This window comes from Ictidomys tridecemlineatus, chromosome 1 (assembly GCF_052094955.1).
Source record: "Ictidomys tridecemlineatus isolate mIctTri1 chromosome 1, mIctTri1.hap1, whole genome shotgun sequence".
In the NCBI taxonomy this organism is placed as follows: domain Eukaryota; kingdom Metazoa; phylum Chordata; class Mammalia; order Rodentia; family Sciuridae; genus Ictidomys; species Ictidomys tridecemlineatus.
The window spans coordinates 77,373,089-77,517,267 of NC_135477.1; the positions used below are offsets into that span (position 1 = coordinate 77,373,089).

General features: G+C 44.1%; 2 protein-coding genes across 8 annotated transcripts; one reads left to right on the plus strand and one right to left on the minus strand.

Annotated features, from left to right (window-relative positions):
• Window positions 1-9,594: 9,594 nt before the first annotated feature.
• Rasgef1a (RasGEF domain family member 1A) lies at window positions 9,595-88,136 on the plus strand. 4 transcript variants are annotated; one of them, XM_078043033.1, is made up of 14 exons: window positions 9,597-9,725; window positions 18,896-18,999; window positions 76,619-76,822; window positions 79,320-79,442; window positions 80,950-81,087; window positions 81,918-82,139; window positions 82,554-82,628; window positions 82,912-83,004; window positions 83,620-83,722; window positions 83,801-83,880; window positions 84,524-84,715; window positions 85,553-85,676; window positions 86,084-86,156; window positions 86,363-88,136. In XM_078043033.1, the coding sequence occupies exons 2-14, from the start codon at window positions 18,997-18,999 to the stop codon at window positions 86,385-86,387; spliced, it is 1,455 nt and encodes a 484-aa protein (XP_077899159.1). In that variant the 5' UTR covers window positions 9,597-9,725; window positions 18,896-18,996; the 3' UTR covers window positions 86,388-88,136. The 4 variants fall into 4 exon arrangements, with proteins under 4 accessions (XP_077899169.1, XP_077899159.1, XP_021588218.2 ...); XM_078043043.1 differs by lacking the exon at window positions 18,896-18,999 and having other exon boundaries at window positions 9,595-9,725; XM_021732543.3 differs by lacking the exons at window positions 9,597-9,725; window positions 18,896-18,999 and adding an exon at window positions 56,799-56,950.
• A 14,741-nt stretch (window positions 88,137-102,877) lies between these two features.
• Csgalnact2 (chondroitin sulfate N-acetylgalactosaminyltransferase 2) lies at window positions 102,878-141,254 on the minus strand. 4 transcript variants are annotated; one of them, XM_005334399.5, is made up of 8 exons: window positions 141,108-141,254; window positions 131,713-132,632; window positions 129,389-129,605; window positions 127,807-127,908; window positions 124,385-124,563; window positions 122,242-122,336; window positions 110,513-110,594; window positions 102,878-105,137 (listed from the first exon to the last, which is right to left on the minus strand). In XM_005334399.5, exons 2-8 carry the CDS (start codon window positions 132,416-132,418, stop codon window positions 104,845-104,847), a joined length of 1,674 nt encoding a protein of 557 aa, XP_005334456.1. In that variant the 5' UTR covers window positions 132,419-132,632; window positions 141,108-141,254; the 3' UTR covers window positions 102,878-104,844. The 4 variants fall into 4 exon arrangements, 3 of the variants coding, with proteins under 3 accessions (XP_005334456.1, XP_021588217.1, XP_040129410.1); XR_002484937.3 differs by lacking the exons at window positions 102,878-105,137; window positions 110,513-110,594; window positions 122,242-122,336 and adding an exon at window positions 126,026-126,186 and having other exon boundaries at window positions 124,383-124,563; XM_021732542.3 differs by lacking the exons at window positions 102,878-105,137; window positions 110,513-110,594; window positions 124,385-124,563.
• Between the last annotated feature and the right edge of the window lie 2,925 nt (window positions 141,255-144,179).

Consider the following 144,179-nt stretch of genomic DNA (forward strand, 5'->3'; position numbering starts at 1 on the left):
TAATCACATTTGTAAAGTCCCTTTCTATCATGTAAGGACACACATTCATGGATTCCAGGGAATAGGACAATTATTCTATCTGCCACAGGTCAAAACAATGAGAGTTCCACATGGTGGGAGTGGATATTGGTATACCCATTTTAGAAGACGGTTGGACATTTCTCCAGAGAGTTGGGTTTGTGCATTTCCAATGACCCGGGAGTTGTACCTCCAGCCTACACCTTGGAGAACTCTTGAACCTGGGCACCAGAAGATGAGCACTCAATGGGGTCTAGTTGTAGTATTGTTATGCCAGATTCATGGGACCCCAATAGACCTCCAGGAGCCAAATCTGATGCAATCACGCAAGAGTCTTTTTTGCAAACTCGAGCCTCGACTCACAACCGTTCGCGACGCAGCGGTCCCAGGGAGTGAGTTCCTGTCCTTTGTTCAGTGAGATTTTATAGGTTTTGGGGGAATACTCTATGCGTCACTACATCACACAGCAAATCATTCCAGACAGAGGGAAAATCAAACAGCAACTCTTAACATTGATTAGCACATTCAATGGCGGGAACAAGATGGGTAGGGGTAATTGGTTAGTACAAGAGGGGGATTCCTTTGAACTGATTGGTTTAGGCCATGAGGGGTGTACGTGCTAAACTACATGGTTTCCCAACTTGTTATCAACCACCATAAACTACTTGGGGTTCATCTGGCATCCCAGGTATTTCCCTGTCTCATGCTGATTGGAGATTGCTAGGGGGGTTGCTATGGGTCCTCACCTAGTCTGAGTCAGGGACACCTGGCACCGCAGACCTCTCCTGTTATTTACAGACAAACAACTCAGCAGGGTGGGTATGTGCCTAGGAGTGCTCTGTAGATTTTTCCAAGGACAAGGGTCACACCCCCTTCCTTAGGACAGGCCTTGAGGTAGAAGCTGCTGCTATTCATTTATTTTTCAAAAAATGGAGTCACATCGGTTTCTCAGTATCTCTCTGATCTTCCCTCCCTTTATGATTGATCACACAAGCTGTTGTACAATGTGGAACTGTGCTGGCCTTTGTCCTTGGTTCCTGGGAGGAAGCCTCTAAATCCTTGGAGTTCCCCAAGTGATTGGACTGTCCTCCTTATTTGTGGTGGGTACCTTGAATCCCATCTGAGTTTGTGCTAAGAAGATGCCTCAGAATGGGGGCTCATCATGCCGGAAAGGCAAATCCATGTGATTTGGGGGCATCCATTGAGCTATCAGTCTGTCTTCCGGGAGGAGGAACTAGAACCACCCAGGGGATGGTTATGCCTACATGATGAAACTCTGGAAACAGGATTAGAACTCTGGACACAAAAGCTCAGATGATTTTCCCTGGTTAATAATACCATGTGTTTATTGTGAAATAAAAATGATAAAAAGCCATTGTTTGGGACTAGTTTACAAATATACATAGTAAAATGACTAAAAATCAAAATGGAGTCACTGTGGCTAAGCTGTTATTATCTGACCTTCTGGGAAATTGGGAGAGAAGGGGGACGGCCCGATTTCCTTAGCATGTGGGTTTTCATCTGACAATGAAGTCCCCTCTGCTTTAATCTTTACAAAAAATAATTTGAAGTAACCTGATGTTAATCACTTATTTTTCTATTATTCTGTCTTCTTGTCCCTTCCTTTCAAGAAAAGTAACTTTGAAACAATTAGTCTGCTTTTTTTTTTTCCTGCTCCCTCCTCCCCTCTGGAATTTCTCTATCTAGAAGAGCAATTTCTTCTACTCAGTCCATCAGAACACTTACTCTATTTTATGGAATGAAGTGTGGCCTAATTCTAAAACTGCACAATAAAACTGACAAAGATCACTCAACTAAGTTTGTAGCAATTCTGTTTTTTTTTTTTTTTTTGTACCAGGGATTGAACTCAGGGGCACTCAACCACTGAGCCACATCCCCAACCCTATTTTGTATTTTTAAATTTAGAGACAGGGTCTCACTGAGTTGCTTAGTGCCTCTCTTTTACCGAAGGCTTTGAACTTGCGATCCTCCTGCCTTAGCTGGGATTACAGGTGTGCGCCACGGTGCTTTTTTGATAGTATTGTTACACACAGATGTTTCAGGAAGGTGATGCATTCTGACTCCCCACTTTTGTTGTAGTTAAACTGTAATTTTGAGTACAGCGCTTTCCTGAGTTCTGTGAGTTGTGGTGAATTTCTATTTCAGGAGGTAGTAGGAACCTCTAAATTTGTTATCAGTTGGTCAGAAGTGCAAGTGGCCTGGGGATGGCTGTGTTGGCAGCTAGTGTTGGAGGTGAAGGCAGTCTTGTGGGGCTGTGCCTTTACTTTGTAAAGTTTGGGCTCACTCTGGGGATTTCCCCTGTGTTGCATAGACCCTTCTCATTTGGCCTCAGTATAGCTGCACCATGCCCTACCAGCCTTAGGACTTCCATGTGGCTCTTCGCCCTGCAGGTCCCTCTTCACCCCAGGGATGATCCTTAGCTCTTCTAAATTTCTGTTTGGCTGTCACCCCAGTGGTACAACTTCTTCACCCAGGTACTTTTCAGATCTTTCCTGCTTTTTGTTCCCAATCAGAATTTATCATCTTTTAATATATAATATATGTTACCTATCACTTTTCTGCTTATTGTAGTCATCCATCCACTTCTAGACTACTCAGGAAGGGATTCTTATCTGCTTTGGTCACGTCTCTATTCCAATACCTGGCACACAGTAGGTGCTCAAGAAATATTTATTCACTCTCATCATTACACAAAATACATGTATGAAGATGTGAATTTGGGGTCAACATACCTTATATATAATCATAGACATGATAAATTATTGTATAATGGTATATTAAGAATTGTAATGCAAAAATAAATAAATGAAAAAATTTTATTCAGAAAATGAATGAATATTCATAATAGCATTGTTCATAAGAGCCAAAATCTGTCAATTCCTCAAATGTTTATTGGTAGTAGATTGAATAACTATATTTTAGTACATTTTTTAAAAAATTAGCCTTTTAAAAAATTGATGAAAATTGTCTCTATGTATGGTATGCAACATGTGGGTTTGAAATATGTATATACTGTGGAATAATTTAAATGAGCTGATTAGCATATACATTACTTCATATACTTATTTTAGTTTTTTGGTGCTGGGGATTGAGCCCAGTGCTCTATCACTGAGCTGTCTCCCCAGACATTTTTATTTTGAGGCAGGGTCTCACTAAATTGGTGAGACTGGCCTTGAATTTGAGATCCTCCTGCCTCAGCTTCCTGAGTTGCATGGCTATCTTATTACTTTCTTTTTTTTGTGTGGTGACATATTACAGTATATTTACATAACAGAGTACCAAACAATGGTCTGCTTGAATAAAATACAGATTATCTCTTACCTGAAATGTTTGAGGCCAGAAGTGTTTCAGATTTCAGATTTTTAAAAAAATTTTGGGATATTTATATATACATAATGCAATATTTAGGGGAAGACTCAACTCCAAACATAAAGTTTACTTAGTTCCATATATACTTTCCATACGTAGCCCAAATTTTATATGATTCTCTTGGAGTAACTACATTTCAACTGTAACCCTCACATGAGGCCTGGCATGTAATTGTCCATTCATGGTGTCACACTGGTACTCTAAAAGTTTCAGATTTTGGTGCATTTAAATTTCAGATATTTGGATTAAAGTTGTTCAACCTGCCTAAAAAAGCAACAGGAGAAAATACAGATGATGATCCCATTCACAAAAGTTAAAAAACCGACATATTATCTAAGGGTGAAGATTAAACAAAAGCAAGGGTATAAACACCAGAATAATGATTATCTCTGGGAGGGAGGGTTGCTCCCAGGGAAGAGGGGGAACCACTGGGGAAGGGCCCAAGAAAGAGGCTTCTCCTGCGCAGCAGTGCCCTGTTTCTTAACCTGAGTAGTGAGTTTGTGGGTGTTCTTATTGTGATTCTTCTTCTTCTTTTTTTTTTTTGAGAGAGAGGGAGGGGGGAGAATTCTTTTTTTTTTAAGATGGACAAACAAAATGCCTTTATTTTTATGTGGTGCTGAGAATCGAACCCCGGTCCCACCCGTGCTAGGGGAGCACTCTACCGCTGAGCCACAATCCCAGCCCTCATTTTGATTATTCTTAAAGACAACACAAACATTTGTCACATCTCTTCTGTGTATAGGACATACTTCTCAATTTAAAAACAGGACACTGAGTAGTGTTCTCAGTTCCACTGATAAACGTATTGGAATTTAATGTGACCACAGGGCTGTGTGATTTCCTCTACAGTAGCAATTAGATACCTGAGGGGTATTTGGAATAGGAGGAATGAGATTCCTCTGTCACTAGAGCTTTGCTGTGGTGGGAGACACAAAGGTCAAGGGAACATGGAAATGCAAGGTATTGGCAAAGGAAAACTGAAAATCTTGTGTATGGAAACTAAGCTGAATGGGAAGGCAAGTAAAGTCAGGAGAGAGAAAGCTGAAATGCTGGGCAGACTTGGATGGGTGCAGGGGGAGCAGAGATATATTTTTTTTTTGGTACTGGGGACTGAACCCAGGGGCACTTAACCACTGAATCACATCCTCAACCCTTTTTTTTGTATTTTATTTAGAGACAGGTTCTCACCGAGTTGCTTAGGCCTCACTAAGTTGCTAAGGCTGGCTTTGAACTCTAGATCCTCCTGGCTCACAAGCCACTGAGATTAGAGGTGTGCACCGCTGTGTCTGGCGTGAGCAGAGATCATGATGACATGTGAAGTCATGAACCACAGATGCCGTGGAGTACATTATGAGTATTACACTTGCTGTGGGCCAGTGTAATAGTCATAATGGGAGGTCAACATTAAAGGTCTTGAAAGGGGAGCATATTTGGGGCAAGATAATGTCTGGTGTGACAGTAACATTGGGTAGACATTAATATTAGGTGATTGAGGTGTCATGGATATAGGAAATGGACATTTCAGAAAAAACCAGTTCTGATGTAAGAGAACCAGTGGACAGAAGCAGAAGGTATCTTGCAAATGAAGAGGGAGACAGACTCAGGAATGCACAAAGTGCAATTTATTGGGAACTTATGGGCAGATGCATGTGGCAGCAAGACAGGAGGATCCCCACACCTTGAGGCAAGAGGAAGGGGTTTATATGCTAAGCTAGACAAAGGTGGGATGTAGCCAACTGGAATGTACCTGGCCTTTCTTAAATACTACTCACATATTCAATGTCAGTTAAGAAATAGTTATCAGTGATCAGCACAACACGGTTGGCTGTTTGTCTTAAAGATTTTGTCCTACAGGCCTTGGAATGCATGCCAAGGTCACCTGGAGGGCAAAATGTCACTTAAAACTAAATGTTATATATAGCTATGCCCACCTGGATCCTTACCTATGAGTTCTTGTAGTCTATGGAGTCCCTCTAACCCATAGCCATCCCAAATGAAGCAACTCACAGTACTCCTGTGTGCTGCTATGCAGCTGCACCTCAGTACTGCTCCCTAGCCCCTCTGCCCTGGATCCCACCCATGGCCAGAAGACCCTTCTGAAGTCCCATCAGAGGAGGTCTGGGGAGAATACGGTAAGCCAGCACCTGGTTACAAGCCCCTATTGAAGTTGTCAATGTCAGAGTTTTACCATGGAACCGGTCTAGTGTGCCCTGCCTGGGTGAAAGAATTGATGTACACCAAGGTCATCCCTGGGTCCTTTTTTTTTTCTCTGTTCCAAGTATTCATGGCTCTGTAGGTAGTGAACATTCAGCTGCAAACACTTCTTATCACCATAACTATGACTGTCCTGGTCTAAGCCACCTTCATCCCTCATCTGACTATTGCCAACTGCTCTCTCCACTTCATCCAGAACACCCTATAGACTCTTATTCATGGCAGCAGAGACATATTAATATTTTTAATCATCACTATAACAAAATACCTGAGTCTTGGTAGTATAAAAAGAAAAAGAGGTTTATTTATCTTACAGTTTGGAGGCTGAAAGTCAAGAGGAAGTGGCTCCACTGGTTCAGCCTCTGGTGAGGGCCCCTGTGGCTGTGTTACATCATGGCAGAGGTCAACATGGTGGAAGCACATGGAAGAGGAAGAAATCCCAGGGAGTCGGGAGGCCAGAGAGTGGGGGGAATCCTTTGTGAGGGAAGGATCCCCAATTACAGAATCACCTTTTCCTAGGTTCAAGGTCTTAAAGGTTCCACCACCTACCAATATTGCCACTCTGAAAACCAAGCCTCCAACATTTGAACCCCGGGAGGACATACTCAGGCCATATCCCAACCATGGTAAGAAGGGGATACTCATTGGCACCGATGAATCAGTCTAATTCCCCTGAAAAAAATAGAGGTGGCAAAAAGGAGGGAAGAACTCCAAATTCATAGGCAGCATCTGAGCAAAAGAGATGACAAGATATTCAGAAATGCCTCTAATTATATTGGAGATTTAAAATTATTTTTGGGCTGGGGATATGGCTCAGTAGTAGAGTACTTGCTTGCCTAGCTTGTGTGCCCTGGGTTTGATCCCTAGAACCACATACACACAAGATTTTACACACAACAAATTGTATCTTTTTGGTATATAAGTTATTTTACGTCTTGACAAAGCATAGTCATGTGCCCATCCCTACAAATCAAGATATAGGTGTACTTTAATCCTTCTAAAGTTTTTCCCATTCTGCAGTGAATCCTCTCCCTGGCAACCATTGATCCATTTTCATCTCTATAGTTTTGCCTTTTCTACAATGTCATATAGATACATAGAAGTAGAATCATTCGGTATGGATTTTTCTGAGTTTTTTTTTTTCCATTCAACATAATACTCTGAGAACCATTCAGGTTGTGTTTAATATGGGCTCATTTCTTTTTACTTCTGAGTAGTATTTCATTGTATGGATATACCATAATTTATCCATTCACCCATTGAAGGACTTTTGGGTTAGTTTCTGACTGGGGCCATATTAGAGATTTTAAGATATCTCTTTCAGGAACTGATTGAATATGGGACTTGATTCAGTAATAATATGGAAGGTTTGGACTTGATTAACTAACCTGATCTAATTGATGCATACAAAATATTCACTCTTTTCAAAGGCACATCAGGTGTTTATTAAAATAGAACATATTCTGGGCCATAAGAAATGTAAAAACAGGTTTTGGAAAATTGAAATAATACAGAATCCCCTCTATAGGCTGTGTGACTAAACTGGAACTCAATGACAGGAGGATACCCAGAATATTCCCTAATATCTGCACAGTAAGCAATACCCTTCCAAATAACTTGTGGGGCAAAAGAGAAGTAAAAATGAAAATTTAAAAAAATATCTTGAGCTACATGAAAATGAAAAAGATTGTGAGAGATCATAAAGCAGTGCTTAAAAGGAAAATTTACAGCTCTAAATGTGTGTAGTAGGAAAAAAAAAAAGACTTGAAAACCAATGAACCTGGCTTCCAATTTAAGAAAGAGCTGGGCATGGTGGTGTCACCTAAAATCCCAACTGCTTGGAGACTGATGCAGGAAGATGCCATGTTTGAGGCCAGACTGGGCAAATTAGAAAGAATGTGACTCAAAATAAAATTAGAAGGGCAAGGGAAGTACAATCCCAAGTACCTCCACAAAACAAAACAAGCAACACAACAAACCAACCAACCAAGATATAAAGAAAGGGGGCTGAGTGGTAGGACACTTGCCTAGGATGCTCAGGGACCTGGGGTGAATTGACTTCTAGTGCTTAAAAAAATAAAACTAAAAAAGAAGAAAGGAAAGAAGGGAGAAATGGACAATATATAACCCCTCAAAATAGAAACAAAGACAGACTAATCAAAGAAGAATGTCTCCAATAGCAGAATGAAAGTAGAATACCATTACAGAGTCAACAAACATTCAAGGGATAATATGAGGATGTTGTAAACAGCCTGTCAGTAAGTCTGAAAGTTTAGACAAAATGAACAAAATCTTTGAAAAACTCAATTTACCAAAAGTGACACTAGAAGAAGTGGATAAACTGCATAATCCTGAATCTATTAAAACAAACCTATCATTAAAAACCTCACAGTGAAAATCTAGGTGCAGATGCTACTAATATTCTCACTGAACAGGTGTATTCTTATTGAAAATTCAGTAAGCACAAATTTGATTTTTATCTATGTATGTTATGCTTGCAATTTTTTAAAAGTTCACTTAAAATGAACCCAGAGATAATAAGGGGAATGGTGGATGAGTGTATACATAAAACAAAATTGGCCATATAGTAATATTTGTTGAAACTGGGCCACTACTACTACTACTGCTACTACTACTTGCAGTGCTGGGGATTGAACCCGGGAAGTACTAGGAAGTACTCTACCACTGAACTCTCATCAAAACACTCCACTAGCTCCACAGTTCTCTCTGATTCAAAGCCACAGTGGGTTGATGGCTGACAAGGTCACCTGATCTGCCACCTTAGAACATTCTGGAATCTCTTCTCTACCACACTTTCATTTCTACTGTGGCTTCTTCCAAGGCACACTTCACTTCAGAGACTTTGCACTTGTTTTTGTTGTCTCAAATATTCATTTTTCAATCCAGTATGACTTGACTCATTCATGAGGTCTTGGTTCAAACTTCACCTTTCAGCAGACTTCCAAGACTACCAAAAATCAAATCCCCAACCCCAAAACTGCACTCCCTATCCTACCTCCCTGCTGTGTTTTCCTCCAGGGATCTGCATTATCAGGTGAATAAATTATTTTCCAGTATTTTTAATTTACTATGTAATTCCCACCAGAATGCAAACTCTAACCAGACAGTGACACTTACACCTGTATCCCAGTGTCCAGACTGAGACCTGACATACAGTAGGCGTTCCAAAAACATGTACTGAATGAATAAGAAGGGTTCCCAGCCTCTTCAAGGAGGTATTGTTGGGTTTCTCTGCACCTCCCACACAGACCCCTCCACATTGTGGCTTCTTGGTCCTAGACCTGTTCCACACTTGCCTGAGTCTGGCCTAGGTGCAAGAGTCACTCTGGATGTCCCTCCAAAGGGACAGGCGGTTTCAGCAAGAGCCCAAAGACATGAATCTTGTCTTTAGTGGTTTTGTAAATATAGGGGCCATAGAATCTCTCAAGGTGACTTTAGACTCTTGATCTGCCACGTATCAGCTCGGAGGTCGTGCATTTCCCCAGCATTAGTTTACTTATCTGTCCAATGGGAACAAAAAACAGCACCAACCTATTTAGAATGATTATGATAACAGGGGGAATAACTCCAGAGACCAGGATTTGACCTCAGAAGCGTTTTCACTGTCAACTGCCACTGATAAAAATTTTGGCAGCTCCCCGGAGTTCCCAAAGGTCTTTTTTTTTTTTTTTTATTTTTAAAGGAAATGGCCACACACCTTTTGGGGGTTGCCTTACCCTTTTCAAGTGAAAACCTGGCCCGCCCTCTCTCACCGGTGTGCCTTCCCCGCGCCCTCCCTCGAGTTGCACCTTCGCCCCGCACCCTCCCTCTCCTAGCCCCGCGCCTGCCCGCTCCCTCCCGCACTCGTGCCCGCCTGCTCCGTGCCCGCTCGGTGCTCGCTCCGCGCTCTCTCGCGCTCCCCCGCGCCGGCTGCGGAGGGAGCTGCTCTGCCCGCAGCTGGCGCAGCGCGGGGGCGGCCGCGGGTGGGCGGGTGCCGCGGGCCCAGGCGCCGAGCATGAGCCGCCGCCGGCGCCGGCCGCGCGCTGCTCGGGGCCCGACTGCGGCGCGAGGGCGGCGCGGGAGCGACGCTGGCCCGGACCGAGGTAGGCAGCGGCCGCCGATTCTCCGTCCCTCCCTCCGGCGGGTCCCCTCCGGTGGCCGGCGCGGACAGGGCGGGGCGTGCGCGGGCCCCGGGTCCCGCCCGGCGCGGCCGTCGTGGGGCCGGGGCGCGAGCTCTCAGCGTGGGTCAGGGGACGCGCGCTGGGTAGGGCGACCGCTATCCTAGCGCGCGGAGTTACAGAGAACTCCGCCCCGGGCTGGACCGCGCCGGGACCCCCTGCACCCTCCGCCCCAGCAGGGCACCGGGAGGTCCGGGTCGGGCGTGGCGGGAGAACACGGCAGGCGGGCGTCTGCACCGCTGGCAGGTCCGCTGCCCTCGGCCTGGCGTGGGGGAGGGGGCTGGGGAATCCGAGGAGCTCGGGGCTGCGCAGTTGGAAGTTTCCATTTGCTCCTCTGCGTTCTGGGCCCCGTGGTGACATCTCACGCACTCGCTGTTTGGCGAGGAATTGGGGTGTGAGTACCGCATTGGAGAGGAGAGAACCCTGGCCTGAGGAGATGCTCCCTCTCCCCAGTGGATCAGGGTCGTTTGAAGGACCACGCTCTTTGCCCTGGGCCTTGCTTGGGATCTGGGACTGGGGCAAGGTGCGGCTGGTTAAGGTCTGTGCGAGAGTGTGTGTGGGTGCGCGCGCGCGCACACGCGGTGCGGGGGTAGTCCTGTTTGGGGAGAGAGGCGCTTGCAGGTTTCTGCACCCAGCATTTCTAACTGCCCCAGAGCGCTGGAGCTAGTGGTATTTATGGGGAGGTTGGGGGTCTGAGAGGTGGCGGGGCTCCCTCTACTCCTGTTAGGGGTGTGAACCTCCCCCTTTGGTTCACCCTCCCTGCTACTGTCATTCTTCCGCTATCAGGAAAAGTGAAGGACCCAGATGGCCACTTGCCCCAGGAGTCTAGGACCTTCAGGAAGGTGATGGTCTGCCCCTTCCCTTGGTCTGGATTCCTTCTTGCCCAGCAAAGCCTGTCCTGGGTCTGGGCCATTCTTTGCCCAGGCAGGGGTCCTACAGAGCACTGCAGTAGCCACTGTTCTGAGCAAAGCACTAGAAAGTGGGGAGACCAGTTTTGACTTAGGAACCATGGTGGGTTGCAGGCCCCTCCCAAACTGTTTCTCTGCCAGCAGAATGACACCATGTATCTGATGACCCCTGAAGGCATTTCCACAGTGACATCCAGTGACACTGCTTTGGAACCTCAGGACCCAGCTCCAGAAGAAGAAATTGAGTGGGAGGACATGGGGGACATCAATTGGGTAGCCTGGGGACACATGAATGGGTTCTCTGTCCCTCTAGTTTTTGTCCTTAGGACCATGGATTGTAGTGTTCCAACAGCCCTCTTGTTGGTGGTCAGTCTGAGACAGGGGTGCTGCAGGGCTGAAAAGAATTCAGCCGGCTCCACGGTGAAGCTTGGAAGCTGTGTACTCTTAAATATGGCCTCCCTGGTTTGGGAGCCCATGCAGGTGTGCCAGTGGGCCCCGTCCGAAAGCCAGGCAATGAGTTTGTTTTTCTCTAGGAGGCATCTTTGAGCTGCCAGCCTGATGGCTTCCTTCCACCTGGCAAATCGTGGAAATGGAACAGTTCACATAGAGCAGAGGATTTTTTTTTTTTTTTTGGTGTAACTTAGCAACTGCAGGCAGAGGAGGAGGAGGAGAAGGAGGAGGAGGAGGAGGCATGATGCTTGCCACTGCATTTCTGTTGGGTACTGATGGATGGGCCTTGTCTGCATGTGGGAGGGGCCAGGCTGTGTCACCTGGCTAGGTGAAGAACAGACCCACCTACCTACCCCTGGGTCCTCTGGGGGAGATCAAGTAAAAGGTGGGTTATGCAGGTGTGGTCTGGGAGCCCCTTAGCACGCCTGCCTCCCCACCTGTAGAATGATGGCCTCCAGAGCAGTATTGGAATAGGTTACTTTGGCTTTTTTAGCCCCAGAATCATGTATTTCACAAAAGCCAAATTTATCAAATAGGTCAAGTGTAGGTGCACTGCCGAGGTAGGGTAGGGGGCTTTGAGCCTCAGGAAGTTAGGTGGGTGTGCTGGTGTGGGATGGTTATGTCTGCATGGCCCTGCCTCTGGGGAAGGGCCCTGCTGCTTGGGGCAGAGTCCTGGGGAGGGGAAGGAGACCTGGGTCAGGACATCTCCCAAATCTCTTCTGGCTGCCCCCTGATGGGACTCCTTTATCACTCCCTCCTGCTTTTCCTCCCGAGGCCATCTGCTTCAGCCCTGGTCCGCTCTGGCTGTTTTTCTCTCAGCTACCAAATGCTGAGCAAAAATCTGCCTCCGGTAACTCCCACTCACTCCAGGCTGCCTCTCTGGTTCTTTGCCCTTGCCTGCTCACCTCCCTCCCATGGATGAGTGTTTACCTAGCAAGGATGTGATGTGTGGAAGGAGGGAGGCAGGGAGCAGATACAGACAGAATCTTCTGGTGCAGTGGCCATGAGAGAAGGGCCTCTGACATGCACTGGTCACCAGCAGGGCCTCCTGACCCTTGAGGGTCCTGGGAGGATACATGGCCCTCTTTTCAGGCATATGCCTTACTCCTTTCTGGGCACAGAGCCTGTGATTGTGGGTATGTGAGAAAATGAATGTAAGGGATGGTCCAGAGTGGGTTGACTGCTGCAAGCCCTGTAGAATGCTCATCGGCTGGGGACACCAGGAAGCTCCGATCTGAGAACCCCCAAAACAGGGTTTGAGAGGGTCAGCAGGCATGGTGAGATGAGAGCCATGTGATGGAAAGTCCTAAAACCCCTGGGTATCCTGACCTTTCAGATTTTGAGAGGGGTTTGGACCTCTGGGATTTGTGCCCTGGGACAGGCTGGCTAGAGTTGCCTTAGACACTATAAAGAGAGGACTGAGAGGGGCTTCATTGTGATACCTACCACATGAAGGTGGCTGGGGGTGTGAATGCTGCTGGTGGCCTCCCTTGCCTGAGGATGACGGAAGGGAGGGATGCTACTCTGATACAGTCATATATCCTTAGGGGTCTGGATGTTCTGTCTGCAAAGGCATCTGAGAACCACCTGGGTGCCTTCAGCAAACCGCTGTGGTCCTTCCCTGGCAGCCTTTCTCCACCTCATTCACTTGACACAGAAACTTCTCAGGTCCCCTTGGTCTGTACTGGGATGTGAGCACAACCCTGGGCTAGAGCCAGGCTTTGCCCAGTGTTGCCCGGGGGCTCTGGGGCTTCATGAGATGGCTGTGTGTTTTTTTAAATGAGTTTAGGGAACAGAGATCAGTGCTAGCTTGAGGAGGGGAGGCTTGAGGCTGGGCAGAATAGCTTGAAGCAGGTACTCCATGTGTGGGTAGGAGCTCTGTACAGCTGGGGTGTTGACTCCAACCCCGGGGCCTAGTGTTGGGCACTTAGGTTGTTCCATTCTGTTTGCCTAGCTCTTGGGCCGTCTGCTCACAAGTGGGATGATACCACCCAGTTGACAGGTGACTGGCCTCAGAGGTGAAGTTATTTTTGTAAGACTTCTTCCATCTTAAAAGCAACAAATCTTGTCTCCTTCAGCTTCCTCCCACCCTCCTCCTCTGCGCGTGCTGACTTTGAAGACATGTTCTCGGCTTGCTCACTCCACATCCTCACTTCCCACTCTCCCAGCCCACTCCAATCTGGTATTCATCCTCAGTTCAGGAAGACCATCTTCAGAGGCCATGGACTTCACTGTCCTTGCTCCAGGATAGGCCACCTGGCCCCTAGTTCTCCTCCTTGTTCTCTGGACTTCCCACAGCCCCCCTCATGGCTCTTCCTCCTGTTCTGGGACACAGGATCTGGGGCCATACCCTCTCCCTAAACACAGCCTCTGTTTTTCTCCGTGCCCAACTCCTTTCAGCCTAAGCCTGAATTTGGGGGCTTCTTTAGCCTGTGTGCTGTGCCTCCTGGATGCCTCCCAAGTGACCATGGGTATCGTCATGCCCTTGAGCATTGCCAGCCTCAGAATCTCTATCTGAGCAGGTAGACAGCCACAGCATCCCTTGTCCCTTCTGTCAGATCACCCTTGTATTGAGTCATTAGCCAGTCTGGCCCTTCCCTGGACCTCTCTTCGTTTTTCTTTTGGTACCAGGGATTGAACCCAGGGATCCTTAATCACTGAGCAACATCTCTAGCCCTTTTTAATATTTTCTTTTAGAGACAGAATCTCTCTAAGTTGCCTAGGACCTTGCTAAGTTGCTGTGGCTGCTTTGAACTTATGATCCTCCTGTTTCAGTCTCCCAAGCTGCTGGGATTAGAAGTGTGTTCCACCATGTCTGGCTTCCTAGACCTCTCTTCTGCCCCCTCCTCCACCTTGCCCTGCTCACTGTCACCTCCATTCTGGCCTGGACAATTGCCATGGCTTTCTTCTCCTGCGATCTCCTTCATGACACAGGACTCTGTCTTGACGTCTGCTGGGTCTCCTCCCCACAGTTGTTTTCCAGAGGCTTCCTGTGCAGGTGTGATGTGCAGGGAGATCATCTTCAGAGGCCTCTGTGGTGTTGCCCTGGGTTTACTTGTCTGTGATTCTCTGGGGACCTGTCTACTTCAGGTCTCAGACAGACCCCACGTTTGAGATGGTAGCTGTGTTTGGGATGTATGCAGAAGTCTCTGAGCTGCTTTGTGCAGTGGGGCAGACTTCCTGTCTTGAGCCACATTGATGTTAGACGCACCCCCCCACCCCCCCCACCCCGCTTCAAGGAGAGGAAAAGGGGCAGACCAAGAGCTGTTGGTCAGATGAGTTTTTGGGACAAATGTTGGTGACTGGACCAATCCAGGAAGGAGTAAGGAGTATTGGGGGGCAGGGCTGGGAGGCTAGCACCCTGCTTGTTATCACCACCACTTCAGTTTTTCCAAGTGTCACCCTCAGACTCTACCTTGAAGAGAGCTTCTCCCTAGATCCAGTTGCCATGACAACACTGTTAACAAAGAGTAGCTTCCATGGAGGAGGCTAGCTTACCCAGAAGCTGAGTGTGCTGGGAGAGAGTGTGTGCGCTCTGATGGGTATATCAGCACAGCCTGTCTCCTCACCCCCTCCAGAGCTACCCAAATCTTGAGGATCGTCCCCTACCCTTTCTGCCTGGGGGGCTTTCCAGGCCTCTGGTGCCCAGATCTATCCAATGTGAATGTCACTGAGCCTGGATTCCACTGGGGTGTGGCTTGGTTCCCAACCACAAATGAAGCTTTCTACCTAGAGTGTGGGAGACATGCCCAGCCCCGGCCCCAGATGCTTCCCAGGGCGAGAAGCTACAGTTTGCTGCTGTAGAAACCAAGGCTCAGAAGCCAGACTTCTCTTGTCTGGGTCTTCTCTGCAGACTGATTCTGTGCTCTAGACCGTCCTGGCTGTGAGCTATGAACAGGTTCCCTTGGCTTCCATTTCTCCTCGAGGTGCATGGTCTGGATTAAATGAGGTAATGTTGTACAGTCCTGAGCTCATGAGAAGGCTGGCCAGGCTGTTGGGATCCAACTCTGAGCTCTCAGAGCTGAGGCGGAGGGAGGGAAGGTAAGACTGAGCAGGTGGATCAGCTGGGAGATTAGAGTTGGAGTAGGTTGAAGACACAGAAGCTTCTTGGGGAGTTCTTGAGGATGTTTAGATGTTTTCATGAGTAAATTACTCAGGAGGCAGGAGGCTGTATCAGTTTATATCAGTTTGACTACTGTTAATAGGGATACCTTCCCCAGGGGGGACTGCACAGGGCGTAGAGTCCCTGGAAGACCAGTCTGGGTGGAGGTAAGCCTTAAGGCTGCCCTAGGAGAGCCCAGTCCTGCCTAACAATGCACTGCAAGCCCTGTGCCCTTCCCTACTCTGACCCACGTGTCCCTTGTAACTCATGCCAACCAAGAAAGGTCTGCTGTGAGGTGCTGGGCCAAATCACCTGTTTTACTATGTGTGAGGACACTGGAGGGTTTGGGAGGAGGGTTGACAGTGGTCCAAGCTGGGGGTTGGCCAGAGGTCCCAGTTGTTCATTGATTGGCCAAGGCAGTGGGAACCACCTCCAAGAGTAGGGGTGGCATGGGAAACCCCCACACGGGCAAGACCTGGAGGAAACATACCCACAACCCACGCATCACTGCCGACCTCACCCTAGTGATGGTGTCCTTAAGGGCACATATAGAACCACCAGCTCAACAGCAGGCACGTTGGTGAAAATCTGTATCCTCCAGACTATGTTTTCTGACTGTCATGCAGTTTAAAAGAATTTAGTGACAAAATAGGTAATTCCAAAATAAAGTCATATTTAGAAAATTTAAAAGATGTGTAAAAAATGGGTAAAGAATAAATAATAACAGGAATGATAAAAACCTTAACTTTAGAGCCAGGCATATGTCACATGCCTGTAATCCTAGCAACTCAGGAAACCGAGGCAGGAGGATTGCATTTGAGACCAGCCTTGGCAACTTTTAGTGAGACTTTGTCTCAAAATAAAATTAAAAAGGCCTAGGGATGTAGCTCATTGGTAAAGGAGCCATGGATTAAATCCCAAGTATTACCAGGGGGAAAAAAAAAGCTTAGGTTCAATTGATAAAAATACAGTGAAGGGGATTTGTGGGGTGTGACTATTATAGCACTTACAGACAGATTCCCTGCTGAATGTCTAGAAAGTGTGTTCTCTGAGGACAAGTCCACATGTCCCCTCCATGGGTCCTGGGGTGGAAAGGGGCTGGGAAGTGGGCACCTGGGAGGGGTTTAGAGGCAGTTGAGCCAGTGCCAGGCCCTGAGATGGAAACCCTGGGGCCGTGGGCATGGAGTCTCAGTTCAGTTCCAGGGCTAATCTACATGCAGAGGCTCCTGTGAAGGAGCTGCTACTTGGGCCATGGTGTGAGATAGTCCACACTAGAGACATCTTGAGCTTCACTGTGGAGGGGCCCTTGCTTCCTCCAGGAAAGAACTGGGAACCTGCATGTGGGAAGGGGCTGAGATCTGTGGGGTTACAGTGTGAGGTACCCTGGGAGCCGAGACAGGGTCCTTGAATCAAAATGCAGCTGGGAACTCTGAAAAGACCATTCTGATGGCTTATACCTCATTTTCTCAGCCTCCTCTGTTGGCTTCCGAACCCCTCACTGCTCCCTACTTCAACCCTTTCTCTCCTGGAGTTCCCTTCGCCTCGACCTCTTTGCTTTTTGGACACTGGGGATTGAACCCAGGAGCACGTCCCATGGAGTTACATCTCCAGTCCTTTTTATTTTTAAATTTTGAGACAGGGTCTCACTAAGTAAGCCTAGGTTAGCCTGGAACTTGTCATCCTCTGCCTTAGTCTCTGGAGTCACTGGGATTACAGGTGTGTAACACTGGACCCGTGCTCTGATCCTTTTTATCTGTGCCGTGGACTCCCAGAGCCCCTGCCCGTCTCTCTCAGCTCACACACTGGGGAGATCACAGCCAGTCTCAGCACTTCAGTAGCTGGGTCAAGGCCAAGAACCAAGCTCTCTACATATTATTGCCTAGATCCAGGCTGTTCCTAGGGGAGTTCAACCCTGAAAGAACTCTGTCCTCTTGCCCCCTGTCTGCATGTATCTTCTGCCTCCTCATAGCCACTTTTACCTTCCTCTACTGCCCTCTCCCTTAACCCATGCCTCTGCAGCAAAAGAGGATTTTTGCAGCCTCAGTGTTCAGTCCCCCTTGAGCTGTGTTCCTGTAGCAGCTGCTTCTCTCTCTACTCCTCCCACAGTGTCCCCCTCCTCACCTCAGACCCACTCCTCACTGATTCTAGTGTGGCCATGGCTCCTCCCTCCATCAGAAACTCTTCCTACCAAAGAATTTCATAAGCATTTTGATTCTCATATCTGTCAGGGGTGATCACATGGCCTTTCTCAAGTCTCTCTCTCCTGCGTTCCTACTGCCTACTCCTTCTAAGCGTCCTTGGTCCCTCTCACGTGTCCTTTTCTCCTTGCCTTCCATCTGGGACTTCAGGGCTTTTGGTCCTAGCTAAGAAGGTGGAAACCCACCTGGTCTCCGGGACCTGGAAAGTGCAGTGTCTCCCCCATCTTTTTTCTTGGGCCTATAGGTATCTGGCCCTGAGACCTCATGCCCTTTGCTGCAGACCTGCTTCTTTTGTAGGGCTCTTGGCCTCTGTTGTCACATACCAGTCAGCCTCCACCTGACCCCAGAGTGGAGTGGAGTAGGAGGCAGGGACAGAAGACTTTCTTTGTGGTAGGGCCCGGGTAGCCTTCTGTGGCCTGCCTTCTCCTCCTGCACAGTGGCAGTGATGTGTCCTGTTGGTTGAGGGCTTAGCCTGCCAGTGGGCACTCTCCCAAGAGGGGGCACAGTGCAGCCACATTGGGGTGAGCCAAGCTGCGCAGGATCTGCAGGGCTGCTGCTAATCAGACAGATGCCTTGGGTAAGTTCTTTGACCCCTCTGAGCCTGTTTGCTCTAAGAAATAGAGATGAGGGTAGCTAGGCTCCCTGATTTAAAGATTAACTGTGACGATGTTAATCTTACATGTGAAGCACTTGGCACCGTTTCTGGAACACAGTAAACTCAGGAACTGTGAGGGCATGGTGGGAAATTCTTGTAATCCCAGCTACTCAGGAGGTTGAGGCAGGGGGATTGCAAGTTCAAGGCCAGCCTGGGCAACTTAATGAGATTCTATCTCAAAATAAAAAATTAAAAGGGTCGTGGATGTAACTCAGTGGTAGTGCACTTGCCTAGCATACATGAGGGTTCAATCCCCAGTACTAAATAAATAAGCAAATAAATAAATGTGAGGAGGAGGTGGTGGTGGTGGTGAGAGGGAAGCATTTTGTTTGGATTTCTGAAAAATTCTAAAATGTCTTTCTTATCTCAGTCTGAGAAATGCTCTGCCGGAGAATGACCAGGCCGTGTGGATGCATTGTGTGTGTGTGTGTGCCGTGTATGTGGGTGTATGGGGTTGTGGCTCTGTTCTTTTCTGCCTTTCCTCTTTTATCTACCCTACACATTTGTCCCCATGTGCCTGTGGCTGTGTGCCCCCGACACCCTGAGTTTGTGGGAGCAGAGCAGCTGCAGGAGAGGAATCCCTAGATAATAATGCAGCAGGGAGTAGGCTAGTACCCTTGAATCTACCCAGCAGGTGGGATTAGAACAGAAGGGAGAAGGATTAGGAGTGAGTTTTGGAATTATCCACTTGGGTTCCTTTTTGGCCCGAATTTTGAAAATCAAATTTTGTAAGGTCTTGGGAAAGCTACTTTGTGCTTCTAAACCTCTGTTTCCATATCCAGGAAATGGGATCAATCCTTACTTAGAACTGTTGGAAGAATGAAATAACATCCAGGGAATAAACACCCAGTGCAGGGGCTGGTACGTTGTAAGTGCTCAATAAATGGTAAGTGGGCGGGGAAGCTGTCTATCAGTGGGTTGTTAGCAGCAGTAAGTGCAGGGAGGGGGATTGCTCTAAGAGAGTTGTCATGGGATCTAGGTTGGCATGGGTGGTCCCAGGGCACATGGCTGGTCTTAGGTATATGACTTTTGGCTGTTTTTCTGAAGGCCAAGGGCCTCCATCTGTTTGCAGTGGGGCAGTAGTTCTGGGCTGGACTGGAATCCTCAGTGATTATCCTTGAATCATTAATAGGAGAGGGAGAGCCAGAGGGTTGGTGAATAAGCCTTGGATCCTCCATGTGAGGATTCCAAAGAGAAAATGGCTCAGCATTCAGGAAGTAGGTGGAAGAGCTGGATTGGCCTCGGTTTCCTGTCTCTCAGTCCTTCTGCTACCAAGAAAATGTGACAGAGAGGCTGCCTTCTGTCTACTTCACCACTGGAAGCTGCTGCAAGATGCAGGCCTGGATGCCCTAAAGATACCTCAGAGAGGAGAAAGCAAGGGAAGCGACTTCTCCCAGGTCCTAGAGCAGAATAGTAGCAGTGCCAGGACTGAAGCTCAGGGCTCTCTGCCCCTCATCAGTGGACAAATCCTGTATTTATTTTAATAGCTTTCAGAAAGTAATAAGGGTGCCTGGGGGAGTTATATGTCCTCTCGTTCCCCGGCCAGCTCCAGCTACCCTGGTCAGAGGCTTTGTTGTCACCTGTTTTGGAAGTTCCTGGTCTGTGCACACATGCAGTGTAGTATTCCTTTGGTGCATGTGGAGGCCATATCACAGGTTGTGTACCTTTTGTGTCAGTGCATCTTGGAGTCCCCTATCTCAGTGCATGTAGAGTGGCCTCCCTGTTTTGAACAGGGCAAAATGGAGAAGCATTTGTTACTTTGGGAAATGTTGCCAGATTGTCCTCCAAGCAGTACTAATTTATGCTTGTTTTTGATGTATGTGGTGCCTGTTTCTCCATTTCTTATCCTTGCCAATCTCATCAATGAGAAATAGCTTATTGCAATTTTAATTAGCATTTTTCTTGTGATGAATGAGATTGTATAAGATCCATTATTTTCTGGTGTTCATATTATTAATATAGTGTTACTTTTGGGGTGTTGATCTCTCTCTTTTTTTAAATCAACAGATGGTACATGAATACTGGGATTTCTGACTTTTTTTAAAATTTATTTTTTAGTTGTAGTTGGACACAACACCTTTATTTCACTTGTTTATTTATTTATTTTTTTAATGTGGTGCTGAGGATCGAACCCAGAGTCTCGCATGTGCGAGGTGAGCGTTCTACCACTGAGCCACAACCCCAGCCCAGTTGGTCATTTTCTGGTCGATTCATAGATGCTCTTTGAATATTTGACAACTTGTTTTTAGGAGAAGTTGCAAGCATTTTCTCCAATTTATTGATTCATTTTGTTGTGTTAGGATTTTTGCCATGCAAAAATTCAGACCCATCATTTTAAAAATGATTTTGGGATTTTGTAACATTCACAATAGGTGTGAATTCTCTGATATTAGCTTCTGTGGGTTACACATAGTTGCCTATTCAACTGGGAATGTTGCTCAGCGGTAGAGTGCTCCTGAGTTCAATCCCTGGTACCCCCCACTGCAAAACAACAACAACAACAACAACAACAACAACAACAACAACAACAAAACAACCAAATAGTTGCCTATCAGAATTTCCTGGGGTTTAAATAAACAGAAAGGCCCTTTCTACCCTGAAACTATAAAGAAATTCTCATGTGTTTTTCTTATAGACTTATGGTTTCATTTTTCATATGTGAATATTTGATCCATCTGGTAGGAGTCCAATTTTACTTTTTTCCAGATGGCCACCCATTTGTCCAACACCACTTATTAAATACCTTTTCTTCACAGATTCAAAGTATCACCTTTACCATGCTCTGAGCTGCCATATGTGTTTGAGGCTATTTCTGGGCTTCCCCCCTTGCTTTGTGGTTCTGACTGGATATTAAATTGAACTTTTATTCTGAAAAAATTCAAATGTACTGAAAATTAAAGGGAGTTATGAAACCCCCACATATTCTTTACTGAGATTCAGCAGTTCAGACTTTACCCATCCTGGCTCATGTACTCATTTTTCTCTCCTTTCACTTTTCACTTCCCTCCCTTCTTTCCCCTTTTTAAAAAAATTTTAACATTTATTTTTTAGTTTTTGGGGGACACAACATCTTTGTTGGTATGTGGTGCTGAGGACTGAACCCGGGCCGCATGCATGCCAGGCGAGCGCGCTACCGCTTGAGCCACATCCCCAGCCCCCTCTCTTTCTTTTCTTCTTTCTTCCTTTCTGTTTTCTTCCCCTTTTTTCCCCTTCTCTTTTTTCTTCATTTTCTTTTTTTGGGGTCTTATTCTTTTTTTACTTTTATCTGAAATATTTTAATTACATCCCTGACCTTCATCACTTGTCCTCATTTGTTTTCGATGTGGATCCCTAAAACAAAGGAACAAATGAATGAGGATTTTTTTTCTATAAAATCAGTCATTATCATAAAATTATCAGAATTAACAGCAATTCCTTGCTATCATCTAACATGCCCTGTGCCTATTCATTTTTTCTTACTTGTCTGGAAAAGACCTTTTTACAGTTGCTTTGTAAAATCAGTAACGAAATAAAATCCTGCCCCATGTGGCATTTGGTGATTATTTTTCTTAAGTCTCTTATAGGTAAGGCAGTCCCTCTCTGGCCTCTCCCTCCTTTTTTTGAACATTGATTTGCTACAGAAACTTGGTGTCTGTAGAATGGCATTCTTTGATGACTTGTCTGTACTTTCTCCTGGTGTCATAGAACTAGTTCCTCCACCCTCAGTGTTTTTTCTAAACCAGAATTTTCGTTCTGCACTATTTGTGTTGTTTTGGTAAGGATGCTTCTGTGGTGCTGCTCTGTACTTCACACTGCATTTCAGCAGGACTCTACCGTCAGGTCTGCTTGCAGGGGTGTGGATATGGGGAAGATGTACCCTTATATCCCGGAATCTGTTTGTTCTTCTGACAGTTTCAACCATTGATGAGCATGAAGTTAAGTGTTGCTTGAAGGTCTGCAAGATGGGACCTTTGTATTTCTATAATTCCTTCTGAACGCATTTGAGGACTCCTTCTGTAAATGACATTCTTTCATTACCCAGGACTGATTGGTTATTTCACTAGAAAGAACAGGATAAGTGTTAAATTATTTCCTTTTCCAATACATGATTCCCCCTGATTTTCACATTATTTTTCCTCATCTCTCTAACACAGCATGCTCCTTCTGGTCAAGGTACCATGATCAGTTTTCCAAGCATACCCCTATCTTTTCTGTAGCCCCTTTTGTCTAGGAGGACACAGCATACCTTGTTAGCTATGCTGGTGATTTACTGTGGTTGTTGCTGTGGTTAACTAGCTTCTGGTTGTGACATGGATTTGGGAGGTGTCTGCCCGACTTGTGTTCCCCTCAGTCCCTCCTCTATTGAGAGGTCTGATTGTAGCATAAATGCCTACGTGTGGCAGAGACGGATGAGAGGGGAATGTGGTAGGAGGCCTGCCTGGGATGTGGTAGGCTTGTCCTGTGCTTCCTCTCTGTTGGTGGATGTAAGCTGTCTGTGTTCTAGGAAAGAAGGTGGGAAGGAGGCTGGAGGCTTGGCAGATGACTCTGTGGGCCTGTCAATGGACACCAAAAAGGTACCTTCACAAGGTTGAGAACAGAAGGTACGATAAGCAGAGCACCTCCCTGGTCTGCAGATGGCTGCTTCTCTCAGAGTTCCACACACACACACACACACACACACACACACACATACACAGTTCCAGAGACAGGAGATGGGAGGCACACTTTTGTGGGGCCCAGGCCAGGGCTGGGGTACTGACTGAAGCTGGGTACCCACTTCTGTACCCAGCCTGCCTGTGGCCTACTAGGAGGAGGGCACAGAGTGAGGGGTGAGCTGGCAGGCCCCCGATTCCAGACCCTTGCTCAGAACCTGCCCTGTCTAGGCTGGCCCTTGGGGATTTAAGCCCTGTCCCTGCCCTGTTGTGCCCTCAAAGTCTGATGCTAGACTTGGGAGGCAATCAGCAGATAGCTATCTCTGGTTTTGCTGGCCAGAAGAATCCACCAGGCTCAGAGTTAACACATGGGAGACCTCTTTCCTCTTGGTTGTTGGGCTTGGAAGACTGCCCTTGACTAGTACTTGCTCAAGAGGGAAGGAGGATATCTATGGGTCATGGCAGGTGGGCTTATCACAGACTGGTTTGCTCCTCCCATGCTGTGTGACCCTCACCCAGAGCCATCCACTCTCTAGCCCCACCTACCTATCACCTGGCTCAGGCCCATCCTGAAGCTAACCTGGCTTGATTCAGGTGAGGCATGCAGGCTTTGTGGGTGCAGTGCCTCTTGGCTTCTGCTTCCCAGACTCTCCTCCGGCTATGGCTTTTAGGTCAGTAGTTCTTCAGAGTAGGGTCCCAAAGCCAGCAGCATTAGCAGCACCTGGGGATTATTAGACTCTGGCCTCCTGAATAAACACTCTGAAGGGCTGGGGGCAGCAGTATTTTCACCAGCCCTCCCGGGGATTCCAATGCCCATGAAAGATGGAGAATCCTAGGGGTCAGGCCGAGGCAAGAATAAAATCCTTCCTCTTGGTTCTAAAACTTTCCCAGACCATAGCCTGCCATTTTAAGCTGAAGTCCATCAGGGTCCCATGATTTGGCCCTGGCCCGCTCAAGCCTTAGTGAGTCCTGACTTTGGCCAGGTGCAGCCTCCGTCCATGCCTTGTGGGCTATGCATACCCTGCAGCTGTGCACCCCTTCACCCCACCCTCACTGGTCGCCACACCCTGGACTGTACCCCTTCCTGACCACCCTGCCTTCCCTGCAGCTGGCCACTTGCCCACATCCCACCCACTTCCTGGGGGGGGGAACCCAATGTGGAACACTGCCCAGCCAGAGGACACTTGAGCCCAGACTGTCGTGACTCTAGAGCTTTTTCTGGGATCCAGAGGAAAAAGGAAAGGAAACAGGGCCAGGCTCTCCCTGTAGTCCCTCCTTCTCCCTCAGCACTCCAAGCCCTGCTAGTGGCCCAGGGACTCCAGAGGCACCAATGAGAGCTGTAGGTGCAGAGAGCTCAGAGAGGGCCGGCCGAGATCTTTCCTGTGGGGTATGAGAGGTGGGTCTTCTCCAGACCATGTGGGCAGTGGGCAGGAGGGTGTTCAGATAATGATGCCAATGCTTAGATAGTTTGCTCTGTGCATTCTGTTAACACAGCTATTCTCCTCACAACCCTGGGAGACAGGGTGGTTCTGGTGCCCATTTCACAGATATGGAAACTGGGGTCATGAAGCTTGCAAGGAAGGACTGACGGGATCCAGCTACCCTGTTTACTGCAGAGGGAGGAAGGGTGCTGTGGAGAGCTCAAGATAGGGGGCTTTTGGTGGCCTGAGGTTCTCAATATCCCATTAGGAGGTGCCCATTGGGGCAGTTATTGAGGGTGGCAGATGCTTGTTCTGGTTCCTCCTCCAAAATCTGGGTCCCTGATGTGCCAGTGGTATCCCCGGGGCTGGGGGCAGGGAGCACCCACCTGGTAAGATGCCATGAGAGTCCCAGGGAAGGGAGTGAGAGTGCTAGCAGGTCTCTAAAGGGCAGTCATCCACTTGGACAGGCCACTTGCCAGGGCTATTGGGCTCTGTCCTACTTTCTGAGTTACTGAGCCCTTCCCTGGCTCACTAGACAGGAGCTCTTTTGGCATGCCATGGGGAAAGACCTGGACTCTCTGGATCTGTGTCCTACCCCTCTAGTCCCCAGGCAATTCTGGCTTCCGAGTTACCCCCATAGAGCTAGGTCCATGAAGCCATACCCCGGTTTTTTAGGTTGTCATTGCTGGGCAGGGTGGGGTGCCTAGATGTGCCCTCCCTCTTCTTGTCCTTGTGACCTAGTGTATGCTGCACTCTGGGCCAGAAGGGTCAGCCCAGAGTTGAGACCTCCAGCCTGGCTAGGCTCAACACCAGCAGGTGGACAGTCTGTCTGGAGCTTCCCTTGCTCTCGTGAGGATGCACAGAAGCTCAGTGCATGCTGCTGAGCAAGAAGCATGCCCGGCTTTCTAGGGAACTCTCTTCTGTGATGCCAGGCCAGTGTGTCCTTGGTGAGGCCTAAATCCCTGGTGCCTTTGTCAGAGATGTGCCCAAGTGTCCTGCCCAGGGATGCTGGGCTATAGTTTTAGCCCCTGCCCCATGTCTCCCCTGGCACTCCTAGATCCTGACTCCTCAGTACTGTGCACCCACCCATCGAGCCTGCCTCCCTGCTCCTCTGACAGGTGCAGGGATCCTGTCTCTCTCTTTCATCCAACCTGCCCACATGATCACCCCTGGTGGGGCCTTTAGCAAGCACACAGGTGGCCAGGTACAGCCCTGCATTGGAGCCCAGCCTTGTCACCTCCTGCCTTGTGCAAGCAGCTGCCCTCTCTGGGTCTCAGATGCTGCCTCTGTAAAACCGTGCTCTAGGGAAAGGGGAACACTCTTTGGTGTTCTCTGCCACAGTACCTGGCAAAAGGTTTCCTAGACTCCTAAGCCTAGGCCCACACAAGCTCTCCCATCTCTGATCCTATGTCCCTAACCCACCCAAACAGATACAGACAAGTAGTACACAGTAGTATAGACCAGGGTGGCCAAGACGATCAGTGATGTGGGTCCCCTGCAGCCAGGTCCACTTGGGGTCCCCATGGGGCCTCGTCCTGTAGAGTGTTTCCCCAGGAAGGGAAGAGTCTCCATGGTAAACTCTTTGACAGAGGTGGTGGGGGAGGAGTAAGGCAGGAAGGGCCTTTCTAATTTTCATGCATGCTGCAGCTTTTAGTGTTGCTTGGCAACCAGAGGAGGAAGGAAGATGACAGAGAGAAGTCCAGACCACAGCGATGCCCTCCCCTCCACCCTGCTGGACTGGTTCTCCTTAGGAGGTGGAGTGTTGGTGGGTGGATGGAGCCAGGCATCGGCCCCAGTGGTCCCAGGCCCTCCCTTCAGAGGGTCTTCCCAGAGAAGCCAGTGTGTTTGGGCTCCAAGGAATGACTACATACCCACCACCTGATGGTCCTGAGCCAGAGGCTGGGCTTTCCCCGTCTCCAGCACCTGGCCCTGGGGTGCCCTTGATGTGGAGTCTGGTCTTCAGTGTCAGGTCTGGCCCTGACTTGGGACTTCTTAGCTTGGATAGCCCCCATCACATCTCTGACCTCAGTTTGTGCTTCTGTAAAATGGGACAGCAACATTCCTCACAGGTGCTCCCACAAGGAGTCACTGACTTAGCTGTGAGGTTTCGATTCTGGAACATTCCATCACTAAGGTGTGATGAGCAACTGTGGGGACCTTGTGGGCAGGGCTATAAGATGTAGGAGTTGCCTTGAAAAGATGGGGTCTCTTCCTGGGGTCCCTGAAAAGATGGTTCCTGGTGAAACGTTGGGAACTCTTCCTGGGGTCCCTGAAATCCTGGGCTTAACGAGGGAACAGAGGAGGCAGCCCTTAAGAGGGTAGGGGGATAGGCCTCACAAACTGAGGTCTTTGGACAAGGGGGCAGTCCTAAGATCTGACCAGGACAGGGGTCAGCTCTCCCACTGCAGCCTGCCCTGCCATCCGGGACATCCTTGGAAGAGACCAGGTCTGGGGCAGTGGGTGGAGCAGGAAGGCGTGATGGTGGACCGGCTGCCGTGAGGGCACTGCAGGGTGTTGGCTCCTGGCAGGGGCTGTGCAGGGCAGTGACTTTGGAGGGTTTCCTGGATCCCAGGGTACTTCCCTCTGGGCATTTCCATCTCAGCCCAGCCCAAAACCAGCTGGCCAGAGGGGCTGGGCTGGGTGGGGCTTGACTCTGTTGGGCAGTAACTGAGCTGTGACCCACGGGGCTTCCCAGGAAGGGCCTGAAAACACTCAGTGTTTCCCAGTTTCCCTTATGGAGACCTGGAAATGTCGTTCCTCTGCCCAAGAGGAAAGTCCCCAGCTTTCCCAGCTGTGCTCTGTGTTAGGAACCCTTGAGGTAGAGGGGTCTCCAGTCAGGCCTTGGGTGTCCCTGAGGCTCAGGGCTTATTCTCCCTCTGTGTGGGGCTGCTACAGAGGAGGTCCCATGCCATCAGACCTGACGAGGATAGATCCAAGCGTCATTGAAGTTATTGTTCATGGCTTGTGTGCCACAGAGGGGCTGCCTCCTTTACGGTTCCCTCTGTTTAGCCAAGGATTTCAGGGGCCCCAGGAAGAGTCCCCACCTGGAACTCACCCCTCGTGACTGACTCTGCCTCTTCATGCTGCAGCAGCAGCTTCCAGACTTGCTGGTCACCATAGATACTTGGGTCAGTAAATACGACCTTGCATAGTAGCACCACCAGAGTGAGACACCAGGTGGAGGCCACCTGTTGCACCTCTGAGCCTCCATCCACTCCAGCCTACAGCAAGGGCTCAAGAGGCCTAGGTGTCACAGAAGTGTGACCTGGGTATGGAGGGTCAGTTCTAGACCCTCCAGGCAGCACCCTCTGCTGCCAAGGAAATTGGACTGGCATGTGGTGTGGCTAGCAGTGCTGTTGGGAGCCCTGAGATGGAGAGGACAGGGTGGATTGGCAGAAAGAGCCACCACCTGAGAAGGTCTGGGCCAGCCACAGAGCTGGAAGGATAGGTGCCTGTTAGGGGAAGCCCCCAGGGCAGGGTGCTATTGGGGGGAACAACACTAGAGTCCCCACGATGTCCAGTCCTGGGAAGTTTGGCCTTGGCAAGCAAGCATGCTCTCATCGATTCAGACAGACAGAGTCTGGAGTCTGTCAGGATGGGCTGACAGATTGGAGGTCCATGGTATCTCCATGGCCCCTCATGGCCCCCTAGCTCTCTCGGAGTCCCCTGCCTCCTCTGCAGCCCGCCAACTCCTGAGTCCCCACCTTGGATGGTTTTGTCCCATTCACTTCATCCTTGCTCAGCTGGGATCTCAGGAAGTGCAGCCTGGGGTGGGGACGATTGGAGCAGCGTTGCTGGAGGGATGCCCTTCACAGCGCCTGGGCTGAGCTGAGCACTGGCCCTGCCCTGGATTTTGAGTCTTGCTCAGTTCTCAGCAGGGCCTCTTGGGGTGTGGAGGCCTGGATCCCAGACACAGCAGAGCAGTAGGCAGAGTGGGCTAGTGCCATGCATGGAGGCTCAGAGATGTGACAGCCCTTTCCCTCGGTTCCACCACAGCCACCTCCCAGTGCTCAGGAGCAGAGCTGGTTACCTGCCTTCCAGGGCTGTTTCCTGTTACTTCCATCACAGCTCACAGACCTTGTAGTTCTGTAGGTCAGAGGTCAGTCAGGGTCTCAGTGAGCTGAGATCCAGGTGGAGGCAGCTTCCCCTCTGGAGGCACCGGGGCAGAATCGTGGTCATCCCGGAGTCTGTTGTCTCATTTTGTGAGGTCCCCATTCCCTGGGGACTATCAGCTATCCCCTCAGCCCAGAGAGCCTTTCTCTGGTCCTCACAGATGTCTCCCTACCTCCCAGCACCAGCAGTGTGGTGGCAGATCCTCTCATTCTGCTGTCTCTCTGACCCTGATCTGTCATCGAATCCATTTCTCTGACTATAGCCAAGAAGATCCTCAATTTAAAGCACCATGTGATGAGAGTGGGCCACCTAGATAATCCAGGAAATTATATCTGCAAAGTCTGTTTTGCCATATAAGGAAACATTCACAGGTCCTGGAAATCAGGGTGTGGGCATCTTTGGGGGGCCTAGTTCCTTCCACAAGGTGAGAAAGATACCTGTCTTCCATCCAGGTGTTTGCAGTTTGGGGAGCTAGTCAGGCATGAACCCATGCATGGTGTGGTTTACAGGTCATTGCACCTGCCTTGAAGGACACATCAGGATGAAGTGGTGGGGAGTGTGGGTGTCAGGAAAACTTCTTGTTAAGGGTCTAATGTCATCAGAGCCCAGGGCAGATCTGGTTGATCTGCTGCCCAGCTTCACCATAGCCAGGGATAGGAGTTTGAGGAAGCCACCTCACAACCCCCCAAAACGGGCCTTTCCCAGGGCTGGGTATGCCCAGTCGCTGTCTCTGGGGCATGGACATGGAAGAAACATGAAGCTCTGGCCCATAACTGGGCTCGTTGTGAAGTTGAATGGTCCTGAAGGAAAGGGATGCTGGTATTTTGTGAGGAGAGTTTGGGAGAAGGGCCTTTGTCTGCAGGTTGTGGGTTATAATGGGGTTCAGATGATGGATATTCAGGTACAGGGCCAGAAAGCTAGTCAGAGCTGGCCTGTGTTGTGGGTGAGAGGCGACTGGGGCTACTCTTATGTGCAGTCAGTCCCAGCCCTGCACCCCAGCCCTTCCTGAGGGCAGTTTGATGGGTATGCGGCCAGGTGGAGCCTGCAAGTACCCTGCAAAGGTGCTCAACCATTCATGCAATTCAGGCAGTTCTTGCAGCCTGAACCCCAGAATATCTCCTCTAGCACTGCCAAAGTCATCAATCTTGGGGCAGGTGAGGGAAGAAGAGACTTAAAAAAGAAAAGCACTGTAGATACTTCATGTGTGCTTGCCCCAAGGAAGATCTCCCTCCCTTTCCTCCCTAGATGCTCTGGGGAGTCACAGGTTGAGCTCAGAGACCAGGAAGCAAATCCACATCTGAACCTACCTGGTGGCTAACCAAGGCTTGCCTACCTCCTCCCTGTGCACAGGCTGCCCCATGAGGCCCCAACTGCACCTGGGGGCTGGTCTGCTTAGTGTTGGTGGAGCTCCATGCTGCTCCTTCCCTCCTCAGGCAGACCTATACACTAGAAAGGGCTGCAGGATGTTGAGCCCCTACCTGTCTTGGCTGGCTTCGCCCCCCACCTTGCCCTGAGTGCCTGACATGGTCAAGGCCCTTCACTTCCCTGAGGTCTGGTTCCACCTTTCCAGTTCCGGCCTGCAGTTTGGGGTCTGCTATGTCTTGGGTGTCTTGATCTGTTTTCTACCTGCTGACATCTTTTGGCCTGGAGGTCTATCTGCTAACATGAGAGAGAGCATGAGGGGATAGGTGGGTGGCAGTGCCGTGCACACACATCAGAGGGGTGCCCATTTTGGTCTGCTGAGACTCTAAGATCTTGCTCAGGGGGTCTTGACTCAGGTAAGTCACTGCCCTTGGTCCTCCCAGCATGGGTGAAGACAGGTGCTTGCATCCAGTGCTCTGACAACACCCCACGGTCAGGGTCAGGTGGAGTCTGACGCCATCCCTGTGTATTCTCAAGGTGCTACCACCACCTGGCAGGGCTTTCCTGTCTGCCTATTCGTTCCTGCATTACCAGTAGTCAGTTGTGTGGCGGAGACTCCCTGTTCACCTGTCCCCTTCGGAATTGGACAGGAACGAGGAAGGAACTGGTGCTCATGAGGATCCTGAGGCTGGTCTGTGAATCCTTGCTCAGCAGCACCCTGTCCAAGGTCCTGGAAGAGTGGGCCACGGATGGGGAGGCAGAGGCACACGCTTCCTGTTAAACCAGAGTGCTGAGTCAACGACCTAGATTCCTGACAGTCCTGATGGGACTAATGCTCTCCAGCTGCCGCATCGAGCACATTTCACAGTCTGCTCAGGGCTTGCACAATTAGCAGGACTGTGCCGTCCCCTGACCACGTGTGGAGGTGAGGTAGCTCGGCTGTGGGCTCCGGGTTGACGTCTCAATTTTCACAGCTGCCTGCATCCCTCACACACACGCTCAGCTGCAAATGAGGAACAGGAAATCAATCTATGTGGCTTTTTTTTTTTTCATGCATGTGTGGGTGTGTACTGGAAGCTAAACTCTTGGTGCTACAGAGATTGTGCTTCCTGCGGAGCTTCTGGTAGAGCCCCAACTCACAGAATGGTGAGGAAGCCTCTCAAGATACTTGGGGACAGACCTGGGAGGTGAGGGTGGGTAGCACACAGACCCCTCGTTCCTGAGGTAATGGCCAGGGGCAGCAGGGATTTATTGTTGAACCCGCTGGGAAACATCTCAGGAGTGCACCACCTGCTACATGCCAGGACTAGGATGGGAAGGAGAAAGGAGTCCCAGAAATGGGGTTGCAAGCTTCAACCGAAAGAGCAAGCCTCTTTCCATGGTTCTTTCCTCTTGGATTTCTGGAACCTCCCAGCCTTTCCCTCTTGGCCTGGCATCCATCAGAGGGATGATCACCAACTGGGGAATCAGAGAATCATTAAAGCTCCTCCCTCCCTGTCGTCATCATCTCCCTAGCTGTCATGAACTCAATGTCCAGTTTGTTTGGCTCCCTGGCTTCCCATACCCACCATGGTACCAGAGACCCTTGCCTTGGCTGTGGATGTGCAGTGCTGGAAGAAGGGAGCCAGGTGTCTCAGGTGTCTGCCACCAATACTCAAGAGAGCTGAAAAATTTGCACTGATTCCCTGGATTAGACACAGAGTTGGGACCTTGCCCTGGCTTTGCCCTGCTGTAGGCACTATGCTGTGTCTCCCAGAGGGCTTTACCTGAGAAAAACACAGAATAATCTTGCTTTTAAAATAGACATTCATCTCCTATGTTCTGATACCTGCAGGAGCACTGTCAGTGGCTAAGGAACTCCCTGGCCCTGCTGTCTGCATCAGCTCCTTGAAGTAGGGGCAGGAGCATCCTTTGTTTTGTCCTCTTAAGAATGCAGGATACATCAGAGGCCAGCAGGTCTCAGTCCCCCTGGCCCACTGAACCTCACAGAAAGCTTTTTCTGAGGGATGCAGGGCTGGCGCTGGCCAGTTAGCAACCGATAGTATGAACCTAGGGCCACGGTGGGGTTAGGGAGCCCTGCTGGCTGGAGCAGTGGACAGACACTAACATTTCCATTCCACTTTTGCTGTGTTATTCGATGGCTTGGGCAGAACCTTACATTGCTGTGTGCCTGGGAACCATACCAGCAACAGTCCTCACGTCCCTGAGACCAGATGTCGAAGGCCTCAGAAACTCAGAGTAGAACGGGATGTTGCCTGGCATTTCTAGCGATGGTAGCAGGTACCCTCAGTACCTGGCACCACAGGAACCACCCACACCTGTACACAGATACGGAGATTTCCCCAGAAAGGAGGAAGGCTGCTTTGCCCCAGAGCAGGGACTCCCTCAGCCACCTTTGGATAGGGAGCTGTCTAGTAGCCACCAGATGACTCTGGGATACAGACTCCTCCTTCTTCAGCAGCCCAAAGGTCTTCCCCATCAGGATGGCCCCAACCCCAGACCTGGACAGGGAGTACTGCTGGACCCAGACAAGCCCATGCTCTGGGGCCACTTCATCCCAGAACATGTCCCCTGGTTCCACCTAACCAGGGGCTCCTTGCCCCAAGACTCTTGCCCTCATCCCCTTGGGGGCCCACTGAGTTTGTTGGGCACTTTCCTGGGCCTGACACTGTCATGGGACTTTTATTACATGTGACTTTTATTACATTCTAAAGAAGGTCCCCTCACAGCTGTTACAGAAATCTGTAACAGTCTGAAGAAGGATGTGCCCACACAGGGAAGTCTGAGAGGGGAGGAGCAGGACTCCTTCCCTGCTTTCTTCGTTCTCACAGGTCTGTGTCCCTCCCTGTGAGAAGAGGTGCTTATGGTCTCCTTCCCACAGTGACCACAGAGGTAGGACTTGAGCCAGACCACAGAGAGGAGTGCCTATGGTGGCGGGTGGGCATAGCTCCTGGCTCCCAGTGCCTCTTCTAAATTGAGGCTTCATGGGGTATGGCAGGCATTTCCAAGCTTTTTTGAGAAGCAAAGGCTTTCTTGGCATGAAAGAAATAAAAAAAAAATGTAAAATGGAGTGAACCTGCTGTGTGGATGGAGATGGGAAGGTGGTTGATGTCTGGCAGAAACAGGTGGTTCTGGAATGATCCCAAGACAGCTTCAACCCTGGGAATCGCTCCTGACCTACTGGCCCATTCTGAGCAGGCTGGAGCCTGTCAGGCAGGGAGCAGAGCTGCCCAAGGGGAATCTGGGCCTTGCTGGCCGAGTTAACAGCTTTGTCTTCCTTCTTAAGCAGTGGAAACCATTGAAGTGCTTTAAGAAATTGAGACAGGTAGAAGCTGTTTTAGCCTGTTCGTGTTGGTGTAACAGAACATCACAGGCCTGGTCATTCATAATGGGCAAAAATTTATTTTATCACTGTTCTGAAGGCTGAGAAGTTTAAGGTCAAGATGCCAGCATATGGGGAGGGTCTTCTTACTGTATCCTCACACAGTGAAAGGGAAACAAGGGGGTGGGGGAGAGAGAGAGAGAAAGAGAAAGACACACAAACATGCAAAATGGGGGCAATCTCACTCTTTCATCATGACACGACCCCCCACCCCCAGTGTGCTCATAGCTGGATCACCTCTTAAGATCTCATCTCTTAATATGTTACAATGACAGTTAAAGTTCAACATGAGTTTGGAAGGGGACAAACAATTAAACCTTATCATTCTGCAACTGGCCCCCCAAAACTCGTGTCTTCCCATACAGAATACATAAATCCCAGTAGACCCCCCAATTCTTAACCTGTCCAGCATTAATCCAACATATAAAGTCTCATCTAAAGCAGATTTGGGGGAGATTTCAGGCATGGTTCATCTCTAGGCATATTCCTCTAGCCGAGACCTGTGAGATCAAACGAGTTTCCTTCTTCCAAAATGCCATGATAGGACAAGCCAAGGGTAGACATTCCTATGCCAAAAGGAGAAGTAGGTGAGAAGAAAGGAATAACTAGTCCCAAGCAAGTCCAAAAACCCAATGGGGTGAGCAACATTAGACCTTAAGACTCTGGAACAATCTTCTTTGACTCCATGTCCCACCTTCTGGGCACCCTGGTTTTACTGGGGTCAGTTCATGCAACAGCTCTTGTGTTGGAGTCTCCTACCTGAGGCTCTCCAAGGCTGGGGCTACACACTGGTGGCCCTACAGTTCTGGGGCCCAAGGGATGGATCCATTTCTACAAATCTACTAGGCATTGCCTGGTGGACTTCATGTGACGACAGTCAGTGAAATTTAGGTGGAGGCAGCCACGTCTCCATGATTTACAAGGTGTGCCTGCAGAATTTGCACCATATGAATGCTACTTTCCAGAGGGTGTGCTGTGTATTCCCTCTGCTATCTGAAGTTTAGGCCATATCTCACTGCAGCCCTCCCCTGCATGGAAATCTGAGGCAGAAATGGCATGGTGATGCAGGTGGCATCAGCTCTGTGCTATAAACCAAGCTTGGGTGCAGGGCCAGCACCTCTCCCTCTGATGCCAGAGTTAGGAGAGACTTTCCCTGGGATCCACACTGAATGCTTGTTTAGAAGACTGTCTTAGGCTGGGTAATGGCCTGCCTGTGTCCTGTGGTGGGAGAGGGTCAACCCCTTAGGTGTTACAGACCTCCATGTGACCATCTATTTAGATGTCCTCCCCTCCTACTCAAAGGTGGAATTTTCTAGCTCTGGCTTCATTCACCCCCCACTCCTCTGCTTCCTGTAATCTAGAAGTGTAGGCTGCTTTCACATCTACCTGGGACCTACCCTTGTCTACAGCTTATCCTCTGCTCTCCTGTTTCTCTGAGGTTTGGCTGATGCACATTTGGTTCACTCTCCTGAACTAGAAGTCAGATGTCTTCCTCCACGAAATGCTCTTGCAAATCCAGAGGTTTTGATTCCTTTGCTCAAGCCATATCTGCAGTCAAACTCACATCTGATCAATGATCAAACCCTATATTTATGTAAAGTCTAGAATCTGCTACTTCTTGCCACCTGCCCTGCTACCTCCCTGGTGGAGACCACCCTCCCCAGAACAGATGCTGGAAAATTGTGATTTGGGAAATTATTAAGTAAAATAAGGTTACTTGAACTTAAGCACTGTGATGTCATGGCAGTCCATTTGAAAACTGAGACTAAATGACTAGTGGATGGGTAGCATATACATGGGACAAAGGGACATAGAGGGATGGCATGAACTTTCATCATACTTTGCAGAATGGAAAGGTTGGCAGGGTTCTAACCAGTATCCAACTTCACTTTTGCCCCTGCAGACTGGCCTCTATAAATAAGGCAGAGTGATTTAGATTACAGGGGGTTGTTCTCCATTCAGACTACATCACATGAAAGAGGCAGAGGCAACTGCAGACACAAGAGATGCCAAAGGTCTGAGAAGGAGCTTCATACTGGGGAGAATAGTGCCCCCCAAATAGTGTTTCAGGGGGCTGAAACCTCTGAATGGGACCTTATTTGCAAACAGGGTCTTTGAAGATCTAATCAAGCTAGTGAGGTCCTACTGGGTTAGGATGTGCCCTGAATCCAATGATTGATGGGCATCGAAGGAGAGGGAGATGTTGAGATACAGAGAAGGCCATGGGACAATGACAAAGGGAAAGATTGAAATCAGGCAGTAGCAAGAAAAGACAGTGAACATTAGAAGTTATGGAGAGGTAAGAGGATTCTTCCCTAGAACCTCAGAGGAAGCCTGGTCTTACTCACACTTGGGTTTTAGTCTTCCAGCTTCCCAAACTGAGAGAATACATTCTAGTTGTTTTAAGCCTCTAGTTTGTGGTACAGTAGTCCACCTTTATCTGTGGTTTAGCTTTCAGTGGTTTCTTTTCCCCACAGCCAACCATGATCCAAAAATATTAAATAGAAAATTTTAGAAATAAACGATTCATAAGTTTTAAATTGCATAGTCTTCTGAGTAGTGTGATGAAATCTCCCACAATCCCTCTGTCCTGCCAGGGATGGGAATCATCCCTTTCTCCAGCGTGTTTCCATGCTGTATACACCACCTGCCCTTAAGTTACCTAGCCATCTCAGTTATCAGATTGACCATCACAGTATTGCAGTGTTTGTTTTCATGTAACCTTTATTTTACTTAATAATGGCCCTAAATCATAAGTGGAATGAGGCTAGCAATTTGGATATGCTAAAAAGAAGCATATTATAGTATGTATATATATAGGAAAAATTATATAGAGTTTAATACTATCCTTTTCATGCATTCATGGAGGTATTGGAATGTATTCCTCATGGAAAAGGGGATTAGAAAGCTAAAACAAGCCCTTAGCCTGTCCCATAAGATCCCAGGCCCTGTCCTCACTTTTTTTTTTTTAAAGTGGTAATAGCGATTGAACCCAGGGCCCTCACATATGCTAGGCAAGTGCTCTACTATTTATCTATACCCCCAGCCCTTTTAATTTTATTTTGAGATAGGGTCTTGCTAAGTTGTTAAGGCTAGCCTAGAACTTATGATCTTTTCTTAGCCTCCTGAGTAGCTGGGATACAGTCGTGCACACTGCACCTGGTCTTTGCTCACCTCTTACCACCCTTGTTTCACCCAGTAGCATTAGTCTCCCACTGTTCCTTAACAGACCAGGTATGCCCCTGCTCCAGGGCCTTTGTACTTAATGTTTCTTTGGACCAACATGGATTGCTTCTTGCAGGTCTCTGCTGAAGAGTCGCATGATCAGAGGAGGCCTCCCTGATCACCTTGTTGATATGAAAACAACAATAACAACAATAAACCCTCCCTCCCCCATCCACTCCTGATCCTTCCTACGTTTTCTCCACAGTGCTTGCAATAAAACAGCTGATGTGTATTTACTTTTTCAATACTTGAGCCTTCCATTGAAAATGATAACATGAGGCCCAGGACTCGATTAATGATAACTGTATCACCACTGCCCACAACAATGTAAAGTACATACTAACTCAATAGATAATCATTGAATAAATGAATCAGAAAAAAAAATCCACAAGCTAACTGAGTAAAGGGTAAAGCCCAAGGAGAGACAATCGAAGAAGAAAATGTCTTATTAGCTCACTCTCATAAGTAAAGAAATGCAAATTAAGTCTGTATGGGCTCATTCTCACTTATTAGATTGTGGTGAATGTTGAGAGGAATTTGGTGCTGTCTTGGGAGTGGGATGTTGACCATTGTCTTTTGTTCTTTTTTAAACAATTGAAGTAGATAATTCACATACAAGAGTTTACAGTTTTTAAGTGAATAACTCGGTGGTTTTAGTAGACATTCACAAGCTATGAAAATATCACCACTATTTAATTCCAGAACATTTTCATTATCAAAAAGATATCCCATATTCATTAGCAGCCAGTGCCCCTTCTTATACTCACAAGCCCCTGATAACCTTTAATTTCTTTTACGATTTTTTGGATTCACCTAAATTCTGGACATTTCATATGAATGGAATGGAATCATAGGATATATGGCCGTTGTATCTAGTTTGTATCATTTAGCATAATGTTCTTGAGTTTATTCACATTGTAACATGTATTAATGCTTCATTCCTTCTTATTACCATGTAATATTCCATTGTATGAGTCTATTACATTTTGTTTATTCATTCATACACTGATGGACATTTGGGTTGTATCTATTTTGTGGCTAATATGAACAATACTGCTGGGAACATTTGTGTATAAATCTTTGTGTGGGCATGGTTTTCAAATATCTTGGATATGTATGTAGGAGTGGAACTGCTGAATCATATGATTACCCTACTTAACAGTTTGAGGAACTGACTATTTTCTGAAGTGGTTATACAACTTTACCATTGGCACCAGCAGTGTATGAGAGCTTCAATTCTTCAGCATCTTCAATAGCTATCTTTTTTGTTATAGCCGTCTCAGTGGACATGAGGTAATGTCTCACTGTGGTTTCGATTTGCATTTTACTAATAATTAATGATGATGAACATTTTTTCATGTGCTTTTGGCCATTTGTTTATCTTCTTTAGAGGTCTATGTTCAGATCCTTTGACCACTTCTAATTAGCTTGTATTTTTATCATGGCATTGTATGAGTTCTTTTCATATTCTGGTTACTAGATCTTTTTTTTTTAATATTTATTTTTTAGTTGTAGTTGAACACAATACCTTTATTTTATTTATTTATTTTTATGTGGTGCTGAGAATCGAACCCAGGGCCTCGCTCATGCTAGGCGAGTGCTCTACTGCTGAGCCACAACCTCAACTGCACACTAGATCTTTATGGCATACGTGATAAGCAAATATTTTCTCCTATGCTTAGGGAAGTTTTTTTTCAATTTCTCATCCACCCTTCCATTCATCCATCCATCCATGGAGCTGAACATTGAACCCAGGGCCTTCACATACTAGAAGAGCACCCTACCACTGAGCTACATCCCTGGCCTTCAGTTTCTTGAAAGTGTCCTTAGAAGCACAAACATTTTTTTATTGTGATAAAGTTCAGTCCCTCACTTTTTTTTGGTTGCTTGTGCTTTTGATGTCACAGCTGAGAAATGATTGCCTAATCCAAGGTCACAAGGACTTATGCCTTATGCTTTTTTCCTAAGAATTATGTTGTTTTACATTTAGGTCTTTTATCCATTTGGAGTTCATTTTGTCTGTGATGTGTGGTGCAAGTCTAAATGCATTCTTTTGTTTGTGGCTATCCAGATGTCCCAGCAGCATTTGTTGAAAAACACTCTTCTTTCCCCATTGGATTATCTTGAAACTCTTGTCAAAAATTGATTGAGCATAGATTTATGGGTTTACTTCTTGGCTTTCAGCAGTTTTGTTCTGTTGACTTATATGTCTGTCCTTCTGCCAGGACCATAGTCTTTTTTTTTTTTTTTTTTTTTTAGTTCTTCAAAACATTACATATCTCTTGACATATCATTACATACATTTGATTCAAGTGGGTTATGAACTCCCATTTTTTCCCTGTATACAGATTGCAGAATCACATCGGTTATACATCCACATTTTTACATACTGCCATACTATTGTCTGTTGTATTCTGTTGCCCTTCCTATCCTCTACTATCCCCCCTCCCCTCCCCTCCCTTCCCCTCTTCTCTCTCTACCCCATCTACTGTAATTCATTTGTCTCCCTTGTTTTTTTTCCTTTCCCCTAACTTCCTCTTATATGTAATTTTGTATAATGATGAGGGTCTCCTTCCATTTCCATGCAATTTCCCTTCTCTCTCCCTTTCCCTCCCACCTCTCGGGATTACAGTCTTGATTACAGTAGTTTCTCTTGAGTTTTGAAGTTGGGAAATGTATCTCTCACAAAAAGCATTTGTTGGATCATTTACATTTAGTACAAACACTGAGAAGGTAGAGTTTGCTGTTTGTTTTTCATGTCTCATGTTGTTTTTGTCCTTTCTTCCTCCTTTATTACCTTCTTTCATTTTCTAGTATACCATTTTACTTCACTTGTCATTTCTTTAACTATATATATTTTTTGGTTATTTCATTAGTTGTTTCCTGACAGGTTGTAATTAACATTTTCACTTAAAACAATGCTGTTTAGATTAATACAAATGTAATTTCAGTAGAATAGAAAAACTTTGCTTCTCTATAGTTCTTTTGCCCCTCTTCTTTGTGGTGTTGTTGTCATAAAATTCATATTCTTATGTCTGTGTGCTCATCAACACATTTTAAATTACTGTCTCATGTAGTTGTCTTTTGATTTAAATAGGAGAAAGAAATGGGAGTTCATAACCCACTTGAATCTAATGTATGAAATATGATATGTCAAGAGCTTTGTAATGTTTTGAACAACCAATAAAAAAAAGGGAAAAAAATAAATAGGAGAAAGAATTACAGGCATAAAATATACTACATTGTCTTTTTTTTTTTTTTTTGCAAAACAACACTGTTTTTCTGTTTTTCACACACACACACACGTTTAAGACCTTATACGGTACATTTGACTGGGAAAAATGAAATAGGCAGATAGGAAATTAGAAATAATAATAAGATAAATTATAGCAAGATAAGTGCCTTGCACAACTGGTGGTAACTATGGAACATGGTAAACTCAGTTCTCTGTATCTGGGGTTTATTTCATACATTAAATGAATGAATAAATAAATAGAAAGACAAACAGGCAGGCAATCTGTCCAGAGAGGGCAAAAGCAACTAGTCTGATATGGCTGTTCAGAATGAAATTCTTTTTACTTGGTATTTAAGGATTCTGCAGCAGAAAGTCCAGCCTTCTGCTTGCTCCCTACCAGGAAGCTATCTTAAGGTATGGTGTCAATAGGAACCAGATAGGTCACACATATACACATGATTTACACTGTCTTTTCTATTTGTCTATATAGTTAACCTTACTGGTGGTCTTTATTTTTTCATGTGGATTCAGGTTATTGATTGGTGCCCTTTAATTTCAGCCTAAAGGACTCTCTTTACTAGTTCTTGTAGGATGATGGGTCTCCCAGAGACAAGTTCTTGGCTTTATTTATCTGGCTAATTTCTCTTTCATTTTTAAAGGAGGGTTTTGTTATATAAAGAATCCTTGGTTGACAGTTCTTTTCTTTCAGTAATTTGAGTGTGCCATCCCACTGCTTTCTGCCCTCCATGTCTTCTGATGGGAAATCAACCTGTTCCGCTTCTTGGATATGGAGATTAACATAATTTTTTTTTCAAATTTAGTAACTTTGGGGCATATTTCTTAAGTATTCTTTCTTTTCTATTTTCCTGAGACTAACCTAAAGGATATTTTGGTATCCTTTATGGTGTGTGAGACTTTATTTATTTATTTATTTAAATATTTATTTATTTATTTATTTTTCTCTCTGTTTCTCAGTCTGGGTAATCTCAATTGACCTTTTTCCAAGTTCAATGATTCTTTTCTCTGTTCGAATCTGCAGTTGGTTTTCTTTCTTTCTTTTTCATTAGAGAGAGAGAGAGAATTTTTTAATATTTATTTTTTAGTTTTCAGTGGACACAACATCTTTATTTTTTATGTGGTGCTGAGGATCGAACCCAGTGCCCCGTGCATGCCAGGCGAGCACGTTACCGCTTGAGCCACATCCCCAGCCCTGCAGTTGGTTTTCTTTAGTTAATGTTTCATTTCGTTTGCTTAATTTTTAACACCAGAATTTCTACTTTGTGCTTTTAAAGATAGAATCTGTATCCCTTTGTTGGTATTCTTTATTTGATGAAGCATTGTTTATATACTTTCCTTGAGTGACTTTAGGCATGGCTTCCTTTTGTTCTTTGAACATATTTAAAATAGTTGATTAAAGTTTTTGTCTAGTAAATAAATCCTGGAAATCAGAGTCTCACCCCTCTTTAGGGTTTGCTTTTGTAGTAATAGTTGTCTGTTTCATGGTTTTTGAAAATTAATTCTGCAGAGTCTGCGTTTGGTGTTAAAATTCCTGCTCAGTTATCTTAGTGGTCATTTAATGACCACTAAGACAAAAAATTTTCCAATGTGTGGAGGCAATAAGTCTCCTGGTCTTTGGTGAGGGGCTCTGTGTGCTTGAGGCATGCCTTTAGCTGTCAGCTAGGCCGTTAATAACTCTGCCTTCCTGCTTGCACAGAGCCTCCTAATCAGCCAGAAATGAGAACTTAGGTCTTCCTAAGGACTTTCCTGAGCATTTGCACAGCCCTGAGCATGCACCTATTTTAGATTCCCAGGAATATACAGTAACTTTTCCAAGCTTCTGTAGACATCTTGATATGGAACTTTTAATCCTTTTGATTAGTTTATTGCTGGATTCAGCTGTGAACCATTGCTTTAAATGTGAAGTTAAATGCCTGCAATTGTTCTTGGCGATCAACCATGGGGAATAGGTTTTTTTGTACTTGGTGAGTTCTGAGTCAGGTCAAATACAGGCATCCTTGCAAATAGGGTTTCCATGGAAACCACAGGACAGGTGAAATAATGACAATTTCTGGGAATGAGGTATTGAAAGAGTTCCATCTCTGTTCTGTTCACTCCAGTGGCTGCTAGGCTACTGGTTTTCATGATGAATGTGGGGTCTTATTTTTCAAGGCACTGGGGAATAGCGTCAGGAATGGGACTAGAGCAAATTTAAAAGCCACAAAGTTCTAGTTCTTACTGAAATTCAGTTGCATTTTGTGAATAAATGTTCCCTGGATTTCCACAAACTTCCAAAGTTATAAAAAAGTTTTTTTTGCTAGTCTTATTGTTACTTTTATGGGGGAGTTTTGGAGATCCATACTCTGTAATTTTTACTGTCTTGCCATTATCTTTGTAAGCACTTCTGTGATGTCTCCTTAAATTTATAGTACACATAACCTTTGATTCAGCAATCTAACGTTAGAAGTTTATTCTTCATATATGGTCCTGTTTGAGTAAAAATCTTGGGTGGAGGATACTCATTGTTAGAATGTTTGTAGTCACCAAAACCTGGGAAATACCTCAGTGTCATTTGCAAGGGAATATATCATACATGACAGGTACTCCAGCCATCAGGCAGAATATACTTCAGCTGTGATAAAAACATGAGAACTTGTCCAGATAAAAGAGCAAGTTGAGGGCTGGGGTTGTGGTTCAGCAGTAGAGCACTCGTCTTGCACAGCCAAGGCCCGGGGTTCGATCCTCAGCATCACATAAAAATAAATAAATAAATATATAAATAAAGTAAAGGTATTACGTCCAACTACAACTACAAAAAAATAAGTATAAAAAAAACAAGTTGAAAACAGTGTGTGAAATGTTCAGTACACTGTACTTCAGAAGTTATTCCTTAATAAGACTCCTGTGGCACAAGAATTAAAATCAAGAATCAATAAATGGGATGGACTCAAACTAAAAAGCTTCTTCTCAGCAAAAGAAACAATCTGTGAGGTGAATAGAGAGCCTACATCTTGGGAGCAAATCTTTACCCCTCACACATCAGACAGAGCACTAATCTCTAGGGTATATAAAGAACTCAAAAAGCTAAACACCAAAAAACCAAATAACTCAGTCAATAAATGGGCCAAGGACCTGAATAGACACTTCTCAGAAGATGATAAACAGTCAATCAACAAATACATGAAAAAATGTTCATTATCACTAGCAATTAGAGAAATGCAAATCAAAACCACTCTAAGATTTCATCTCACTCCAGTCAGAATGACAGCCATTATAAACACAAACAACAATAAGTGTTGGTGAGGATGTGAGGGAAAAGGCACACTCATACACTGTTAGTGTGCAACCAATATGGAAAGCAGTATGGAGACTCCTTGGAAAATATGGAGTGGAACCACTATTTGACTTAGCTATCCCTCTCCAAGGACTTAAAAACAGCACACTACAGGGACACAGCCACATCAATGTTTATAGCAGCACAATTCACAATAGCTAAACTGTGGAACCAACCTAGATGCCCCTCAATAGATGAATAGAGAAAAAAATGTGGCATATATACACAATGGAATATTACTCAGCAAAAAGAATAAAATCATGGCATTTGCAGGTAAATGGATGGAGTTAGAGAAGATAATGCTAAGTGAAGTTAGCAAATCCCCCAAAACCAAATGCCAAATGTTTTCTTTGATATAAGGAGGCTGATTCATAGTGGGATAGGGAGAGGGAGCATGGGAGGATTAGACGAACTCTTGATAGAGCAGAAGGGTGTGAGGGGAAGGGGGGCCATGGGGTAATTAATGATGGTGAAATGCAATGATCATTACTATCCAAAGTATGTGTATGAAGACACGAAGTGGTGTGAATATACTATGTACACAACCAGAGATATGAAAAATTGTGTTCTATATATGTAATAAGAATTGTAATGCATTCTGCTGTCATATATAAATAAGAAATTTACATGAAAAAGGAGAGGAAGTAAAGGTAGTGCCCACCAGAACCTCAAAGTGGCTCTGGTGTGTTTTCAGAGTTGCAGGACTGCATGGAGACTTGGGAAAAGATATACACAAACATTGTTGATGGAAATGCAAATTGGTGCAACCAATCATGGAAAGCAGTATGGAGATTCCTTAGAATACTTGGAATGGAACCACCATTTGACCCAGTTATCCATAGTTAATACCCAAAGGACTTAAAATCAACATACTATAGCAATGCAGCCATATCAGTGTTTATAGCAGCTCAATTCACAATAGCTAAGCTTTGGGACCAGCCTAGGTACCCCTCAACAGATGAATGTGGTATATATACACAATGGAATATTAGGCATCCATAAAGAAGAATGAAATTATGGCACTTGCCAGCAGACGGATGGAACTGGAGGCTATCATGCTAAGTGGAAAAAGCCAATCCCAAAAAACCAAAGGTGGGATTCTTGCCATGTTTATGTCATTCATACCTCATCCTAGTATGTGGATGCTAACACACAATAAGGGTGGAGGAGGGAAGAATAGAAGTTCTTTGGAGTAAACAAAGGGGAATGGAGAGGAGGGAGGCAGGATGGGAATAGGAAAGATGGTAGAATGAATCAGACATAACTTTCCTATGTTCATATATGAATACATGACCAGTGGAACTTCACATCATGTACAACCACAAGAATGGGATCCTAATTAGAATAAGTTATACTCCATGAATGTATAATATATCAAAATACACTCTACTTTCATGTGTAACTAAAAAGAACAAATTAAAATAGTTTTAAAAAGAATGTATTAGCTGGGTGTGTTGGTGCATGCCTGTAATCCCAGCGACTTTGGGAGGCTGAGGCAGGAGGATTGTGAGTTCAAAGCCAACCTCAGCAACTTAGTGAGGCACTAAGCAATTTAAAAAGACCCTATCTCAAAGTAAAATATAAAAAAAGGCTGGGTATGTGGCTCAGAGGTTAAGTGCCCCTGGTACCAAAAAAAAAAAAAAAAGTATTGTTGGGGCTGGGGATGTGGCTTGCTGTATGGCATGTGCTTAGCATGTGCTAAGCACAGGTTCAACCCCAACACTCCCCACACTCTGCAGAAAAGTAGCGAAACTATCCAAAATATTTTAAATCATTGAATTAAGCTAAGAAGCTCAAGTATAGGAGAGCATCGGTGCTGTTTCATTTAAAACCTCCTAAGGTAGAACTTCAACCACCTGCATCAACCCTTCTTAGCTCACTGTCCTGCCAGGTAGGTCAGGGGTTCTACTGGGCCAAGGTTGCTGTCCATGGGTATGAGGAGAGTATTTTTCTGTGTCTTTGCCCAAGTGACTGCAGGAAAGGGAGGCATGTCTTGGAAGTCCTGGGCCATTGTGGTGCAGAGAAAGTCTGGTCTAGGTCCCTGTGGCTATGTGTGAGAAGGGGATCGGGGGAGCAGTTCAGGAGGGAAGAGCAAGGCACCCTGGCCTGCAGCACCTGGGGGAGTAAGACCAGCATAACCACGGGCTCAGCTCCAGGAACGAGGCCCAGGATGGCTGAGGGTTTCATCCAGAGGGGAGGGTGAAGTGGGACAGTGGACAGGATCCGTGCAGTTGGGGGAGGGAAGAGCCCAGGAGACCGAGGGAGTTGGGAAAAGAGTTTGGGAGCTGGCCAAGGACAAGGAAAAGCTAAGCCCAGTGAATCAGGGCCACAGTGGCCCTGAGATCCCCAGACCACCTCAGTAAGGTCAGGCTGGCCCTGAGATGCCCAAACACAGCCAAGCTGGCCCTGAGACAGTCCCCCACCACACACACACCAAGAACCAGTCCTGAGACATAATCCTGCAGCCATCCACAAGGCCAGGCTGGTCCTGAGACATCCCTCCCCACCCTGCCAGTAGCAAGCCCAGGCTGCTTCTGAACCCTCCCCCTTGTCCCGAGCCTCGGCAGCCCAGGATCTTAGACAGGAGCTCTCAGGCAGAGTCTCTTATCTGAGAATTGTGGGCAGCAACTGAGTGGCAGAAGGTGTGGGGGGTTGTCACCTGGCTCCTACACCCTCTTTGGATGTCCCCAGAAGTTTGTGGGACCCTAAAGTCTTCCCAGTTTTTAGAACAACTAGATCTGAGGCCTGGCTGTGCTGTGCTTGTGAGGGGCATGTCACAGAGGCCCAGCTGCTTTCAGGCTCCCACAGTTTCCCTGGGCCCTCTCCACGGAGCACAGCAAGCAGTGAGAGCTGGAGCAGAGGCCCCCGGGGGGTGTGGGCCCAGGGTCTCACCGCAGTGCTGCTTTCTCCATGACTGACACCAGGTGGCCCTGCCCCTGCCTGGCTGACTTGGATCTGCCCAGAGGGCTGGTGGCTCAGCTTCCACCTGGTCCCACCCCCACTCCCCAGGAGGGAAACTGAGGACAGACGGAGTGCAGGAGGTGAAGGCAGCACCCTCTCTTCCCTTTTTAGGATCCACATTGTGGGCTGCTGCACACCAGGAGAGGCGCACGATTCCCTGTGGAGTCCCTCCATACAGGTGGCCCTTTGGAGCCAGAGGCCAGGGATGCAGAGGTGAAGGGTCAGGCCCCAGAATCCCAAGTGCATCTCAGGACATTCTGCCCATGCAGGGGTCACATAGTCCTGAGGACTGAGGGCCAGGTAGTGGACAGGCAGCGGTGACACCAACAATAGAGCAAGTTCTTCCAGAGGCTTCAGTGTGTGTGCGAGAGGTGGGGTTGGCAGTTACCCTCTGGGAGGCTCCGCAGGGAGGGTAGAGATGGTGGGAGAGGGTGGTCCCTGCACTGCATCCACCCCCCACCCCCCAGGCCTGCCTGCTCCACCTCTTCCCTCAGCAGAATCAGAGGGAGTCACGACGGGGCCCTTAGGATTACCAGTCCCTATGGGAAGTGGATGCCACTGACCCGCCCATGGGCTGACGCCCGCGCCACACATTGGCAGTGCAGTGATGGGTCCTAATCACAGTCCCAGGGCTGGCTGTGGCCCCTTTGTCTCATGCCAGGAGGAACTATTTATGGATTCCAGTTTCTGTTTATTGTTCTTGCAAAAGCATTTTTTGAAATGTTGAGATACCGAAAGTCCACACAAGCCACGCTTACATTTCCAGAATTGTGCCACGGGCATTTGGACTCTGGCCAGAGAACAAATGGCCAGCAGCCCAGGGACCAGCCCCCCTGAACTCAGAGAGGGGTGGGGAGAGACAGGCAGTGATCTTTGGTGGCCTTGGTGCATCTTCTTGGGAATGGAAGTGACACAGACATGGGAAAACTGGTTCCTTTGATTCCAAGAGTAAGAGGGAGCATTTTTCCACTTTCCCTGATGATTATGAATTTTGAGAGGTAGAAAAAAGCAAGAATTCCTAGTGCTGCTTCCTCTTTCCCTATTCATACCCCATCCTAATGGCACAGCCCTCTTTTTTTTTTTTTTTAACATTTCTTCTTCTTTTTTTATACTAGGGATTGAACCCTGGGGGCACTTGACCACTGAGTCACATCCCCAGTCCTATTTTGCATTTTATTTAGAGACAGGGTCTCACTGAGTTGCTGAGTGCCTCACCATTTCTAAGGCTGGCTTTGAATTTGCGATCCTCCTGTCTCAGCCTCTCGAGTTGCTGGGATTACAGGCATGTGCCACTATGCCTGGCTGGCCCAGCCCTCAAGCCTCAATCTGCAAAATTGGCCTCCATTTTAAGGGATTCTCATGATCCCTGGTGGAACCTTTAGGACCAGGTGGGAGGTGTCCTGCTCAACATGGCTAAAACTGGTCGAGAATGTAGAGTGTCTCCATCCAGCTGTTTCTAGAAGTAACTGTTTCTAGGTCATCCCTGAAGATGCTGGCTTCCCAGCTGCTCTGGGACTCCTCGGGGACCTGCCAGGCTTCCTGCCACAGAGGACGGTGTGAAAGCCTTCCAGGTAGCATTGTCTTCCAACCTGACAGTTCTGCTGAGCTTCTGGAAAATTCCCAGGGCAGCCACCTCTTGCCAGAGGCCACAACACTCATTATTCTGTCCTTGAATGGACCAAGCACTTTTCAGCCTCAGGGCCTTTGCATTTATTGTGCCCCTGCCTAGCAATTTCTTCCTGGATGACTCCAATTTAGCATTCCCATCTTCACTCCAGGCTTTAGGTGATACTTCCTGTGACCTACAGGCTCTGTGTCATCTCTGTGCTCATCACCATCTGGATTTTGTTAATTTGTTTTTTATTCTCCGCTTCCTAGGGCCTAACCCCTGGGAATGTGACCTATACAGTATGGATTATATCTGTGAGATGACTATGTGACACATAGTGAATTATATCTGTGAGATCACTATGTGACACATAGTGAATGTTCATTAGTTAAAAAAAACCCAATGGTCTAGTTAGGAATGCAGAATACCAGCCCGTTGTTGAAGAACCTATGAGGAGGAGCTGGGTCCTCTTAGGATCCAGGTTATCGTGCCTCGTTCCTCTCCTCCCACACCTGAGGCAGACATCACTCATCGACTAGAGCACGTTTGACTCCATGGAGCCTGGTCAGGAGGTCCAAGCTCAGCTTCTCAGAGCCACTGGCTGTCATGGAAGGCGAGAGGAGAAGACCAGGGTGTGAAGTGCACATTGTGAGTGGGCTGGCAGCTGGAGGGGACTTGACCTTGAGGACTTCAGGAGTTAGAAAGGCATTCTGCAGGAGGTGGAAGGGTGGAAATATGCTGGGGGCAGAGGAAGAGGGAGAGGGACAATTTAGAGGGGTAAGTCTTGGAAGTAAGAGTCAAGTTGTCACATCCCTGAGATAATAAAATCCCCTATGGGGAGAGGAAGGCCTGTGTCAGGCTGCCTGGGAGGCCCACTTGCCTGCTCCCCAGTCGGATTCCCAGTGTGGGTCCAGGTGGAGCCTCTGGTCTGCCAGCTGGAGGGAGAAGCTAGGGGTAACTGGTAAGGAGGAGTGATGAATGAGCAATGCTGAGAACATACCAAAACAGGTTTCCTGTGGGTGAGATGGTAGAGGAGACTCACTTGCTTCTTTATAACTGCTCCTTCAAAACCCTGGGTGTGTGTGTGGGGGGCCATGCTGCCTGATGCAGCTGTTCCTGACACCCAACCACCTCTCTGACCCTCCATATCAATTCATCTTACCTCCCTTTTTTGGAGCCACCCAGATGTTTGGAACAAGTCTCCCTTCTCCAGGAGACTATAAGAGCTATGAAGGAGACCTCTGATGGATGCAGCTGATCCCGACCTGCCTCCTGCCCTGTGGGCAGCCTCCTCAAAGACAGCTGGGTGCCTGAGGACCTGGTTTTAGAAAAAGAGCATGCAATGTCTTATACTGGTGATAAAGCCATTCACAGTCATGGAGCAAGCTTGAGAAAGACTTGATAAGGAGAACTGGAGAGAAGAGGAGTAAAGGGCATGAGAGAAATTGGCCAGTGGGGGTTGACACACTGATTAGCATTTAGGTGGGCATCTGCTTGTTTCTTTTAGGTGTGTGTATGTGGATACATGCAGATACATGCACACACATAACCAATCTGCGCATACATGCACATGCACACACACAGGACTACATGTCTGCACATGGATGTGTGGTGCACTAGGTGATGCGTGCTTCAAGAGCAGCTCTGCTCCCTGGGGTACCTGTGGAGCCTCTCTGCCACCGTTCTCCTTTTCTTACCAGTGACCCCGGCCTTTCCTCCAAACATAAGAGGACACTCTTTGTCACCTTCACCATTACTTTGCAGATTTCACAGGTGAAAATCGGTGATGTGGGACTTGATATGTGTTTGTTGCCATGAGCAGCTTGCTCCTTGGCTGGTGGGGCTTTTCCTGTTACTTCGTTTGCCCCTCCCCCTCCCATCCTTCTCATCAGGGTATCAAGGTCGTCCTCACGTTTTTTTCTTGCTTTGTGCTGGCGTGTCCTTGAAGGCCATCCTCTGCTCAGATGGGGTGGGTGTTAAGAGGCTTGGGTGAGGAAGGTATTTGTGTATCATGACCCATTTCCTATCACGTTATCACCTGCTTGAGCCCTGCCCTCGCCTCACCCCATCTTTCCTGGGTGTCTGGAAGCCTGTTTTCTGACTCTTCAGGCAGGTGCTCTTGATCCTTTCTGGGTCCACTGCTCTAGAAATGAGGCTGTGTTCTCTACCCCATGCCATGTCCCAGCCTCCCCACCCTGGATGTGTCTCTCACTGTCCCTTGTGTATGTGCACAGGCCTCCCTGGGTACAGAGGCCTCTCCACACTCCTGGATCAGGCGTCCCACATCACAATCTAAGATCTGACACTACCTCCCCAAACAGTGACCTCCCCTAACCCCCAGTTCTCACTTACCCCTGGGGGCAGGAATGATTTCTGTGGAGAGGTCCTGGGCATTGCCTTTTAAGCAAGTTCCCAGGTAAGTGGGTCAGCTTGAGAGTCTCTGTCTGAGAAAACCCCCAGCCAGGACTTTCTGCCTTTTTTTTTTTTTTTTTTTTACCTCCTGCCTCTCTGACAGCCCCAAGATGCTCTGAGTACTGGCTGGTATGGACTGGCCACTAGTTCAGAGTAGCCCCAGGATGCAGATTTTCAGGGGATATCAGAATCATCTTGGCCTCTAGGAAGTAGAAGTAGATGAGAGGATCTTTGGAAGCCTCAGGTGGAAAAGGTATGACTCCATCGTGGCACCTTAATGTGTTTCCCTAAGGAGCACATTCAAAGGAAGGAATGTGCATTATTAGGAGTGATGGAAGCTGCCTTCTGCTGTGGCTGCCACTTGGCAGGAACCCCCTCCAGCCCTGACCCAGGAAGCTGGACCTGGTGAGACAAACATGCAGACATGCTGTAGATTCACAGCTAGACCAGGTGCAGATGGGCAGAGGAGCCTCCCTTGGCCCCTCCATGGACTCCTGGCACATCAGGAGAAAGCAGCTCTGTGATCAAATGCCTCTGAGAAGCATACCACCCAGTGTTCCCTGCAGAACATGACTGCCATACCACGGGCACAGGACTGAGATGCAATGGGCTCTCTGCTCTCTAGCCACACCCTGTGGGGACAAGGTGCTTTTCTCTGTTGCTCACAAAAGCCTTGTGAGGACTAGAAGCATTTCCAACCCTGCTTGCCCCTGAAGATGCTGAGAGTGCTGCCTTGAGCAGGTCCCAGCCTGTGAGATGGCTAGAAATCACATCCAAACTGCATTGGGGTTTGGGTTGGTGCCAAAACAGACAACAGTTCCGCTGTGGGGCACCCTGCACATGCTCATCATCATGGTGACCATTGTGGGTCCTGGGGTAGGTACACAGTCAAGAATGAGGCTGGGCTGTGAGCAAATGTGGGGCAGGGTGAGAGTGTCTGTGACAGAGATGGAGGACAGTGGTCTGGGCTGTCCTGCTGCTTAACCTCCCCTGGGCAAAAGGCTCTGCACCTATGAACAAGGCACATCACGTCTCCTTCCCTGCAAAGTGGAGAAAGGGTCATGCCAGTCTCAGTGGTTCCTTCTGGTCCCTCTGTCTCCCTCAGTTCACAGCTCATTATGAATCCCCATTAACACCACCCCCCCCACCCCACCCCCCCCACCTCCCCCCCCAAGCCTCATCCCTGAACAGCACAGCTTCAGTTATGCCTCAGGCCTGAGGCCTGCCTAGCCTGAGGTTAAACATCTTTTGCAAGGTTCAGCCTCAGAGCCCCTGTCTTGGCTTCTTCTACCTCCAGGCTCCGGGACCTTCCTGAGGTGGTGCTGAGTCACAGCGATGGGGTGGCCCAGACTGGGTGTCCAGCTGCCTCTGGCCTAGAAGAAGGGCCACTCCTTGCCAGTTTGTGCCACTCATGTCTTTGATAAAAGGTTGAATTCCCTGTGGAGCTACGTTTCTGGGCTCAGCCAAGGTGGGCTCCGTGCTCACTGGGACATGGTACCATGCCATAGCCTTCTGCAAGGCCCTTTCAGCCTTTGCTGTCAGATATCTGCTTGCCTCTCTTGGTTCTGCAACCCATCCAGTACCTGTGCCCAGCAGAAAGGCAGCAGGGAGGCCTGGACCTGTGGGATAGCTGTCGTGGCTGTAGATACTAAAGGATGTGCCGCGTTCCCTTCTCCTAGCCTCCTGACAGGAGAGCAATGAAGCCCTGAGCGCAAAGAACAGCTGCTGTCCTGAGCAGTCAGTGCATTAGTTATGGTTAGTTACACACGTGGTTATATACACGTGGTTAGTTGTGTAAATATACACCCAGGGTGATCTCACAGCTCACCCCTAATTTGTTATCACCTCAGGATGATAACAAGGGCAAGCTGAGGCCATAGGAAGAGGCCCATGGAACACTTGTCCCACTGGGGAGTTCATTCAGGCAGAACAGTCCCCTCTGTGATACGGGGAGGGTCATCAGAAGGATCAACTGACCCCGTTTATCTCCCCCACAAATAACCTTTTGTTCCAGTATGGCCTAAAACCATTAGTTTCTTGTTTGCTTAGAATATTATCTTCCAAAGGGGAGTTTTAATGGGACCGTGTTAGGGAAATTCCAGAGCCTTATGGGTCCTCTCTTGTCATCAAGTCTACCCAGTGGGCAATGTTAGCAGTCGGACACACCTGCCCTGAACTTCAGGAGGGCTTGGGTGTGAGTGCAGCAAGGTCGTAAGTGACAACTTCTGGGGGCACTGACATCCCGCAGTGTGGCCTTTAGTGAGGACTTGGAGGATGTGGCTTTGGGCAGGGAGGACCTCTCTGCAGACTGGCTCTGTGCAAGAGGCTTGGTTCCCGACAGACCTGGAGCTGCAGAAGGCCCACGTGGAGCATGGAGCTAGGATGTCTCTAGAGCTCCCCTAGTGTTTGATTCATTCCACTTCAAGTTTCACCAGGCTGCTCTGAGTTGGCATCATGGGCCCGGCTTTATTCTTGGGAACTGATAATTCAAACAGGTATGAGGCCACCTGGCAGGTGGGGTGTCCTGGGTGAGAAAGCAGGCCAGAGTTAGGAGCCAGAGCCCCACTGTTACCTGGCCCCTCATCCTAAGCCTCAGTCCCCATGTGCTTATATCCTCCTTAGGGTCTTTGTGAGCCAGCAGGTGGGTATGATCCTGTCAGTCCCCACTGTGGAGCACTAGGAATCCCGCTTCCTCTGTTCTGCAAGGTCTGCTGCCTGCCTGGGGCCACCTTTTATCCTCCAAAATCCACTGGGCACTTCCTGCCCCACCTGGCATCTATATCTTTTAAAGGAGGGAGCAGGTGTTTTCCCCAGAGACTGCCTTGTTCTTCGGGGATGAGAGGAAGGCCCGGGTACCCAGTGCCCCTAATATACTCCTTCTTCTGAGTTGGCTTCTAGTCGGAGGTGTGGCCCACACTAGACCTGGAAGGACCCTGGGGCTCAGACAGCTTCTGCCCATCCCACTAGGAGGCTTTTTCTCATTTTTTCTCCTTCAGTTTTCTCCCTTCCCTTCCCTTCTCTTTTGTCTCTCCCTCCCTCCCTCCCTCCCTTTCCTTCCTTCTTTTCTTGTGCTGGGCATGGAACCCAAGGCGTCACAAGTGTTCTACCACCAAGCTACACCCTCAAGCCTCTCCTTCAATTTTCTTAATGTAATTGTTTTGTACATATGTACAGAGAAGTGCGTAAGTCAGAATGTTCAGCTTTGTGATTTCTTTCTTTTTTTTTTTTTTGTGGGATAATAGGCACCCAGATTCAGCCCCCTGACCCCTTGGCCCCTCTCAGCCCCTTCCCTCTAGCCTGTACCTCCCAGCCTCCCCATGGAGTAGGTGCCTTTGCTATGCTAGATATGGATGGGGTCCTACTTCAGCATCTGTGCCTATTTTTTGAATTCCACATCATGGTGGTGAGACTTGCCCTGTGTATGACTGTCACTGTCCATCCTTCTCTTGGAATGTTCCATTGGCCAGTTCCAGCTTGGCAGGAATCTGGTCTTCTGTGGAGGTCGCCTGGGTCCACTGTGAGCAGAGCTGATGTGTCTCTTCTAGTGAGTCTGTGAGCATTTCTGCCAGGCCTACAGGGCCAGGGTGGAACTCCTGGGTCTGCACATGCTCAGCTCTCAGAGGCCTGGTCAGCCGTGTTTCCATGTGGCTGTCCCAGTGGTGGAGCACCAGCAGCTGAGAGTTTCAGTTGTGCCACCTCCTCATCAGCACTTGGCATTTTCTGCCTTTTGAATTTTGCATTGCAGTGGGTGTCCAGGGATTCCACAGTGTGGTTTTAATTTCCCTCCCCCTGATGACTAATGAAGTTGAGTGCTTTTCCTTAGGTTTATTGCCCTTTTGTGAAGTATCCCTTCATGACTTTTGCCCACTTAAAAAAATTGGGTCTTCTGACTTTTTTGACATTCTCAGTTCTTTATTATTATGTATACGAGTCCTGTGCTGGATATATACACCTATATCTATATTCACATTCCATATCTATAACCTTATCCCTATCCATATTCCTATTTTATTCTATTTATATCCATATTCATATTTATATCTATATTCATATCCCTATCTACATCTGTACCCATATTACATATCTATATCCATATCCACATCATATCTGTATCCCAATATATATCCCTATTACATTTGTATATGCATGTACATATCTATATCTATGTCCTTATCCATACTCTTATCCATACCTATATCAATATTCTTGGCTATATGCATATCTGTAGTCATATATATATCCATATCAATATCCACATCTATATCCATATCCATATACCACATCTATATCCTTATTCCACACCTTTATTAATATCCATATTTGCATATACACAGACATGCACATACATGTATTACACAGGTAGGCACTGCTTATATGTGTGGAAATGTTAGTCACTGTGTTGTAGCAGTAAACAAAGATCCTGTCTTCATGGAGTTCACATTTCTTTAGGAGCAGGCTAACAAGGGAGTGTCAGATTGAATAACCGAAAGAAAAAATGTTCAGTGGAGAGGAAGAATTGCTAGGGTAGGAGACATTGTAAATATGTCACTGGAAAGGTGACAGAGACCAAGGTCTCTGAGTAGCAGAGATCTAAGGGAGAGTATCCACAGACACCAGGGGAAGTATGTTCCATGCCAGGACTGAGTAGTGAGAGCTGAGGTCTCAGGTGGGAGTGCATCAGTACAGCTGCTGAACTCTGGCTTTGATTATGATCAGGGCAGGAGACACTGGAACTTGTGGACAGAGGAAGGATGGGACCTGACTCAGATTGTAATGGGGATCCTTTGCTTGCAGTATTGGGGCAGCAAGTGCTGACACTTATTAGGAGCCTGATGCTATGGTCCAGCCTCTGATCCTGCACTCATGTTGGATGTATTGGGCCACTGTTATCCCAGAATGAGGATTTCTAGCCCTTCTTCAAAGGTGCCTCTTATGGTTAAAGATGGAAACTCTGTTCCAGGTCTCATGTCCAGCCCTTGCCTGGAGGAAGGAGGGGGTGTCTCCTATGTATCTTATCTTTCCAGAAGTCCTGGCAGAAGTCCACTGGCCACACCACACTTTGCTCATTCTCTACTTTCTGCAGCTGATGAGTACAGTAGAGGTCCCACATTGGTCTTCACATGCCCTCCCAGAAGGATAGTCCCACCCACAGCTTCAAGTAGAAGGATAGCTGGCAGGGGTCAGCTCCCCTGTCATCAGACCTTGGGCACAAGGAAGCCTGAGGATCATATGTACCCATGAATGCTCAGGTTATACTTGTGAGCCAAGGAGACAACCAGGGCAGAGGTGCTCTCTTACTCCAGGAGAAGCATCTTACCTTTTTGAGGTCCTTGGGAAATACTGGTGATATCTGTTGATGGGAAGTGACTGGAACAGTATAGGAAGACAGCAGGGGCTAACCACCCATCACCCTCCTCCAGACTGCCATGTTCAGAGAGGTAGAGGGGAAGGCTTGCATGTAGCAGCAGGGCTGTTGACTGTCCACATAGACTTCCTGAGGCAATGCTATGACCATCATAGGGGCCAGAGATCCTGCAGGGTCATGAGACAGGAATGAGGAAAGCAGTGGGGGGGATGCCTAAAATTTACCCCAGAGGTAAGACTAAGACTCTAGGTTTTACCTCTCTTGGAACTCCAGAGTGGTCTGAAGAGATGGGATGGCCATATATGCCCATGGCCTGAAGGCCCAGATGTTAACCACTAGTTAACAGCAGAGGCCACTGTGAGCTTTGTGTCTGTTGGAAGGCTTGAAACAATATGCCATGACAGAATGGGGAAGAGGACAGTGTGAAAGTTGCTGGTGGTGGAATTGGTGGAGGTGGTGGCTGCACCATTTCTGCCTGGAGTTTTCCCCTAACTGCCCACTTGTAGGGTGCTGTATCATGAGGTAAGTATAGTGCATTTTCTGGAGCCATGAGAAATGGGGTCCAGCCCCAGGACTAGCACTGACAGAAATAGAGGAGGTCAGCAAATGGACCCAGCACAGTCCTGAATTCCTCAAGACAGAAATAACTTTCCATCAAGACAGCCTAGTGCCTAATTGTGCTTCCGGTAAGGGAGCAGACAAAGGAGAAGGAGGACCTGGGAGGAGAGGTATCTGTCCTGAAGGCTGCCAGGCACAGAGCCTGCAGGGGTGGGGGAAGAATGTGAGTTCTCCTGAGGTGATCTGGGCCTCTCTCTGGGCATCCCCAGTTCTTCTCTGTACCATTCAAGTTGAGAGCCTCCTTCTCCTCCAGAGTGGTCCCTCCGGCTGCCAGTTCTGCCTTCCCCAGAACCTGGCTTGAGCTCCCTCTCTGGTTTAGTCTCTGCTTCTTTCATCCAGACTCCCGGCAGGTTGCTCCTGGGCTCAGTCTGGTCTCTGCCATCCAGAGTCTCAGAGCTAGGGCTGGGGCCTCAGAACCCGGTGGAGGGGAACCAACCACCTGACAGGATTTCTTCTGAGGGCTGGGACTCCTGGGCGCCGGATGACACCTCACTTTGCCACGTACCTCGGCGATCCTTGGGGTCCCTCAGATTAGCCCTCCCGCAAAAGCAGCTGCTCGTTCCCGGGGGGGGGGGGGTTCACTCAAGGAAATGGAAGGACAGCGAGTTGTGTGAAATGCTTCAGGCCAGAGCTGGGGAAGCGAGTGCCCGGTCGCGGGGGCATTCAAACCCATCGCTGCCCGACACCTGCTGCAGCTTGGTTGGGGTGTCTATGACGAGGTGAGGTTGGGAGGGGTAAGAGAAACGAGGAGGAGGAGGAGGAGACGGGGCGCAGGAGGCCCTCGTGAGCCGGATGTCACCACCACCACCGCCTCCCCCTGCGCTGAGTTCCAAACGGCACGACGCTCCCAACTTAACCCCTGGACCAGACGCCCTGCCCACACGGTGCCCTTCTCTGCGCGACCCCCAGCCCCGTCCCTGGCTGGCAGCGTCTGCGGCACCGCTGTTCAGGGTCGGGTCGGTGCCGTCGCCGATCCCCGGGTCTGCGGGCTCCGCCCCTGGGCCAGCCCGCCCCTCCCGCCTGGAGGTGGCTTTGAGGGCGTGGGGAGGTCCACCGGCTGGGGGGCGGGAGGCGGGCTCCTCGCGGCCGGGAGCGGAGTCTCCAGCAGTCCGACGCCTGCCGGGTCGGGGACAGTACCTGGAGCAGCAGCCAGGATGTTTCTGGAGCCCCAGGTAGGGCTGCGGCTGGTGGCCCGCGGAGGGCGGCGGGGCAGGAGGCGTGGTCCTGGGCGCGCTCGCCGGGCAGCGCCTTTCCACCCGCAGGACCGCGCGGTGGGGTTCCTGCGCCACGCAGCTCGGGGGCAAGCGTCTGTCCTGGACAGGGCTGGAGAACCACTCTCCAGGTGTCCCCACTGGGGCACTCGCCGCTCGGCGGCCGCGCCCAGGCTCCGCTGCCTTCCTGGCTTTGCCTGCGGAGGCCCATGGCTGCCCACGGGAGGGGAACAGGGGATGGCGAGGGGCTGCTCAGCGCAGGCACCATCAGGTTCGCGAGGAGCTGGGACGACTCTGCATCCTTTCCCGGAATCGAGGGGCCCCAGAACCACCTGTTTGGCCCAAGGAGGAGGTGTCTGGAGAGGGGGTGGTCTGTGATGAAGAGGGCACGTGGGAGGTGTGTCTGCGTGTCTGTGTGATGTGTGGGCGAGAGGGAGGGCATGTTTTATAAATGGGACGTGTGAGTGAGAGTGAGAGCAAGGAAGAGGCGGTGGTGAGGGCAGGGTGGTGCTTGCCGAAGTCCACCTTCCCCTCCCTGTCCAGGCAAATGTATTTAAAGAATGGAGCCCAGCAGTGGGTTTTCAAGGACCAGAATGAGGAGCCCTGCAGGGAGGAAGCTGAGAAAGGTCCTGGCCTTACTCCTGAGCCTGGGGCATTGTTGAATTTCTCCAGCTTTGAACTATGCTGGGCAGCTCTGCTGTCCCCAGCTTTCTAAGCATGGAACAGACCTGCTCAGGCTGCTAGCAGAGGCCCAGTGCAGAGAGAAGACAGGCCCAGTTGCAGTGGCCAGCAGGACTCATTTTTCCTTTCATTCACTCATTGACCTACATGCATTTATTGAGCACCTGCTGTGTGCAGGTCTTGCAGTTCAGCAGGGACCAAGCACACCAAAGTCCTTGTCCTCATGTGGCTCACCCAGGGAAAAAAGAACAATCAGTAAGTAAAATTCAGGAAATGTTATGTGATTAAGTGCTAAAGGCAAAAAGTGAAATGGCAGAGAGGAATAGAATATACCCAAAGTACATCAGTCAGAATAGTTTGGATTATCCTGTAGTAATAAAGCAACCCCCCAAGTCCAGTAGCTTATAATGACACAGTGTAGTTTTCATTCATGTAATGCCTGTTGAGAGTTGACTGAGTCCTGTCCCACGTGGGCCTCACCTCACTTAGGGACCAGATGACAGAGTCTCATGGCAGGAACCAGAGAGAGCCCTCAGTGTCATTTAAATGACTCAGTCCAGAGTGACAGGTCACTTGACTCAAAGCTTGAGAGCTAGAGGGCTCACACAGTCCCATCTGGGACTAGTCATGACAGCTCTGTTCACCTTGGCCAGCAGGTGCTTGGTACCTAGAGTGCTGATCACCCTTGTGGGATGGTGTTTGTACCTTAGGTAGGATGGCCCTGGAGGCCTCAGAGGTGTGATGTGTCCATAAGAACTGAACAGGGAGGAACAGCAGCCTGCTGTGTGCAAGGGCTGGGGATAGCAGTTGGCGATTACGGTGGAAATCAGGGACTCAGACTCTGGAGGTAGCAGAGGAGGGAAGAAGATTCTGACACATTTAAAGGAAAGCCAGAGGCCTTGCAGTTGGCTGGATATGGCCCTGGAGATGGAAGGAGTTGGGCTGGCCCCAGGGAGAATGTTATTGCCATTGGCAGAGGTGGCAAGGGTGTAGCAGGTACTACAGAGGCAGGCAGTGTACAGGGGACATGTTGATATGAGGTTTTGCCTGGCAGGGGTGGGCAGTCAGGGAAGGTCTGGGCTGGATCTGCTACTTTGGAGCCAGGTGTCTTCCATGCTGCAGGCTCCTTGCCACCTCCAGGCCATAGGCAGTGCTCCAGCTGTCTCAGATAGTGCTTTCCTGGGCCCCACCTGGTGGGCCTGACTGCTCAGGCCCCTTTCTGAGTGAGCTCCCCAGGAGAGGCAGGGTGAGGATTCTATCCCTGGAGAGTTGTGGCCCCCAGGACCGAGAAGGAGAGGGGAGCCATAGCATCTAATGACAGTGGCCCCCTGAATGTGCTTTCTAGGTTCTAGCTCTGGCCTGGGCATAGAGAGCAGTGGAACAGTACGATCCACAGCATGACACACCCCGAGCCCACAGTGGCAGCGTCCATGGGCAGGGAGGGGTAGTCAGGAAGTCTGCCTGGGGGAAGAATCATATCCTCACGGGAAGGGAGAGCTGGCCTGCCTGTGGAAGCTGCCTGCACTGCCCACACTTTTGGTCCACTTGGGTGTGGCCTTCCAGGGGAGCTGATGGAGAGTGACCACGGGAAAGTTGAGTCTGTCAGAAGACCAAATTGTTATGTCTCCCTGTTCTTCCTTCCCTTAATCCACTGGAAACTCCCCTGGTTATATTTGGAAGCCCATCTCAAAATCACCTCTTCCAGGAAGCCCTCCCTGACTTTCCCCTTCAGAGTTCATTCCCTATCCCTGTGCCTCCATGTCACCCAGCAGAGACCCTTAATGCCAAGAAGATCCTGCTGTGATGTGATGTGAAGACTTGTCTGTCTGGCTGATGTGAAGGAACACGGGCTCTTCTGTTCAGCCTTATGTGGCATAGGCTGGGAGGCTTCAGTGGATGCTTGTTGACGGCATAAGTGAGGGAAGGAAGGAACTAATAGGAGAGTTGTAAATGGCTTGTACAGAGTGGCTCGTCCTGCCTCCATGTTTTACATATGGGAAACTGAGGCTCAGAGGGGTTGTGATTTGCCTGAGGTCAGCCAGGAAGTCAGGGGTCAGACCTAATTCCCCTTCCAGGCTGCTTCTGCCAGGCCACGTTATGGGCTGCCTGGGTCCTTATGGGTTCCAGGATAAGGCAAGGAGGGCTCAGAGGCAGACAGGTTTCAGCACCCTTGGGGGCTCCCAGTTGAACCTGGAGTCAGTTGGGGTCTGAGGACGCCATTGGGTCTCGGGAAGGGGCAGGCAGCCAGGAACTCTGCAGGCCCTGAAGTCCTGGCCTGCTGGCCTACCCACTGTCCAGTGGAACAACCCCGCCCCCGCTGTCCCGTGCCTTCCTGGCTGGGCCCAGCCTCTGGCATTTCCCAAATGTCAGTGTGGCTGCCCTGTGAACCACCCCCTGTCCTGGGGCTGGTGAGTGTGAGTCAGAGAACTTCCGTGGCCAGAGCAAAATCTGTGGGAGCTAGGTCACTGGTATGAGGTGTCTGTGAACCCTTTCAGCTTTGCTCTTTCAGTGACAGGTATTAGATGAGAAAGGTTCCTGAGACTCAAGTCATAGCAGCAATCCCTGAAGCAGGAGAATCCTTGCTCCTCCTCCCTCCTTACCTTCTCCATCACAACACACAACAGACATCCTGAGAAGAGGGATGAGCCCATTCCAGGAGAAGGCTGGAAACCAGTGCCTGGCCCAGGTGAGGTGTGGTGCAGGTTCACCTTCATGGGGCCAAGGCTTCAGCGTAGCTGACCTGGTTGGAAGAGCAGACCCTCTGGGCACAGCATGTCCTGGAGTGATATCAGTGGGCCAGTGTCCCAGGATGACCGCAGTGGGAGGTCCAAAGAGACACACAGACATAAGATGTACTTACACAAAGATACACACACACTCAGAAACACATAGTCATACACATAGACATTCATATACACAGAGGTACATACTTAGACACACACAGACACAAGATGCATACACAGACAAGTAGATACATGCAGACACATAGGCACAAATACAGACACAGATACAGACACAGATACACAAACTCAGATACGTAATCAGACACAGAGACACACATGCATACCCAGACACATTCAGACACACTCACACGTGCACACAGTTATACTCACACACAAACACACACTCTCTCTCTCTCTCTCTCTCTCTCACACACACACACACACACACACACACACACACACACACACCTACATCTCTTCTATCCATTGTTGCTGGAGTGAACTTCCTAGTACCTGTTCCACATGCCCCTGTTTCGGGCACCTGAGAGGAGAGAGAGAGGTCATTCCTTGATTTAAAAAATATATATGTTAGCTGACTGATTATTGAACTCTTGTTAGTTTGAATAGATTTTTGGTTTGAGTTCCCAAAAAACAAAGGAAATTAATCATATTATAAGGAACATTCCACCTCTTCATATATAAGGTGTCTTTTATGTATTTTCTTATTGTGTTTTCCAAAAGATGCAAATTAACACTAAGTAACAGCAGTTGTCCTTGGTTTGATCTTCAGTGTAGTGAGGAAGATTTGAAAGTTTTTCTGTGTCTGAAATAGGCCCTATAGTGCCCATAGATATTCTTCATCATGCACAGTATGCCCTACTCCCATATTAATTGCCAAGCATATACATCAAGAATGGATATTCAGTTTCACCAAGGGCTTTTCTGAATTTAGCAAAATCATCAAATATCTTTCCTCCTTGGGCCTTTTAATGTGTTGACTTGTTTAGCTTTTCTGAGCTAAATCATCCTCTTGTTCATGGAAAAAAAATCTCACTGGGGCAGTCTCTATTGTGCTTAAAAATGCTTCCGAGTTCATTTTACTGATATGTTGCTGTTTCTTAGGTTATTTTTCATATATATTCATTGGTAAGAATGTATATGTATTTCCTATTAGGAGACATATTTGTCACATTTATAAATCATGTTATGTTAACTTCATAAAATGAATAGGAAAAATTTTCAATGTGAATGGTGTAGTTGAAATAGTTTGAATATCATATAAAGTTATTTTACTCTCAAAGGCCTGAAATAATTCATTTTTAGGAACTATCTCAGCCACAGCATGCTTTTCTATTTCCCTGAGGTTTAGTCGGCTGTCAACTTAATTTGTATTGCGGTTATTTTTATTTTTATTTTTTTGGCGCGCGGGGTGGGGGGTTGTTCTAAACATGTTTAGTCTATTTTGATTATTTATGTTTTCTCCCTCCACCTCTTTTCTTTTTTTCTTTCTCCAGGGATTGAATCCAGGGGCACATAACCACTGAGCCACATCCCCAGCCCTTTTTTGTATTTATTTAGAGACAGGGTCTCACTGAGTTGCTTAGAGTCTCACTAAGTTTCTGAGACTGACTTTGAACTCAGATCCTCTTGCCCCAGTCTCCCTGGCCACAAAGCCTGCCTGGGCTATGTTGTTTATATTTTCTAGGAATATTCCAGTTCAAAGAGCTTTCAGATAATTTAGATTAACTAATTGATTTTTTAAAGCTTGTTTCCCATATCCTCAATTTCCTATTTTCATGCCCAATGTGTTTTTGCATTTCCTCCCTCTTTCCCTCCCTTCCTTTTGTTGATTAGAACTGCCAGGGATTTATCTTTTTGTGTTTTCAAAGAATCAGGCTCTTGAATTTAATAAGCAGTACTACTTTCTTTCTTTGATTAAATCCACTTGTTTACCTTTTAGAAATTCTTTACTCTAGTTTGCTGCAAGTCTGTTTTGTTTAGAAGCTCTCTTTTGATTTTTGAATCAAGTGCTTAGTCTTATAATGCATTGAAGTCTATGAATTTTTCTTTTGAGTACAGCTTTGGCTGAATAATTCTTACTACTTGGTGTGGAGTTTCCTTTAAGGTTTATTTTTTCTTTCATTTGTAATTGGAGTTTGCATTGATTCTTTAACCCAAATATTACTTAGAAAAGTTTTTCAATCAAGTAGGTGCATGTTTTGGCTCATTGTTTTGCTTATTAATATGCAGCTGTGTCATGTTATGTTCTTATCATTCTGTCACCTGACATTTTGATTTGGGGACTTCCTCTCTCTCTTTCTTTTTTTGGTATAGGAAATTGAGGGCCTCATTCATACTATGAAGAGCATTCTACCCCTGAATTACATCCCCAGTTTCTTTTAAAAATCATTATTTTATTTTGTAAAAGGGTCTTGCTAAGTTGCTGAGACGAAGTTGCTTGATCCTCCTGCCTAAGCTTCCTGAGTAGCTAGGATTATAGGAGTGTACCACCAGGCTGGGCAGGTTTAGGGACTGCATTTGGCTTCACTGGTGGTATGACATCTGACAATGTAGATAAAAACTCTGAACAGTAGAACGAATGTGCTTTTCTGTTCCTCTGGCTCTGTATTTCATGGGTGGCTCCTCACATTTCTGAATGCTCATCCCAAGAACATGTACTACAAGATCTTCATTAGTTGGGCATCCATTCCTTGTTGGGAATTCTAGCAAGTTCTGGTTGTTGTTCTGCCAGTCTTTCTTGCCTACGAGGAGGTGCATATGGCATTTCCTGGGTACAGCTTTGTGTTCTCTGGAGTTTGCCTCTAATAGAGATATTTCTCCTATTCTCTACTCTCAGTCACTCAACATAGCATTTCTGACACCCGATTCTCCAGCAGACACCAGCTATCCCACAGATTAAGAACTTAGTACCCAAGACTGCTCCTTATTCTGATGCTAATAAAAAAAAACCCAAGTTGTGACTTATGCTTCTAACTGACAGGATAAATCAGGGTTCCCATGACCTTTTCTTCTCTGCTTTGATTAGTTTGCTAGAGCAGCTCACAAAATTCAAGGAAACACGTTATTATAAAGGATACAGATGGATATCAGATGGAAGAGATGTACAGGACAAGGCATGAGGGAAGGGGTGTGGAGCGTCCACGACTTTGCTGGGCATGCCACTCTGTTCAGCTGTCTAGAAGCTCTCGCAGTCCAGTCATTTTGGGGTTTTATGGAGCTGTCATTACATGATTAATTGCATTATTAGCCACTGATGATCAACTCAACCTGTAGCCCCTCTTCCTTCCTCCAAGGTTGGGGTTGGGGTGGAGTGGGACTGAAAGTTCTAACCTTCTAATCATGTGATTGGTTTCCCTGACAACCAGCCTCATCCTGAGGCTACCCTGGAACCCTCATCCACTAATCACCTTAGCATACAGAAAGATACATCACTTTGGAGATTCTAAGGGTTGGGGAACTGTGTATCAGAAACGATCCATATATATAGATACTTAGATCTATGTCTTCTTATAAATCCTAGTATCACAGTCTCTCTGTGTCTGGTCAATACTGGCAGGAAGTCCCAGCCTGCAGGTAGAAAACCTGGGCTAGCTTCCTGGATTCTGCACTATTCTCAGCCCACATGCCTATACCTTGTCTGGCAGGTAGATAGCAGTGCCCTCCTGGGAAAGAGTGGGATGCTCCAGCACTGGAAAGACAAAAATCCAGCTGCTCAGCCTCAGGCCTCTCAGGCTCTGGCCAGATCCCCATTTTGCAGTGTGGAGGAACAGAGGTGATGATACCGCTGGACCTCCCAGAGCTGTTACCCACAGAGCATGTGGTAGGAAGTATCAGGAAGTGTCCTGTCCTGTTCCAGAGTCTGTAGCTAGTGGACAAGGCCATGGCTTTCCTAGCCCAGTAGGAGCTGGATGCCCCTCTGTGCCATACCCTGCCCTTTGACAAACACAAAGCTCCCTGCTTCTATAGCATTCAGAATCTCAGGAGGACTACTGTGGGTGTCTGCCAGGAGGATGTCAATTCAAGCAAAGGAAATTGATTTTTATTTGTTGTTAAGCACAAAGGAAAAATCTTTTCTTGGTATAATTAGATGTCATTTAAAAATAAAAGAACTGTCCATTCTTTTTTCTATATGCCAGCACCCATATAGGAGCCGCTCACCCCTGGAAAGGCCTATTTCACCCATCCATCCCTCAGACAAGCCTCTCTGGGGCCCTTAGCTCTGACCCAGGCAGCTTATTGTCCCTCTGTCTTGTAGCCATGTTGATCCTTGTCTGGCTGTCAGCCTGACCCAAGACATGGGGTGTCTTTCTGTTGGAGCAGGTGGGAACCCTGGCCAGTGTGCTGGGCTTTGATTAGCAGCAGGACATCCTGTCCCAGAAGTCTTCAGTGGATGCCCTGTCTAGGAAGGGGCAACTCCAGTGGGGGTGAGGGTGTATACCTACCTTCCTTTCTCTGTGGCACCCTGAGAGGACTCCTAGTCATGACAAAACTGGATTCCAAGATGATCTCGGTTTGCTTGTGTCCAAGCCTGTACCCAGCTTGGCCTCTTGGAATCCTAGAGCTGTCCCCAATTGTAGGAGGCTCTCAGTAATCCGAGTTGAGTCCCAAGGAGTCAGTCAAGAGGGAGTGAGGCCAGAGGTGGGAGCCTGAGGAGGCCCCAGCCCTGCCCTGGTCCTGGAGCAGCCAAGTGGGAGGCAAGGAGGCAAGCCTGCTAGAAAGGGCAGGGATTTTCTGAAATCCCACCTGCTCCATCTCTGGGCTTCTTGAATCTCAATTATGGGGCAGTTATTGGTGGACAATGACATTCTGTCTCCTGAGCAGCTACCAGAAGAAGCTGACTGGACAAAAAGGGAAAAAAGGAGGAGGAAAAAAGAATGAGGAAAAAAACCCAGACTTGGCAGAATTTGTATTTAGGAGTGTGAAGAGGAGATGGCAAGATTCCTTCAGTCAATTCAAATCGTATTTGGTAATAGAAAAGAATTCAGAAAAAAAGAATGAATCATGTGTCTGTAACAAAGCTTTAATTATCAGTATTGCTCCTAAGCTTGGGCCTTTGTGGAGAAGGCGCCTGGTGAGGTACTGCGGCTGGCACTCTGGTTCCCATGGCAGCCGCCTCCTTGCTGGAGCATGGCCTGCAGCCCTGCGTCAGGCCTCAGGACTGCCTGGGCCAGCCCCAAAGGTGCACAAAGGTAAATACTGCCCTTCTTTGCAGCATTGGTGAATATGACTTCTTGAAGCTTGAATTATGTGAAAAGCAGTGTCTTTCCCCTCACCCTCTGTCCATCTGATGGCCACTGGGCTAGGAGGATGGGACTTGGGTGCTGCAGGAGCTCCCTAGGCCCTATCCCAGGGATGGGGCCAGGCTTGCTCTCCCAAGGACTTGCCTTCTGCAGAGGCCACAGGGGTTCAGAGGGACAAGGGGGTAAGAATTTAAGAGACCTGATGGGGCTAGGGTTGTAGCTCAGTGGTAGAGTGCCCACCTCACAGGTGTGATGCACTGGGTTCAATCCTTAGCACCACATAAAAATAAAATAAAGATATTGTGTCCATCTACAACTAAAATAAAAAATAAATAGACCTGTTGGCAAAAGAGTTTTATCACCCCATACCTTTCAGCCCACCCTAGACCAGAACCAGCTCTGAATCCCACAAGCCTGAGATAGGGCAGTGCACACAGGTCGAGGAATCAAGCTGCATAGAAGTAGGAGGTTTCTTGGTCGACAGCGGGGGACCTGGGTAGGCTGTCCTGGGAATGGTGGGTATGAGAGGGGACCCAGAGGTGGGACCAGAGAGAGGGAAACACCCCCTCTTATTATCTGTGTTTAGGACAGCAGCTAGGCAACCCATAGATCAGGTGTCCATCAGAATGTTCTGCAGTTCTGCTGCTATCAAAAACCACCAGGTGCTGAGCATGGTGGTGCATGCCTGTAATCCCAGTAACTTGGGAGGCTGAGGCAGGAGGATCACAAGTTCAAGGCCAGCCTCAGCAACTTAATGAGACCCTGTCTCAAAGTAAAAAAATAAAAAGGGATGGGGATGTGGCTTAGTGGGTAAGTGCCCTTGGGTTCAATCCTGGTACCAAAAAAAAAAAAAAAAAAAAGAAACCCACCAGGTACTAAGGCTATCCTAGGCTTCATTGGTTTTGGTTTGTGCTCACTGTCAACTGGTGAGCAGGTGCTGGAGATGATGTCTTAAAGAAGAGAGTGCTGGGGCCCACAAATGGGTGGGATAGGCTAGCCTCCCAACTATCTCAGGGCCAACCTGTGCCTGCAGCTGGATTCTGCATATCCATCAGATGGGGCCCAAGAAGACAGAACCAGGACTCTGTGGAAAGGAGATACATTTCAGTTCAAAGTTAGGGAGATTTGGGAGCTTGGGTTTGGGAAGAGTAGACAGGCCTGGGGGCCGTTTCCTGCGGTTCCTGAGGCAGGAGAGTCTGGGTTCAGATTGGACCATTAGGGGTGTGTCCTTCTAGCCCTGGGGTGAAGAAACGTGATGGATGGCCTTAGGCTTGGGGTCCAGAAACCACCCCTTGAGAGTGATGGGTCATAACAGGTTTGGACTTCTAGGGTCCTGGCTCCACGTCCCTCTTGCACCCACTGTAGTGTCTATGAATGGGGCGGAATTAAGCTGAAGACTCGCACAAGGTGGTGCTCACGATGAGTACCGTGCAGGTGATGCCCAGAGAGGCTGGGTCACTGACAAGTCACCTTGTGTTCTTCATTTAGGACTCGAGTGCAGGCTCCTGGCTCCAGATGAGGATGGAGACTGCAGCCTCTGGGGAGGTGGGGCAGGGAGGAGGGGGGGTGTGTGGATTAAGGCACGCTGAAATAGTGAAATTGTGATGACGGGGTGTTAGAGAAGACAGAGCCAGAGGAGGACAGAAGAGGGGGATGTGGGTTCCCCCAGGGGGAAGGGTGCTTTCTTTTCCAGCCTGCACCTCTGCTAGCTGGAATGTCAAATTGCCCTTTATGAAGGTGGGAGCTCAATGACTGTGGGCAAGTGTCCTGTCCATGGCCAGCTGCCTCCTTTCCCTGAATTTTCTGGTCTGTGAACCCAGTTAGGGAACAGGAGAGGATGGGGAAGGATAAGGGAGGTGATGGGCAAAGGGTTTCTGCCATCCGACCTGTCACCAGGAAACTCAGGCTAGGGAGAGAGCAAGTATGATGCCTCCTGCTGCCAGGAAGGGAGGACGTCCTTAGAGCTGGCCTCCTGACACTCTGTCCCCAGGGCCAGTGAACCTGACCTTTCACCCCTCCCTCTGGGATGCGTGAAGTGACTAGAACGGTCTCCCATCCAAGGAGTGGGTCAAAATCATCTGATTCTCTGGGTGCAGTGGCAAATGCCTATAATCCCAGCTTCTGGGGAGGCTGAGGCAGGAGGATCACAAGTTTAAACCAGCCTCCACATCTCAAAATATAAAAAAGATTGGGGATGTGGCTCAGTGGTTAAGCACCCCTGGGTCCGATTCTGCCCCTCTAATCATCTGAGGCGAATCCTCTGACTCACTAAAGATTACCTAGAGATTCGCATTTGCATAGGAATTGTGTGCCCTCCGCACCTACTCCCTCATTCATTTAAGCAAGAATTTCATTTACAAATTTAGCCTGAATTGCAACTACCTGGCTTAGAAGCCCCTCGTGTGAAGTGAGTCCCTGACACCCCCAGCTCCAGCCAATTCCCCTCCCTGAGATTGTTCACTGCCAAGGGGATCAGGAACCACCTGTCCCAAGGAGATTCTCCAGGGACTGGGAACTCACCCTCCATGTCTGGATCCACCCTAGAACAATGCAGGGCTGGGCGTAGTTAGGCAGGTGATGAGCAGGACCTGCCGCTTTGCGGTGGCATGTTCTGGTGGTGGAGGCCACCTGTGACCTGGTTCTAGTCAGGGTTAGGGGAAGTCCTGCACTGCTGGAGGCCATGACCTGGACACCTCCACAGATCCACATTTAGGATGTCATGGGCATAGATAACTGATAAAAACTTGTTTTGGAGTGAGTGAGCCAGCCAGGATGTGCTCTGGGAAGACTTCCTAGACAGCTACTGGGTGAAGGCTCATGCAGTCTTTCCTCTAATAGCTCTTCTTTATCCAGATTTCTCCTTCAAGTCTTGGCTCAAAGCTACAGCAAGGTAAGCCTCCTTGATGGGCCAGGTTAAGGTTACTGCCTTCCTTCATCCAGTCTTCTGACCACCTGCTTCTTCCTCTGACCTGAGCCTCCTCTAACCTTTATCTATGTGGTCATCCTGTGCCAGACTTACCTGTTCCAGTGGTGATTTGTAGGGACAGAGAGCAATGGATTCTCCTTCATTTGGATTTCTAGTGGCCAGGCTGGTCCTTGTTAACATTTCTGAATGAATGAATGAGGAATAAGGACTGTGTGAAGCCACCTCTGTGCAAACAATTTCAGGGAACTAGACAACACTAGAAGGGCAATTGGGTCCTTTTGGTAGTGTCCCTGTGATGGAGCTGGCTCATGTGTCTCTTGGCCAGGTCCAAGTGGCCAACATGGACCTAAAAGAAGCCTCCGAGCATGCCGTCTTGGTTTTGTGACCCACCAGGGTGGGGACACAGGGTTGACACCCAGCTCCCTCCAGGAGCCCTTTCTCCCCCCACCTCCTCCCTAGCCGGCAGAGGGGAGACTGGCAGGATGTGTAATTTTCAGTTGCTAATTGTGATGCCCTGCAGATTGCTGAGCTAAAAATAGTCTTGGTTTTTTGTTGAGTAGGTTAAAAAATAGAAGCCCCCATGCTGCCTCAGAAAGAATCCCCCACTGCCAAGCCTGGCAGAGGCAGGGGCTGCCTCAGGCCCCTCCTCCACCTCCTTGCAGAACCCTCATGCAAAATGGGCCCTAAGGGCCATTTTTGTTCCATTTTCCCAGGAAGCTGGGTTACTTTCCTTGGGGCTGGGAGCCTAGAAGTCCCTGGAATCATGCAGAATGTGGTGGGAATGTGCCTTTGCCTCTGTATCCTGGCAAAGGTCTCAGCTGTCATCTCAAGCTCAGATGGGTCCTGTCCCTGCCAGAAACATTTAGGGGCAATGTTAGGGAGTGCTCATGCAGTGCTCATGCAGTTGGAGTAACTGCCCAAACCCACAGGCTCTTGGGACCAAGAGCCTGGGTGACAGGGTCTCTGTCCAAGAAAACACAGGGCTTTGGGCAGGCAAGCCTAGGCAGACCTGCACATGCTGCCTGCCTGAGCAGCCTGATGCAGATCTCATGAACTGATATTCCTGTCAGAGAAATGGGAATCTCTGGGTTATAGGAGAATTGCATTTATGTGAGATGAGTTTTGTAAAGCCCAGTACATAGCTTGACTAACTCCTGATGATGGAACTTTAAAGTACAGTGTTAGTTAAAAGCTACTTGACATATATCAGAAAATTTCCAAAACTACAGATTTTAGAATCTGGAAGGGGCTTACAGAATTCTGAATGTGTGCTGGGAGCAGGCCCCAGACAGCTCCCTCTTGAGAGTTGAACAGAGGAGGCCTGACCCTGTTCCTGTCCAGTTGTATAGAGACACCGTTCCTTAGGCTGCTGTTCCCATTCCCCACTGGATGAGGTTTAATGTGTTTGGGGCTGACCCATTACCTCCTAGATCTACCTTCCAGTATTTCTCCCTCAGTCCTTCTGGAACTGAGCAGGATGCCTCATGTAGACATCCCAGGGCTGGGTGTGTTAGGAGGTGAATGCTTCCTTTCCTTTTCCAGGATGTTCCAGGAAAGTGGATTTGGTGTTAAAAGTAAGTAGGTAGCTGGGCCTTCAAAGCCTGAAGGCCTGAGAGAACCAATGAGTGGGACAGGCTGTGGTTTTCCCCATCTGACTTCTAAGGGATGAGGCCCCTGTCCAGCGTGGCCACCTTTCTTGCCCTCCCCTTCACACCAACATCTAAGTCCCAGAGACTTAGGCATCAAGATGGAGGCTAACAGCAGAGAGATGGGGGCATGTCTCTTGAGAGTATGAGGGAATCTCCTGGGAGGGGTGTAGGTGCACAGGACTCCCAGGACAGGTGTGAGGAGAGAGAACCCTGTACATGGACAGTGCTGTGATTGGATACTCCTTTAGAGCCAACATCATTTATATTTCTTACCCATCATTTATATTTCTTATCTGAGTAAATTGTTTGCTACGACTTCAGCTATGGGAGTATCTTTTCTGAGACCACTGGGTGGTACAGGGCCTCCCCCACATCCTGGATCTTGTTGGGCTTTTATCCTCTGCGCATCCTTTGTACAGGAGGCAGGAAGAGCACGTAAGACTAGGAAAGGATGTAGCCATGAACCAGAACTGGACAAGTGCAAGATGCCAAACCCCATTGGCTCTGCTGCAGGAAGCCCAGCAGCTCTGCTTAGACCCTCTGGGTCTGTCTCTGCTGCAGCTGCAGCTCTTGGGACCAAGAGCCTGGGTGACAGGGTCTCTGAGCCTGTCTCTGGGACAACTGGAGTTTGTGAGAGGAAGTAAGGACTGTATCCCAACTCACAAAAGGTGTCTACTCTCTTGGGCACGTGTCTGGCTCTTGGCCAGAAGCAGATATTCCTCTACTCTGCTGCCTGTGGCCTGGAACACATGAGAAAGCTTTGGAGCAGTGTGAGGCAGTAAAATCTCTGAAGTCCCTTGAAGAGGCTATAAAAGGGAACTCTGTACATACTTCTTTGCAAAATCTTCCCCAAATCCTCTTGTCTCTCTCTCCCAGAGTGACTTATGGCACTGGGCCACCCATGATCTCTCTTCTTATTGTCTCAACATTTTCAGGTTCTGAAAGTCTCTCAAAACCCGGCTCCCTGACACTGTACTTGTGCATTATGTTCCTTAAAATGTGCAAGGGCACACATGTGTGCATATATAAATTACAGTGGAGCTGTGAATACTCAGAAACTAAAGTTTGTGGTTGTATCCCATAAAAGGGGGTCTCTTCCCTGCATTGTTCTAAGGCAGAATCCCAGAATGCACCTTCCAGATGGAGCAGAGCCCTGAGAGCAGTATTCACTTTCTGTACCGAAGCACATTCTGCATGTGAGCATTTGTACTGGGCCCCTCATGCACCCTGTGCTTGCACTCCTCACAGCAACTGTGAGTTCAGGTGCCACCATCAGCCCGTGCTCATGCAGTTGGAGTAATTGCCCAAACCCACAGCTGGAGTGTGGGGGTCCTGATCCCTCACCCTCTGGGCTCCTGGAGCCATCAGCAGGTGCATGTTCTGCACATTGGAGGGGCACAGAAGCAAGATGATGTCTGCTTCTCCAGAGCCACCTTCCCTAGAGATCAGAGCTGACATATGAACGAAGCTTATGTATGAACACTTCATTGGGAAATATGGGATCCTACTCCCAGGGGAGCAGGAAGCAGGGAAGCAGAGCCAATAAATAGCCTGGATATGTTCCAACGTCAGTCAGTCTCAGTGATGCTTTTGTCCTTCTGGAGTGAAGAGGGGGCATTTTCTTATTGGTTCTCATGCTCCATAGATAAGTTTGTCCCCCTAGGTATGAACAGTTTCCAGGTGTTACCTAGGCCATCCCTGACTTCTGGGTTGTGGACACACAGGTCAAAATGAGTCCATCTGTCTCATGCCTCAATGAGAATATGTAGTTGGGGCTGGAGGCTGATGGCCTTACAGCTACCTCTAGGTCAGAAGGCATAAGTTAGAATCAGTGGTAGCTGACATTGGGCCTTTTGGGTGTCATTGAGGGTAGACACAGATGTGCATGGCCTGTGGTGAGCCGTTCCTGCGGACTGTGGTCGCCATTACATGATGGCGCTGGCTCCGTTGTGGTCTGTGAAGGACAACTCCATATCAAAGAGAGTTGGCATGTTCCCAGCTCCTTATCAGAGAAAGTTGGCGTGTCATTTTCTAGCACCCTGTGAGAAGGGTACACGTGGCAGCTTTGCATTGGGGTTCGAGGTGCTTTATTAAGGCTGGGAGGGGCATCCAATTATTATTCCGGGTAGTAGAAGAATCATTAGAAGAATATCAGGGGCCTGAATAAACTGCTGAAAGAAGATTCCTGAGTCGCGTCTTCCTTGCGGGCAAGGGGGTCGTGACAATGGCCTATAACCACATCTGGTCCACTTCGAGGACACAGCCACATTGGTTGCCATCTTCTCACTCCACCCTTACACAGCCCTGCAGGGAGGTGGGATAAGAAATCCAATGACAGGTGAGGAAACTGAAGCTCAGAGCATCCCAGAAGCTTCCCCTTGGATTCAGAGGCAGAGAACATGTGTCTTCACTCCACATTTCTGACTGTTTTCCACAGTGCTGGGTCTAGGACATGCAACCACAGGAAAGGACTCAAGCATGTATGGATCATCTGGTCACCAGGAGGGTGCAGACAAGGGCATTAAAGGAGCAAGAGGCAGAGGCTGGGGGCTGCAACTGTATGGGGACTCCCCAAGGCAGTGTTACCTGTTCTGGGCCAATATGGGGGCAGCAGGCTTGAGCCCCATAGAACAGTGGCTGCAAGACCTCACAAGCCATGTCATGCTCTGGGGAATAACAGCAGAGATCCTGGATGGGGCACCTCAGGTCAAGCCTGAAGGATTGGGGCCACCAAAGTGGTGGTATGGGATGGGGGTGGACAGGGAGGGGGAGGATCTGGGGAGAGGACCACACAACTACAAGAAGCTCCTAGGCCCGGTTGCTTTGCCCACCTCCCCTCTGGCCAACCAGATGTTGTTACCCAGGCCAGCAGGGAGCAAAGGGTCTCTGGGGCTCCGCCTCTTCAGGCAGCTCTTCCTGTCCACACTCATCCCTGCAGGGCTGCCTCTGGCTGTGCAGGGGAGTGGGTATGGCCTACCCACCCGACTGCTGGCCCCTTTCAGGGACCAGCCATCAGCTCTCATACAGAGAGGCCCCCTTCTTCCATGTGCCCCAGCGAGCCAGGTAAACTCAGCTATGGAAACTGGTTGTCTATGCAGCTGGTGGGAGGGCCTCTCCCTCTCATCCTGTCCTGTGCAACTGCCCCTTATGCCCACCTGGTGGGAGGGGGGAAGCTTTCAAGGTCTGTCCCTTGGGATAGAGTGAGTCACTTGTAAGTGTGAGCACATTTTTTCTGAGTTGATTAGGTTTATAATTAGAAGGTGCTTGTCTTTCTGCCTGAACAGAGGAGGAGGTGCTAGGAGTTGAGAGGAACCATCTAGGGGTACTGTTTTGCCTCCCACTCCTTCTGCTGGTCTAGGCTGCTGCTTGGTCTAGGCCAACTCCATCTAACTTGAGCAGAGGTGAAGGTGGGTCCTAAAGAAGGTGGCCCACACCAGCCAGCTCCATCCTCACCATCCCTTTGCTTGGTCCTCAGGTCTCACTGAGCTCTCTGCAGTGTCTGTAACCTGGCAATGGGTCTGGCTGTAGCCAGGTGCAGCAGAGGCAGGAGAAGGCCTGCTTGGGCTTCCTCCTCCCATCTGCACCTGGAAATTCTTGGAAAATGCCAGCACCTAAGTTGCCCGCTAGACCAGTTAAGACAGACCCACTGGGGTTGGAGCTGGGTAGAATGGCTTTGAAAAGCCTCTGAGATGTGCAACCACAGATGAGGGCACCTGGTTTAGCTGGCAGAAGGCACTGGAGGCTGGAACTCTCAGTGGGATAGGTTTGTGGCCTTTTATCCTTCCTGCATGCGAGTCACTTGTGTGCCTCAATTAGTTGCAGATTTGACCAGCAGGCCTTGCCTGGAATGATTTGTACATTTTAACCATGACCAGGAGCCTACTGCTGTTTGGTTTTAGAGTGTCAGCACAGGGTTGGCTTCCTGTGTCCTGGCACCCTTGTGGCCTGTGAGGGGTGCTGAGCCATCTCACAGATGGGAATCAGATCCCAGGGAAGTGATAACCAGCTAGTGCAGTGTGCAACTTATCCTGACGGCTCATTTGATCCTCCCAGCAAACCTCTGCAGTAGTTAGTGCTCCCTCTACCCATTAAGCTTCCCAGAATTGAGGATCCTGGCAAAACTCACCTCTTTGCAGCTAGTTGCCCTGAATCCTGGTCCTCTGTGTCTCACTGTGAGATGTGGAGTGTGACTTCGCCCTTGGTGCCTTGTCCTCATCTTTGGATGCTCTCAGTGTGGGTTGGTGTTATTGTGAGAAATAAATGAGATGAGTCAACACCAGCACTTAGTGTCACTTATGGTACATATTATGTACTGACAGCGTTAGCTAATGCTGTGTGTTTCCTCCCACGGGGCCTCTATGGGCTCTGCCAATCCCCCACTGAACCTGGCCTGCCTTGGGTATTCGTGCTGGTCCCTCATCCAGGACCCTGTCCTTGAAGGGGACCTGTTCCTACTAGGCTCATCTAATCCCTCCCTGGCAGCAGAATCACCATGAGCTGAGTCTCCAGGTTGACTCTCCTGGTCTCCCAGGCAAACCTCCCCAGCACTGGGGCAGGTCTCCCTTTGGCAAGGGCTGTTTGTTAGCAGCATGTTAGGGCATTCCCTTCTCCTATCATAGCACCTCCTACCTCTTCCATGGGAAAACAATATCTCATGACCTCAGGAATTGGGGTGAGGACTTACAGGTCAGTAGTCTAGGCTTAATCCAGGGAGGGACCTGGGGAGGACTTGGAAATTCTAGGATTTCCTTAGTGGAGTCTGTTTCCACTGGGCCCCTGATGTAGCATCTGAGAAATGAAGGGTTCACTCATATCAGTGATCCTCAGACTTGAGCACACAAGTCCCGAGAGGGCTTATTAAAAAACAAATGTCAAGCTCATCTTTGAGTTTCTGATATGACAGGGGACAGGGCTGGGCCTTGAGAATGTTCATCTCACATGCATGAGGTGCTGCTGCTGCTGCAACAAGCTAACTCTGAGACAGGCTCTCCTCCCCATCCTGGAGTGGAGGCTGCCCTGAGCCTGGGGTCAGTGCCGTATGCTGTGTCACAGGGAGGTGGTCCTCTGCTTGTAAAGCCCCTGGAGAGCAGCCCCGTGGTCCTCTGGCAGCAGTAATCATGGCTAGTATTTGCTTGACATAGTGGGAAAACTGAGGCCAGGATGGCTCTGAGGCTTGCCCTAGTCTACAAGGCTGGGCCCTCATGGACTGTGCAGGGGGAGCAGGAAGCCAGAGGAGGGTATGGAGCCCTCCCACTGCTTTCCCAATCACACCCCTCTTAGTTCCAGGAACCACTCCTATGAGGAGTGCCCCGCCGAGAGAGGGCCATGTGGCTTTGTGCTGGTGCTGTCTGTGCCCCCTGCCATGGCAGGAAGGTCCAGTTCTGCCACCTGACCTCAGCCGCCTAGGCCCCAGGCCCACCTGTCTCCCAGGGGTGGGAAGGGTGAGACTGTGTGTGCAGCCACAGGAGGGAGAGCACACTTCCAGGCCTGGGTCTCAGAGGCCGGGGCTCGCAAAAGCTTCATGATCCTTTTACACTTGGCCGGTTGCCTGATGCAGAGACTGAGGCCTGGAGGACTTTAGAGTCTCCCCTGCTTCATGAGAACTTTCAAAAGAGGCCTAGCTGCAGTGTTAGGTGGGAATCCTGTAGCCCTCAGCAGGACAGCCACAGGGGACAGCCCTAGGGAGGCCAACAGGATGCCTGATGCTCAGGTGTCCACATGTCAATGGCATGTCAGATTCCACATGTCCAAAGCCAGTCCCACATCTTTCCTTAGACCCTGCCTTCATGCTCTGTCTCGTGCTGGTCAGTGTTCCAGGGCTGAGACAGTCCTTCACAGTGTCCAGGGTCGGCCTTGCCCCTGTTCTTCTGCTCCTACCTGACCTGAGGAGCTCTCTCTTGTTTATGGCAAATCTGGCCCAAGTGGCCTCCAGATGCCTCCCATGAAGGCTCCCTTAACTATGTTCAGAGTGGCTTCTTCTCATGCTGGCCCTGGGGTACGTGTGGTCATCCTAGACTCAGACCACCGTCTCTGTTCATCCCCTTCATACACACTGGGCTTTGGACTGTCTCATTCCTAGGAGGTTCCTTTCTGTATGGCCAGCACCATTTTACACACATCCCCTTCCCTCAGGCCGCCTTGACCACAGGCTCCCTGTGTTTCCTCCTGGCATTTTCTCCACAATTTCTCTTCTTCTCCTCTTATAACCTTAGGAGGCAGGCTTTGTGTCCAGATCCCAAGATGAGGCCCCATGTGCATATAGCAGGTGCTAAAGAGACATTTATCAGGTGTGCGGTGGCTAAGCGACCACTTGGGTGGCACGTCTGGGGCTCTCACCACATACCCTGAATACATGCAGGCTGCCTCATGGCCCTATTCTTCTCTCCTAGGAAACTATGCCCCAGACATCTGTGGTCTTCTCCAGCATCCTCGGACCCAGCTGTAGTGGACAGGTGCAACCCGGCATGGGGGAGCGAGGAGGCGGGGCTGGCAGTGGCTCTGGGGACCTCATCTTCCAAGATGGACGCCTCATTTCTGGATCCCTGGAGGCCTTGATGGAGCACCTGGTCCCCACGGTGGACTATTACCCTGATGTGAGTGCCTGGGGTCTTGGGGAAAGTTTCAGGGAAATGTATCTGGTTCCAGGAGAGGCTGCTTCTGGGAGGAGCGGGAGGCCCAGACAGTCCCACTTCCTGTACCTTCTTCACCCTGTGACCTGCACACATCAGCTCATGCCTGGAAGAGGCTGCAGTGGCTTCTCTGCTGCTGCTGGGATGGCCCTGGAGGCGTAGGAAGCAGAAACACACAAAGGACCCAGCCCCTAGGGGAGGAAGAACTCAGGTCCTGGTGAGGGTGATCCAGCTCATTTCCTGGAAGCCATCTCTGAGCTGACAAACTTATTTTGTGCATAAACCTCATGATCCAGAACAAAGGGTGACAGTCCCATCCTGAGGTATGCAGACCCTAACATATGGAGCAGCAGGCCCTCAAGGGCAAGGCTGTGCTTCATCAACCCAAATCTTTCCTTTTAACCTAAATATGGTGTCGTACATTCTGAGAATTGAGAAAATATTCCCTTGTCCTGTGTGGCTTCCTTCCGCCTCTGATGAGTGACGTCTCTTAGCAACGGTGGGTCTGTAGGCCTGCCTGCTTCCTTTTGTGAGCTGAGCATCCGTCTTCTGGGAGGGCCTGTCCTGGACCCTTCATCCTCCGAGGGCAGTCATCGCCTTGGCTTTGGCTGTTCAGATGCGGTTTGCAGGAGGTGCAGGCAGAATTGTTGGTCTCCAGCTTCTTCCTGTTGGCTGTGCTGGAGTCAGCTCAGCTTCCCCTCCTGTCAGGCCACTTCCCTCCTTCTGGGGCTCTGGGAAGATACACCTTTGCATTGTCCACTCCTCTGTTTTTCTGTCCACCCCATAAGCCCTGTCAGGGACAGTGCTGATAGTACAGACACTGATGCTGAGTGCCTGGGGGCAGATCCAGGAGGAGAAGCCTCAGGTCCTGAAGAAGCCCAAGGTAGGACTGTGACCCTTCAGTGATAGTCAGCCTGTGGGTCAGCGGTCCTGTGCCATAGCAGGAAGAACTCCTCATCTCATAGGCTTTTCCCAGAGGAGCCAGCCAGGTGTTATCCAATGGAGTTCTTGGAACATGGTGCTCTACGATCCTGACTGCTTCCCAGGAGAGAACAGAGAGATGACAAGGGCAGAAAGTAGGCCAGGAGAGTCTAGCTGGGTCTTGGCTCCTCTGCAGAGTGCCTGGGTTCCCCCTTTCCTCACTGCCAGACAGGCATGTGGGCCAGACATGTACACCCTAGTAAGTCTTCACTTTTCCTGGAGATGGTAATGGCTCCTCCCCTATCTGCCTTAGCCAAGAGGTGATAGTGTGCTTTTCCTTATGTATCTGAGTTGTCTGCTGATGAGGAGAACCTGAGAGTCCTACCTGCAGCTGGGACCCATTAGCACCCATGCTGCACAGCCTAACACAGAGCGCAGGAAGTGTGTGTGGAGGCAGAGAATACTCTGATATTCCAGGGAGGGCTCCTAGTAGTCTTATTCCCCACCTGGAGGGCTGCTTGGGGGCAGTGAGGACCCCTGGCCCTGTGTCCTGCTCCAGGAGGTCTGCACTCCCAGGAAGCTTGGCCGTGTTATCTTTGGGCTGGAGCAAGGAAGTTTGTCCTTTGGGCTGGGAGTTGGGGTGGATGGACCTGCCCTCCCACTTCTCAGCCTCTGGCAGCCATTTCAGGACAGAGTAAGGTTGAGTGGGGTAGATTCCCTCCCAGGAGCCCCAAGCAGCCTCATGGAGATGGTATTGACCCACAAGTCCACCCTACCTATAAGCAGAGTCCCGTATGAAGATTCCACAGGAACTGACCCTGCAGATGGAAGGCCTGAGAACCCTGGGCCACAGATTCCCCTCGCCACCCTTTAGTCCAGTCCTTGAGGATCCTGGTGATAAGGGCACATGGATATGGGATGGAGGGGCCCTGGAATGGCAGTTGGGGTGAAGGGCCACACCTGGTCACAAGACCCATAGCTTTCCAGGTCCTGTCCTCCAAGGCCCTGTCCCTGCTGACCAGGCCATGTCCTCCTTGATCTCTCAGCTCCACTTAGTCCCCCAGGTCACATTCTCACTGGCTAGGCCCGATCCTTTCCCTCTGACTGCTCTGCCCACCCTCCCCATCAAGCCACTCTGCTGCCAACACAGCCCTGCCTCACTGAGCAAGCCATCTCTCCCAGGTGTTACCCACTGACCTTGGGCAAAGCCTGCAAGGATTTGGAGAAGCAAGAGGCCTGGACCGGTCTCAGGACCGGGCTGGGCAGCATGCCCAGACAGCCCCACCATCATCCAAGGCTGGCTCCCATTACAGAGTGGGACAAAGGGTGCTGGAGAATTCCAGCCAAGCTGTTCCTCCAGGGTGGGTGGGATTGGAGTAGCAGTATGAGAGAAGCCAGGTGTGTAAGGTGAAGGAAACCATGCAGGCCCCACATGTGATGCTGGCCTGGGAAGGGCCAGGCCAGGAAGAGAGCGGCATGAGCCTACCTGGATGCTGCCATTCCTGGCCTGACCAGCACTTTGCCTGTCTCCTTTCTTCAGAGGACATACATCTTCACATTCCTCCTGAGCTCCCGGGTCTTTATGCCCCCTCATGACCTGCTGGCCCGAGTGGGGCAGATCTGCCTGGAGCAAAGGCAGCAGCTGGAGGCTGGGCCTGAGAAGGTATGAGTGCGAAGGGATGCTGGTGCTGTCTGTGTCTCTTGGGGTGTGGCTTCTCTTGGTCTGAGGGGTGTTGCCAGAGCAGAGAACTCCTTCTAGGATGCTCCAAGTCCCTACTATTGATGACACTTGCGCCCCTTCCAGAGAAGGGCCCCATAGACAGTCGTCCAGACCAATGCCAGGCTCCCTGATATGGAAGGTTGGTTATAGCCAGCAGGACCTGGACCGTTGCCACCTCATGAGGGGTGGGGGTCAGGTGGCAGTGTCCTCAGCCTGTCACGGCTCGAGTATTTTATAGGGGCCGCAGTCTCTTCTGGATGGAGCCAGGTTTCAGACAGTCAGGAAGCCATAGCTTGACCCTGAGGCCCTCGGAGGCAGGCATTTGGACAAGACTTTCAGAAGCTCAGGGTCCAAAGTGGAAAAATGGGTGGTGGACATGATATCCAGGAGCTGGCAGGGCTGTCAGAGCAGCAGAGGAGTGTGGCCCGACCTGCCCTTCACCTCCCTGCTTCATGTGGTCAGACCTTCTGTCACTGGAGGTTTGCAGAAGAGGCCCGTGAATGCCATGTGCCCTCCACATAGTCTTCTCAGAGTAGCTGGAACCAGGTGGTCCAGTCCAGAGCACTGGCCAGTTATGTCACTCAAAAGGGGCAGGTTCCAAGCATATGCAGGGCTGGGGGCTGAGTTGTGTGAGAGCCTGGGTCCCCAGAGCATTAGGGGTCATGATAGCCTGGGTCCCCAGAGCAGTCATGGTTCATGCTGTGGCCATAACAGTTGGATTGGAACAGTGTGGTGGGGAGCTGATCAGGTATGGGAGGAGCCATGGTGGGTGCAGGAGTGGTTCTGGCCTCTGTGGGCTTTCTGGTGGGTCAGTGAGAATTTGGCAACAGAGCATCCTGCATTGCTTCCTCTCTACTTCATGGGGGCAGAGGCCATGTAGGCATCTCTGGACAAGATGGGCAGCTGCACCCACACCCTCCTTCCCTCAGCCCTGTGCCAGGGTGCAGGGCACCTGTCCCCAGGCTGCATGTGCAAGTTGACACAGGTGACAAGGGATACCTCTGCCTTTCTTGACCAGGAGTCGTTAACTTACTTGCTCCTCAGGTCTACACCCTGCCCTACAGCACTTGCAAAACTATCTTTAACAGAGAGGGCAGATAAGCTTCTAATTTAACATTATGATTTTATTTGATTTTCCTGTATGCTTTTTATGGGTAACATTTAATTATTGCAAGTAAATCTATGTTATAATAGTGATGGGTTATGGTTTTGGAAATTAATTTGTTTAAATGACAAAAAAAAGTTTATTTAAGGGAAGTAGGAAACAAAAAGGAGTCTCAGGTCATTCTGGTGTTGCAAAATCACAGGTGGCATGTGTGGCAGAGAGACATGCCCAGCACAGGCCCTGGGCTTAGGGGTATGGGTCCTGAGGGAGAAGGAAGCTGTGACACTTGCCATCTTGCAGTCCAATCTGGCCCATGGGGCCTCACACTGATCCCTGCTGCCCTAGGCCAAGCTAAAGTCCTTCTCCGCCAAGATTGTGCAGCTCCTGAAGGAGTGGACAGAGGCCTTCCCCTATGACTTCCAGGATGAGAAGGCCATGGCGGAGCTGAAGGCCATTGCTCACCGTGTCACCCAGTGCGATGAGGTGAGGTCCTCCCTCAGCCCCTGGTCAGGCTGCTTGGGTCTGTCTTCTGGAAGGTGGGGTATACAGACACAGACTAGTATTGATTCCCTCCCCTGTTACTCCCTGAAGAGAGTGGCAAGGTGGCTCCACAAGGTGGATCTGCCACATCCCCAGATGCAGCTTAGCTGGCCAGAATTGGGTCAGCTTTGCCTACAAACACTACATGCAAGACTATTGCTATGAACCCTCTTCTGGCCCTTGACACCCTTATTGGGACCTATTGAGAGGATATGAGTCTGTATGCTCTTTCTAGCTCCTAGCTCACCATTGGCCTTCGCTGGAGATAGGAAACCCAAGGAGCTGAGAGGGTCTCTCTGTGCTGAAGAATTTCTTTGTGTTCCACAGCTCCTATTCCCTGGGGGACTCAGGAAGCCCTGGGAAAGCTTTGGGAGAGATTGGGGACCCAGGCTGTCCCTACCCAGGGTAAAAGCCCTTCTTGATGCCTTGACCCATGCCATGGCCCCTTCTGACGCTGAGAGGCAGTGACAAGCAGCTCAGCTGGCCACCTCTGGGAAAGCCACACTTTTCAGACCCAGAAGACCAGTTCTGACCCTGCCCTCAGCCCTTCTGCTAGAAGGATAGTTCATGGAGCCCACCTTCCCCAGTAGGCCTCAGAGGAGCCCACACTACACCCCTCTCTCATCAAGGGTTCAGAGGCTCAGAGCAGCTTTGGACAGGGCATGTGGGCTCAAAGTCAGCCATGTCTCTGGCAATGAGATGGGTTTCTCATGATGGCAGTGGACTTACCACAAGCCCACTTCAGCACCCTCACCACTCTCTGACACTCACAGGAGAATGGCACAGTAAAGAAGGCCATCACCCAGATGATACAGAGCCTGCTGCTATCCCTGGCCACCCGGAGCCAGCTCCAGGAGCTGCGGGAGAAGCTCCGGCCACCAGCTGTTGAAAAAGGGCCTGTCCTCAAGGCCAAGCCACCGGCCGCTCAGAAAGACATCCTGGGCGTGTGCTGTGACCCCCTGGTGCTGGCCCAGCAGCTGACCCACATCGAGCTGGTCAGTGCAGCCAAATGCTCTGCATGGAGTAGGGTGGGACTAGGGCCACATTCACTGCTGCTTGGACAGGGCTGCTGGACCCAAGTGTCCCTCTCAATGTAGTGCTGCCAAGATCCTTGCCAGCCAGGCTGGGTTGTCACAGGGAAGCTGGCTTGCCAGCCTTGGCCTGTGTGCCTCAGGCTGGCTGTGTCCAGCTGGTATCGGGTCTGAAGGAGCATGGCAGCCCTGTGTGAATGGGAGGGTTTGGTACTGCATTGTCCTAGTCCCAGGATGGAAGATTGGCCTGGGAGGAGAAGGGCCTGTGCCCTAGGCAGGCCTTCACTGTCTCCAAGGCCTGAGTCACTCTCCCCTGCAGTTCTTTTTCCTCTTTTAGGGGAGGCTGGTCACCCCCCCTTTGCTGTCTCTCCCCCATAGGAGAGGGTCAGCAGCATTCACCCTGAGGACCTGATGCAGATCATCAGCCACATGGACTCCTTGGACAACCACAGGGTGAGTGGGCTGAGGTCCAGGCTGCACTCAGCATGACTTCTGGAGTGACAGATCATGAAACCTGATGGCTTTCCTGGTACCCATTGAGGGGGTTCAGCAATGGCCACACAGAGTGATGCATGCTGGGAGGGACAGGGGCTCTGCTTGGGGTTGGGGAGCTAGCATGGCCTCCCAGCTTAGCTGAGCACTGGGCAGCCAAGGAGCAGACAGGTGTGAGCAGTGGGAACTGACTTGCCCAATCAGAGTCCTCTGGGATCCCTGTGACTTGCTTTGTAACCCCCAGTGCCGAGGGGACATGAACAAGACCTACAGCCTGGAGGCCTATGACAACTGGTTCAACTGCCTGAGCATGCTGGTGGCTACTGAGGTGTGCCGGGTAAGCACGTGCCACAGCAGATGTAGGTGGGGTGGCCATGCCCTTTCCAGACCTGGCGAGGTTGTGAATTTTGCCCTGCCTGCCTCAACTTATATGGAACACACTCTCTCTCTCTCTCTCTCTCTCTCTCTCTCTCTCTCTCTCTCTCTCTCTCTGTCACACTTTAAAAATTAAGAAAAATATGAAAAAATTCATATTTTCATACAATAAAACATCATAATTTGGCTAATATCATTCCCCTGTATTTCCCCTTTAGATGATGGAACTTTCAAAATAAGCACATGAAGTGTCCATTGCCAGGGCCTTGGTAGTGCTCCCTCCCTGAAGCCTCCATATCCAATGATTCCTTAAATGACAATAGGGATCCCCTATGTGGGAGTGTGCCCCTTGTGCCCAGCACCATTCTGCCAGCCTTGGCAGGCAAACAGCCCATCCCTTTTATGGCTGAGGAGATCCATCAGGTGTTGGACATGTGTCTGAGTCTCACAGATAGAGCCTTGAATCTCCCAGACCTGGGAATTGAGTCCCAAGGAACTTCTTGACCCTCTGCCCAGTGGCCCCAGCTCCTGTGGCCTGTTGGTGGCTCCACGCTGAGGTCATCCTGTCGCCTTCCAGGTGGTTAAGAAGAAGCATCGGACCCGCATGCTGGAGTTTTTCATTGATGTGGCCCGAGAGTGCTTCAACATTGGAAACTTCAACTCCATGATGGCCATCATTTGTGAGTGCTGGCACAGGTTGGGGGCTGCCCACACCCTCTGCCTTCTCATGCTCTGACCCCTGCCCACTGTCCCTGCAGCTGGCATGAACCTTAGTCCAGTGGCTCGGCTGAAGAAAACATGGTCCAAAGTCAAGACAGCCAAGTTTGACGTCTTGGAGGTAGGTACCCAAGTTCATAGCACAGCCCAGTGTCCCACCTTTGTCCTGTGTGGCAGCAGGGGTGGGATCTTTCCTTTGATTCAGACATGTATGGAGCTGGCCTGGTGGTGGGTTCTCAAGCTGTCCTTGGCCATTGCTGCATCCAGTAGAACTAGCATTGCCTAGAGCAAGTTAAAGAATGGAGAGTTTAACAAAAGGGATGATATCCACTGAGCAGTCTTACTGGCCTTTTCCTGGGTCAGCTTTCCCTAGTTCTGGATTATCTGGGTTGCCCAGAGGCTGGCAGACCATTTAGCTCATCTGCAGTCCTTCCCAGATATATTTCTATCACCACCTCCCGACCTCTGGCAAAACATTTGTCCCATGGAGCTGGTCAGGCTTAGAGGTGTCAGTATATATAGAAGAGCAAAGCAAGGTTTTGAAGGAAGGGGGATGAGACCTGGGCAACAGGGCAGGGCTGTGACACTTCTTTATAGTTTTCCACAGGTCCCAGTGTTCAGCAGGCACCTTTTGGTTTTATCCACTCTGTGCTCACTCCTGGGCTCCTCTAGGGACAGTGACTTCTCCTCTTGCTGTCTTGTGCTCTGCAGAGGGCATGCTGAGTGGGTCTGAGGGGCTCACCTGGTCCTTGCTATGCCCACAGCACCACATGGATCCATCCAGCAACTTCTGTAACTACCGCACTGCCCTGCAGGGGGCCACACAGCGGTCCCAGATGGCCAATAGCAGCCGTGAGAAGATTGTCATCCCAGTATTCAACCTTTTCGTTAAGGACATCTATTTCCTGCACAAAATCCACACCAACCATTTACCCAATGGGCACATTAACTTTAAGGTGAGCCCAGTCCCTTGTGGTTCTAGCACAGTTGGGTAGGCAGAGACCATGTGTCCCCACAGGTGTGGTAGTGGCTTTGTGGCAGTATTTGCAGGTTTCCCAAGCTCTGCCTGAGGTTTGGAAGGGCTTTAAGGACTGAAACATCAGCATTACTGCTTGGCCATGAGATGTAAGGCTCGAGGAGTAGACTGTGCTCTTCTTGAGGGAAGATCTGATCACAGAGCTTGTTGACACAGGGAACCTATATTTACCCAGGATCCTGGTTTCACCATAGATCCCATCCAGGAGATAGAGCAGAGGCCACTTTTGGGGAATTGGGGGTCAGGAGGGTTTTATGCAAGAAGGAATCTGAATACAGATGAGATAGCAGCAGAAAAGGGCTCTGACCAAGGACAGGAGGACAGGACAAAAGTACCTGGGGAAGTATAGGTGGCACTGGGCTCACACAGGTAAAGAAGGGGTGGGCACTGTGGATGCCTATATAGGCCCTAGAAGTGAGATCATGGCATGTCCTGGCTGACACTTCTGGGTTGGGTGTGGCCAGGATGCTGCCTCAGGCTGGAATCATAAATGGAGCCCTATCAGGGGAGACACAGTCCCTGCTATAGTCTGATGGCCCAGGCAGAAGGCACGATAGAGTGGCCTCAGGGAACATATGCTGGTTCTGATGTAGCACAAGACACCATGGCCCTGGGGTCAGCCATGCAGGGCCACTGTCTCCATCTCAATGGCACTAATGACTGGAGCAGCAAGACCAGAAACCATACCCCCTGCCCCTGACTGGGTTTTAAGCTCACAATGACAGATGAATACTTTATTGGTTTTCTGTACCTTCAGAAATTTTGGGAGATCTCCAGACAGATCCATGAGTTTATGACATGGACACAAGTAGAGTGTCCCTTTGAGAAGGACAAGAAGATTCAGAGTTACCTGCTTACAGCGCCCATCTACAGCGAGGAAGGTAAGAGTCCCTTCCTGGCAGTATGCCCCACTTGCCAGCTGGACAGTTGCCCTGACTCCCCATCTAGGCCTCTTGTCCTCTTGGGATTGCCCTGGGAGGTGGGTGTGATTGTTACCCAGAATCACATAGGGGCTACTCAGCTTGCACCATGAGTGTGCGTGAGGGTGGGTTATGGACAGATGACAGATAAGGAGGACGGGATGCTATTCAAGAGAACCCAAACAAGGAAGTACTCTAGTCCCTTGACAAGAAGTCTAGGAATTCCTTGCAGTAGAAACCTGCATATTACCCAGCCAGAGGTTTTTGTCCCTTTGTCCTGGGACTAGCTTTGCCCCTGGAAGGGATAACTGGGTGTGGCAGGCAGACACCCAAGGAGATACTGGTTCTAAGAGCTTTCCCATCCTCAGCTCTCTTCATCGCCTCCTTTGAAAGTGAAGGTCCTGAGAACCATATGGAAAAGGACAGCTGGAAGGCCCTCAGGTAGGATACCCCAGGGACCCAGGAGCCCACAAGGAAGGGAGAGGACTGGGAGCAAACATGACAATCTGCCTTTCTGAAAGGGGTCCTGGGGCAGTGGGAGACTGAGGACTGGGTCCCGATTTGGGCCCTCCCCTCAGGAATCAAGGACCTACACTTTCTGCCTGCTCAGGAGCCTGACTGTTGTCCTGTCCCTTGCCCACCTTTAGGACCACTCTCCTTAATAGAGCCTGAGGGTCTGGATGCAGCCTGCACGTAACCGGATGAAGCACACGCACAAACCAAGTTTGAATCTTGATTGATATGGGTTAAGATGAGGAGGCCTCACTGGTTGGGGTCCATTTTGTATATAACTTTTATGAAAAAGAAAATGGTAATTATTTCATGCATCAACCTTTGGCACTTACAAAGTTTTTTTGTTTATTTTAAATAACAGGGCAGGGCCCTGCTTTGGGGAGGGGTGGGGAAAGAGTATCATGGGAGATGGCATCCATGATAACATCTTATTCTAATGAAATGTAGATTTTTATTTTATACTTTTGATTATTAACATCTTATGAAAAAAATATTTTAAAAAACCCAACCAAAACCAACGTGAGCCCTGCCTGCTCGGACGCCTTTCCAGCCAGTGTCTCTGATGTCGGGGTTAGTGCCTTAGAGGGTACTGGGGGTCCGGTCTTCCTGCTCTGTTGTTTGAGCCTTCAGTGAGCTCTGCCCTGAGCTGTGAGGCGCTCACCCTCAACAGCCTAGGCCATGAGGTTCCAGGGGGAAGGGCTGGGGCACCTGGGAGGTCTCGTATATACTTCTGGAAGTGAACCTTTGAGTGCGGGCTCTCCAAAGTTTACATTTTCATTTTCCTTTATCAGGGATTTATGGGGTCGGGAGGGGCAGGGGGACACCTGGTGGCATATTTTCTGGAAGAATATGTCTGGCAAATTCTTCAATTGTGTTTTAGACAAGAGAAAAATCTAAAGTAATAAGGGGGAGGGAGCCATAGCATTGCAGTTTTCATGGCTATAACTGAAAGACACACTGAGCTGTAATGAAGAGAACACCAAGTAGACCCGAGATGGTGACATTTAAAGCTATTCTCGAAACCCACGCACAAAAGGAAGAGAAAGAAGCAAAGTCAGTGTGCTAAGGGACTTGCCCTCCTCTTCTCTCTGGTGGGAGGCAACCTCACTGGAATCTAAAATCAGAAAATTAGCCAGGCTGAAACTGCTGGAGCCCTTTCAGATGGAACTGCCCAACACTGAGAGGTATTTTTCTAAACCCAAACCAGAAGAGAACACTCCATTTTTCATGTCTGACTTCCTGGCGTGAACCTTGGGCCTTACTGACCGTGGGACTGGACAGCTCTCTCCTTTAGAAAGCCAGAGGCGGTCCATCCACACTGACTGTCTCCCTTGCAGGAGCTTCTCATCCTTGTCCCTCTCCACTTGCCTGGCTTTGGCAGGAGCCACGAGTCAGGAAGCCAAGGCAGGGACCCGTTAAGGTCCCAATTCCAGAGCTCAGAGGAAGAGCCTGGAGACGAATGGGCCAGGCCTCGTGAAGGAGGCAAAGTGGCTGCTGCCCTCAGCCGGAGTGGAGCTGAATAGTTACACTGTATTGTCACAGTGTGTTTGCACTTTTCAGACATTCTAGCTAGTCCAGATTGTATACTGATAGTACATATTGCTTTGTTTATGTCTTTGAGATAAAGAAAGGCTGAAACTTGAGAATATATATTTGGAATACAATGTTAGAACATTTTCTGTATGTGTTAAAGAGCCTTCATGTCAATGTGCGCTTCACGGGTCACCAGTTCTACTTGAAACAGTGTCTATGTTTGCTATTTTATTTTCCCAATTTGATACATACCTTCAATTTGATGTTTTGGTATTTGGAGCTGATCTCTGAGTATAAAGCTGTACCATAGCACAGGATGTCAGTTTTGGTGTGACTGGACGTACTTGCATCAATAAAAGAACATGTTGCTCCCCACTCTTGTGTGTGCCAGGTGGTATGCCATACGTGGTGCCAGTAGCCCAGACTAGGGAGGAAGAGAAGGGAGGACATACCAGGCATCCAAGGGGGCACCTGGCAGGGAGCATTCATTTGCAGTTGGGCAACATATTCTCACAAAGGGCTTTTCCAATGTGCAGTGCAAGACTGGAACAGGCTGCACAGAGTTCCAGTCCTGCTTTCCTCAAAGCTGGTTGCAAAGGATGCCACTAGCTGCTTTAGTCCATGGTCAGGTAAGTTGAGGACACTCATTGAAAAACTGCAGAGGCTCTTTCATTGCAGGAGCCTTCGCAGTCGGAACCTGGATGAACGTGGACATTGTAGGTCTTCAGGCCCAGGGAGGGCTGGGCAGCACTTGTTAACATCTTCCCGTGGAGGCATATGCTGGATACAGGTCTGGATGGGGCTTGTCCTTGCATTCAAGAATATTCAAGCAGGGTTTACTGAAGGGCACATGAAACTTGGGAAACTAAAGGAACTGAGGCACCAAAATGGGGAGTCACCCTTCTTTTCCAGCCTGCCCATTCCCTGCTGTAGACGAGGCCCAAGCCGGATGAGGTCCTTACTACAGTCTAACCCTGTGCATTCACAGTAAACTCCACTAATTTCTAATTTGTTCATTATCCAACATTTCCACAAGACCAGCACAACCCAACAGAAAACTTTCTGCAGTGACAGAATGTTCTATAACTACACTGTCCAATATAATGGCCACTAACTACATTTTGTGGGTATTGAGTACTGAAATGTGGCCAGTGTGCTCAAGGAACTAAATGTCTAAGTTTAAATAGCTGGTAGCCACTGCATCAGACCAAGGCTGAGTGTGAGGCCTGTCTGCTGCTCTCCCCCCATCATCTGATACACAGCACTAACAGGTGCTCAGGTGTTTGTAGAGAACATGAGCTTGTAGTTTTTACAGAACATGTGAAGATACCTGAACTTTGGGCAAATGACAATATGTTTATGGCATTCCTAGTTTCCTGGTAAAGTTCTTTTTGAGTTTCACCTGCCCAACCAAAGAAGGGGCAGGACATCTGTGCATTGGATGTGAGCTCGTGTGACCTGCAACGACACCAACCTTTGCCCATTTTGTTTCCTGGGAAACAAAATGCATTCTCAGGCCCCATTCCAGATATGCTGAATTGGAAAGCCAGGGGAAGCCTAGTATAGCCTGGCTGCAAACCATGTTGGAAAAGCTCTGTGTAGTTAAGGGGCTGTGGGTGGGCTCCTGCATGTCCACCTCTTTACAGCCCACCTCTCCCAGGTGCCCTCTACTCACACATGGAACTTTTGTATGTCTGCGAACACATCATACTCCTGTACCCTGCTCCCATTCTTGCAAAGCTAGGAGACTGCAGTTCAGTCTGCATGAGCTCCTGAAATGTTCCCTGGGAATGGTGACTAGGCTCCTTGGGGTTGTCCCTCATTTCTTTGTCACACTGTATGTGGGCTGCCAGTGTCCATCTCATGTCCTGGTTCTTCTGTGCAGTGTCATTTCCTCTGTAGCTATGCCCAGTGAACAGTAAGTACATGGTTTCTCACAACACCTGTAATATCCAAATGTTACCTCTCATCTCACAAAGTTGCACAAACAGATCTATATTAGAGCTCCAGGTGTGGCAGGAAGAGGAGCTAAGGATCTACTAAGATCCTGTTGAGACCTTTGTGACAGATTACTTGTGACATACATATCTCCCGCACCTACACCTGTTTGCCATGTTCCTTAGGGAGGCCAAAAAAGGCAACAGTCAGAGTGAGAAGTGAAGTTAAAACTACTGGATCTAAGTTTTGGTCTTCAGCTGCCAGATGCTTGAACAAGTTATCTGGCTCTTTAAACCGCCATTGTCCCAGGATTAAAATGGGAATCACCCTAGTAGGTTCAAGGCTCTGGGTTCAATTTCTAGCAAGGATGTGGGGAAATTTTTGTCTCATGGTTTGGAAGAGTAGATGGCACGGAGCATGGGTGGCACCTCATGATGCTGAGCTGCTCTCCTGCAGGGAGCAGCAGTTCTTGGGAAACAAGAGGCAAGCATTATGAGCAGCACCCTTCTCACAGGAACACTTGAAGTCCTATCAATGCCAAAATACACTATCATCACCAAAGAGCCACTTAGTTATTAAATCCAACCAGTATACAAACTTACATGAGGAAAAAAGATATTTGAAAATTTGGGATTGAAAACTACTTCCTAAACAAAATCTATAAGCCACATACAGACCAGTTTAGATCATGTTAACACAATTTCTATCTTTATTCCTTCAAAAGAAGTCCTAGTACTGTGAGGAGGGTAAGGGACTGCCAAAACACTACAAGTATCTACCCCAACATAATCAGGACACTCATGATGGATCTTCAGCAGCAGTGTTGAGTAAACAATGTTGGAAAGGATATAAGAAAGCAAATTATGCACCTGTCCATTTCTGACACCATGAAAGACTAAGTAACTGCCTGATGAAAACAACCCATAAAGTTGTACAAAATGTACAAATCTAAATGAAGGCAGGACCCAGAGAAGTCCAGAAAGAGCTGAATCCAGCTTTTGTCCCATGAGCATCCATTTTTTTTTTTAAGTCCACAGGGAGATGCAGAAGGTGATCCGCACTCTGCTCAAGAAGAGGGATCAAAGAGGAAACCCTGCCTGCTAAAGCTGGCATCCCAGAAAACTACCCCTCAGTGTAACAGTGAACTTGAAATAAAATGCCCTAACCAAAGCCCAACCAAGGGTGTTAAGAAAAAGTGTCTGTTCTCAACATATCGGAATCTATGGGACACAATGAAAGCAGTTCTAAGAGGAAAATTCTTTGCCTGGAGTTCATTCCTTGAAAAAAGGAAAAACCAACAAATAAATGATCTCACACTTCATCTCAAAATCCTAGAAAAAGAAGAGCAAAACAACAGCAAAAGAAGTAGAAGGCAAGAAATAATTAAAATCAGAGCTGAAATTAATGAAATCGAAACAAAAGAAACAATTGAAAAAATTGACAAAACTAAAAGTTGGTTCTTTGAAAAAATAAATAAGATCGACAGACCTTTAGCCATGCTAACAAAGAGAAGAAGAGAGAGAACTCAAATTACTAGCATACGGGATAAAAAAGGCAATATCACAACAGACACTTCAGAAATACAGAAGATAATTAGAAATTATTTTGAATCCTTATTCTCCAATAAAATAGAAGATAGTGAAGGCATCGATAAATTTCTTAAGTCATATGATCTACCCAGATTGAGTCAGGAGGATATAGACAACCTAAACAGACCAATATCAATTGAGGAAATAGAAGAAGCCATCAAAAGACTACCAACTAAGAAAAGCCCAGGACTGGATGGGTATACAGCAGAGTTTTACAAAACCTTTAAAGAAGAACTAATACCAATACTTTTCAAGCTATTCCAGGAAATAGAAAAAGAGGGAGAACTTCCAAATTCATTCTATGAGGCCAACATCACCCTGATTCCTAAACCAGACAAAGATACTTCAAAGAAAGAAAACTACAGACCAATATCTCTAATGAATCTAGATGCAAAATCCTCAATAAAATTCTGGTGAATCGGATACAAAAACATATCAAAAAAATTGTGCACCATGATCAAGTAGGATTCATCCCTGGGATGCAAGGATGGTTCAATGTATATTGAAATCAATAAATGTTATTTGGGGCTGGGGATGTGACTCAAGCGGTAGTGCGCTCGCCTGGCATGCGTGCAGCCAGGTTCGATTCTCAGCACCACATACAAACAAAGATGTTGTGTCCGCCGAGAACTAAAAAATAAATATTAAAAAAATTCTCTCTCTCTCTCTCTCTTTAAAAAAAATAAAAAAATAAATGTTATTTACCACATCAATAGACTTAAAGATAAGAACCATATGATCATCTCGATAGATGCAGAAAAAGCATTTGACAAAGTATAGCATCCCTTTATGTTCAAAACTCTAGAAAAACTAGGGATAACAGGAACATACCTCGATATTGTAAAAGCTATCTATGCTAAGCCTCAGGTTAGCATCATTCTGAACGGAGAAAAACTGAAGGCATTCCCTCTAAAATCTGGAACAAGACAGGGATGCCTCTCTCACCACTTCTGTTCAACATAGTTCTCGAAACACTGGCCAGAGCAATTAGACAGATGAAAGAAATTAAAGGCATAAAAATAGGAAAAGAAGAACTTAAATTATCACTATTTGCAGATGACATGATTCTATACCCAGCAGACCCCAAAGGGTCTACAAAGAAACTATTAGAGCTAATAAATGAATTCAGCAAAGTGGCAGGATATAAAATCAACATGCATAAATCTAAGGCATTCCTGTATATCAGCGACAAATCCTCTGAAATGGAAATGAGGACAATCACTCCATTCACAATATCCTCAAAAAAAAAAAAAAAAAACTTGGGAATCAACCTAACAAAAGAGGTGAAAGACTTACACAATGAAAACTACAGAACCCTAAAGAGAGAAATAGAAGAAGATCTTAGAAGATGGAAAAATATACCCTGTTCATGGATAGGCAGAACTAACATCATCAAAATATTAATATTAGCAATATTACCAAAAGTTCTCTATAGGTTTAATGCAATGCCAATCAAAATCCCAATGGCATTTCTTGTAGAAAAAGATAAAGCAATCATGAAATTCATATGGAAAAATAAAAGACCCAGAATAGCAAAAACAACTCTAAGCAAGAAGTGTGAATCAGGCGGTATAGTGATACCAGACTTCAAACTATACAACAGAGCAATAGTAACAAAAACAGCATGGTACTGGTACCAAAACAGGCGGGTTGACCAATGGTACAGAATAGAGGACACAGAAACCAATCCACAATATTACAACTATCTTATATTTGATAAAGGGGCTAAAAGCATGCAATGGAGGAAGGATAGCATCTTCAACAAATGGTGCTGGGAAAACTGGAAATCCATATGCAACAAAATGAAACTGAATCCCTTTCTCTCGCCATGCACAAAAGTTAACTCAAAATGGATCAAGGAGCTTGATATCAAATCAGAAACATGGTGTCTGATAGAAGAAAAAGTTGGCTACAATCTACATACTGTGGGGTCGGGCTCCAAATTCCTCAATAGGACACCCATAGCACAAGAGTTAATAACTAGAATGAACAAATGGGACTTACTCAAACTAAAAAGTTTTTTTTCTCAGCAAAAGAAACAATAAGAGAGGTAAATAGGGAGCCTACATCCTGGGAACAAATCTTTACTTTTACTTTTACTCACACTTCAGATAGAGCCCTAATATCCAGAGTATACAAAGAACTCAAAAAAGTAAACAATAAGAAAACAAATAACCCAATCAACAAATGGGCCAAGGACCTGAACAGATACTTCTCAGAGGAGGACATACAATCAATCAACAAGTACATGAAAAAATGCTCATCATCTCTAGCAGTCAGAGAAATGCAAATCAAAACCACCCTAAGATATCATCTCACTCCAGTAAGATTGGCAGCCATTATGAAGTCAAACAACAACAAGTGTTGGCGAGGATGTGGGGAAAAGGGTAAACTTGTACATTGCTGGTGGGACTGCAAATTGGTGCGGCCAATTTGGAAAGAGGTATGGAGATTTCTTGGAAAGCTGGGAATGGAACCACAATTTGACCCAGCTATTCCCCTTCTCGGTCTATTCCCTAAAGACCTAAAAAGAGCATACTACAGGGACACTGCTGCATCGATGTTCATAGCAGCACAATGCACAATAGCAAGACCGTGGAACCAACCTAGATGCCCTTCAATAGACGAAAGGATTAAAAAAAATGTGGCATTTATACACAATGGAGTATTACTCTGCTTTAAAAAAATGACAAAATCATAGAATTTGCAGGGAAATGGATGGCATTAGAGCAGATTATGCTAAGTGAAGCTAGCCAATTCCTAAAAAACAAATGCTAAATGTCTTCTTTGATATAAGGAGAGTAACTAAGAACAGAGTAGGGAGGAAGAGCATGAGAAGAAGATTAACATTAAACAGGGATGAGAGGTGGGAGGGAAAGGGAGAGAGAAGGGAAATTGCATGGAAATGGAAGGAGACCCTCAGGGTTATACAAAATTACATACAAGAGGAAGTGAGGGGAAAGGGAAAAAAAACAAGAGGGAGAAATGAATTACAGTAGATGGGGTAGAGAGAGAAGAGGGGAGGGGAGGGGAGGGGGGATAGTAGAGGATAGGAAAGGCAGCAGAATACAACAGACACTAGTATGGCAGTATGTAAATCAGTGGATGTGTAACAGATGTGATTCTGCAATCTGTATATGGGGTAAAAATGGAGTTCATAACCCTCTTGAATCAAAATGTGAAATATGATATATCAAGAACTATGTAATGTTTTGAACAACCAACAATAAAAATAAATAAATAAATAAACACTGACATTGCAATGAGAATGGCAATGCAGTGGCTAATAGTTTTTATTTAAATATTCTCCTTTGTTTTAGCTTTGGTTCTAAGACAAAAGTTGTAAACCTTCATGGTGCTTACATTTAAAATTTAAATGAATAAAACACTATTATACTGCAAAAAAAAAAAAAAGAAAAAGAAAAAGTGTCTGTTCTGAACCTCAACATTAAATGAAGTCAGGGAAACTCAACATTTGTAATCACAAGCCAGTGAGCTCTACAAAGTTTTGCAGGGTCAGAAAAAAATAAACTCACATATAGATATATCAGAATGATATAGAAGAAAGATAAAGAGGAGATGGATAGCCAGTCAGAGAAAAGAAGGCTGATTACTTTCAAAAAAGGGCCAACATAGCTAATAATTCACAGCGGAAATATCTAAAGACAGGAGGCTATGGAATAACATCCATGTGGCTGAAAAGAAAAATAATTGCCAACCTAGAATTCTTTGCCCTTCAAAAACATATTGTTTAAATGAGAGAAAATAAAGATATTTACAAACTACAATGGAGTTGACTATCAGCAGACCTTCATCAAAACAAAAAACCAAAAAACTAACCAATCAACCAAACAAACAAATACAAAAAAAAAAACCCCAAAACAATGACATCAACAATAAAAACACAAACTAAAGAACAACTCTTGGCTCCTAAAATTTCCAGATTTATCATAGTTCTTAATTTTAAAGTCAATATAATAAATTATCTAAAAGAAAACATGAAATTTTCTTCTATATTTTGGAATAGGCAAAGGTTTCTCAACATCAAAGTCATTGGCTATAAAAGAAAGAAAACTGATAATTTGGACTTTTTTGTAATTAAGAACTCTTATTAACAGATACCATTAAGAGAGTGAAAAACAGGCCCACACCTGGGAAAAGATATTTGTAATGTATAAATCTGACAAAGGACTCAAATCCATAATATTGAAGTAACTCCCATGAATCAGTTTTTTAAAAATATAAGCCAATTTTTTAAAAAGGCAAAAGACTTTTTTTTATCACAAAAGGAGGAAGCTAAATGACCAAAAAGTCATTGATATAAGGTATTTACATTTCCCTGATGATATACTAAATTAAAACCAAAATGATATAACTATACATACCTACTGAGTCTAAATTAAAACTACTGTAAATATAGTGCTGGGGAGAATGTGAAGCTACTGGATGTTTCATACATGGTTGATAAAGGTCAGTTATTTGAAAGGACTGAGAATCATTTGCCAACACTTCACAAAGCCAACCAAGAAAAAATATGAGCTAGACATGATGGTACATATCTTTAGTCCAAGCTACATTGCAGGCTGAGGCCAGAGACTGAGGTAGGAGAATTGCTGAGTTTGGGGCCAGCCTGGGCAAAATAGCGAGAATCCATCTAAATAAAAATACATAGAAAAATAAAAAGCAGTACAAATAAACAATACCAAGAATGTAAAAGAGAACATCACTATGAATCCTGTAAATATTACACATAAATAGAGGTTACTGTAAACAACTTTGTGCATTTAATCTACACTTTCAAATTTATCAGTATAAATTTCTAGAAAATTATAATTTACCTTAAGTAATCAAAACTGACTCTAGGAAAAACAGAAAATCTGAATAGTTATATAATCATTACATAAATCGAACCAGTGATCGCAAAGCTTCCCCTGGGCATGAACTTTTCCCATGAGAAGTTCATGCCCAGGTGGCTTTCAGGCAGCTATACCTCATATTCAAATAATTCCTGTTTTTAAAAAAAACCTTTCTAGAAGCAGTAAGAGGGAACACTTGTAACTTATTTTAGAAGCTAGAACCTTAATAGAAAAGTCCAACAAGGATGAGAGAGGAAAGGTACATGACATTTCTTCAAGAACATGGATGAAAATGTCTGAAAAATATTATAAACACACCCACATGAATACCGAGATGCAAATGAATATATGTGTGTATATATATGGATGAAACCAAATCCAGCAACATAAAAAAAGTCTAAAACATCATGACCAATTGGAGCTTGCCCCATGAATGCAAGGGCATGTCAGAAAACCTATGAATTTAATTCATCAACTTAACGTAGGAGGAAAAGAAGTTGTATGATCATCTGATATGATAAAATCTCATCAAGTAATACTAAAAGAGACTTAGCCCGATAAAAGGTATTTACAAAACAAACAAACAAACAAAAACCCTCCAGTAAATACCTTATTTACAGATGAAACACTGAAAGTGTCACCCTTGAAATCAGTAATACAGGGAGGGAACCCACTATTACCACTTCCATTATCACTGAACAAATCCTAATAAGCACCGGAAAATGAATAAATCAAAGGTCTAAAAACTGGAAATAAAAACCAAACCAAGCTAAAAACTCCCACTCTTAAAAATAGGACATGGTTGTATAATAGGAACAATACAAAAGAAACTAGAAATATATTAATAGAATTAAGAAATTTTGGGAAGGTTTCTGAATACAAAACTAAAATCAGTGGTTTCTAAACACCAGGTTTAGATTTCTAAACAGACAAAAAGAAAAACAAAACAACAGGCACAATGGTATAAAAAATACAAAGTACCTAGGGGGAAAATAATACATGTAAGTCTACTGTGTGAAAAATTATAAACTTAATTGGAAGACAATGAAGATATATACAGACAATAAAGAGATATGACATGTTCAGGGTCTGGAAGATTCACATCATAATGATCAGTTCTTCTCAATGTGATCTTATAGACTCAATGCGATTACAAATTCATAAACTTTTTTTGAAGCTTATTCCAACATTTATATGAATGAACAAAGTCTATAAAGTAGCCATGACTTCTTTTAAGGACAAGACAAGTGGACAGCTCTCCCAAATGTCACATTGTATAAAAAGTTACAGTGGTTGTGGTTGTACTGATGGACAGAAAAACTGATGGCACAAAAGATAGCCCAGAATTAGACATGTGTATGCATGTCTGATGGATGACAGAGTGGTCTTGCAAATCAATGGATAAAAAGTATTTCACTTTTTTCCATCATTACCTTATTATAATTATGGGAAAAAAGTGAAATACAATCCTTATCTCAGATCACACTCAAAGTCTATTTGGTTATAGATCAAGAAAAGCAAACCTACAAATGAGATATTTAGAAGATAATAGATAACAATCTCTCTATGAAATCCTTCCTTATTATGAGGTCATAAATCAATAATACAGAGTAGAAACCAACAGTTCACCAAAGTTATACAGATGGAAAATAAGCATGTGAAAATATGCTCCACATCATGTTATTAGGGAAATGCAAATTCAAATGCTATATTACTACACACCTAATGGAGAGTCAAATTACAGAACAGATACCACAAAATGCTGCTGAGCTGTAAGACCTTTTATTTTTCAGAGATGGTGGGAATGCAAAATGTTGTAGCCATTTTGGAAGACTGGTGATTTCTCACAAAACTGATCATATGCTTAACTATATGATCTAGCAATTGTGCTCCTTGGTGTCTGCCTAAAGGAGTTGAAAATTTAGGTACAAATAAAAACCTGCACATGGATGATTACAGACTAGCATCATCATAATGGCCAAAACTGAGAAGCAACCATGATGCCATCACAGTTGAGTGAATAAACAATGGAATATTTTCAGTGCTAGAGATAAATGAGCATCAAGCCATGAAAAGATATGTAGGAAACTTAAATGGATATTACTATGTGAGTAAAGTCAGTTTATATAAAGGCTACATATTATATGCTTTCAACTATATGACATTCTGCTAACAGCAAAACTCTGAAGACAATAAAAAGATCAGTGGTTGCCAGGAGTTAGGGGGAAGGGATGAATAGGCAGAGCAGTGAGAATTTTTAGGGCAGTAAAATTATTTTGTATACTATAAAGGTGGATACATGTCATTAACATTGATATGTCTAAATGCACAGAATATATAATACCAAGAGTGAACCCTCATGTAAATCATGGTCTTTGGGTCATAATAAGGTATCGTGCAGGATCATCAGCTGTAACAAATGTTGTAACTTTGATAGGGGGAGTTAATAGGGAAATCTGTGCATATGCATGAGCAAGGGATACAGTAGTCCACCTTATTTGTGGAAGATACATTATAAGACTCCCAGTGGATGCCTGAAACTCAGAAAGTACTAAACCCTATATATACTGTATTTTCCTATACATCTATACCTATGATAAAATTTATCAATTAGGCACATTAAGAGGTTAATAACAAAAATTAATAATAAAATAGAACAATTATTATAACAAAAATTGTATGACCATAGCACTTGTTTTAGTCAAGATTTTTCATCACTATGACCAAAATACTTGGTAAGAGCAACTCAAAGGAGGAAAAGTTTATTTTGGCTCATAGTACCAGTTGTTGAGTCCATGGTGGATGAACTCCATTGCTCTGGGCCCAATGAGGGAGAACATCATGGCAGATGGGCATGGTTGAGGAGAACTGCTCCATTCATGGCAACAAGGAAGTAAAGGCAGGGTGTTAAAGGGAAGACGAACTCTTTCTCTAGCCATGTCCCATCTGCCTGCACTTAGTACCCATTCAAACTAGGATGGCCCAATTAGGCTACAGCTCTTACAATTCAATTATTTCACCTCCAAATATTCCTTCATTAACACAGAAGCTTTTGGGGGATACTTCATATCATACTATGTTCTGTCCCTGGTCCCCAAAAGCTCATGTGTACCTCACAACACAAAATACAATTAGTTTATCTCTAAGAATTCCATAGTCTTAACAGTTCCAGTATTGCCCAAAAGTCCTAGTCCATAGTCTTCCCTCTGAGACCTAAAGCAAACTCTTGGCTGTGAGTCTCTGTAAAAGTCAAATTACATGTATCTAAAATACAGTGGCACAGAATAAATATTCCCATTCCAAATGGAAGGAATAGGGGCATAGAAAGAAGAGATGTGGGGCTGGGGTTGTGGCTCAGTAGCAGAGCGCTTGCCTAGCATGCATGAAGCACTGGGTTTGATCCTCAGCACCACATAAAAATAAACAAATAGAATAAAGGCATCTGTCTACCTACAACTACAAAAAAAAAAAAAAAAAAGAAAAAAAAAAAAGAAAAAAGAAAAGAAAAGAAAAAAGAAATGGGGCCAAAGCAAGACCAAAACCAAATTGGACAAACAGGTCCTGTAACTCCACTGTAACTCCTTGTACAGCATTTAGGACACATGGCTGTGAGATGTTCTTTCCAAAGAGCTTGGGCAGCTCTGCCCTTTGACTTTCCTGGTTGCAGCACACATGGGCTTTATTTTAGGTTGGCTCTCTCCACAGCCAGCAACTTTTCTTTTCAGACAGCCCACATTACTGGCATCTCTAAATTCTTGGGGTCTCCATTTCCGCTATGGCTTCAACTTCACAGCATCATGCATTGTCTTCTCAGGGCCAGCCTGCAGGGATTCCAATCCTGCTAAACTTTACCTGGCCTCTCAGACCTTCCTTTAAAATCTCAGTGGGAGCTTTCCTGACCCTGAATTTGTGCAGAAACAGCACCATGTGGATTATGCCAAGGTCTGCTGCCATTCATGTAGTAGCTGAGCTCTCAGGGATCACAGCTGTAGTAGCCTGTGAGAATTTGGCCAGCTGAGTATGGTGAAACAACTTCCTAGGCCCTCATGTGCAAACAAGGCATCCCCATGATCTCTTCTTCAAGGAATTTTCCTTTCTACATACTTGAGCCTGCAATAAGGTGTGGTCTTGCAAAATCCTGAGATGCCCTCAAGCTATCTTTCCTATTGTCTCTGTGAAAGTACTTAGTATCTCTTTAGGGTCTATAATTTTTTCAACAAGCACATCTCTCTTGGCTCCAGTTTTACCAGCACTTCTCTGGTCAAATTGTAAGCTTTTAAAATCTTTTAGTTCTGTTTTTTGCTCCCAATTTTCACAGTAAATCTGAGTAAAAGTTGCCAGCAATATCCATGCCACTGATCAAACACTGCTGGCTTGAAATTTCTTCTGCTAGATTAATTAGTCCATCACCTTTAAATATAGTCTCAAAGTCAGGACATGGGCAAATTGTAGACAAGTTCTTTGACAGAATGTGACACGAGTGGCCTCTAGTTCAATTCCCTATAGAATCTTCATTTCTCTCTGAAATCTCATGAGCACAGTTGCATTCCTATTGGCATTCTGGCTATTCCAAGTTTTCCAAGAATCTCCCATTAAGCTCTCCTTACATTATTCTAAAGCTTCTCTGGTTGCATCTCTAAACTTTTCCAAATTCCTCCTGCAAGCTCTAAAGGCTTCTGAACCAAATGGTGAAGTCAGTTATAGCTACAACCCTACTTCTCCATACAAATTTCTGTTAGGTTTTTCATTGCTGTGACCAAAATGCCTGACAACAACTTAGAGGAGGAAAAGTTTGTTTTGGCTCACAAAATATCAGAGGTTCAGTCCATGGTGGATCAACTTCATTGATTTGTGCCCAAAGTGTGGCAGAATATCATGGTGGAAGAGTGATGCTTCATTTATGGCCTCCAGGAAGCAGAGAAGCTGGGCTTTAGGCAAGATATATCCTTCTTGGGCCCTTTCCCAGTGACCCACCTCTTCCAGATATGCCCTACCTGCGTATTTACTATCCAGTCCATTCAAACTAAGATGGCTTGATTAGGTTACAGCTCTTATAATTCAGTAATTTTACCTTTGAACATTCCTGCATTAACATAGAAGCTTTTGGGGGTACAGCTCATATCCAAACTACCCCAGTCCCTCTCTCAGAATATCTTGTTGTGCTATATTTACCTTTCTTAAGATGTAAAATGATACAATGCCTATGTGATAAAATGACATAGATACTGGGACATGGGGTTAGGCTACTACTGACCTTCTAAGTTCAACACAAACACTGTGATACCATGCCAGTGGATCTGATAACTAGATGGGTACTACATAGTATCAATATGCAGGACAAAGGGATGATTCATATTCCAGGCAGGATGGAGTAGGATGGCATGTGATTTCATCACACTGCTCAGAATATTCATCATACTGTTCAGAATAGTTCATAATTTAAAACTTCTAAATTGCTTATTTCTAGAATTTTCCATTTAATATTTTTGGATCAGCTGACCACAGGTAACCCAAACTGCAAAGAGTAAAACTGTAGATAAGGTGGGACTACTGAATGGTAACGCTCTGTACTTTCTGTTCAATTTTGCTATGAACTTAAAACTTCTCTAAAAAACAAAGTTCGTTAAAGTAGAAATCATAAAGGAAAAAAGACTAGTCAAATTGAAGTTAATTTTTACTCATCAAAAAGTACAATCAAGGGCTGGGGTTGTGGCTCAGTGGTACAGTGCTTAACTCACATGTGTATGTGTGAGGCAATGAGTTCGATTCTTAGCACTGCATATAAATAAATGAATAAAATAAAGATCCATCAACAACTAAAAAAAAAAGTACTATCAAGAATGGAAAAAGAGAAGCCACATCCTGGGAGAAGATAATCATCTTGATTAGGTTAAATATTTAATCAAGAAAAATTGGTATCTAGAATATGAAGAATTTCTATGAGCTGGTAAAAATGGGCAAAAACACTGGAAATACAAATTATAACTACAACTCATGCCTAAAGCTCACTAGGTCGGCAAGAATTACTATTGATAATGAGTATTACCAAGCATGAAAAGTAAATTTTCCCAGTACTGGAAGGTGATCCACTTTGGAAAGTAAGTTAAACATGTACCCACCCAATGACTCAGCATTTTTACTTCTAGAGAAATACTACTAGCTTGTGAGAAGCATGTAGACACCACTGCTTCTAAGAACAAAGCAAACAAGCCACAAAAAACTATATACAACCCAAAAAACTACCAACAATAGAATAACAACAAATAATTAGAAAAAAATCCAAGTATCTATCAGTAAAATAGAACAATTAATAAATATTGTAGTGTATTCATACAATAAAATATTATTCTGTAATAAAAATGAACCAGTTTTGAGGTTAATATGGTGAATCTCAAAACATAATACTAAAAGAATATAGTATGAAATAATATATAAAAAACTTTAAAAAGGAAAATTAAACAGAATTCTAAATAGAGATATGTACACTGTTGGAAGAACTATGACAAAAAAAAAATCAAGTGGAAATTATCAGAAAAATCAGATGGTGACTATTGTGGAAAGGGTAAGGATATGTGCTCTAGAAGGGCCACAGGGGCCTGTCATTGGTAATATCCTGTATCTTTACCCAGGTGGCATATATTGCTGTTTGCTTCATTGTTCTTTATACACAATTGCATATTATATACTTTTCTGTATTTGTGACATCTTACACTAGAAATAATTTTCATTTAACTTTTGGTAATAAAATATTTTATTGGTACCATTTTAATGTCAAAACAGTAATGTTTCTACTGCTTACTTTCTATCCTTTCTATTTTTAAATTAGAAGAGAGTTTTAAAAAATAGGAGTAAAAGTAAAATAACTTGATTTCCTCAAAAAACAAGCTGCAACTTACCATTACAAATAAGTTCTCTCATTTTAAATGCCATAATTTACTGGTCTTCATAATAAATAACTGCATACAAAAGGGACAATAGCCTGAATTAATTTTTCAGAGGACATTTTACACATCTTTAAAAATACCTAACATTACCCCAACTTAAAATCTGTAAAAATAATTAGTTAAGTTACTGTAAAATTTAATTCATGTAGCACCTAGAAATTTGGAATTTGTAATATTTCAGATAATATGACTTACAGAGCAAAATGAATAATAATTTTTCTTCTATGAATTTTCAGGGGTTTGTATACAAATAGTAGGTCCCTTTTAAAAGTCAAAGGATAAAAAAGTTTATGCATTGCCTTTAACCTTCTAATTTCTGGATCTAGCAATTGACCTAATGGCAAAAGATCCATGTGTGATAAATAATGTAGTATAGTCCTATGTGAATATAATTTCTTATTCATCTTGTCTCATTAATATAATATATACTTCAATTAAAATATTCTATCTATAAGTATATATTTCTCTAAAATAGTTTGTAATTCAGATTTTTATTCAAACTACCTTCCCCTTCTTCCCTTTTCTCAAATCAGATTGGTCTTATTGTATATACCTCATTCAATTGCTTTTTTCTCCCCTCAGAAATTCTCTTTCAATTCAAAATATTGTAATTATGCAAATACAGATATAGCAAATATACACATTATAAAATAAAGGATAACAATACATATGGATCCATGCTAAATGAGATAATACAAAGCAAAAACACATGCTATGCTTATCTATCCTGAGCCTCCTCAGGAAGGCACTGATATCTCTCACTCACATAAACTTGATGATCAAACATAGCTAGTATCCTGCATTCCAACATATTAAATGCTCTTTAAAAATGCTTCCACATTTGTTCAAAACAGTCGATAGCAACTTTGACCAACATATTGATAGTGTAACAACATATTTTTAATAAAGTAATAGATTCTAAACTATTTTCTACTATTATCCACTTATTTAAAAACAGACATTTGGGGGCTAAGCCATATTAAGTTAAGGGGTTTTGGTTTTTGTCATCTCTTGACTGGTTGGGAATTTCAGATATGTCAATTAATTATTATCTGCTTCAGTAAAAAAGGATTTTTAAGCTATTAACCAAAGTTAATAGTCTTCCTTTAAAAATGAAGCAGATTGCTGGGTGTGGTGGTATTTGTCTGTAATCCCAGCTACTCAGGAGGCTGAGCAGGAGGATTTCAAGTTGGAGCCAGCCTTGGCAAGTTAGTGAGAACTTGTCTCAAAAAATAAAAAGGGTTGGGGATATAGCTCAGTGGTAGAGGGCCCCTGAGTTCAATCCCCAGTACCATGAAAAAAACAGAAAAACAAAACAAAAATCAGATCGACTGACTTAGTGGTCAGCAGGTGAAGTGAAGAAATAGTACCTGTCCCTGCACCACATCTGTACCACTCAGTCTCCTCTGTAGCAATGTGCCTAGCATATTCTATCCCTTCACCAGATGCAATCACAGCATGCAATCCCACAGAATCAGATCATGGCCACCAGGCAGAAAACTGACTCAAATCTACTTTTGGGACAGACACCAGATTTCATTTTGTCTACTATTCCATAGTGCAGTATTCTCAAATAGGCTTTGCATTGAAACACTTGTTTTTCTTCTTCTATCAAGTTGAACTGCCAACATAATGTCGGAAAGGATATGAAAAATAAATGAGTCTTTTCTGGAAGAGGCACAATATCTGGAACTGGAATTAAGGCTAAATAAATAGTGCTGGTTTATGGTTATACTGTTATACATTAACAATTTTGTTAACCAACAGCTTCACTGTTTGTCCTGTATGCCTGTTTATGAAGATGCATCTCTATTTCTTCTCTGAAGACCATCATTCCCAGGTGGGAATGAGAAGCCTCATTCATGGCTTTAGACTGTATGCACATGCGGTACTGCTCAGGGGTTAGCTCATCTGCACAGTGTTTTTCATGCCAGAGGTGGAAAAGACCAGGAACTGGAGTCCGAATCACAATAAGGTCACCATGTAAGTATTTTCGATAAAGATGAACATCTTCTCCACCCCAACCTTTTACTTCCATGTCAAATCCACCTGTGGGATCAAAATTGACACCATAAGTAATTGCCTGACAGCCAGAGCACAAGCAGACACCATAAAGATTTTAAATGTTCTATTTCAAGTGAGATGATACAGAGACCTGAACTCCTGCTTTGAAAGTCCAGTTACATGTTGACATTTAGTTAAACTTTAGAGCTCAAGTTCAGTTGCTGAGACTATCAGAATGAGATTAGATATTTGAGAATACTTTGTAAACTTTAAAGTTCTATATGGTCAATAAAAGAGAAGGAAATACAATTCACCTAAACTATCCTTCAAGACTTGAGTTTTTCTGGATTACAGAAAACTTTCCTCAGGGGAGAACAGAAGAAAAGGTCAAACTGGATATAAATCCGAGAATGGATACATAGATGATTTATAGCCACAGGAATGAATAAAATTATTGAAGAAATTCATAAGAAAAATAGGGCCAACGTCTAAACACTAAGAAATACCAATTTCTAAGCCGGAAGCAGTGGTGCACACCTATAATCCCAGCAGTTTGTTAAAGAAAATGTGGTATGTATACACAATGGAATACAACTCACCATAAGAGAAATGGAAATTATGGCATTTGCCGGAGCATGGATGGAACCCTACCATGCTAAGTGAAATAAGCCAATCTCCCTAAACCAATAGCTGAATGTTCTCTCTGATATTCGGGTGCTGACTCACAAAACAGATGAAGGAGGGAAGAGGTGGAAGTTCACTGGATTGGACAGGGTGGGATGGGGAGAAGCAAAAGGAGGATGGGAATGGGAAATATAGTAGAATGTATTGGACATAACTTTCCCACGTTCATATATAAATATATGACCAGTGTAACTCTACATCATTTATAACCACAAGAATGGGAAGTTATACTCCATGTATGTATGATATATCAAAATACATTCTACTGCCATGTATAACTAAAAAGAACAAATAAAAAAAACACACCTTGTAATAAATAGAAAAAAATAAGAAAGTGCCTCAAGGAAGAAGCTGGCAGGTGTGCTACTCAATTAAGAACTGAAAAAGAATCAATATACTTGGCAGCATAAGTGCTATTTATAACCTTGCCTAGAATAATTCTGATGGAACTACGAAGTAGAGGCTAACTATAGTGGACTGACAATGACATGGGAAATAGAATTGAGATTATTTTTAAACTGATTTCAAGCTGAACAACTTTTAAAAGAAGCATGTATAACACAAACTACTTGGAGTTTTTAAAGAGTAAGAAAACAATATCTTGGGCTGGGGATGTGGCTCAAGCGGTATCGCGCTCGCCTGGCATGCGTGTGGCCCGGGTTCGATCCTCAGCACCACATACAAACAAAGATGTTGTGTCCGCCGAGGACTAAAAAATAAATATTAAAAAAAAAATTAAAAAAAAAAGAAAACAATATCTTAAAAGCTGAGAAAAATTCTATAAGGGCTAAGTTTCTAAATTGTGTCTCCTTCCAAATAATTATATCCTACTTAATTTAACATTTGCAGGATAGACAATAGTCATGAAAACTCTAAAGGATTGCTTTAAACAGTTATAGCTTTACAAAATGCTATGTCTGATTATATCTCAGCTTTTCTTCCTTACAGCTATGAATAAGCTCTTCAAATACAATGATGCAGATACATAAATATAAACAGGGAACTCCTGGTTTTTGGTTTGGCATTTCAGGAGACTAGAAATCATCACTTGGTCCTAACAAAGAGCTGAACAAACTGAAAAATCAACAATTCCTTTTAGATCACTCATAGAAATGAGGTCATTGGGTGAAATTCTGCCCCCCCCCCAATTTTTTAGAGAGACTGATAGGTAGATAAAATGGATCACAGGTTACTAGAGAAGAAATCTCTGCAGGAGACAGAACAGAGGAGAAAAACCAATAATTGCCAAATTGCTAGAGGCTCAGTGTAAACATATCTGAGAGTTAAAAATTCCGGGGGGCCCCAGTGATACTGGGATCCCCACACTTGAGAGTTTTACCTTTAGAAGCTCTACCATGTTCTCATACTGAAGATCAGAGAAAGATCCTCTCATGTTTCTGACAAGGGGAGGGAGGCAAAGGTAACCATTTTGAAATATGCCAGAGCATTCTGTTCTTATTAAAAAGGCAAGACCTCAGGAGAAACTATTTAATCCCAGTCTAAATGACTTGGGTGAAGGAAATAATCAATTTTAGTCCCTCTAGCCATCCTGTCTTTGAAGAGAAAAGGGATTGAAAAGGATATGTGAAGTTCACAATCCAGAGGCACAAGCTCACTAAAACACTGAGACCTAATCATAGTGCTATAGAATAACATTCCACCCTCCACACTTCATCACCACATCACAAAGGCCTACTTATTGCAGTTGTTTTTATCCAGTACATAAAGCCCAGCTTTCAACAACAATAACAACAACAGCAAAACACAAGCATCCTAAAAGGAAAAAAATAATTTGAAGAGAATGTAATAATCAGACCCAGATTCAGATACAGCAGGGATATTGGAATTATCAGGTTGGGGATTTAAAACAACTATGATTAATATGTTAAGGGATCAAATGGAAAATGTAGATAACATGTGTGGTGGGTAATACAAGCAAAATGGAAATTCTAAGAAGGTATTCAAAAGGAATGCTTCAGATCACAAACATTGTAACAGAAATGAAGGATGCCTTTGATGGGCTCATTGGTAAACTAGATTTGGTTGAAGAAAGGATCTCTGTCCTTGAGGATACAAAAGAAACTTCTAAAACTGAAAAGCAAAGAGAAAAAATGTTAAAAAAAAAAGAACAGAATATCCAAAAACTGTGGGACAACTACAAAAGGTATAACATATACATAATGGGAATACTAATAATAGAAGAAATGAAGAAAAGAGAAGATCCAAATAAAAGAGGCAAAATTCCAAATGGGAAACTCCCTTTTCACCAGTCCACACTTAGTATGGAAGCTCTACTCCAGACAACGCAGACAGAAAATATTGGGGGCTTTACTGCCCCTATCCAGCAACTTTCTCATAAAGCAGAGGTGTTAAGGGAACACCTCTGCTTTATGAGAAGTGTGCTACTGTTTCCATTCTCAGCTCCAGAACAGCTGCTCAGAAATTTTTCCTAAGGGAAAAGACAGTCCCCAAGAATAAACTGCTCAAAAGAATGTGACTTAATTTGAAACATGGCATAGAAAAATTCAAGTCTAAAGGGATTCTTGAAAATAATGGAGATTTTGGTTTTAAGCACTTAAGAGGCTGGTAACTTCATGAGGGCAAAACCTGAACTGTGTAGGCCAGTTTTAGAGAGAATGAGGGCAGAGACAGGAAGAACATCCCTTCTGGGATCCAAACACTTGTCTCAAAAACTACCCCTGAAAAAAAGCCTAATTTAATTGGTTCAGATTGCGGAACAATCAGTGCATTCGAATATTGTCACAAACAAGATAGCAATTAGTGAGCAATCAGTGATTCCTAACAGTTGAGAATAATACCAACAAGGGCATGGAAAGAGTTAAACAGAGGCCTGCTAAATCTAGTGCCACCTCAGAAGATTGTGCACACGTCCTGAGGAGGGACATCAGAAGCTTCATATTGATGGGGAGTTAGGGTAGAGGTAGGAAAATTCACTAAATAGTCCTGTCAAGTCAATAAATAAATAAGAAAAAGGAAAAACAAGCCATGGAAATAGGGGAATCAGTATCTAGAGTTGCCACAATATATTGCCAAAATGTCCAGTTTAAGAAAAAAATTACAAAAGCATAAAAAAATGTAGGGCCCTATGATAGGGCCCAGATGTAGGCTTTAACAGACAAAAATTCCAAAGTTGCCATTATAAATATATTCAAAGTATTAAAAGAATTCATGCCTAAAGAAGTATAAGAATGTAAGATAACAATATCTCATTAAATACAGCATATTATTTGAAGAGAAATTACATCTATAGAAAAATAACCAAATAGAATAACCAAATAGAAGTTCTGGAGTTAAAATAACTGAAATGGGGCTGGGGATGTGGCTCAAGCGGTAGCGCGCTCGCCTGGCATGCGTGCGGCCCGGGTTCGATCCTCAGAACCACATACAAACAAAGATGTTGTGTCTGCCGAAAACTAAAAAATAAATATTAAAAATTCTCTCTCTCTCTGCCGCTCTATTTCTCACTCTCTTTAAAAAAAAAATAAAAATAAAATAAAATAACTGAAATGAGAAAACCATTAGAATAATACAACAGTATATCTGAACTAAAAACAGAATCAGAGAATTTTAAGATAGATTAGTATTTCTGTTTTTGAAAGTGAATGCTTAAAGTTATATTAAACAAGAAATCAGGGAAAAGAGCATTAGTTTCATTTAAGAGTCTTTTTATCATTATTTCCTATAAAGAGACAACATGGAGGGATTTCTAAAACAAATGGTTAATTTTAAAAATAAATGTAATATGTCTTATGTACATTCTAATTCCATATGACTTCTACTATGATGTGGCAAGGGAATCACTAAATGAATCAGGAGACATGGAATTCAGGTCAGCATGCTTTGCTGAACAATTCTCTGACACTTTTTATTTTTATCTTTTGGTATCAGGGATTGACCAAGGGGCACTTAACCACTGAACCACATCCCCAGCCCTTTTTTGTATTTTATTAGAGACAGGGTCTCACTAAGTTGCTTAGTGCCTTGCTTTTGCTAAGGCTGGCTTTGAACTCATGATTCTCCTGCCTCAGCCTCTTGAGCCACTGGGATAACAGGCATGCACCAACACACCTGGCTAGATCAGATTCTTCACCACATCTTTGAGCTTATGGGATGAACAACTAAGCCGCTGACTCCCACTTCAATCAGGCTAGAAAGAAAATCTCTCTTTTCCTAAACAATGGAATTTTGCATAAAAGTTCAATAGACAAAAAAGAACTTCATCTTTAAGTGAAAACATATGAAAATCCTTAAACTAGATAACCTAAGACTACTTGCAGCTGTAACAACCCAGGAATACTACAGTAGGTTATAGAGAGACCTTTTGTAAGAGTACTGCAATCAACTACAATTTAGGCAACAAGCCAAATAGGTGTTTTAAAAAACTAGTGGTGTTTTGATTTCAAAGGAATTAGTAAACATTACACTTTTATCTTTATCTCTGCTTGTCAAAGACATTAATTATAAACTCACTTTCTTTTACATTTCTAAATATAACCTGAGACACACATGATTTAAAAGAAAAACACTTATTCCCAGCGGCTTGGGAAGCTGAGACAGTGGTTGAGTGCCCCTGAGTTCAATCCCCAGTAACCTGGCTCCCCCCCCCCCCGAAAAAAAAGAAAGAAAAACACTCAAGTATGATATATTTTTGAAAAACACCATAAGGTCTATAGTAAATATGTAAAGTCCCATCCTTAAATGTAAGATAAACTTACCAATGGTCAGAAAATCTGATCGATATTGACAAGTCATTCCAAAGCCAAAATCTCTCCAAAAACCAGAATCCTTTTTGTGAACCTTAAGTTAAAAAAAGAAAAAAGTCAATTTAATTCCTCGAGAACTAGAAGTTTTAATTAATAACGAATCAAGTTCTTTTCCAAAGTATACTTTTTTCCTATTATTTATATGAATGACAAAGGATTTTTGTTATTAACTTCGTACAAAAACCAAAAATATAGTAATCTGTGTGAGCCAAGGATTTTTACCACTTGCAAGTGATGAAAGTGTTTGAGCTCTATACAAGGTGCAAGCTGGTAACTAATAATCAAATAGTGCAGTCCTGACCTCAAGGGGCATACATTCTAGGAGGAAAAGAATTGCACAAACTTATACTGCAATGCACCATGATTAACCATACAAATACCTTATTTGGGTGCCTCCCCAGTACACATTTCTCAGGCCCTCTCTTTTTTTTTTTTTTTAAAGAGAGAGTGAGAGAGGAGAGAGAGAAAGAATTTTTAATATTTATTTTTTAGTTGGCGGACACAACATCTTTGTTGGTATGTGGTGCTGAGGATCGAACCCGGGCCGCACGCATGCCAGGCGAGCCCACTACCGCTTGAGCCACATCCCCAGCCCTCAGGCCCCCTCTTGATAATACAGTTTTGTTCTGGTAATTACCTGGCCCCATGCATCCCATGAACTTTGGGAAACTCCTGTCACCTGGTAGTTTCTGAGTAAGCCCTGAGTACTTTACACCAATGAGAAAATCTCATTCTACTTACTTTAGGGAAGAGTTCACCATTAGGTATTAGACAAAATTCAGGCCAACAAGCTAAAAAGGAGGGTTGTTGGGGACTTCAGAAAACAAAGCCTCTTTATTCTTCCTAGAGAACTACTAGAAAATTCACTTGTTCTTTTTGGATGGTATAAGGCAAGGGTCAGCAAACTATGGCCTTGGGCTGACTCTGGACTGCTGTCTGCTTTTGTAAGTTATTTAATTTACAGTGTTGCAGTTGAGTAGAAATATTTCCTATCTGGTTCTTTACAGAAAAGTTTGCCAATCCCTCATGCAGGATGCAGATACAAAGCTTGGAAATGCTGAGTCTTTTCCACCATGAGGGAAACCAAATTCAAAATGAAGTTGTCAAATGCCAAATGACTTCATTGATATAAGGGGAGTAACTAAGGACAGGGTAGGGACGAAGAGCTAGAGAAGAAGATTAACATTAAACAGGGATGAGAGGTGGGAGGGAAAGGGAGAGAGAAGGGAAATTGCATGAAAATGGAAGTTGATCCTCAGGGTTATACAAAATTACATATAAGAGGAAAGGAGGGGTAAGAGAAGAATAATACAAGTGGAAGAAATGATTTACAGTAGAGGGGGTAGAGAGAGAAGAGGGGAGGAGAGGGGAGGGGAGGGGAGGGGGGATAGTAGAGAATAGGATAGACAGCAGAACACATCAGACACTAGAATGGCAATATGTAAATCAATGGAAGTGTAACTGATGTGATACAGCAATCTGTACACGGGGTAAAAATGGGAGTTCATAACCCACTTGAATCAAACTGTGAAATATGATATATTAAGAACTGTGTAATGTTTTGAACTACCAACAATAAAAAAAAAATGAAGTTGTCACTGCTGAATTCCAAGTACAGAAAGTAATGTAAAATCAGGGCTTTGTGGAAAAATTAGCAAATAAATACATATATATTCTGGTGGCAATACTTGCCAGGACAAGAAGTAACAATGACAGAAGAAAAGCCTTTCTTACATAATTGTCATAAAAGGCTTCTCTGAGGAGGTAAACTTTGAGCAGGAACCTGACTGACATGAGGAGGGAACTAGGCAAATTATGTGGAAGAAATCATTGCAGACTAGGAGAGCAGCATGTAAGATGACTCTGGCAGGAGCATGCTTATAGCATTTAACAAATAACAAGGGAATGACTGTGGCAAGAGCAGAAAATGAGGCTCTGGAGTCAAGAAGGGGCTGTTAGTATTTCTTAAAGATAAGTAGTATATGCTATTTTTGTATGGTTATGGGAATAATTTAGAAGAGGCAAATGTTAGGACAGGAGAGGGGAAGAATGGCTAGAGGAGGTCCTTATAAATACAACAGAGATCACCACAAAAGGATAAGCTGGTCTTATGAAGGGACATGGGACATTCCATTGGGAATGTGATAAGTTGAGGCAGTAAGGCTGACAGAACTCTTGAGATGATAATGAGGAAGAGAACTTCTGGCTGCTTCTCGTTTTCCACGTGAAATAGTAAGCAAGATAATTAGAGGGTGAAGGGTACTGGGATGGTTATGAATCCAGTGTGGCCTCAAGGACAGAGAATGATGAAAGTGTAAGGCACAGGACTCTAGAGCAGTCGAGGAGCCTGAGACTCTAAAGTCTATAGATTAGGGCTATACATCCACTGCTTTGGGTCTGGGTGATAGAGTTGGAGTTCTATGGGAACACTGGAAGGAGCAAGGAACAAAGGAGGTGAGTACACAGCAAAGAGGTTGTGGCTATGACTGACCATGGAGCTTGACTTGGGTAGGAAGCAAGAACCTGGATGTGAGAAGAACAAGAGAAAAGAGAGAGGTGCCTCACACAAACTGTAGCATACTAAGACAGTTTCCTTCAGGAAATGAAGCTGGAGCTGGGATCTTTTAGATGAATGAACAAGTGAAAGATGATATGTTAGGGTAGAGTTCCGGAAAAAGAACCGTTTGTGCAAAAGCCAACAAATGGGAGAGCACTGTAGGTTAGGGATGGAGAAGACTAAAGGCTAGAGTCAGAAGGAGAGGTGACTACAGTACAGAGACAGCTCAGCAAACTTATTCCATAGAAGGCCATGGAGTATATATTTCAGGGCCAAGTAACATATAATCTGTCACAATTATTGTACTGTGCCTGTACTATGAAAGTAGTTGCTGATCATAAATAATCAAATGAGTGTACTGTGTTCCAGTAAACTTTACTATGGACACTTAAATTCATATTTCATATAATTTCCATGTGTTATGAAATATTATTTAATGTTTTTTAGTTATTAACATTGTAAACATAACTCATAATTTATAGGCTATATAAAACAAGGTAGAAGGGCTGACTTGGACCACAAGCCATAACTGCTTGTGGTACACAAGGGTGTTCCATGTATGTCCCTGCACATTCTTCTAGGCCAAACCCTGGCCTAGAAGAATGTGTAGGGACATACCTGATACATCTTGTGTACCTGTGGTTCAGGTTTATCCTAACGGCAATGAGTGTTCTTTGTAGAGCTGGAGAAGAAGTAATGTGATGTTTTTGGAAGATCACTTTAGCTGGAATACAGAGAACAAACTAGAAGAGGTAAGAAGGAAGGCCAGTTAAGAGGCAATGACTATAACTACGAATGGGAAATAAGTGGTATAGATTATTCTGGTGTGTGTGTGTGTGTGTGTGTGTGCGAGAGAGAGAGAGAGAGAGAGAGAGAGAGAGAGAGAGAGAGAGAGAGAGAGAGAGAGAGAGAGAATTAATGTGAAAGATTTAGGATCTGCAGTGGGTGTCTTTCTTGGAGATGGAGTCCAGAGAAAGGGCCATCCCAGAAAGGAACAATGAAGAACTGGATTCTGGTCATAATGAATATGAATCATCTGCAGCATAGCCATAGGAACATCATACCTGGATCAGCTTTGTGCACATTGTCTCCTGGTTGTTGTCCAACCATAGGAGACTCATCAGCTGTTCCTTCTGCTGCAACCACTTGCCCTAATCACTACTTAGCTGGTTCCTGCCATTGGATAGTTCCTCCTACAGTGACCTCTCAGAAAGACCTTTCTGACAGAACACACCACAGAAATCACTTCAGTCTTTACAACTTAGCCTGTTTTAATGATCTGCATGGCATGTATTGTATAATTACCTCCACTTTCTTCTATTACTAGAATAAGGATTCTTATGAGCTATCACCATGTTTGTAGGGTTCTGGGGTTCCAAAGGGTAACACTGCCTGACATAGAATGAGCCCTCAATATTTGATGACTCAATACAATAGAGGCAGTCTGTGTAATACATGAATGGACAGTGTGGAGCATGCTGCCTGGGCCCCCTCCAGCCAGCTATGCACTTGAGCTTGCATTCAACCATAGCACAGCTGTGCCCTCATCTGTTAAGAGGGGGTAATAATAGCACCTACTGCAGAGGTTGTCAGGAGGATTAAATGAATTAACATGTAGGCAAAACAGAATAGTACTGTGCATATAGTAAAGGGCACATTAAAATATTAGTTATTATCATTAAAATGTCAGAAATTATATATGCCATAAACTATATATACCATATCCTATTTTTAATTTTGTATACCCTCTACATTTGCACTGCATTTGTACATTTGTACATTTCATACACACTTTCCTTTTGATACATAATATTCACCACAGTAAGTACTACAATTCAATTTCTCATTTTATTATTAAGAGTTTTGTTCCAGATTTTAGAAGGAATGCCTTCAAGTTTTCTCCATTTAGAATGATGCTAGCCTGAGGCTTAGCATAGATAGCTTTTACAATGTTGAGGTGAGTTCCTGTTATCCCTAGTTTTTCTAGTGTTTTGAACATAAAGGGTTGCTGTATTTTATCAAATGCTTTTTTTGCGTCTATCGAGATGATCATATGGTTCTTATCTTTAAGTCTATTGATGTGGTGAATTACATTTATTGATTTCCATATATTGAACCAGCCTTGCATCCCAGGGATGAATCCTACTTGATCATAGTGCACAATCTGTTTGATATGTTTTTGTATCAGATTTGCCAGAATTTTATTGAGGATATTTGCATCTATGTTATTTAGAGATATTGGTCTGTAGTTTTCTTTCTTTGAAGTGTCTTTGTCTGGTTTAGGAATCAGGGTGATGTTGGCCTTGTAAAATGAATCTGGAAGTACTCCCTCTTTTTCTATTTCCTGAAACAGCTTGAAAAGTATTAGTATTAGTTCTTCTTTAAAGGTTTTGTAAAACTCTGCTGTATACCCATCCGGTCCTGGGCTTTTCTTGGATGGTAGTATTTTGATGGCTTCTTCTATTTCCTCAATTGATATTGGTCTGTTTAGATTGTCTATATCCTCCTGACTCAATCTGGGTAGATCATATGACTTAAGAAATTTATCAATGCCTTCACTATCTTATATTTTATTGGAGTATAAGGTTTCAAAATAATTTCTAATTATCTTCTGCATTTATGTAGTGTCTGTTGTGATATTACCTTTTGACCCAGCTATTCCCCTTCTTGGACTATACCCAAAAGACACAGCCACATCAATGTTCATAGCAGCACAATTCACAATAGCTAGACTGTGGAACCAACCTAGATTCCCCTTCAATAGATGAATGGATAAAAATATGTGGCATTTATACACAATGGAATATTACTCAGCACTAAAAAATAACAAGATCATGGCATTTGGAGGGAAATGGATGGCATTAGAGCAGATTATGCTAAGTGAAGTTAGTCAATCCCTAAAAAATAAATGCCAAATGTCTTCTCTGATGTAAGGGGGGTGACTCAAAATAGAGTAGGGAGGAAGAGCATGAGAAGAAGATTACCACTAAACAGAGAAGAGAGGTGGGAGGGAATGGGAGGGAGAAGGGGAATCGCACGGAAGATGGAAGGAGACCCTCATCATTATACAAAATATATATATGATGGTGTGAGGGGGAAGAAAAAAAAAGAGAGAAATGTGTCACAGTAGATTGGGTAGAGAGAGGTGATGGGAGGGGAGGGGTGGGGAGGGGGGATAGGAAGGACAGCAGAATACAACAGACACTAGTATTGCTGTATGTATATATGTAGCTGTATAATTAATGTGATCCTGCAATCTGTACATGTGGAAAAATGAGAATTCATACCCCATTTGAATCAAATGTATGATATGTCAAAATCATTGTATTGTCATGAGCAACTAATAAAAAAAGAGTTTTGCTTGCCTTTAATATTGCCAGTTTATATATATTTTGCTATTCTACAGCTCTGATTATTTGCTCAGGAGTGACTCCTAGAAGTGAAAATTGCAGGATCAGAGGGATAAACCTGTTGAAACCTCCTTGACCCATGGAGCTGGCCTATATTCTTACTAGCCTCATTGCATGGCTATGATTTTTAAAAGCAGCAGGAAGGGCTGGGCTTGTAGCTCAGTGATAGAGCATTTGCCTAGCATACGTAAGGCACTGGGTTTGATTCTCAGCACCACATATAAATAAATAAAATAATGGTCCATCAACAACTGAAAAAAAAGCAGCAGAAAAACGTATTATATTGTCATTTTAATCTATTTCTAGTAAGGATGACTAAATGTTTATTGTGAATTATTATCAAATGTTTTTTAACTCATTTTTTCTATTACGTGTTTACTATTGACTTACTTCTAATATAATTTTAAACATTAAATAGAGAAGTTTTTGTCTTAAGTGAGGCCACTGAAACTTAGAAAAATTAGGCAATTTGCAATGGTTACAAATGGTGAAATGAGAAGCTGAAGTGCTTAAACTTATTTTGCTATGCAACATCTAAAATGAATCAGTATTCAAATCATTCTTCTCCACATCCCTCCAAGTCAGACAAGAATATTAGCATGCTCTTACATTCCTTTTCAGGCTTGTGTGTCAACTCTATCTAGCACTTATTTTTGTCTTTTAGTTAGTTTTTCAATTAAGTTTACTAAAGTTTTTTATTTTGTAATGACTTAGATTTACAGAAAGTTGCATTAACAGTAAACAGTTTTCCTCACAGAGTTTTAGTTTTTCCTAATATTATTATTTTTTAAATATTTATTTTTTAGATGTAGTTGGACACAATATTTTTATTTTAGTGGTGCTGAGACTCAAACCCAGGGCTTTGCACGTGCTAGGTGAGCATTCTACCACTGAGCCACAATCCCAGCCCCCTAACATTCTTATCTTACATTGTTGCAGTGTATTTTGTCAAAATTAAAGAACCATTGTTATCATATTACTATCAACTGAGTTCCAGACTTTGTTTGGATTTCACCAATTTTCCCTTGAATATATATATTTTTTCTGTTCCAGATCTAGTCAAGAGTACCACATTGCATTCAATTGTTATGTTTCCTCTTGCCTATGGTTTCTAAGTCTTCCTTGTTTTTGATGACCTTGACAGTTTTGAGAACTAATGGTCAGGTATTTCTTCATCCCTGGGTTAATATCTGCTGGGTTCCTAACTGACATTTTCTTGTTTTTTTTTTTTTTTTCCCCTGGTATCAGGGATTGAACTCAGGGGCACTTTACCACCGAGCTACATCCCCAGCCCTATTTTGTATTTTATTTAGAGACAGGGTCTCACTGAGTTGCTTATCATCTTGCTTTTGCTGAGGCTGGCTTTGAACTCATGATCCTCCTTCCTCAGCCTTCCAAGATGCTGGGATTACACGTATGTGCCACCATGCCTGATGCATTTTCTGATCTGGTTCATTTTTTGATCTTACTTACATGTGAAATATAAAAAAGTTTAACTTAGAAGTTGAAAGTAGAATGGTGGTTACCTGAGGTTGGGGAGAGTTGGGAGAAAGAAGGGATGGGAAAAGGTTGATTAGTTAGTACTAAGTTATAAAAAAAAAAAAAAAAAGAATAAGAAGCTGTGATGTGCTATTGCACAGCAGGGTGACAATAAATTACAAAAATGTACTGCATATTTAAAAAATCTAGAAGAAAGAATTTTAAATGCTTTCACCATAAAGAAACAATAGATGGGGGCTGGGGTTGTGGCTTAGCGGTAGAGTGCTTGCCTAGCACATGTGAGGTACTGGATTTGATCCTCAGCAACATATAAAAAATAAATAAATAAAATAAAGGTGTTGTTTCCAACTTTAAAAAAAAAGAAACAATAGATGTTTAAATACATGTGTTTATCCTGATTTGAACATAACACCATGTATACCTCTATGGAAATATTATGATACCCATAAATATGTGTATTTTTTTTTTGGTGCTAGAGATTGAACCTGGGGCCTTGTACATGCAAGATATAGTTGGACACAATATTTTTATTTTTATCTACCAACTGAGCTATATCCCCAGCCTCGGTATGTGTAATTTTTATGCATCAGTTAAAAATAAATTTTAAAAAAGTTAATTTTCTCTTTTTATATTATATAATTTGTGAGTGAGTTACCTAGCTCCACTTTCTGGAAGAGGGGTATTTACTACTCTGAAATTCTGTAAGGAAGATTCATCTCTTTTTCCCTATTAACCTAATATAACTTATCCATTCATTTATTATTATTATTTATTTACTCACTTATCTCAGGATGGACTTACAGATATTTATTTTATGCTTTAGGTTATAATTCAGGTCTAGATTATTTTGTTATTTTGTTGCTCAAGTTATTCCATAGGAGGATTTTTAGTTGGATCCTGGGACTCTCTGACACATCTCCATCCTCTGTCATTTAAGACTGTTATTTATTGGTGCTAGAAAATGCTCCAAGCTCCTCTTGTATATTTCCTTTTCTAGTCCTACAATCAATTATTTTTCCAAGGAGCCTTGGTTCCTTTTATTGGAGAATGATATTAAAAAACAAGATTTGGGAACTGGTTATGTTTGTTACTATTGGGGTGTCACTGGTTTAGATCCTCTTAGCTCAGAGAGCTGGGTAAAACACACCTATATGCCATTTATATATCCTTTGATTTTTTAATCCCAAATTGCTATTTGCTTTTTCAAAAGCAAAATATGTGTTTCAGCACAACTATTTAGACTTAATCGAAAGTTTTGTTTTTTGGTTGTTGTTTGTTGATCACTATTTTATTGTCTAGTCTTCCTCTCTCATTTTTCATTCTGTTAAAATAGATAAAAAGGGATCTGTGAGAAATAAATTTTGAGTCTTCAGTGTCCAAAATGTCTATTTTACCTTCAAATAGTAGGTCAAATATGGACTCTAGAATCAAAGATTATTTTTCAGAATTTTCATGGTGTTGCTTATTTTTTTTAGCATCAATATTATCAAAAAGAAGGTTAATGTCAATCTGATTCTTACTTCTTTGTGGACAAGTTGGGTTATGCTATTTTTAGAGTTTCTGGAAGGTACCAGGATTTTCCATTGATTGCTCTCAAATGCCAGGAATATTTATTTTTCCTTATCTCTGCCAGGGTTTCTTCCCTATCCTCTCTGCCCCATTCTCTTTTGTTTTCTTTCTGGAACTTCTATTAAACAATTTTAGAGCTTCTGAACTGATTCTCCATGTCTCAGTTTTTCTCTCTCATTATTTCTTGGTCATATGTGCCATTTCATCAGTGACGATTCCACTTTTCAGCTCATTTACTGATTTCTATTTTTTCATAATTTCCAAGTTCTGGTCCTTTTTTACTAAGAAATCATAAGATTTTAAGATTTTAATGTTTTCTCTAATGATCATAAAGATAATATGTATTTTAAAGTTATTTTATACCTACATTCATATTCTCATGTGTTGATTTTTCTGTTTATTAAAATTTAATAGTACTGTTTTTCCTTAAACATTTGATTAGTCTTGGTTAATTGCTACTTATTTTTGTTTCAAAAATCCATGGCTTTCAGTCATGATTATGGGGGACTATCTCCAGTAATAGTAGAATAGGGGCATAACAGGGCCACAGGAAGAATGTGCTCACAGTGGCTCATCTTTGGAGTCTAGTGGGGTTTCCTATCCACCCTGACCTGCCTCTCCAGCTCCAGGGACCACAGGCACTTCTGTAGCCTAATGGTTGATCCTTATGATGTTCAGCATGGGTTTCCTCTACTCTCTATCTGCTATGAGCTCAGAGAATGCAAAGCAGATTCATCTTTACTCACTGCTCTCCTGAACATGTTCTAGACTGTTCTCTCCTCTAGCAATCCTATGCCAAATGTTATAATCTGATAGAGGTTTCTCAAAATTTGTTTACTGATGGCTTTTCTCATTTTCCAATATTAATGCACCTATTTCTTTTTAATAACTCATTTTAAAAGGATTTGGGGTATTATATAAGGTAGATGTCAGTGCTGTTTGTCCTAATTTAGTGTCAATATTCCTAAGTAATACTGGCCTACAGATAAAGTGGAGGGAAGTACGTATGTGTGTGTGTGTGTGTATGTGTGCATGCTCTACTATGTACTGATATCAAGTTAAAATATTTTAAGTAGATTATAATGTGTTAGTATTACCTATTTGAAAGTATAGAAAAACTCATCAATAAAAATGTATATACAATGTAACTTTTTGATAACTGCTCTAATTTTTAAAAGGCTTTTAAGTTTCTTCACTTCTTATTTATAAAATTCTAACAAGAACTTCTCTTGTTTAATATTTTATAGATTTTCAAATCTTTCCTTCTATTTAGAATTTTTCAGCTTACTATATAAACTTAATCTGTCATGTATTCATATTCTAATTTTCTTTTTTTTTTAAAGAGAGAGTGAGAGAGAGGGAGGAAAAGAGAGAGAGAATATTTTTAATATTTATTTTTTAGTATTTGGCAGACACAACATCTTTGTATGTGGTGCTGAGGATCGAACCCGGGCCGCACTCATGCCAGGCGAGTGCGCTACTGCTTGAGCCACATCTCCAGCCCTCTAATTTTCAATGTAGTTTTTTTACCCAATATTTTCCCACTATACACACACACACACACACACATATGTACACACACACACATATATGTATATATATTTTTTTTAAAATATTTTTTTGTTGATAGATCTTTATTTATTTATTTATATGCAGTGCTGAGAATTGAACCCAGTGTCTCACACATGCCAGGCAAGTATGCTACCACTAAGCCATAGCCCCAGCCCCTGCCCACTTTATATTTAAAAACCTATTTTTTGCACATAAACAATAAGCTCCTATATTTGTCAACCTATTTTTACTTCATTCATTTCTACCTTTATCTTTCTTTCCTTCTGCTTTCCTTGGAGTTTTCAATTGATGATTTAGTTCATTTGTTTTTACTTTTTCTTAACTCTAACGTTAAAAGATTATACTATGTGAAATTTGGTATCATAGACTGGATCCTGGAGCAGAAAAAGGAGACCAGTAGGAAAAATGGTAAAATTCTAATAAAATCTGTAGTATAGTTAGCAGTAACTCACCAGTAGTAATTTCTTAATTCTGACAAATGTACTATGGTTATTTAAAAATTAAGGGAAGCTGGACTTACAGGAACTCTTGACTTTCTTTGTAAACTTCAATTATTCCAAAATAATGTTTATTTAAAAAATTAAAATGACATATGTAAGTACAGTTTGGTAACAACCATAAGTTTTGATATATGATTGTCTAAGTAATTTCCTTAGTATAATTTTTCTTCTTAGTTGATTTGGCAGAGGAGTTTTAATTTCTAGTTAGTGGAGGTTTTTGTTTTTCCCAGTGCAGGGCCTCTTGCGTGCTAGGTAGGCATTCTATCACAGAGCTATATGCCCACCCCTGGTCAGTAGAGTTTTGAAAAATTAAACTTTTAGTATTAGTAAAAATAACTTGGCAAAAACATATAATTTCAAATTCCAGAATATGAAGTTTTTCTTTGTAATCTAACTTTTCCCAACCCCTTCTCCCTTGCCAGCCGACAATTTTGAAGCAATAAGGCATATTACTGGGGATTGGAAGTGTGAAAGAGACATGGGAATGTGTTTATAATAATTGAAACTCTGTTTCCTATTTGTACAACAAACTTAAAAAACAGCCTTTCCTAACTGGCAATGTAAAAGTCTTACCAGCTGCTGCTCCACAGGTGGCGGTGCATCCTGGTTGGCATAAACGATGGCAGGATTGTAAAGACTGAACACCACAGGGTAAAACACTTTTTTACCTATAAATTAAAATATATGTTTATATCATACAAGAAAGTTATAAGATGAAGAATTGATCTTTATTACTCTCTATATATTGAGACTTTATTAAAGTCCTTTTGTAATCACATGATTTTATTTTAGCAATATTTATTTTATCAATATTCAATCTATAGAACATTATGTCAATTTGATGAACATGATGATGATTTTGTGACATATTGGTAGGTCAGGCTATGAAAACACAACTGCAAAAGAACAGAGATTAAAACAGACTAAAGGATGCTTCATATGTTTATTCCCTTGAACTTTGGGGAGATACACAAATGTATTCTCTGAGCTATTAATTAGGTGACCCACCTATTACTCATTATTTCATCTAATTAGCAGCACTAGATGTAGATTAATAATTGACAATACCAAAAACTTAGAAACTTCAGTTAAATCTACCCTTCAAACAGAATAATCAAAAACAGTAAATAGGGCTGGGGTTGTAGCTCAGTGGTAAAGTGCTCGCCTAGCACATGTGAGGCCCTGGGTTCAATCCTCAGCACCACATAAAAATGAATAAATAAAATAAAAGCATTGTATCCAATTACAACTAAAAATATAAATATTAAAAAATTGAAAATACAGAGAATACTGTACAATGCATAGATATGTAGGAAATAATTAAAACAGAACTGCAGACAGATTTAAACCAAGATCTGGAAAAGCTGGGTTAGATAAGGATTAAAAATATCTGATGTTAATAGCCCTTACAGAAGACCTTGGCATTAGCTTTCAAACTGATAGCATCTTAAGGACTTAAAGGATAACTAGCCCATTTGCCCTCAAAAGAGAAACCCTGATATGACTGAATTCAATCATGGTAGCATGAAGTGCTCAAAAACCGTCAAGCAGCTTAGAAGTGACAGCAGCCTTTTTACTATAAGAAATGCATAAATGATGAACATGACACCTTCATTCACACTCACTTAAGGGATAGGGATGCTCAACTTCTCAGAGGATGGTCTATTTCTGGATATAAAAATATTTGTTTTTACACTGAGCAAATATGTCTCCTTCAACTTCCATATTTTAATTTCATGCTGTCTTAAGTAAAAAAATATATCTAACCCACATTTACTCATGGATTCTGAGAGAGCTCCTGACAACTTTCCCCAATCAAACTCATTAATAAGAAATTAGTCATTTTTGTATAGGAATAGTTCCACATAAAAACATTTAATATGAAATTCTTTTATTTAAAAATGATTTAATTGAAAAAATATATATATTTATGGTACATAACATAATGTTTTGATGTATGTATATTCTGTGAATTGACTAAACCAAGCCAATTAACTATTACCTCGTACACTTTTTATTATGGTAAGAACATTTAAAATCTATTCTCTTAGCAATTTTCAAGTATATAACACATTGTCACTAACTGTAATCACCATGTTATATAATATATATTTACTGAACTTATTTTTCTGTTGAGACTCTTTAATACAGAAAACTTTTGATTTTAAATTTAAAATAAAATTTGATTTATAAAACTGTCATTTGCTCATTTATTTTCAAAATATCTACAGCATAAAGCAAAGTATAGGAAACAACCCCAAAATGCATAGTCTGGAGACCAAATACTACCTGTATCCAGACCTCTGCATGAGTGTGCACATGTGTAGATGTGTGCACATGCACGTGTATGGGGGTGGACTATCTGCCTGAAACTGGATATTTCTCACTCTCATATCTCCACACCATTTGTATGGTTCTTTTTCTGACCTGAGTTGCTTCCTCCTCATCAATTTCCAGTCTTCTATTCCTGGCCTTCTTTATTTGGCTTCAAATGTAGCCAATAGAATTTGGTTCCAAGAGAACAAAAGATATGAATTTCAGAGGGTCAAATTTTCCAATTAAATTATGTATTTCAGTTAAATTATACCTAACAAGAAAAAACATCCTAGCGTTTAATTAAAATTTTCTTTTCTCAAATTAACTTGATTCAAAACATGGGACATGCCAATGCTGTTCTAAATTCTAAATTCAGCTCATCTACCAACGTTTTACGCACCTGGCTCAGCATTTAATCGGCAGCTGTTAAGGAATTCGGCTGAGAAAAATATGTCAACATCACAGAAAAACATCAAGACCTCTCCCTTGTCCCAAGCTCTGGCACCCACATTGAGTCCTCGTCCACGATTAAATTCTTCATTCAATGAAACCAAGGTGTAATTGTGAAAATTAGACTCACTATGAGGAAAGCACATACAACAAATGCTAAGTCCCACTTAAAGTTAACAATGCTTTTTCTTCAACAGAACTTACAAAATGTCTTATATTTCAAATATTTTATTATGTTGGTTCTATATTCACACAAGGGAAAGGGACAGATATTCACTAATTTCCCACATATGAGGAAATATGCTTGTGGTATGGTATGAGATTTCCAGTTACCAAGTGGCCACAGACCCTTAAAATCTTAAAAACCTACTGGGGAGATAAGAAATACACACATGAAAAAATAGCCATAATATTTGATGATGATGATGATGATGATGATGATGATGATGATAATAATAATAAATTCTGGGGATAGATGATACACACAAAGAGAGCTTTTCTGATATCTTTTAGGTCTCTGCATAAACACCTCCTTATCAGGGGGATATTTCCAGATACCATTTCAGAAGTATTCCAATCTCCCACTCTTTAATTTCCATCCTCTTCCCTGGCTATTTTCCTTAGTATCACCAGACATGTTTGTGTGAGTGTCTTCCTGACTCCATGAGAGTAGGGATTTTGTTTTGTTCATTACCATGCACACAGTGCTCCTCACAGAGTAGGAGTTCAATATGTATTTGCTGAAATGAATGAATGAATAAATGAATAGCAGGTCTGGGAAGAGATTGCTTATATATGGAGTAGTTAGAGAAGATATTAGAAGCAGAACTTGAGTTATGCCTGGGTTAAAATCCTGAAGTCAGTGGTAAGGGTACAGGTCATTCCAAATAATTGTTCTCAAAAGTGAAAGAGGTAAGAAAGAAAGCATTTAGAGGTCAGACAAATCAGATGGGAACAAAGGGACCCTAACATGGGAACAATGAGAGGAGGCTCAGATTGAGGTACACCTATCATGCAAAGTTAAAGAACTTGGTCAGTATCCTAAAGACAAGGGGGGAGTCAGCAAGGTTTTCTGCTAGGACAGTGGTTCTCACCCCGAGTCCCTCAAACCCACAGCACCAGCACTCCCTAGCACCATATTAGATGCAAATTTTCAGGTTCCACCTCAGACACTGACTCAGAGGCCAAGGGTGGAACCAAGTCTCTGTGTTTCAGTAAGCCCTCCAGGTGCCTCTGACACTAAAGCTAGAGAACCACTGCACTAGGGATACAGTTGAATCAAAAACAGGAACATGTGAGGAAGATTACTCCTACAACAGTATAGCTTAGATAATGGAGAGATGGAAGTAAAAGCTCAAATAATGCATGGATTGGACTCTAAGTGTTCTGAGTGTCCATATTCTTCTCCTTATCTTACGTCATATAAATCTTTCCCTTCTTTTGTGGAAACTGTCCATTGCCACCCCACATGCCCAGTACCAAGTAAAACACTGATCACAGAATACCCTTCACTCTACCTGGCCCAACCACATAATGTCCTAGGAGTGGGGACCAGGCTCAAGTGGGGTCAATCACAAAACCCCCACCCCACCTGGCCAATGTGATTGGCTCAAGAGTGGGCAAAATGTCCTTTCCTGGGATTTCCTCAACGGGAGCTGGGAGAAAGCTCTTTCCTCTCTGATGGCAAAGCTGAGAAGATGTGAGCCCAGAGCCGCCAACAGCCATATCCCTCACCATGTGGAAGAAGCCAATCTGCAACAGGAGAATGAAGTCAACATGCAGAGAAAACAGACAAGATAATGACAAGAGAATTTTGATGGTATTTAATTCTCTGGTTCCAGTCACTGAGACCTAAAGTTGTTTTTATTTTTCTTTTCCAAATTTGGTTACAACAATCCTTTCATTTCTGGGAGGTGTTCAAGTTTCTTTAATACTGTTCCTATTTTCCTTAAGCAAGCTCAAGGTAAGTTTCTACCATATGCCACAGAAGTGTCTTTACAACATAGAGACAACTTCAGTAATATCAGGGTGAATGCTTGATACTTAGTAGGCAATTGAAAAATAATAAGAAGGGAAGAGAGGGAGGGAAGAAACGGAGGGGGAACTGGGGTAGATAGTGGCAGTAGCAAGGAAGGAAGAAAGAAGAGGTCCTTTGACATAAGTACTAAGTAACTCATCAAAGGCAAAATTACAGGTAAAGATGAGTAAAAGACTCTGTATCTCAAACATTAGGTCTATGGCCGTGTGAAAATGGTCTGACTCTGAGCTGAAAGAGGGGCACACTGAACTGGTATAGAGAAGGGGAAGACAATGAACCCTGTTTATATATATCAAAGCTATGAGAGTCCCTGCAGGGTATGGATGTACTCAGCTATGCTCAGTCTTCTTCCAACTACCTCAGTCAGACTCCAAAGTAGTGTACCCCAGAATATAATAAGTAGGATTCAATCAATGTTAGTTGAATGGTGGGAGAAGAAAGGCTGGCCAAATCTGAACACTTAGGGAGTGACCAAAAACTAGCAGAAAGGTAAAGAAACAAGGTGTACAGAACTGGTATTAGAGAAGACTCAACCAGTATATGTTATGACATATTACATTCACAAAATATTTGTTTTACAAACATAAGCATGGTTCAAGAAGAAAGACCTGGTTAGACTGTCAAATGTATAAAAGTGATTGACGAGGATAACAGAGAAAAGCTGCATTTGGTAGAGGGCTGTACCTTTGGACCTACAACTTAAGAGAGAAAAAGGCTGAGAAGCTAAAGAGTAAAAAATTAAGTTTTAAAGATTATTAATTCATTCATTCAAACCTGAGCACCCACCATGTGCCAGGTACTATATGGGCTTCTCAGTTACAGATCTACTGTTCGGTGAGGTTTGGCTGTGAAAGAACAGAAACATAACAGTAGATACTGCATACTGTAGAATCAGGTCTTCTTCTTCTTCTTTTTTTTTTTATTTGTTAAAGATATGGGGGACCTAAGTATCATTTATAGGGGTAGAAGAAGGAACAAAAGAAAACTGACATGCTCAGAAGATGGTATCAAAGTGCAGGGATGAGATTTAAAAAAAGGGAAAGCAGCAGCAAACATATAGGTAAGTGGGCCATAAAGGGAGAGCATCCTGATTTTGCCAGGCTGCCTGCTAAACAATTAAAGGAAGATGAGTTGTGTAGGGTTGCTTGTGAAATGAGGAACATATATCATCACCATTTACCACCCACATGCTCAGTCAACTTTCTAGTTGTAGTTATTCAAAATTCTTCTTAATAGTAACTATTCAAAATTATTAACTCTTTAAATGTCTGAAATTATTATTTTTCTAATAAAGTTATATGACAAGGATTTTACTGTGGACATGGTTCACCAACCTTGTGACAGATTCTAGGATAGACTTGACTTTAGAGAGACCTTCTTTACCAAAATACACCACTGTGAGATGAATCCTCTTGTCCTGATGAATACAAACATCCCTAACAGAATTGAAAAATAAAGTTTGTTCAAGAACATATATAAGGCACTACTCAAAATGCAATCACATAAAGTTTCAACAAGAAAATGAATGAGGCACTACTGATAAAGAATGAAATCACATGAAGCATTAGGTAAAGGCATGAAGCCTATGTCAATGAGTATAATCCTCAAGGGCTATGGAAGGAATCCAACATTACTCTCATATTTCAAAACATTTGGGAAGCTTTTACCTTGAGATTACTATTTAAGGAAGTAAGTTCAATGTGTTCAAAACCAAATAGACAAATATTTAAGTTTTGGATCAAGAATTATTTTGTCCTCAAACTAGCTAATTCCAAAAATTTTATTTGTTATCAAGGAACAAATATTTGCCATCACTGAGATTATCCACTGTAAAGAAAGATGTAGCCTCTGTAGGTAATTTCAAGAAAGGTGATTTAAAAAACAAAGCTTCAAGAAATCAGATCTAAGTGGGGGGAGGTAGTGCATGACTATAATCCCAGAGGCTGGGGAGGCTGAGACAGGAGGATTGCGATTTCGATTGAGATTGCCAGCCTCAGCAAAAATGAGGCACTAAGCAATTCAGTGAGACCCTGTCTTTAAATAAAATACAAAATAGGACTGGGGATGTGGCTCAGTGGTTGAGAGCCCTTGAGTTCAATCCCTGGTACTGCCCCTTTCAGATCTCATTTACAAGTCCAATTTCCATATATTATGCTGCAGAATGGTGTTAACCAATCTTTTAATATGAGAATAAGGATTAGGATTAAAAAAAACTAAACCTAGTGCATTAGAATAATTAAAAATGACAATTGTTAATTTAAAACAAAAGCCTTATTTTTCTTAGGTATTCTAATTCTTTAACACTTCAGCATTTTAAAATATCCAAATTTAATGACCAAAAAATAAAACCAAAAATATTCTGCTTTCCAAGATGGAATGACTTCCTCCAAATTTTTGTTGAATGCTTATATTTCTAAATTTATTTCAACCTTGAAACTCAAATTGTTCTTTAGAGGATTTTCTTGGGAGATAGCAACCTTTATATCTAGATTGCGGTGGTAGTTTGTGAATGTATACATTTGTCCAAAGTCATGAAAATATGATTTCTTATCCTTAAAACATCCTTTAAATTATCCTTATTACATGGATTTTATTGTATACAAAAATGCCTCAATAAAGTAATTCTTAAAAATTTAACTAGTCCTAAAATGAATTCACACACTATTATAAAGGCCATCAAATTTAGTTTGTAACAGTTGTCACCCTCAATTTACCATACAGTTAAAAATTTCAAGAAATACAACATATGATTCATTCTTAAAGAAAAAGGAGAATATAAAAAAGGAAAATTCCCCTAAAGCAATAAAATTATTCTATAATTCTAAGTAATCAGTGGAAATAAATTAAGCAAATCTGTACAAAATGTTATTGTTTTTTTTTTAGAACTTAGCAAAATCATTAAGTCCCGACAATTACCTGAAGTTCTGCATAAACTGTGCAAATGCTTCAGTTCTTTCAGCAAGTGGCACAATGATATTAATAATTGATCTAGTAATGTCAATCATCTCACTCTTCACTTTCATGAGAGGTCCAAAAGGGCGGAAGAGGGTCACATGTCTATATTCCATAAGGTCTGCTTTCTTAAAAAAGAGTTCATACTGTGTTCCCTTATCTCTCTCAGTGCGATAATAACCTAAAGGAAAGAGTTTTCAAAGTCAAGTTCATGTCAAAATTTATAAATTCAACAAGACTTTACTCAAAGATTGAAAGTATTAAACCAGATCTATAGAGTCTTAGTCTATTTGTGAAAATATTTTTTCCCATTGTCTAGACAATGAAAACTATTCTTGAAGTAGAAGAGGGTTTTTTAAAAAAGCTTATCACCCTTCTATATTATTAAACCCATGAAATACCCTCCAAATGATAATTATTCCTTTATACATATGACTTTAAAAATAATAGTTTATCATTACAGTAATCATATGACAAAGAAATTACTTAAAGCAATATTAAATTCTGAGCCCAAGTGTTAAAAAAAACTTCTGTTGCTCTGTTCAGTACAACAAAAATGAATCAGGTGTCTTCATATCGATGACTAATAATATAAATAGACAACATGGTCTGAGTTTTGAGAAAGACAGAAAAATAAATAGTAACAATACACTGAATATAGTGAAGTTGAAGAAAAATTAGTTTATATATCAACAGTGATTTGAGATGCTTTTAGGATAAAAGTATAGAAATCTACTGGGCAATCTAATTTTTTTGCCTTTGCTGTTTATTATTTGTTATTAATGCATTAAAATTTTATATAATAGTAGGAATCCTTATTCCATATTTGTACATGTACATAACATAACTTGATCAATCTCATTTCCCAACATCTTTCCTTCTCTTCCTCCCTCCATCTGATCCTCAGCTCCTCTCTACTGGTCTCCTTTCTATTACTCTTTTTTTAATTAGATTATAATTATGTAAAAACATGGGGTTCATTGTGGTATATTTATACTTGGACATAATATAATATGGTTGATATTGTTTTCCAGTACTTTTTCACAGCAATCTAATTTTTAAGCATGACACTCAAGAGAGAAGTTAGACATACAAATGTGTGGATCACTCAGTCAATATATGGTAATAAAATGGTGAATAAGATAGATTTGTCCCAACCCTCCTGAGGCAGGAAAATGAACCAGAAAATGGGCAACAACATATACTACAACAAGTCTTAGGAGAGAGGATGCAGTGTAGATATGACAAAAGCATACAGGAAGCACTGCTATCTTAAACTTGAAGCTGGAGATGACTTCCTGGAAGTGACACCTGAGCTAAAATCTGGAAGAGGAACAGGATCTACTCAGTGGTTGCCAGTATTATTTTAGGAGAGAGAGTAGTGGCATAGTGGAGAAAAAGTGACGTATGGAATATGTTCCATGCAGAAAAATATCCTGAAAGAAGAGTTACAAAATACACAGAAGTTGTAGAATATAAAACTGGCTCAGCTTCCTTTTTTTTTAGGCAGATCTAATGTGTAGACATTTTATATGGTACTTAATTATCTTATTTCCTCTGCATCTTTCAATTCTGTCACAAATACAAACATAGAATAAGACAAAAAGTTGAGCTTGTAGAAAAATTAGAAGAGTTGTGAGAAAAAAAATAAAACCTTAAAAAATGTCAGGAAGTAATAGTAGGAAAAAAAAGGAACCACAGGGTGAAATTGCCCAGCAAACCACTATGTCCTGACTGATGGCTTCCAAAGGCCTCCATATATTATATCACAGTATGATAAGTGATAGTCATGATAATTTGGAATAAAAACAAAACAAAACAACAACAACAACAAAAACCCTGCATGTGGTAGGCTGCTTATGGAATCAGGCAAAAAGAACTTTTAAGAAAGATTTATTTCCAAAATTGCTATTTAAGCCTGCAATTAAATATCTAGCAGGAGGTGTTAAAATTAAGACTAAAAAACATAAAACTTTTATGTTTTAAAAAGGAATATCAAGATCAGATAAGCAAGGAATGCAAATCATACACATGTAAATATACACACTGCTCAAAAGAGCTCTTCAGCTTCAATAGTTTATATTCTTGTACTTCCCTGGTCCTTATTCTCAATTTTACTATGATCTCATTATAGCATTTTTCCAAAAAGCCACTTCAAATTCTTGGTGGAATTAAGCAGGTAAGAACTTAAATGTTTTAATACTGTGTGTAACAACTGACATGTCAGCATAAACAATAGCATATTGTCATAATAACACAACTATTTACCAATTTATTTTTCATATTACCTTCTATGAAGTCATTTTCATTAAATATAAGTTTCTCTCCCAGGGGACCCTCCTCATCTTCCTGTTCATCATCTTCATCAGGATTATTAATGACCTCCAAGCCAGCTTCAATAACGTCTGTCAATTCATCTCGTTTGTCTTTTCTAACTGGCTTCTCTTCAGGATGTCGAGTGAGACCCATTTCCAACTGGAATACTTTCATTAAAGTAAAACTTTCAAAAGGAATCACCCCATACTCACTGGGTAGTTTGGCTCCTGTGCTAACTTCAGCTTTGTCAATCTGGGAATGAAGAAATTCTAAAAGATCGCTAGGTGCTTGTTCTTTGTTGCCTTGATAGCCTATGCCATTAGCCCCTATATTCTTTCTCTCTTGTAATGATTTCATCTTCTCACTCATTTCTTGTAATTCTTGTTTTAGTTGGGCGATTTGGCGTTTCAGACTGGTTGCCCTGGTTTGATAATGTTCTTCTTGCTCCTGTAGGAGGGCTTGATAGTACTCTTTACCATAATTTTCTCCAACAACACCAGGAAGAGATGCATTTCCATCAGTCTGAGGGGCACACTCCAGAAGGTACATAAATAATACCAAACTACAGAGCAAAGCCAGTCCTAACAGTAGCCAGTGGGTCCGGGTGTGAAGGATTGATCCTCTTCTAGACATTCTTATAAATGTGTATTTGCCTAACAAGATAAGTTGCTTCTTCATACCTTTAGCAAAAGGTTATCAAAATTAAAAACAAAATCAGGATTTCCATAAAAGGTACCAAGATGAATTCTGCTGTAGCTTAAAAAAATTGTTTTCTCAGTAGTCATGACTACTTGTAGAAATGAGAAATTAAGTATACTTCCTGTTTTGTTACCATGAAATCCAGAATAAAACAATCTGAACTATAAAATCCATTATATGGGTAGTGAGCTTTCTGAAAGAAACAGATCACAATCAATCAGAATTTTGTTTTCTTAAGAAAACCAAACTGTTGGTAGCTTCAATAAACTTATATGTTCAATAAACTATATGTTGAGCACCACTAGAAGCACAAATAGAATATTGGTAAGTACTTGGAGAAATTATTATAATGCCTTTTAAAATTCTAAAATACTATGTATAATACTTTTAAACAGTATGGCTATCCACCTATAATCTCCTGAATCACAGAAACATTAAGATTACATTTAGATTTGTATTCTAGTTTGTTACATAAATTCTACTATTTTCTAATTATTTTAATTATATTGCTTATAACTCTGTATTAACACAATATTTCAACTAGCATACACTTAGGAATTGAATTTCTATAAATTGTTTCTACCATAGTAATAATGGTTTTCGTGGGAGAGAGTTTTTTCCAATTTATTTGGTTCAAATATTCTACCTCATTAATTTCTATTGCTCAACTCAGCCAATCTAGGAAGTGTATGTGTGTGGCGGGAGGTGGGGGGCAATATCAAAAGGTCACAGACAGCTGAAAACCATTAAGAAAACATTTTTATGTCCAAAGTTCTCTGGTAGATTATTGGAAGATTAGATCACATAATTCTTTTTACTGTATTACACAGCAACAGATTTCCTACAAGTTTGGAAAGTTTAGTGTCTATATATATAAAGAAAAAATATGAATATTTTAAATATGTTTGAGAAAAAATTCAAATACCATTATAAATTTACAAAATTATAGGCTACCTTTCATGCTACAACTAGTTGTATAAGCTATTCTGTATCTATTTCTAAACTAAGGATTTTAAATTCCAGAAGTAGAGAAGGTTAAACTTAGAAGAGAAGAAGCAGGGAAGCCTTCCCTGCAAAAGAACTTCCATTCTCACCAAGTAATTTATCAAGAAGGATAATGTGTTGACTGCAGATATTTTATGGTAATGATTTCTCCAGTGCAGTAGAACCTATGGAAGAAGATGACTGAGAAACATTAGTCTTAGTCACTTTCTTAGTGATTAGGAAAGCCTGAATGTCTCTGTGGAAAATGCTCCAGTGTACACATTTTGTGGCACATATCTATTTAAAATGTAGGATAGAAGACCACAAATAATTAACTTAACTCCCTTTAACCATTTATTATTTTAATAAAACAAATAATAAACAAGTATCTTGAAAAATTTAATTCATTACAATAAAGTCTTTTACTATTAACAGCCTCTTTCCCACTGATTGTAAATCTTAAATGACGTAGAAAAAAATAGGAGACATTTTTAGTTTCAAGAAATACTACCTAAGCTGGGTGTGGAAGCACATGCCTGTAATCCTAGTGACTGAAGGTTGAGGCAGGAGGGTGGGCAAGTTCAAGGCCAGTCTTAGTAACTTAGTGAATCCCTAAGCAATTGAGTGAAACCCTGTTTCAAAATAAAAAATAAAAGGGACTGGGGATGGTAAAGTGCTCCAGGTTCAATCCCCAGTCCAAAGAAAAGAAAAAAGAAATACTAATTTAAAAATAAGCATGCAAAGCTAATATTAGTTTTAGGAATTTAGCATGCCTCAAAACTATAATCATTAGCAATAAGAAATCACTTGAATGTCATTTTGAAAAGAAAAACTGAGAGGAATTTCTTAACTATTTGTAAGTTATTATCAGCCTACTTGTTAGGGAAAAGAAAGGCTCAAATTGAAAATGTAGAAACATAATTTGTATAAATTATTATTAAGGTAGACAGACTTAACCATAGTATGATTATATACTCAAACAGTTTGGGAGTGAAACTTTATAAAAGAACCAAAAATATATAATCTAAATACCACTATCTTTTACTAATAGGGCACCTCATAGCTTTTTTTTTTTTTTGGTATGCAGACAATATATTTTATACTGTGAGCTATGACTTAAATGGGCCACTCGTAAAGGTTAACTTTTCAACGGAATAAAAAATATCAACGTGAATCACATTTAGTAGTAAGTTTTGTGTTGTGATTATATATGTGCATATGTATGAACTTTTCATGTAAAATGTATTTATAACTGGGTTGCAATTCAAAAATCCTGGAAAAAACCCACTGATTTAAAATGTATTTTTATACATTGTCCATACAGTTTTTTCAGGATAGCACTGTTTGATTTGAGATGGTTTACATACTATTTAACCCATTTTGCTCCATCATTCCAGATGTGGAACACCTATAAAAATTTAGATAGTGTATAGAATTACATAATATGTCATATAATTATAAAATAATAATATAGAATTATACAATATGTAATATAATTTTAATATTAATTATTATATTTAAGTTCTAGATTATTATTTCCAACCAATTTTAATGTACCTGTGCCAATTTCATTGCACTATGCACAGAATTGAAAACTTGTGACTTAATAGGCTAATATTATAGCAGAATGTTTTCCACTGAAATGAAAGAAAAGCTGCTGTAATTACCTCAGAATATAAATGTTAGTTGCATAGTTCTGTGGTGATTGTCTTATTTTTATGAGAAATTTCAATTAAAATCTTACTTGTTTAGTTCCTGTAGGAAACTCTTCAACCAAATCCTAGAAGACTAGTTTATAACAGCTCTAAGTATGTTAAGAATATTAGAAAGACTAGGAGGAATGTGCTCACTGCTACAGTGCTTGCCTCACAAGGCCATGGGTTCAATTCCCAGCCCCACAAAAAGGCAAAACAAAAAAATTCCATCTTGATCACCATCATACTACACAATGTGTTTATATCACTGATAAGGTTTATTTACAGAGAAAGGGATATTGCAGAGATAAGAAAATGAATTGTCAAAGGAATGAAATATAAAAATCAAAGATTTCAGAAATATACAGACAACCAAAAAGAAAAAAATTTCCTCCCCCTCAAAAAGACCCCAAAATATGAAACAACGATTTTCAAGATATTCAACATCAAGTAAAAAAGGTCAGCAATCCTGGAACAAGACACAAATGACTACCCAATTTACTGCCTAAGTTTCCAGCCCAAGGAGAGGAACTTAAGCATAGACCAGCAGATTTCCTGAGTTGACAGTCTGAGGAGACTAAGGCAGCTAGAGTTCAAAGGAGACAGCTACAAAAAGAGAGAACTCCAGAGTTCTGAAGAAGAGACATCCTTTGGATATTCAGTGGAGTCCTGTTCAATGTAAGCTTATGGAGAAATTAATAGGCTAAGGAAAAGACCACACAAAAAATTTGAGGACACAGAACCTAGTATTCATGCAGGGCCAGAAATAGGCGTGCTCTCACCAAACAAACTGGAAAAACCTCAAAATTCATGGGGAATTGTGTAAAGTATTCAAAAATGTCTTGCCTCAGTGGTGGGAACTAATTAGCTCTAAACATGGCTCTAGTCCTACCAACAAATCTTAAAAACAAAACATGAAAGGATCAAATTGTTTCCAAGTTAACAGCACAAGCCTCAAGAATATTTATAGAAATATAAAAATACCACAAAACAAAGTAAAATTTACAATATATGACATTCAAACAAAAATCATCAGCCATAACGAAAATAATCACTGACTAAAACTGACCTAGAACGGACACAAATATGAGAATTCACAGAAAATGACATTAAAACAGTATAATTGTATTTTAAAAGATGTTCCTGTTCAAAAAAAAGTAGAAACACGTATGACATTTAAAAAAAGATCCAAATTAAACTTTAGGAGATGAAAATTTCAATGTCAAGGTGAAAAATACACTGGATGGGATTAAGAGTAGTTTAGATGTTTCAAAAAAAAAAAAAAAGAAAGTGAATTGCAGACACAGCAGTAGAAACTACTTCAAAGGCTGAACATTTTGCAAATCTGATGAAAACTGAATACATAGATTTAAGGAGCTCAATCAACCTCAAGTATAAGAACCATAAATAAAACAAGGCATACAGCCAGGCAAGGTGGTACACACCTGTCATTCCAGCTGTTTAGGAAGTTCAGGCAGGAGGATTCCAAGTTCAAGCCTGGCCACATAACCGACAAGAACTTATCTCAAAATAACAACAAAACCAAGGCATATGATGATTAAACTGCTCAAACTCAATGATCAAGAGAATCTTAAATGCAGCCAGACAAAAAGCATGTATCATATATAAGAAACAAAAGGCAATGATGTCAGATTATAGAAGATTACTCTTGGAAACAATGCAAACAAGAAGACAATGAAGCAATATCTTTAAAAAACTGAAAGGAAATTTCCTATTACACAAATTTTGGTCTCTCTTGTTAATAGTTGAATGTATCAAGCTTTTCCTAAATGACTTTTCAATTTTAGCCTCCCTATCTGAAGTAATTCTAATGTAAAATAAGTAATTTTTTTCCTTAAATAGGCACTTCTTGTCACTCATATTATAATACATGCTCCTGTCCTTAATTTGAAATGCAAGTTACCTTTATAACAAACCAAATTCCTATATATAGAGAAATCTATTTTTTTGCCTCAAACTAGGGGTCAGCCAACATTTTAGGTCAGATAATGTTATAACCAGTCAATTCTGCCATTGTAGCATGCAAAGCATATGCTGATGATATGTGAATTAATACACATATTTGTTTCAAAGGACACTGAAATTCAAACTTCATATAATCTTCACATGTCATAAAGTATTGTTTTTCTCTTTTCCCCAAAATATTTAAAAATGTAAAAACTACCCTTAGGTCACAGGTCATATTAAAATAGATGGCCAGTGGTCTGTGTGGTGGTGCATGCCTGTAATCTCAACAACTTTGGAGGCTGAGGCAGAAGTATTGCAAGTTCAAGGCCAGCCTTAGCAATTTAGTGAAGCCTTAAGCAACTCATTGAGACCCTGTCTCAAAATAAAAATGAAAACGGCTGAGAACGTTGTTCAGTGGTTAAGTGCTTCTGAGTTCAATTCCTGATGCCAAAACTAAAAAATAAGATAAATAAAAATATAGGTGGCCAGCCAGATATGGCAACCCCAGCTCTAAGTCCTTAATTTTTTTAATACTTCTAAAAGAAAAAAAAATTTTTTTTCTTTTCCTTGAAACAGGGTCTTATTGTGTTGCTCAGGCTGGTCTGGAACTCATGCATGTACCACAAAGTCCAACTTATAATTCTTTTTTAAAAATATTTTTAGTTGTTGATAGACCTTTATTTTGTTTATTTATTTATACGTGGTGCTGAGAATCAAAACCAGTGTCTCACACATGCGAGGCAAGTGCTCTATCATGGAGCTACAACTCCAGCCCTAATTCTTTTATACTTCTAAAATATCAAAAAATAAAAACATGAGATAAAAAGATTAAAAATGATAAAAGGGCTTACAGTAAAGTCTCTCTTCTATCCTGGAGTCTAAGTTCCCTTCTCTGGTTTTGGTGTATCCTTCCAAATCTAATGCCACTATTAAACATCTTGGCATGAACAGCCTTAGCATATAGGACTTGAATATATGTTATTTCATCAATAGGATAAATCCCTGGAAGTGAAATTCCTGGTTAAATTTACTTAAATTATTCATTGCAACACATAATTGGTCAGTATTTGCTGCTTCCAACTTGCCTAAACCTACTTCCCACGTTCCCAATTGCTATATTTTGGATCTGAAATGTAACCTACAAGCCCATGTGTTGAAGGGTGTGATCACTAGTCTGTGGTGCTATTGGGAGGTGGTAGAACCTTTAGTAGGTGGGGCCTAGTGGAAGGAAGTTTAGGTCTTTTGGCGCCTGCTCTTGAAGGGATTATTGGGATTCCAGTTGTTTCTTGTCCCTCTTGCTTCCTGCTTATCACAAGGTAGGAAGCCACCTCAGCCATGGGCTTCCATCATGACATACTGCCTTGCTATAGGCCCCAAAGTGACAGGCCAGTTTACCATGTACTAAAACCTGTGAGCCAAAATAAACCCTTCCTACTTTTAAGTTGATGATATTTCAAGTATTTTGTCACAGCAACAGAAAGTTGATTAAAAACCAACTTTGAGATCCTTTTTGGTTCGTAAATGTAGGTATTCAGTGCTGTGTGACATGCACCTTTTTTATTATTAGCACATTACCTGTCTGATGTGGGGGGAAAAACCTGACTTTGAAATCATGCTCTAGATTATTAAATTTTTGATTCAGATTATTAAAGATTTTAAAATTCTACCTACTCTAGCTTATGCATCCTTTCTTAACATTCCATTAAATTTCTTAGCTATAATTATCTGTGACATGGAGTTGAGAAATAAGTTAACTGTTTTCTTATACAAAATACTTGAAAGTACTGTGCCCAGCACTTTCTATGTTTTAATAGTAATAACAGACTGCTTTTTTTTCATGGCAGCCTGTATGTATTCAACAAGTGGGATAAGCTCCCAATTTAAGATAACTAATATTTATTTTAAGGTTTTCTTCTGTTTCTTACATTAACTCCTTTAGGCTTAGTTCTTGTTTTTGTTCAGTCTGGGGTTCCACTGATTTCCCACAATTATTTAGTGCTTTTTGTTTTCAGTTCACATTATAAATATTCTAATACCTTCATATGTATGGAAATAACTATATTCCTGTAACAATTCACATTTGTAACAACCCTATAATTCAATTTTACATTTATACTTAGTATTCATGCAGCATGAAAATAACAATTTAAATTCATTGTTTTATAATCCCATGATTTTTCAATCCATTTTTAGTTATATTCTTGTGGTGTTTTGTTTCCCCTAACAACAACTACTTAATTTCCCCTAACAACTTCTAACTTGAGTAACACAGTTTCTCCTTGTTATACCAAACTTCAGAGTCAGATCATAATCAGATCTAACAGACTTATAAACAAGTAATGACCATCTAAAGAAGGCTGTTATAGATGTGTAATACATACACACACACACACACACACACACACACACATATATATATATATATATATATATATATAATAACTTGGTAATGGAATCTCCTAAGTCTTGAACTCATAATAGTTCAACCATTTTTAATCATCCTTAATATTAGATTATTTAACAAAAGCTTCTTTTACTTTTTTTTAAAAAAAGGAATGTTCCGCATAAGTTAAAATGTCATTTGCTGCTTACCTTATGATTCAATCATTCTACATCTAACAAATTCATCTACATGCTCACCAAGAATGTTCATAACATTCTTAATATACAAAATACATAGTATATAAAAATTGGAAACACAAATGCTCATCAGCAGAAGAGTAGTCATAGAGTGGAATATAGCATAGCAATAAAAAGCACCACTGACACCATACTATCACAAGCAATGGAATTTCATTAATATGAAGCTCAAAATAGACAAAATTAATAGCTGATGAGAAGAGTCAAAATACAGATTGGGGATAGGAGTATAAGTGACTTGAAGAAGCAGAGGATGATTGAAATGTTTAATCAAAATGTTCACACTGTAATGTTCAGTTATAATATGATGTATATAGAGATTAAACAGATAATGAATATGTAAAAATTAATTGAGTTATACAATTAAGATTTATGTACTTGTTGACTTAATATGTTATTTTATACAACTACAAAAAAGTTAAGGAAAAAATGCAGTTTCTAAACCGCTTGGAACTAATTGTACTTATGTTCAAATTATCTGAGCCATACATATTGCAAATCCGGCAGCTTTTGCATTCTTTTAGTCACATAACAACTTTAAACAACTAGAAAGAATACAAAATGAATGCGAACATTCTCTGTCATAAAATACTTGGTTTCTCACTTCCAAGACCAAAGGTACTTTTAAAATACATTAATGATATAAAGATATCATTAATCTCACCAGAAATGAAGGCCCAGGAGCTTTCAAAATGACAGTGAACTGCCACGACATGGCATACATTATCTCAAAAGCAGGCTAGAAAATACCTTCAGGTTTAACAAGGGCTTAAACGGAAAAGCTTCGAATTCATGATCATATTGTCATGCTGTCAATACCATCGCCAAAGAAGGAGCATCGCTTTCATGTTTGACAAATTTCTTCTCTGTCACTTGCTCCAGAATAGAGTAATTTTCAAGGTGAATTTTTTGACAAGGCCAGAGGCTCCCTGTCCCGTGGGATGCTCGACCCCCCTCATTCCTACAAAACGTGCATCTTTTAAAGGCGTTCCTTCTGATGTCTGTCAAGAGGTGGGAGTGCTGCTGTCAGAGAAAACGATTTTAACCCCCCCCCCCCGAAGTGGTAACAGATGACTAAAAAGTTTATCCACCGAGAGGAGATAGTAAGTTAAAAAAAAAAAAAGTGAACAAAACAAAACACTGACACGCAAACCAAAGGTCCCTGGCAGCACCGGTCTCGGAAAAAAACTGCAGCTTTCCCCTGAAATCCGAGCGGACTCCAGAGGGCTGTCCGCGAAGCTACCACCCAGGGACAGGGCCCCGGAGGGTCCGTCCGATGTGACCTGACAGGGACCAGTGCCCGCAGACCCCAGCCCGCATTCCGATGGCCGGCACCGCTCCGCCCGAGCCGGCGGGAGTCTCAGGCGTGGCCGGGTACTCACCGCGCTGGCCCTCTCGGTCCACCGCGGCCACCAAGCCACCCCCACCTCCGGGACGGCGGGCGCACATGGGCGGCGCCCCGCGCACTGGGGCCGCCGCCGCCTCAGCAGCCCACCCGCCGGGCGCGCCGCCGCGCCAGGGACGGCCACTTCCGGCGCGCGCGAGGAAATGAGACTGCAGCCGCAGGCCCCGCCCACTGCCTCGGACCCGCTCGGGACTGGCCTGCCAGAGTTGCTGAGTTCAAAAAATACATAGGGGTGTGGACTTCCAAAATCTACCTGTGGAGGCCCGCAGAGTGCCCGGGCCAGCACCTGCAGCGACTGGTCTGAGTCCCGGCCTGTAGGCTGGCTGCGCAGGTACCCTGCCAGCTCTCCGTGGGCAGCGCTGCCCTGCCCTGGTAGCCCCGTCCCGGGAGCCCCAAGGAGCCACGAGGGCAGATGTAGTCGCTGAGTTGAAGTCTCCAGAGGTATCTGAGCATTCTCAGGCATGTTGGCCTGAGCAGTAGGCTCCAGCCAAGAGGGCTCTGGGCTGCCAGTGATCTTTTGGATCTAGTCATCCATTTCACTGGACTGGAGTTTCCTCATATGCTCAATGAGACAGCTGAAGTGCACTTTCTGGAAAATGGATTTGAAGTTCAAGATCGTATGATTTTAGTAGATGAGGAAAAACCCTCTCCCCTGCCTCCTTCATTCAAGTGATTGTTCCAGGAACATCCTTCAGGCACTTCGTCCTCTAGAGTACCAGACTGAGCCGGTGAGAGGAGCACGGCAGCACCAGGGCCTGCTTGTGTCTGGGCAGAACACTGTGCTAAAAACCAGCTCTGGGGTTTATTCCACCCGGCTGTGATACCGCGGTTATCGGTGACGAGTCCTGCTTCCTCACATGTTGAAGTCTGAACCTCAGAGAAGCAGGAGGCAAGCATATAAAGCAGGTTTATTTAAAAAGGGGTAACATAGGACTGTAGCTCAGGGGTAGAGCGCTTGCCTCGCAGGCGTGGGGCCTTGGGTTCGGACCTCAGCATCACATAAAAATGAATAAAATAAAGGTAATGTGTCCGACTACAACAATAAAAACAAAATGAAAAATTAAAAGGGGGTGTGGTGGGTAACAGAGATTTCTCCCACGAGGGAGAAAGGATAGCTGGTATCCTGCTATCCCCAGAAGCAAGGTTTTCTGCCCTTTTTATATGTCCTAGGCTTCCTTTGTTCTGCCCTCTTCCCCTAATCTTTCTCCTTCCTGAGTATGTGATTAGGCCTAGGAAAAATGCTGGTGGGATGGCTAAAAGGTGGGAAACAGGTGAGCTGAAGGGGGAAGGGCAGGATGGTGCAGCCAAGGACACATTAACCACCTTAGAGCCCCTGTAGGGAGGGGCAATTCCTGGGACAGGTTACCTTGGCAACAAGTTGGAGCTGGGGCTGGTTCTTGATAAGGGTGGAAGAAAGACTCTGAAGGAATTAACACTTCAATCCTTCAGGGGAAAGTCTCCAACTTCCCAGACTCACCCAAAATTAGCCTCCTTGAAGCAACCTGACTCCATTTACCTATCTATGCTGACTGTCAAATTCTGGCTTCAAGACTTAGCCTCTCTGAGACTCAGTTTACTCAGCTGTGTTTTGGAAACAAAAGTAATATGTGTTCCTAAAATTGTTGTGAGGATTAAATGCACTTTTGTATTTGAAATATCTGACACTGTACCTGGCAGGTGGCAGGCAATTGGTGCTTATTACCATCATTAAATGCATTAGTTAGAGTGGAAGGCTGGGTGACTGTAGAGTACATCCTATAGAAATAGCATTCCAGGGGAGAAGGATTTGTTCTAATCACAGCTGTCTTTGTTAGCTGACATGTGCTGGGAAGTTTTTAGCCCAGATGTTCTTGAATGCCCTGTGGGAAATCCTTCAAGAGTCTGGACCACCAAGCCAGGCTTGTTGAATATCCATTCTATTCCAAACATCAAAGTCTCAATCCTCTAGTGTCATTTCTGAGCAACTCTAAAATTTTATAGTTCCAACACCTCTTCCCCCTCAACCCGGCCTAAGAATAAAGAATTAATCTAGTCACAGACAGAATTGGTCTGTGAGCTTTGGGAAATAAGCACTATGTCTTTTTCCTCTCTTAGCACATAGTATTCGATAAATTCAGTTGTTTAAGAACATGCAGGGATCTCTGTGGTGCCCACCATCTCTGCCACTTGACTAGCTCCTTGAGCTGAAGGCATGTCTGATTACATTAACTGCCCCTCCTGATTAAATTGCTTAGTTGGCTGGTTATGCTCTAGTATGCAGATCAGCTTAGTGTGAATCTACTTAGTGTAAGCTAAGTGTAAAGCTCTAGTGTCTCTATTCTCTGATTCTCTGATGCTGCCTTTGATATTTATCCCACAAGTCTGATGATCCAACTTGGGAGTGTGAATGTAAAGGTGTGTTAGTAATAATTCTCTCTTGAGAGAATTAGAAGGTGGGGAAACTCTAGTAAATGGTACTGAACACAACATTGGTAGGTTTAGGAGAATAAAACAAAATATAAATTATCAATACAAGTAAGTAGAAATGGCAGCTCACCGAACTGTTAGAGATTTGAAGTTCTCAGTTCAAGTCTAAGTCTATTACATGTCCCTTGAATATGATACTGTATTTGATGTTTCCCCCAAATGAATACAGGGGCCTCGGACCTCACTCTTTAGTCTCATGTTCAGTAATAGCAAATTTTTAGGCTTGCTCTTTCCTTCTGAATCCTTAAAATAGGACCAGATTGTCCATTCCCATGAGGGCACATATATGGCCTCTCCTACTCTCTCTGGCATCCCCATGCCAACCAAGCACAGGGCCTGATCCTATTGTTAGCATTCTTTGCATCTTCTGGGATTTGTAAATGAATGAATGAATGCTGGTAAACCTTCTAGATGGAAATGTCTAATCTATGATAATCAAATTCAAACCTCCCTCACTTCTTGGTGTGTTGCAATGCAAGATAGAACACTCCCCTCTGTGTCTAGCATGTTCTTTTCTTGTCCCCCTCCACAAGCCATAGACACTGAGTTTTTGTCTCATTTATTGTATTTGCTTTCCTTCCAT

Bases quoted from the DNA above. Each gene is read 5' to 3' on its own strand.
- Rasgef1a (XM_021732543.3), top strand. The intron at 83,005-83,619 runs GTAAGCACGTGC...GTCGCCTTCCAG, and splicing joins TGGCTACTGAGGTGTGCCGG to GTGGTTAAGAAGAAGCATCG. The intron at 83,881-84,523 runs GTAGGTACCCAA...CTATGCCCACAG, and splicing joins CCAAGTTTGACGTCTTGGAG to CACCACATGGATCCATCCAG.
- Csgalnact2 (XM_005334399.5), bottom strand. From the start codon at position 132,418: ATGAAGAAGCAACTTATCTTGTTAGGCAAATACACATTTATAAGAATG. The intron at 127,909-129,388 runs GTAATTGTCGGG...CAATTCTGTTAG, and splicing joins CAGTTTATGCAGAACTTCAG to GGATGTTTGTATTCATCAGG. The intron at 124,564-127,806 runs GTTGGTGAACCA...CTTTCCTCATAG, and splicing joins ATCCTAGAATCTGTCACAAG to TGAGTCTAATTTTCACAATT.